We start from the raw sequence: 121896 nt of genomic DNA on the forward strand, positions 1-121896 counted from the left end.
GCCAGTCGCAAGCCAGCGTGGTGTAGTGGTAAAGAGCAGTGGACTCTAATCTGGAGAACCAGGTTTGATTCCCCACTCTTTCACATGAGCAGCGGACTCTAATCTAGTGAACCAGGTTGGTTTCCCCACTCCTCCACATGAAGCCAGCTGGGTGACCTTGGGCTAGTCACAGCTCTCTTAGAGCTCTCTCAGCCTCACCTACCTGACAGAGTGTCTGTTGTGGGGAGAGGAAGGGAAGGAGATTGTAAGCTGGTTTGATTCTTCCTTAAGGGGTGGAGAAAGTCGGCATATAAAAACCAACTCTTCTTCTTCTACCTTATCTGGGCTGGCAAGTCATGGCCCGACCCAACCGAGTAACATTTTATGTCATATCCGTAGATTTGCCAGGTCCCTCTTTGCCACCAGTGGGAGGTTTTTGGGGTGGAGCCTGAGGAGGGCGAAGTTTGGGAGGGGAGGGACTTTAATACCATAGAGTCCAATTGCCAAAGCAGCCAGTTTCTCCAGGTGAACTGATCTCTTTCAGCTGGAGATCAGTTGTAATAGCATGAGATCTCCAGCTACTGCCTGGAGGTTGGCAACCCTACCGGCTCTCATAAAAATGAGTTCGCATGAGATCTCCAGCTACTGCCTGGAGGTTGTCAATCCTACCGGCTCTCATAAAAATGAGTTTGACACCCCTGGTGTACGTGGTTAGGGAGGGGCTGTGGCTCAGATGTTGACCATCTGCTTTGCATGCAGAAGATTCCAGGCTCAGTCCCTGATATCTCCAAAGGATTGAGTGACGGAAAGACCTCTAGTTGAGACCCTGGAGAGCTGCTGCAGGTCAGAGTAGACAAGATTGATCATAAGAGACCAGTGGCCTGACGCAGCAGAAGGCAGCTTCATGTGTTCATGCGTGTTCTCCCTTCTCCATTCTGTAATGTATTTATTTAAAGCATTTCTATGCCACCTTTCCACCCAAATAGGGCCCCCAAGGCAGCCAGCACTGAAACATTAAAAAATTTAAAACAGGATTTAGAATATCTATACAATATTGAATTAATTCAATAAGAAGAAGAGTTGGTTTTTATATGCTGACTTTCTCTACCACTGGGCAGGGCCATCTTAATGCATGGGCCCGATGGGCACTTGCCCAGGGCCCCCACGAGCATAGGGGCCCTATGCTAATCTCTGTGTTGCGTACAGGCAGGGACCAGGCTGAGGTGCTTGGCCTCTGACTCAACTCCCAGCAATGGAGGGTACTGGGGGGGAGCAGAGCTTGTCGCAGTTTACTCTTCCCAGTAGTGTGGGTGGACTGAGTGCGTAACCAAGGCAGCCCTCTAAACAAGGAACAGGTTCACTCACCAGTACGAGTTCCTTTGCGTCAAGGTCTAGGCTCGGTCCTCCCAGGTTCTGCAGGGATGCTGGAAGGGCAGGAGCTGGTAGCTGACACCTAAGCAAGCCAATACTGTGCGCAGAGATCTCAGCACGAGCAACAGCGCTTGTAGTAATTAGCAATTAGTAATTAGCACACTGACTGACTGGCCAGCCCAAGATTTATGGCTGTTCCTCCTCACTCCCTTCCCGGGCCAGCTGTTCTGTATCACTCACTGGTGTCGGCTCCTGCAAACACCTACGACCAATTGCCTGCAATCTCGTGCTGCGATGCCTCTCCTGCAAACTGAGCCGAACCTTTGATCTTTGCTGGCTAACTGGGCTGGGCCGGTCCGGAGGTGATAACCTTCTCTGTTCCTCTGCTCCTTCCCAATATGCACCACCTTCTTCTGCATCTGTTGTCCTTGCTGGTTCAGACCTATGGTCCAGTTGCCCTGGTAAGACTTCCACCGGTGAATCACCCTGTCGCTCCTTCCTCCTCTTCTTCCGAGGAGAGTTCAGGCTGACTCACGACACTGTGTATGTTAAGTGACTTGCCATAAATAAATACTACTACACAGTAGTCTAGACTATACTAAACTATAAAATAATATTTGCTGCAATGTTATTGTGTTACAAATGGACATTGTGATTTGTCTCTGATTTAGTATCCCTGGATTAGTATTGCAGTCACCCTCTGCCACAGTGCCACCTCACTTGCATGTAGGCCTATGTGTATGGATCTCGTGCTGTATAACGTAATTTAGCGTATATGTTACGTCACTTAAACTCAGTTGACATTACTAACATTAGACCTACTGTAGTACTATTAATAGCAATGACATGGTTATTGGATATATTTATACATTGTATATGAACCCAGGTATAGGGCTATGCATAGATTATTAGTGATTGAACCTGAGATTCAATCACAACATTGAACACTTGTACGGTAATCATGTAGTGGTTATTTAAGATTATGAATTTATGATGTGGTACTAATAACCAGGTATTGATAGTTTGTGAATATATGGATAAGCTTTTTAATTGTGCAAGTTGAGAAAATTGTTGAATGTCGTCTGGTAGACCTATACATAGATGAGGCTAGATCAGTGCAGGACACCCTAGCTATGCCAGTAAGCTAGATCTAGGTCTTGTCCAGCAGTTTTGTGAATCAGCACACAGTAGAGAGTTTGTATTAAGAATAAAGACTGTTCATACAATTAAAGGAATGACATGTTCATTATGGAAGCAGAATGTTTAAATATTTAGGTCTTATTGCAACTTGCAAGCACACATATACTATAACCCTACATCGGACTGGTGTGGGACTAAATACTAAATATTTAAGGTATATATTTCCAGGTGAATAACCCTTTCAGCAGAAATGAAATGTAATTTTTGAGTGGAGCACAGAAGAGGAAGAGAGCTGCAGAGGAGAAGGAGAAAATAGGAAAACTTCCAAAATTAACATCGTGGCTTAACACAGGTGGAACGACAGCCACTCATACCATTCCTTCAGATATAGCATCCACATCTACATCCATTCCTGCTACCAATCATCCAGTTTCAGCAGACATACCATCATTGCCTGTTGCTGCTGGTGGTGACATTTTACAAGAGGAAATACCCAAATCTGTAACAGTAAAGGAGTTTGCAATCCAAGACACAGATCCGGGGCTATGGAACATTAATGATACTTTATTACTTGAGCAACATCGCTCAGAGCAGGAATATTGGCATAAAGTGTTGACACGTGTGGTTTCTGTAATTTGCTTTCTTGCCTCCAGAGGTTTGCCATTTCGTGGAGAAAATCAGATTATTGGGTCAGCAAAAAATGGCAACTGTTTAGGTATACTAGAGCTGCTGAGTGATTTTGACCCTTTCTTGGAAGAACATCTCAAAATGTATGGAAATCCTGGAAAAGGGAATCCGTCATATTTATCTGCAAATATTTGTGAGGAATTTATTGAATTAATGGGACAACAGGTTCTTTGTACTATTCTTGAAGAAGTAAAAGAGTCAAAGTATTATTCAATAAGTGTAGATTCCACTCCAGACATCTCACACACAGATCAACTGACATTTACTGTCCGATACATTAAAGGCTGTGAACCTGTGGAACGTTTCTTGATGTTCATCCCCATCTTTTCTCATGGAGCAAAGGATCTAACAGACACTGTTGTGGATTTTCTTAATGAGAACAACATTCCACTATTAAACTGCCGTGGTCAGTCATACGATAATGCCTCAAATATGTCTGGATGATATACTGGATTGCAAACACGGATTCATCAACTCAATGAGTTTGCCATCTATGTCCCCTGTGCTGGACACAGCCTGAACTTGGTGGGAGTAAAAGCAGCAGAGTGTTGTCTACAGACTGTAAAATTCTTTGACTTTGTTCAGCATCTGTATTCATTTTTTGCTGGTTCTACTCATTGCTGGAATGTATTGACATCATCTGTAGGTAAAGATTTTGTGGTCAAGCGTCTGTCTGACACACGATGGTCAGCACATTTTGATGCTGTTCATGCTCTGTATGGGGATTTCGAGAAAATGAAACATGCACTGGATTCTCCATCAGCTGACAAATTCAGCAAGTGAATACAAGGCGAGAGGCAGAAGGATTGAGCAAAAAAATGGAAAACCTGGAAACAATTTTTCTCACAATTCTTTGGAATGACATGCTAGAAAGAATGAACAAAACAAGCAAGGTCCTGCAATCAAAGGATGTGAACATCCTTGTTGCCACGAATCTTTTTGAGTCTATGAAAAACTATCTTCTGGAAACTAGAGACAAATTTAGTGAATATGAATTCAAAGCCAGGAGTATGTGTCCAGATACAGATTACAGTGATGGGAAAAAACAGGAAAACAGGAACGAAAACGAAGTGTGTGTCTTAGTAGATATGATGGATCAGCAGAGGTACTTCTCAGTAAAACCGAAAAGTTCAGGGTGGAAACTTTCCTCCCTATTCTGGACACTCTAATCTTTGAACTGACAAAACGTGCACAGGCTTATTCACAGATTGGAAATCTGTTTTCTTTCTTCAGTGAATTGAAAACCATTGCTTCTGATGCACTAAAGAAAAAGTGTGAACATCTGGCTAATATGTATCACAAAGACCTGAATTACGATGACCTTTTAAATGAATGTGAGCATCTCAAGCACTACATGGCTCTTGATGAAAATGGTGAGACTCTCCCTGCACTGTACAGAAAAATAATTTCGGACAATTTGAAATCTGTATTCCCGAATGTTGAAATTGTACTCAGAGTGTTCATGTGCATGATGGTGACCAGCTGAACAGGAGAATGTTCTTTTTCAATACTGAAACTTATAAAAAATCTGCTTCGTAGCACAATGGGGAAGCATCGTTTGAACAAGCTTTCACTCATGTGCATGGAAAATGGCATCCTGAAGACCATTGACTTCAAGCCAATAATAAAGCAAGTCTCTGAAAAGAAATGCCACAAATGCTTGTTATAATAAGAAGTTCATAGTAATTTCATACTCTGTGTGGCTTTCTGAGTATTATTGTGTTTTTCAAGCCTTGTGTATTGTTCAAATGTTTATCATGTTGATTAGTACAGCATGTTTTTAGTGTTTTAACACCAGTTTTGTTGAAGTGCCAATAAAATAAATATATGTTTAATATTATCGACCATTTACTTTTTATTCCTGTGAGTGGTTGTCGTAGGGGCCCCAGCACACTGGTTTGCTCAGGGGCCCATAATGCTGTTAAGACGGCCCTGCCACTGGGAACTGGGAAACCAACCCAGTTCACCAGATTAGCATCTGCCGCTCATGTGGAGGAGTTGGGAATCAAACCAGGTTCTCCAGATTAGAGTCCACTGCTCACAGGGTGCCTGTTGTGGGGAAGGGAAGGCTATTGTAAGCTGGGTTGAGTCTCCCTTAAGTGTTAGAGAAAGTCTGCATATAAAAACCAACTCTCCTTCTTCGTCCCCATATACACTCGAGCAAAATTGTCATGGGACATAATAGCATCATCTACACCAGTGGTTCCCAAACTTTTTGGGCCATTGCCCCCTTGGTTCCACAAACTCAACCCCAGCACCCCCTAACCTATCCTATAAAAAGCCTTATTCAAAATAAGGGTTTGCATGACTCACTAAAGAAGATAATAACATTTCGAAACAGTAACAATTAATTGGGCATCTATTCAAAATCAATTTAAAACTTTTTAGTTGAAATTTATTCAACAAAACTGATGGACTTGATCCAGTGGTACCAGCTCTTCAAAGTATGGGGGGGGGGGAATTCTGATAGTTTCCACCGAATTTGCCGGCATGGTGCCATAGCTTGATCTATTGCAAATTAGTGAACAACACAGTTCAAGGGGCCCACCCAGGGGGTGGTACTGCCCACTTTGAGAACCACTGAGCTACACCATCCACATCACCCCCTTTTGGATGCCCACCTTAACGTGGTGAAGGGCTTTGTGTGTGTCAGCAAAGCTGGAAGCAATGCCGTACGGGGTCTAGACTCTATCAAGAGACTAAACTCCTAGCAGAGTCACTCAAGACGGAATGGTCACAGGTGAGACACCAGGCGAACATGTGTCCACCCACTTCAGTGACCAATGGCCACATCAGCAGAAGAGAACAGCCAGGTAGTGATGGGGGCAGAGGAATCCTTGAAGTTTAGCTACTGGGCAGCAGCAGTAGTGGAAGGTGACGCTGGCGAAGGACCTTTTGTAGAAAACGGCAGTGCCACTACGGCTAACCCTGGTTAGTACTGCACAGAAGAAGGCACTGGTAAACCACTTCTGACCAACCCTTACCTTGAAAACCCTATGATGAGACAATCCAAAATGAAAAAAGATATAGTGCTGAAAGATGAGACCCCGGGGTTGGATGGCACTCATTCAGCTACTGGGGAAGAGCAAAGGACGAGTATGAGTAGCGCTGTTCTTAATGATGTGACTGGACTAAAGCTGAAAGACGTCCAGGGATTGACGTGAATGGATACAGGAGGAAAGTCCAAAGCTGCTCAATGCATAGCAAGGCTGTTAAGGATAGGACGTTTTGGAGGACATTGATCCATAGGGTCGCCATGAGTCGTAAGCGACTTTACGGTACTTAACACACACACATACACACCATCCATGGCTCATCCACTTGCGCACCATCCAATTTACTATATGCCATCATGTGCCCACAAGGCTCTTCTACTGTCTACATTGGAAAATTGTATCTGTCTCTGTGTGTGAAAGAACCAATGAACACAAATCGGGCATAAGAAATTGCAAAATTCAGAAGCCAGTGGGAGAGCATTTTAATCCGCCTGCACATACTATTAAAGTCATTGTTCTGCAAAAAAAGGGAATATACAGTGTGAAAGTGCTGAATGAGAATTCATATAACCCCCAACTGAGCCTGCACCATTTCTGCGCAGTGCAAACATTTGCTGGTGCGAGCTGGGTAGTGGGTATAGTTTTAGTTTGCCTTCCTTTCTTCCTAACACCTGAATATTCCATAATAAAATTGTTTCAGGATTTTCTGATCCTTGATTGACAATTAACTTTTTTAACAATGGCCCTATTTTGAGATGAGCAAGGATAGGCAGGGCCAAAAGGCGGGCTCCGCCCACTGACTTACTCCTGTGGAAACTGAGACAAGACAAAGGGCTCGTTAACCCCCTCTTCCCCAATGTGGATTGCTAGAGAAGGTTTGACCAATTCTCTCTCCCCCTTACTAAGTTATCAGCTCCAACCTTGCTTGTGAACATCTGTCTGGCTACCTCTTGAAGAAAGCCCCTCTTGGAGAGTGGCTGTGGCTCCGTGGTAGAGCATCTGTTTGGCATGCAGAAGGTCCCAGGTTCAATCCCCGGCATCTCCAATTAAAGGGACTAGGCAAGTAGGTGATGGGAAAGACCTCTGCCTGAGTGTTGGAGTGAGACCAACTCAGCATGCCTTGACATTGGGGGGCACTGATTTAGTCTAAGTTTGTAGTTGTTTCTGTTTGTCTGAACCTGGGGACTGCCCTCTAACCCCCTCCTTCTTCTCTCACTGTAGCCATTTTTGTCTTTCTTCTTTTCCACATGGTCTGCATGGAGGCAGATGTTTCTACAGATCTCTCCTGTAAAAACCAATGCAATCATACTTGCACTCACATGACGCTGGATTAGCTAGCCACTTGTATAGGGAAATGTATTCTTTAGATGAGGCTTTCTATCTTTTATCAACTGCAACAAGAAATGTTAACAGACTAATGGTGCATTTTTGAGCAGAATGCCTGCGCTGGTCTTAGGAGGCAATGTGGCTGGGCTGCCTCCAAAGGAAGTTTTGGCCCTGCCGAAAAGGAGGCATATCTTTGCAAAAAAAAGGGGGCGTTCCCGGGCCGAAACAGCTTAGGAGGCCGCCGGACAGCGGCCCCACCCCCAGCCCGGCGCTGGAATGCCCCAGGAACGCCTCCTGGAACGCCGGTACAGCCTTTGCTGGTGTTCGGACGCTGCCAGAAGGCCCCGTTGGCATCCCAGGGTGGCGCTGCCATGGCAGCCACCGGCGACCAGCATCCAGGCCTTCCCGCCGGTGTTGGGGCCACAAACACCGGCATAAGTTGCCTGGACGCCAGCGCGGGGCCCCCGTATGCCGAAGCAGGCCCTTCCCGGCCTCCGACAAGCCAGTGTGGTGTAGTGGTTAAGAACGTTGGTTTGGAGCGGTGGAGTCTAATCTGGAGAACCGGGTTTGATTCCCCACTCCTCCACATGAGCAGTGGAGGCTAATCTGGTGAACTGGATTTGTTTCCCTACTCCTACACATGAAGCCAGCTGGGTGACCTTGGGCAAGTCATTCTGTCTCAGCCTCACCTACCTCACAGGGTGTCTGTTGTGGGGAGGGGAAGGGAAGGTGATTGTAAGCTGGTTTGATCCTTCCTTAAATGGCAGAGAAAGTCGGCATATAAAAACCAACTCTTCTTCTTCTTCTTCTTCTTTTGTCCTGGCCACCATCGCAGGTCAGGAATGCGCTCTAAACTTGAATAAATGTAAGTTCTACTTTTTTGCAATCTTTTTTTTACTTCTTGGGAAGATTCATTTTCTTGCACTCAATATCACGCTTCCATGACTGGGCAAACTCTGCCATATTAACCATATATAAAACCCAATACTGAGACCCTGGAGAACCACTGCCGTTCTGAGTAGACAATACTGACTGTGATGGACCAAGGGTCTTACTCAGTATAAGGCAGCTTCATGTGTTCATGTGTTCAAGACCAGATACATCTTTAGTTTGACGCCCCCAGGATTTTATGTTCATATGCATTATATTCTGGCCACAAAAAAATGATGTCTTTCTGCTCTCGGAATTGTTTTGCAAAGTGCATTTTCTTTTCTTTCCTAAGGAGTCTTACAATGGATTCCTCAGCCTCACAAGTTAATGGCTTTTGTGCCCCGAAGCAATGAGAAGCGCATTGGATCCAGGTGCATTGAAATCCAAGTGGGTTCCTAGGTCAGCTTTGTACTTTGTGAGCTCACCTCAAGCAAGTCACAAAGAAATCCGGGACAGCGAACGCAGCAGCACAGCCTTGGGGGCGAGGTTGAAGCAACTCAGTAACAGCAGCTCAGAAGCCCAGGTGGCCGGCTGCTGTCGCTTGCATGAGCTGCACCATCAGAAATGAATCACCAAGGGACACAATTGCATGTTGAGATCCTGTTATCCAGCCTTGGAAAAAAGGTCAAAAGGAGAATCAACCTTCAAAGCAGATATTTGGAAGAAATCTGCAGTGAACAAAAAAAATCTATGTACACACACAGTGGAGTAGCCTGAAACCTGGGTTCTTCTGCTCAGAGATAGTCAGAGTAATCATAGTAATGATAGGCTGGGATAAACAGCTAGCGGTCTTTTGTCTCACCCTATTCTCCAGGGGCTACCTATCTGATCCCTAGTTTGTTTGTTTGTTTGTTTTAAGACCTATATCCCAAAGCTCTCTTTGTTAGCTGGGGTGTTTTCTCCCATATGAGCCAAGGGCTCTTAAGGCTCTTCTTCTCCAGTGTGAACAGAGGCCCTGAGAGACCCCTTGTTTACTACATGCCTGAGATTCTGCTCAGTTAGCCACATGCAAAGGGCTCGTATATAATAAAGGAAGCACAAGTCTTCTAGTGCAATCATAAAGAGAGTTACTCCAGTCTGAGCCCATTCATTTCAACGGGCTTTTTTGCTGTCAAGTCATAGCTGACTTATGGTGGCTCCATAGGGTTTTCAAGGCAGGAGATGTTCAGAGATGGTGTAACATTGTCTGCCTCCCTGTCATGAACCTGGTATTCCTTGGTGGTCTCCCATCCAAATACTAGCCAGGGCCCACCCTGCTTAGCTTCTGAGACCTGACGAGATCTGGGGCTGCCCAGGTCAGGGCTCAATGGCCTTAGACTGGAGCAACTTGGCATAGGATTGCACTGTTAGTTGCTTTAGTATGGCTTAAAGACTGGATTGATTTATCAAATGCACAACTACTTGACTTAGAGGGGTTTGACAATAGAAGTGGATGGCATGGCTATCCATGGTATGATAAAATAAAAATACACACATCATTTCAGCAACACAGAGTTAAATCTTCTTTATTTAGAACATGGATGAAATATAAACATCTTCTTGAACCAAAGACGCCGAACTGGATATCATCACAAGAACTGTTACATATCAGGAACTTTTGAAATGGGACGGTAATAAATGTTCTTTAAAAGACTATGAGGAAATAAAAGACCTTTTGACCTGGTTTCAATACCATCAAATTAATTCGGTTTTTATACAGGATTTGAAAACAGGATTCTCTAAAAAGAAATCATTTTTAAAAATCTCTATTGGATACAAAAGACCACCTGATTTCTAAGATGTACAAATTAATATTGGAAATTCACTGCGAACAAGAACGGATTAAACCTACCATGATTACCTGGGCACAAACTTTGGGTCATGACATATTTTTGGATCAATGGGAAAGACTTTGGTCTCGAGATATGAAGTGTGTTCTTGCTCAATCTTTGAGAGAAAACATTTACAAAATGATATATAGGTGGTATTTAACACCTAAAAAGATGGTGAGGATCTACAACACAATGTCTCCAAAATGCTGGAAGTGTAACACAGAAACAGGTTCATTCCATCATATGTGGTGGACCTGTGATAAAGCTAAAAACTTTTGGGACATGATTTACAACGAAATAAAATTAATTATCCAGAATAATATACCTAAAACACCAGAGATGATGTTAGTATGATACCGAATACTATCATGACTCAAAGATCATTTTAAATCTATGCCACCACAGCTGCAAGATTGATTTATGCAGTTAAATGGAAAACAACGGACATTCCAGATAAAAAAGATTGGATAAAAAAAATGTTGGAACTGGTGGAAATGGCAAAACGTATGGCACTGATAAATCAAAAAGATAATATGCAATTTATGGGAGAGTGGGAGGCTTGGAGAAGTTATTGTGAAAATGAATTGCAACTGGGAAAATTTGAAGGTTACTCTTTGATCTGATCCATTTTGTATCAATTTTAGGGATGTGTACACATCAGAATGTATAGTTACTATAATAGGATTGAATACAGGAAAGATAACAAGTATATTTGAATTAAGTATATACATGAATTTTTATATTTGGTTTTGAAACAAAATACATTTGCAAGTATATTACAATATCAGGATTAGAACTATATCAAAAGAGTATACAAATTTATAATGAGATAGACGGAGATGGAGGGGAAGCCACATGGTTTATTTAAACATGTTAATTGTATTTTCAACAATAATTTATTGTTTTTCTATTTTGATGACTCTTACTAATTGTTGATTTGTTTGTTTATATACGTTGAAAAAATAATAAAAATTATTATTAAAAAAGGATTGCACTGTTAGTTGATAATTACTCTGGAAACGTCCATATTTCACCTTGGTCTGGAATGAGTCATCAGGCAGAACTAGGGCTACTAACTCCAGGAAATATGTGATTTGTGGGGGTGGAGGCTGAGGAGGCTGAGGTTTGGGGGAGACCTCAGTGGGATATAATATCATAGAGTTCACCCTCCAAAGCAGCCATTTTCTCCAGGGGGAACTAGTCTCTGGAGATCAGTTGTAGTCCCAGGAGATCTCCAGGCCCTACTTGGGGGTAGGCAACTCTAACCAATGTCATTAGCCACGACCACTACCACCTTCTCTGAAAAGAGGCAGACTGTAATTACTTGACTTGGGGACTTCTGCTCAAGCTAGACTCTAAAATATACAGACAGCACTTCCATATAGGAATGTATGTGATTCTCTACAGGACAGAATTCAGAAGCTAACTGCAGTTCTGCTTGGTTAGGGCTTGTGACATCATGAAGCCCTCTCCCTACAGCAGTTTTTCAAGGAACTATTAAAAATAAAACTTGGCACTAAAACATGTTTAATTAGATATACTTGCAAGCTGCTCTTTAAATAAGGTGGACAGCCGGACAGAAGCATAGAGGAATGGCAATAAGGATGAAGGAACTGGTGTTGGGATTCAGACTCAACTCCATGTGTCCTTTCAGAAGAGGGGGTACCGGGAAGAGCAGGTCACTTCTCAGCTGGGGGGACCCCCCCACCAACTTCTTCCATCTGCAGGTGTGTCTGTATGCAGCCTTAGATGAATAGCTGCCTTTCATTGGAGCTCTCCCAGGTCCTGCAGAACTAGACCTGGATCCTAGCTTTGCAGCCAGGAACCCAACACCTGGATCATGACTCTGGCCTAAATCCTTCTAGGCTTAGCTCGGTTCTCCGTATGCTCTCTATCTCTCCAGATCAGGATGTTGCCTGTGCATCCTGGGAAACCTTGAATTCCCATAGCTTCCCAGGTGTCTACAGCATGTACATGCAGTGATTTAGATACATGTGGACATCACATTGGTGTGAGAACATCATAGGTAGCAATCCACTTGCAGAGTCCTACTTAATTCCTACCTAGATTTTTCTTTGCAATGTTGGAATTTTGTCACGCATGAAAGAGCCTCGAGTGAATCTGTCTACGTCAATTTGGGAAGATGCAGCATTCTCTTTTAAAATGAGCCTGTCTTCTTCTGCTTGTTTTCTCCAAGCTTCTCCCATTCAGGTTTGCATAGAACTTTTCTAGTTGGTACCTCAGTTGCCTGGTCTTGACATGTTTTCTTGGAGATGTACAGGTGATCCCCGGAGAATGTTTTTATTTATAGCAACAAGTATGCAGAAGACAGTGAGCTGGACTCTCTCCCAAGCAGGCGTGATGGGCTATGCACAGAACATAATACATCTAAAAGGAAAGGCCAATGTGACATAGTGAATGATGTGATGTTTTCCACTGATACAGGAAGCCCAAAATTAATCTCCTGCTTTGCTGCAAAGATTGCTGGGCTGTCTTAGGCTGTAAATAGTTTCAAGACTACATGAAACCAGAACAGCAAAGAAAACCAGTACAGTCAAAGGATGCTGCAAAAATGATAAATGTGTTCCAAGTAAAATAAAAAAAAGCTGTTGAGAACAGAAATAAAACTCTGCACATTGAATGCAAGCAAAATGGATTTTGGAAATCTTTGTAGTCCTCGGTCAATTAATTTAGATGTGGATTGAGAGAAGGTATTTGTATGGAAAGGTATCCCAGGGTCAACACAAGATTCTCCCATGGACTCACCATAGGGAACTGGATGTTCTCTAAGCCTCAGCCACTTCCCCTCAATCTGCAATATGTGGGGATAAGGATACTAGCATACCTTGCAGTGTTATTGTAAGAATTGCTAAGATAATACTGTACATGGGAAGTGCTTTAAATACTTGGAATGTGAACATATGAAACTGCTTTATACTGAATCAGTCCATTGGCTCATCAAAGTAAGTATTGTTTACTCAGACTGGCAGCAACTCTTCAAGATCTAGAGAAGAAGTGTCGAGCATCACCTGCTACCTGGTCCTTTTACCTGGAGATGCCAGGGATTGAAACTGGGACCTTCTGCATGCCAAGCAAATGGTCTACCACTGAGCCACAGCCCCCTTCACTCTATGCTATATAGGTGAGCTGACACTAAGAAACTGTAGCTGATTAACTAATGTATATCGGATTTATATAGTTCTGAATCAAAAACACAGACTTGCTTTGCTTTCAGAAGATGCACAATTCATCTTGTAAGTATTCCTTCCACTGTGAGATAGAAAAGGGGGCTGACCCTCTCTGATGATGCTTCCCATCTGCTGTTTTTATGAGTGCTTGTATTAAAATATTTTTTTATTTTAAAAATCTGCTGCTCAAATTAGGGACAGCACCTTAGTAATCAACCCAAAGCTTGTTGGAGTAACTAAATCGATTAATTGGGGTGCAGACACAAACTTTGCTCAGCTACCAGCAGCCATGATAATAATTTATCAGAAACCTTCCAAGCAGGATTTGGTACCATGCAAAAAAGTGGGAAATTGAGGCTGGGAAAGATGGTTGTGAAGAACCACTTGTGGAGAAAAGCTCTGCCCCCTACCCTTGGCCAATCTGAAGCGTGGTATAGCGGTTAAGAGCAGTGGTTTGGAGTAATGGACTCTCCTCTGGCGAACCGGGTACGATTCCCCACTCCTCCGCATAAGTGGCAGAGGCTAATCTGGTGAACTGGATTTGTTTCCCCACTCCTCCACATGAAGCCAGCTGGGTGACCTTGGGCTAGTCACAGCTCTCTTAGAGCTCTCTCAGCCTCACCTACCTCACAGGGTGTCTGTTGTGGGGAGAGGAAGGGAAGGAGATTGTAAACTGGTTTGATTCTCCCTTAAGTGGTAGAGAAAGTCGGCATATAAAAACTAACTCTTCTTCTTATCCCAGTTTCTCTGTTTGTCTCTTTCCCCATTTATTTTCAGTTTCTCTCTCTCTCCCGGGCCTTGGATCCTGTTCTTTTCTGTTTAATTCCAGAGGTGTAGCCATGTTAGAGATTCAAAAACTAACACAATTTATTCCAAGATAAGTCAGAGCTCCCTTTATCAGATGTATCAAGCGAACATCCATAGTTATTATTTATACTTAGAGTATGCAATGGATTCGGTTATGGAAGTTTTACACTGCAATGCATTCGATGAAGTGAGCTCTGACTCAGGAAAGCTCATGCTGGGATAAATTTTGTTAGTTTTTAAGGTGCTCCTGGACTCCAGTTTTAACTTTCCTTTCCTCTTTTCCTCTCCTGTTTATTTTCTCCCTCTCCCTCTCTTGTTTTCTGTTCTTCTTCTTCCTTTCCCTTTTATTCTCTTTTTTGCTTTTCTGTTCCTCTTTTGCTTGTTTCTCTTCATCCCTCTTTCTTGTTTCTCCTCTCCTTTTATTGTTTTTCTTCCTTCCACCTTTTAGCTCTCTTGTTTTCTGCCCTTCTTCCTTTCCCTTTTATTCCCTTTTTTGCTTTTCTGCTCCTCTTTTGCTTGTTTCTCTTCATCCCTCTTTCTTGTTTCTCCTCTCCTTTTGTTTTTCTTCTTTCCACCTTTTAGCTCTCTCGTTTTCTGCCCTTCTTCTTCCTTTCCCTTTTATTCTCTTTTTTGCTTTTCTGCTCCTCTTTTGCTTGTTTCTCTTCATCCCTCTTTCTTGTTTCTCCTCTCCTTTTATTGTTTTTCTTCTTTCCACCTATTAGCTCTCTTGTTTTCTGCTCTCCTTCCTTTCCCTTTTATTCCCTTTTTTGCTTTTCTGCTCCTCTTTTGCTTGTTTCTCTTCATCCCTCTTTCTTGTTTCTCCTTTTATTGTTTTTCTTCTTTCCACCTTTTAGCGCTCTTGTTTCCTGCTCTTCTCCTTCCATTCCCTTTTATTCCCTTTTTTGCTTTTCTGCTCCTTTTTTGCTTGTTTCTCTTCATCCCTCTTTCTTGTTTCTCCTCTCCTTTTATTGTTTTTCTTCTTTCCACCTTTAATTCTTGTTTTCTGCTCTTCTTCTTCCTTTCCCTTTTATTCTCTCTTTTGCTTGTTTCTCTTCATCCCTCTTTCTTGTTTCTCCTCTCCTTTTATTGTTTTTCTTCTTTCCACCTTTAACTCTTGTTTTCTGCTCTTCTTCTTCCTTTCCCTTTTATTCTCTCTTTTGCTTGTTTCTCTTCATCCCTCTTTCTTGTTTCTCCTCTCCTTTTATTGTTTTTCTTCTTTCCACCTTTTAGCTCTCTTGTTTTCTGCTCTTCTTCTTCCTTTCCCTTTTATTCCCTTTTTGCTTTTCTGCTCCTCTTTTGCTTGTATCTCTTCATCCCTCTGTCTTGTTTCTCCTCTCCTTTTATTGTTTTTCTTCTTTCCACCTTTTAGCGCTCTTGTTTTCTGCTCTTCTTCTTCCTTTCCCTTTTATTCCCTTTTTTGCTTTTCTGCTCTTGTGCTTGTTTCTCTTCATCCCTTTCTTGTTTCTCTTCTCCTTTTATTGTTTTTCTTCTTTCCACCTTTTAGCTCTCTTGTTTTCTGCACTTCTTCTTCCTTTCCCTTTTATTCCCTTTTTTGCTTTTCTGCTCCTCTTGAGCTTGTTTCTCTTCATTCCTCTTTGTTTCTCCTCTCCTTTTATTGTTTTTCTTCTTTCCACCTTTTCTGCTCCTCTCCTTCCTTTCCCTTTTATTCCCTTTTTTGCTTTTCTTGTGCTTGTTTCTCTTCATCCCTCTTTCTTGTTTCTCCTCTCCTTTTATTGTTTTTCTTCTTTCCACCTTTCAGCTCCTTTTTATTCTCTCTCTCTCTCTCTCTCTCTCTCTCTCTTTTTTTTTTTGCTTTTCCTCTCCTTTTCAGCAGTTCTTCCATGCTTTCCCCTTCATTCTCCTCCTTCGGACCTGTACTCTCTTTCCTCCCTCCTCTGCCTCGTTTCTTCTCCTTTCGCGTCTCGGCTCCCCTTTCTCTGCGGCTCTTGCTCCTCCTCCTCCTCCTCCTCCCGCTCAGGCCTCTCCCCCCCCCTTTCCAGCTCCCCCCTCCGCCAGCGCCCGGCTGCACTCCCCGGCGGGCCCGCCAGGCGGCGCTGTCCCTTTTGGCAAGCCTGGCCGCGGCGGGGAGAGCGGCTCACTCTAGGCCGGGGATTGACAGGCCTTTCGCCAGAGACGGGAGAGGCGGAGGCAGCAACAACAGCAGACGACGCGGAGAGGCCGCCGAGAGAAGCCTGGGAGGCCCGTGCCGCCGCCATCCGTAGCCATCCTGCCCCCCGAGCCCCCCCGCCCCCCCGCCACCGGCCCCCTAAGGCGCGCCCGGCTCTTGACGACCACCACAGGTGGGTATGGGGGGCCGCGGGGAGGCCGGGGCCCCTTTTCGGTGGGGGGGGAGGTGGGGCGGGGGGGGAGGTGGGGCGGGGGGGTCGGCCCGGCCGCGGCAGCCCGAAAATGGAGCCTGAGCGAGGCAGGCGGCCTCGGCGCTCGCCCCACACCGTCCCTCCGGTTCTCCTTGGGAAGGGGGCGAGCAGCCCCCCTTCCTTGGGCAGCGAAGCGCCATCTCCCCTGCCCCCCAATTCGGATTCCGAAGAGCCATAAATACAATTGGGTGTGTGTGTGTGTGTGAAACCCTCTCTGGGTCTCTTTCTTGGGAGGGGAGAGGGGGAGCTTTTGCAAGGGAGCCGAGAGGCTGGAAGGGCGTTGGTTCGCCTGCTCCCCCCCCCCCATACCTTCACTCCCCCCTCCCCCCATACCTTCCCTCCCCCCTCCCCGTAGAAGTTCCTACGATCGACCCCCCCCCTAATGCATTGTTTCCAACGCGACGGTTTTGCAAAATCGATCCCCTCCTGAGTGATGGAGAACGGAGGCTGCCCTTGGTCGGGAGCAGACGTGGGCCTGTCTGAGCAGCCGCCCCCGTCCCTCTGCCTCTCCCTTACAGATGGCACACAATGTGGGGGGTGTTGCATGCATTGGGGGGAGGGGGCTCTGAATACAGGGCTGTGGGTTCCCCCCCCCAATTGCATTGCCTTCAGCATTGCTGTTTTGCCTAAGGTGAGTTTTTTGTTTTGTTCTGAAAAACCCAGTAGTATAAAAGAGCAAGAGTCCAGTAGCACCTTAAAGACTAACAACAATATTTTCTGGCAGGGTATGAGCTTTCGTGAGCCACAGCTGTGGCTCACGAAAGCTCATGCCTTGCCAGAAAATATTGTTGTTAGTCTTTAAGGTGCTACTGGACTCTTGCTCTTTTGTGGCTCACGAAAGCTCATACCTTGCCAGAAAATATTGTTGTTAGTCTTTAAGGTGCTACTGGACTCTTGCTCTTTTGTGGCTCACGAAAGCTCATACCCTGCCAGAAAATATTGTTGTTAGTCTTTAAAGTGCTACTGGACTCTTGCTCTTTTATCCTACTGCAGACAGACTAACACGGCTACCCACTGTGAAAAGTCCAGGTTTGGCTTCCATTGTTTTGATAGTGGGTCGGGTGGTTGAAGCAGGCCTGGATCTCTTATTTGTGTGTGTGTGTGTGTGTGTGTGTGTGTGTTCTGCCGTTCCAAGCTGTAAAACAACCTCTCGGCCTTGGCTCCTGTCTAATTGGGATGGGGCTGCAGCCCAAATTGTATAGGTTTTAAGCTGCATCTTTTGAAAAAAGCTCCGTTTATCGCCCTGTTCTTCAGCACGGTACGCCTGATCGAGTGTAAAAAATGGCATTTGGGGGCAGGAGTGCAGAAATCTTTTTTTTAATGACTTTTGGTGTTGCACATGCAAAAAAGAGGGGGTGTCAGGAAATCGGAATTTGGATTCTCATTGTTGATGTTATGCCACTGGAGGTTTGAGGCCAGTGTTTACAATTGACAGTGGTGTGGCTTTGAGTAGTTTGGGGAAATGATTCTTAACCTGGAGAAGTGGAGTCAGGGAGGGTGCCTTGAGATGCATGAAAGCAAGGGGCATGGGTACGGAGTGGGATGAATGTGGAAATGCATTGTTCTGCTCTAAAACGTTAAACATTCACTCTTTGCCCCTTCTCGGCTGGTGCATTTGCATTGGAAATAGTGCTGGTTAGGGAGAGGTTAAATAAGAATTGTATGTCTGTTTTAGCAGGCTTGTGCATTTAATTGGGGTGTGGAGAAAACGCCACTTGGTATGCATTTTACTAGCTTTGAACTTAGGTTTTCATTACCAAAGCTGCCTGGAGCTTGGATCAGCGGTGAGGCGAACCGAAAATCTTGGAAGTTTCCTCTGTGGGAATGCTACCAGGTGGTCACCTGATGCCCCCATTCAGAGCTCCGCTCTTAATTGCTTTCAGCTCAGCACAAAATGGAGCTTGTTATTCCTCAAGGTGTGGATTGTCTTGTTGCATCTCGAATCAGTCAAGACGTTAATCCTTCAGGGTGTTGCTGTATCCCTCTTTTTCACAATTCCATGTGTGTGGTGGAGGGCAGAAGGAGCGGAGCTCGGTTTTCGGGATTGTGTCCTGATTTGGGAACTCGAGTTGGCTTCTAGCAGGTGCAATTTCTGTTGCAGTTTTGTGGGGATGCGTTATTAGTGGCTGTGCTTTCTCCATCATCCATTTGCCTTCTGTTGGAATCAAGGTTTTGTGCCCTTATTTCAAAGGGTTTAAGATTGAGAGCCCAAGGTCAAGTTGAAGGATTGGGGGCTTTGCAGTGGAACCACATATAAATACTAGAAAGCTCTGTTTGCTTTCTTCTCGCATGCTCTTGGAAGCATCCCTTTTCACAAAACCACAGCTTAGGGAGTACGCTTTTTTGCAGCTCAGTAGTTTCAGGGTACACTTCAAGTTACCCAACTTGAGGGAGAAAGGTGTGCATACCTTTTAGACATATAGTCTTAAACTACTTATTCTCACAGTTTAACTTTCAGAGGGGTGTAGGACTAGTTTAATTGCTTTGGGGTACACTTTATGACCCTCTTTTTGAGGGACAAATGTACAAATATTTTGCTCCATTTTCACAATTTGTTAGTAATTGGGGGTGGGGTACCTTTCAGCTGGTCAGGATCAAGATATTCTGCTTTATGGGATGAGAAGTTTCTCCTGCTGCTTGCGTTGGGGATTTAGAGGATGGGAATTGGCCTGTGTCGGTGGTTTTCAGGCCTTGACCTGGATGGCCCAGGCTAGCTCGAACTTGTCAGATCTTGGAAGCTAAATAGGGCCAGTTCTGGTAAGTGTTTGGATGAGAGACCACCAAGGAAGTCCAGGGTTGCTACTCAGAGTCAGGCAATAACAAATTACCTCTATACTTCTCTTGCCTTGAAAACCCTAGAGGGTCACCTTAAGTTCACACACACGTTTTCAGACAGTGTTTGAGGGAAACCAGTATCACACACACACACACGTTTTCAGACCATGTTTGAGGGAAGCCAGTATCAGGGATTCCTCGCTAGCAAAATTAATAACCCTGGATAAGCTTTTCTGGAAGACAGCTCACCCACTTGTTGCTGGCTTTCCCCTGGATGGCAGTTTTGGGAGAAGTGGTAGCCTACATTTCCTTACTACGTAATAGGGTTGCCAACAGGTACTAGCTGGAGATCTCCAGCTATTACAGCTGATCTCCAGCCCATTGAGATCAGTTTCCCTGGAGAAAATAGCCGCTTTGGCAATTGGACTCTATGGAATTGAAGTCCCTCCCCTCTCCAAACCCCACCCTCCTCAGGTTCCACCCCCCAAATCTTCCGGTATTTCCAAACCCGGAGCTGGCAACCCTAATAAGTAAAATGGTCATTGTGGTCTGGGCTGCGGTCTCAGCACTGAGGCTAGCACTCTTTGTGAGCTGACTGTCCATCCCAGAAGCCTCCCCAAGAAGATCAAGACAAGTGGTGGCTGGTTACTACTGGCGGTCTCTTGGCCAGCAATCACCTGCCATTGCTTCTTGCTTTGGAAGAAAGTGTCTTCCTCTGACATGGTAGCTAAATGGAACCCCCGTCTTCAGACGTAGTATACCTCTGGATCCAAAATGACAATCAGTAGAGGGGGGCTGATTATCTTCATGCCCTGCTTGCGAACTTCTGGGGGTGGTGGTGGTACCTGGCCAGCCGGCCAGCCATCGTGTTATGCAGAGGAAGACAAAATTGTAGGAATTTAGGGGAGAACCAATAAGAGGACAGTTATTCTTTCTGATTCTTTCTGTGTCATTGGGGGTGTGTGTGTCAAGGGCCATCAAGTTGCAGCTGACCTATGGCAACCCCTCATGGAGTTTTCAGGGCAAGAGGCTTCAGAGGTGACTGGCCATTGCGTTCCTTTGAGTACTGACCTTGGCCTTCCTTTGTGGTCTCCCCTCCAAGTACTAGCCAGGGCTGACCCGGCTTAGCTTCTGAGATCTGAGAGATCAGGTTTGCCTGGGCCAGACAGGTCAGGGCATCATTGGGGTACATGTCTACATTTTTGGTCCTGCCCACCGACAAACTGGTATAAAAACTTCAGCTGTAAGCCCCCAATGTGATAGGTACTATAAAACTTGGTTATGTTTTCAATGCGGAGATATGAAGGCCTAGAAAAATATGGGGGTGCTGTTTTTGTTTGTTTTATTTTTGTTTGTTTCTTTTGTTCCAAGGGCCTTTTTCAGTTTTCCCAACAGAAAAGTTGGATGGTCTGAAAAAAATCCCAACAAAATGTTTTCTGTTTTGGAATAAATTCTTTTAAAAATAAGGTTTTTACTCAAAATGTGTAGTATGAAGATTTTTCTACAGCACTAGAAAATGATTCATCTATTTGCATTGTTTAAATGTGACTAATTTTACCAACAGTTAAAATGCTGTAATGTGAATAATAATACTCTATTGAAGACTTCAGTGTTTTCAGTATTATAAAGTTTCTCAGTACTTTAGTATGCTCCTAGTCCTGTTGGGATTGTATGAGTCTGTTTTTGTTCAATAATACTTTTCTGTTATTTAGTCCAAGAATTGCTTTCTGTTTTTGACTTATTTTTTCGTACCCAATACTAAGATACATATGCACAGAGTTCAGCTGTTTGTAGCTTTCTCCATTTTGGTGGGAGAAAACGAAGGCTGCCATTCTAAGAATGTTTTCCTGGGCATAAACCTGGTTGAAGGAAAAGGGACTTAGCTATGAGTATACCTGTTTAGGATTGTTCCCCAAGGTGCTTTCTGCTTCTAAGTTCCATAAACGTGCAAAACAGTACAATTTTATATGCCTAAGATATAAATTATGCATTTTATGCTCTTAAATGTAGGTTTGAGAAGCAAGACAATATTGCATATATTAAAAAAAAAGATTTTCCATTTTTTGCAGTTTTCTCTCTCTCCATGGTTTTAGAATGTCCAGAAATGTTACGCAATGGCTGCCTATTTATGTGGCTGCTAAACTCGAGCACCTTAATAATTTCACCTTTCCTCGCTTTTAGCTCGGGCTAACCCTGCAATTTTGTGAGCAGTATAGAAGAAGAGTTGATTTTTATATCCCCATTTTCTCTACCTTTTAAGGAGAATCAGACTGGCTTACAAATGCCTTCCCTTCCTCTCCCCCCAACAGACACCTTGTGATGTAGGTGGGGCTGAGAGAGTTCAGAGAGAACTGTGACTAGCCCAAAGTCCCCCAGCAGGATTCATGTGTAGGAGTGGGGAAACCAACCCGGTTCACATGAACACATAAAGCTGCCTTAAAATGAATCAGGCCCTTGGTGCATCAAAGTCAGTATTGTGTACTCAGATCGGCAGTGGTTCTCCAGGTCTCAGGTAGAGGTCTTTCACATCACCTACTTGCCTAATCCCTTTAACTGGAGATGCCGAGGATTAATCCTGGGACCTTCTGCATGCCAAACAAATGCTGTGACACTGAGCCACAGCCCCTCCCCAGGTTAGAGTCCACTGCTCATGTAGAGGAGTGGGGAATCAAACCTGGATCTCCAGATTAGGGTCCACTGCTCTTAACCACGACACCATGCTGGCTCTCTTCACGACCACTTCCCTATACTGTGTGTGTGAAGTGCTGTCAAGTCGCAGCCGACTTATGGCAACCCCTTTTTGGGGTTTTCATGGCAAGAGACTAACAGAGCTGGTTTGCCAGTGCCTTCCTCTGCATAGCAACCCTGGTATTCCTTGGTGGTCTCCCATCCAAATACTAACCAGGGCTGACCCTGCTTAGCTTCTGAGATCTGCCAAGATCAACCGTCACTTTAAAAGCGATAGTGGAGATGAAGGCTGGAAGATAACGTACTTTGAAAGAGTCCTGAAAAATGTCCCGGTCTTCTGGTGTCGTCTGACTGTTAAACCATTTCAAGGCCTCTTGCTCTACTCTTGGAAAGAGAGTGCTTCAGCCAGGCAAAGCTTCTGTTGTTGCGTTGTGGTTGTGTTCTGTTGTTGGGCCTGGGGTCCAGAGTTGTCTTGGACCAGTGACTTGAGGAACTGTAGGCTACTTGTTCAGCAGAATGAGGAGGTACAATCCTGAAGTGATAGAGTATCTCTTCAGATGCACAGTTCCGGATGTGCGTGTATGCCTTTTTAAAATTCCCCTGAGAAAAAGAAAATAGCTCATTGGGGGGGGGGTTCTGGCCCAGCGCACTCCTATAGTGTTAATTTTCATTGTGTAGAGGAGCATTAAGCACGAGGTCTGCCACCTCGTTCTGCCATATATTTGGCGGTGGAAAGTGCTGTCAAATGACTTATGGCGACCCCCATAGAGTTTTCAAGGCAAGAGCCGATCAGAGGTGGTACATTACTGCCTGCCTCCATGTCATGACCCTGGTATTCCATGGTGGTCTCCCATCCAAAAACTAGCCAGGGCTGCGCATGCTTAGCTTTTGAGATCTGATGAGGTCGGGCTAGCCTTAGGCCCCAAATGGCACATCGCTTGAACTTTGTATACTAAATCGAATGCTGCTGTTGGCTGTGACTCTCAAAGAGCCCAATATACTTTGTCTCTGAACCTCTGTGGTGTATGTGGGCCATTGCTGATTAGAGGGTCAAGATGTTGCAGTTGAATCCTAGAAGTGGCAGCAAGGACCGTGGTCGTTTATGCATCGGAGTTTTACCTGAGTTTCGTTGCTTGCTGGACCCACACCTTCCTGTTGGGAATCTCTGCAACAGCAGTCTCCAAGCTCAAATCAGCCCCCACCTCTTTTAATGCTGCTTTGTAAATGGCTTACTTATTGGTGTTTACTGTGAGAGAAACCCCCCCCCCCCAAAATCCAATTGCCAAATAAAAAAACATTTTAAGAAGAAAAAACAAAAAGCGGAGCAATCTGAAGGGGGGGAATCCAAACCTTTCTTCTGCTCAGACAGAGCTCCCGGAAAGTAGGAAGCCTTTGAATCCCCACCTCTTTAACACACGGCTTTGTAATTAGAATCATAGAGTTGGAAGGGACCACCAGGTCCATCTGGTCCAACCCTCTGCACAATGCAGGAAAACAAGCTTGGGTGTCCTGTGCTTTGCCCTATGCACTGGGATTTCCCCCAGGCTGAGCTCAGGGGAGAGGGAAGAATTGGGTTAACAGAGGAATGGGAAGGTCCAGGATTTGTGAGGGCTGGCAGCGAGGTCATCTCTAATGGACGGAAAACTCATGCATAACTCCAAGGAACAACTGAGACAGACTGGGGGCAAACGTGAGTGAAAGTACCCATGTGTAAATAACCTGTGTTAGTACAGTTGGCCCTTTGGTCAGCTGGGGGGGTTCAGCTTGTGGGCTCTGGCTGAAGGGTGATATGTCAGAGAGATCAGCCAAAGAAGCCTGTTTGGACCAACAGGCCAGAGTGGTTTGTATGGAATTCCTTGACCTCTGCCAAAAGGGGTCGAGGATTGCTTGCTGGTTGGACGGGCCAGACCACCTTCACTTGTGAATAGGGTTGTCAGCTCCAGGTTGGGAAATACCTGGAGATTTTGGAGGTGGAACTTGAGGAGGGCAGGGTTTGGAGAGAGGAGGGGCTTCAGTGCCATAGAGTCCAAATGCCAAAGTGGCTATTTTCTCCAGGTTAAGTGATCTCTCTCGCTTGGTGATCAGTTGTATTAGCAGATCTCCAGCCACCACTTGAAGGCTGGCAACCCTACTTGTGAAGATGGAGGATTACTGGCAGCCCTGACAACAGGGCCCCCCTTTCTTGCTTCCTGAACGTTAAACTTCTGAGCCTTGTTTTTCTTTTGTCTCTTTATCTTGACTGTCGAGACAGTATCCACCCTAAACCCTGCCTTGGTAGGGGAAGGGCGGGATATAAATCCAATAAAAGTAAATAAATAAACCTTCTGCTTGTGACCTGGATACATGCCAGCACAGTGTAGCTACATCCCCATGAGTCACTTCACCTACAACTGCGTTACTGCAAAGCTTGCTCGTTCTCCGGATGATGACTCCACTTTGTTCAGTGATTGTAAAGTAGGGCAGGCAGGGTGGAATCCCTGTGGCAGTCCTGGAAAGAGGTCTTGCCAAAAAAATAAAAATAAAATGCGCTGTTCATAAACTTTGAACGTACCACTGAAAAACGCTAAGTGTGTATGTATTACATATATACAAGAAGGGGAACTGCAAGGACTTGTGGGGGGCATCTCATTATCCCCTCCCCCACTATATCCTTTCCCCCTTCCCTGGAAGCCCCTATAGCCTCTCTCCTTTCTTTGGTTCTTACACTCTTTTTTTAAATTTCAGATTTTTTCTGCAACCCTGTTTTTTTCCCCTTAGGTTTGTAGAAAGATCTGTCTTGTCTGTTCACAGTCCCAGTCTCTGGATTTAAGTGTCGACATACGAGGCCATGTTGAGAATCGGATATATTGATGATGTATGTATTTAAAATAAAAGAACTTTAAGGGTTTCAGAGTACTTTATATGAGGATAATCAAATGTCTGCTCTGTTGATACCGCATCCCTCTTAAATTTATTGCGTTTAAGGCAACCCAAGAAATTGTTTGTTGTTGTTGTTGTTGCAACAGGCTAAACACGGTTACCCTGCTGGAATTTGCATCCCCGTAAAGTAGATCAGAATTATTAATCCTGTCTTCTAGCTGTGGTTGTGGTGATAGGGAGCTGAAGCTGAGAGAGTGTGCCTAAAGCCATTTTGTGAGTTCACAGCAAGATCTAAACTGGGAACTTTGTGGCCTACATAGCCATTATCTTGTTTATTTGCAAAATAAAACTCTGTCGAGATAAGTAGATTTTAATTTCCAAACACAGACAGTGTTTGTGTGTGCGTGAGAGTGAGAGCGAGATGCCAAAGTCCTATGGCTTTTTGGGCGAAATGGGCAAATCACATTGAGTTTTTGGATTATCAGGATATTTTTGAGCAAGGATTGTTGATGCCCCTGGTGTCATTCGTCTTTAAAAACTGCCACTTGCAAATAAGGCCGAAGAGTTGCTAGCCTGCATTCATGATTTCGGCCTTGGAAGTCACTTGGAAGCAGTTTTTTACTTAGCATTATTGTCTTTATTGACATATACTAGGAAAAATTGAAGGCAGTAGGAAAAGAGGAAGACCCAAGATGAGATGGATTGACACAGTGAAGGAAGCCACGGGCCTTCAAGTTTGCAAGACTTGAACAAGATTGTTAATGATAGAACATTTTTGGAGGACGTTTATTCATAGGGTTGCCATAAGTTTGGAAGCGACTTTACGGCATATAATCCACACACAGAGGTCTGTGGCTCTTCACAAATTCTTTGTGTTATCCTTTGGGTATAACTGGATGTAGTGTTCTGCATATGAGACCTGGAAAATGCATGTTTAAGAATGGACCTCAGATAATGCAGAGTCCTTTTTTCATTCATTCATTCGACTTTTTTTTTTTTTTGCATTGACTTCACAATGGTCTTGTTTGGTGAAACATTATTTGTAGTTTACACCTAGGGTACTAAGGTAAGACAGGGAGAGTGGAATTAACACTGTCTTTCATTTTTTGATCCAACAAAGTTATTTATTTATTAAATTGATATCCTGTTCAGTCTTTTCTCCTGTTGGGCTCTTGGTGACTTTGCTGCAGGATTTCTGCCAAATTCTTCTCCAAGGCAGCTTGCAAGTTGCGTAATTAAATAATTGGGGGGGGGGATAAAAGAGGCCACATGAAATGTGTAGGCTTAAAATTGATATTTTTAAAAAAGCTAAATGGTCATGTTACCTCACCAGTTCAAATAGCCACCAGAAGAACCATATGGACCATGTGAGAGCCTGCGTGGTGTAGTAGATAGATTGTTGGACTAGCAGTGGGGAGACCCAGGTCCAAATCTCCAGACAGCCCTACAGCTCACTGGGTGACCAAGAACAGTTGCTCCTTCTCCACCTAATCTACCTGGCAAGGTTGTTGTTGCGAGGGTTAAATGGGTGGGGGGAGAACCATCTATGTCACCATGAGCTCCTTGGAGAAAGTGTAGGGTAAAAATTTGAAGGATGGTGGGTTTTTTTGGCACAAATTGGATTCATAAAAAACTTAATAATTACAGTCCCATCCCAGTGCTGGAGGGTTTCCTTCTCAATGGAACTATATACTCACTCCATCCACCGAAGCTCTGCCATCACATGAACACATGAAGTTGCCTTATACTGATTCAGACTCTTGGTTCATCAAAGACAGTATTGTCCACTCAGACTGGCAGCGGCTCTCCAGGGTCTCAGGCAGGGGTCTTTCACATCACCTACCTGCCTAGTCTTTTTAACTGGCGATACCGGGGATTGAACCTGGGACTTTCTGCTTGCCAAGCAGTTGCTCTACCACTGAGCCAGAGCCCCTCCCATCAGTTGTCCTGGGATGTAGGATGTGGGTCATTCGGCTGTGTCCGTGTCTGCAGTTGGTTCTTAACCGTTAGGAACTCATCAGCCACTTTTTGGTTAACAGGGCACGTGATGGACTTTGTATTTTGGACTGGATAAAGTTTGTTGCTAGAAACCTCATCAAGTCTCTGAAGTTCTCTCCCTCTCTCTCTGTATTTTCTGAGTATGTCTGCTGATAGCATTCAAGCCCTGTTATCTCAGCTGACAAACCGAAAAAGAGAGCTCTTTTTGTCTTGAAAGTGGCCAATGGATCAGTTAAATGGTGATGGTGGAAACTGCTATCAGGTCGCAGCTGATTTATGGCAACCCCGTGGGATTTTCAAGGCAAGAGACATCCAGAGGTGGTTGCCTGCCTCTGCATAGGAACCCAGGACTTCTTCAGTGGTCTCCTGTCCAAGCACTAACCAGGACCGACCCTGCTTAGCTTCTGAGGTCTGATGAGATCGGGTTAACCTGGGCCATCTGGGTCAAGGGTCAGTTAAGTCGCCCATTTTAAAAATAGTTCTCCAAAAGATAAAGTGAATTTTTATAGTAGGTTTAGATATTTTATTTTTGCAAGTATCCCTGAAGCTGAGCATAGCTTGCTGGGTACCCAAGGTTGGGTGGGATAAATAAAATAAATTGATAGCGCCTTAAATAAATTATATTTTTACTATGTTAAGATAAAAATTATTTTAAAAAATTGTTAAAACAGCACAATGACATTTTTGACGGTTGATATACTGTAACCCAGTGATGGCGAACCTTTTAGAGACTGAGTGCTCAAACTGCAACCCAAAACCCACTTATTTATCGCAAAGTGCCAACACAGCTAGAAGTCTACATGGGGCTAGGGGTTGCCAGGTCCCTCTTTGCCACCTGCGGGAGGTTTTTGCAGTGGAACCTGAGGATGGTGGGGTTTGGGGAGGGACTTCAATGCCATAGAGTCCAATTGCCAAAGTGGCCATTTTCTCCAGGTGAGCTGAAATAGCAGATCTCCTGCTACTACCTCGAGGTTGGCCACCCTGCATGGGCGGCCGAGCGGGGGAAGGAAAGCAGCTGGAGCATAGCCCCCACCCCTTCAGTTTGGTTCTTTTTCCAACTGCTAACTTCATACGAATTAAAAAAGACTGTTATGCGGGGGGGGGGGCTGATGGTGGGGACAGCCCTCTGCACACGCTCAGAGACACCTTCGGTTGCATGAACGAGCAGAGTGGAAACCCAAGCGAAGGGCTTGGCTCCAGCACAAACGCCAGGCGGGCCCCCGTTCGGCCCTCACCGCCAACCCCCTGCACTGCAGTCACCAACCAGCCTGCCGCAGACGGCCGCCCAGGCGTCCCACTCCCGGTCCAGCCCCGTCCCAGCTCCGCCTCTTCCAGTCCTCGGCAGAAGGCTCGTCGTTGTCTTCACTTCTGGAGCGCACAGCCGGCGACTGCGGAGAAGGCACTGGGAAGAAGTCTGGCGCTTCCCAGAGGAGCTGGGAAGGCACCGTTGGTCCCCAGCCTCCTCAGCCGGGGGAACGAACTCAGGCGAACTCTGTGCTGGGGCGACAGCTCGCATGCCCACAGAGAGGGTTCCTGAGTGCCACCTCTGGCATGCGTGCCATAGGTTCGCCACCACTGCTGTAACTACATGCCAGACGGGTTTCAGCCTATTTGGCATTCCTCAGTGGTCAATTGAAACCCATGTAAAACATACACACATATTTACAGATATATAAACATATAAAAGGTAAAGGTAGTCCTCTGTGCAAGCACCGGGTCATTCCTGACGTCACATCCCGACGTTTACTAGGCAGACTTTGTTTATGGGGTGGTTTGCCAGTGCCTTCCCCAGTCATCTTCCCTTTACCCCCAGCAAGCTGGGTACTCATTTGACCGACCTCGGAAGGATGGAAGGCTAAGTCATTGAGCCGGCTACCTGAAACCAACTTCTGTTGGGATTGAACTCAGATCGTGAGCAGAGCTTGGACTGCAGTACTGTAGCTTACCACTCTGAGCCACGGGGGCTCTTATGTCTTATAAACATAGACAGACAGTTATATATCAGGCCAGGCATGTATATAGGTTGTATAGTATATTTCCAATTATACAAACATCCGGTTAGATTGTCTACAAGTTGTTATACTGGGCTGTTTATGTCTCCCATATAAACTGTGTGTGCAATTATCAACCAGGTAGACCAGGTCTGATATATAATTGTCTGTATAGGCCTGAAATGTGGTTACAATATATCAACCTTAGGAAATGCCATTGTGCTGTTTTAACTATTTTTAAAAAATAATTTTTATCTTGACATAGCGTCTTAAATAAATTATATTTTCACTAACTATTTATTTTATTTATCCCACCCAACCTTGGGTACCCAGTTTCTGTTTTTTAGGTCGGGTTTCATTCCCTTTTCTTTTTTCTTCTCTGAGCATAGCTTGAAACAATTGGAGTGTGTTTTTGCATTGGAGTTGGTTTTTTAAAAATTATTTTTAACTTCTGTATATTTGTTCCTTTCCTTTTTGCTCTCATAGATTCCATCGCCCCTTTTGTGGAATTAGAGGCCTCTGTTTCAAATGGGTTGTTGGTATCATTGCTCTTGGGTTTTTTTTTAGAACTCTCCTGCAGTTTGGGGAGCTGATATCAAATTTCCAGAAATTTTGAAGTAGCCCCCTCAAATAAAGTGGTCATTTTGGGGGGAAATGGAACTATATCCCAAACTGACTTTCCTATTAGTCCTAAACTACTTTTACTTATTTAGCAACTTCCAGGTGGGGTGGGGGGAAGCAAGTTACGCTCACATTATAATTGTGTTCCCAATAGTAGAACTTCACATTGCTCCATAAAAATGAATGGCAGCCATTCATTCATAAGGGAAGAAACGAAAGGGTCGTATAGGGACACCTTTTGGCAAATCCTTCTTTGTTCTTGGTGACGCCAATCATTTCTACATAGTCTCATGTGCATAGCCCCACCTTCATGCCCTGTTTCTTGAGTCTGCCAGAGAGTAACATAATAAATGGTTTTATGTTTTTACTGGCTTCTTTCCGTAGCAAACCATCATTTTGTGCCTGTTAGTAGGGCAGTGAAAGCAGGAGCCACCCACAGAAGGATGCATTTCTGTATAGCTAGAAGGCCCCCAGGTATGCAGCATAAATATGGGGAGGGAGGGAGGGGGAAAGAACCTCAAAACACTCCAGTGGGGACTGAGCATGCTCACTGCCCTCTGGGAGCCTCAGAATGTTGAGGGCAGTTCAGAAAAGAAGGAAGGGGAAGAAAAAGTGAGGGTGTGGGGAGGAACATCTTAATCTGCCATACGGGTACCTTGGAGTCATGCATCCTCCAACCCAAATCTCCCCTGCCCCCCCAGTTCTAGGACGTTACAAATTTTTAAAGGCTTTGCTTCCTTAGCAGTTTAAAGAATTTTTGGGAGAGGTGCAGTAGATTAGAACTGGAGGGAAAATTTCCTTCACCATTTTACTTAAATCTATTCTTGTCTTCCTCCCAGCCAATCCTAGGACTCTTAGCTTCAGAACAGTCAGAGCCCCTACCATTTTTTCATATATTCTGGGCTGGAGGATGGGGGAATGAAGGTTGGGGGGGGGTTAGGTATCCATCTCCCAACCTGAGTGCCCCCATGTCACATGGAGGGGGGGGGGAAGCAAGCAAGCAAGCAAGAACAGTTGGTTGCTATATGCTGACTTTCTCTACCACTTAAGGAAGAATCAAACCTGCATACAATCACCTTCCCTTCCCCTCCCCACAACAGACACCTGAGAGAGCTCTAACAGCTCATTCCTTACTTCTGAGGACGAAAGTCCTCAGGAGACCAGGAAGGGGTTGTGCCAGCGTTGGGGGCCCCCATGCTGGCGTCCGGGCTACTTATGCCGCCATAAATGGCCCCAACGCTGGCAGGGAGGCCTGGACGCTGGTCTCCTGGTGCTGCTGCGTCAGCGCCACCCTGGGATGCCGCCGGGGCGTTCCACCGGCATCCCACTGGCGTGAAGTCCTGCGCTGGTGTTCGGGGGGCGTGCTGGGGGGAGGAGCTACCTTTAGGCAGCTCCCTGTCCCTGGCACACCGGTGGCGAGAATGGCAGTGTTGCTCCTGCTTTTTAGCAGGCGCAGCCTCGCTGTTGTCTATGGGGTGAAAATCCCCATTTAAAATTTAAACTTTTTTAAAAGGCTTTTTCGAGCTATCGGCATCCGGGAAACGGGTTAGGAGGCTCCGCAGCAGCGCCTCCTCCCTGCCGTCCCCGGCCGCCGACAGCTCGGGAATGGGCTGTAAGAGAGTTGTGACTAGCCCAAGGTCAGCTGGCTGCATGTGGAGGAGTGGGGAAACCAACCCGGTTTACCAGATTAGCCTCATGTGGAGTGGGGAATCAAACCTGGTTCTCCAGATCAGAGTCCACCTCTCCAAACCACCACCCTTAACCATGCTGTCTCTCCCTTCCCCCTGTCTGTGCTATACTGCGTAAGTTCAGAGCTGGAAGCACGGGTACTTGCTCATCTGGTCTGAGATTCAGCAAACGTGGTACTGTTCTAGACTACTGAAGGTGGGGACCAGCTGAGCAGGAAAACACTAGTAGTTTGATGAGAGAGATAAGGACCCGGGAATGTTTTCCTAGCCTTCTTTCTTTGGCAGAGCTATTTTGGGGATGAAATGGAGGAATATTTTTGCAGTGGCAGGTGGATAGAGGGCGATGTTAGATTCTGTGGTCAGGCATTAAAAATTCTGCATTTAAAAAGTAGAATTTTGTGACTGGTACAGATTATTGCATGTGTTGGTTTGTAGAATTTATTCTACAGGGTCTTTTTTCACTTTTTTGCAAAATGTATTCTGGTTTGGTAAGCTTAGGGTGGAAGGCGGGAAGGACCATTATAGGACCCCCCCTTGTCCACTTGAATGTTTCAGCAACCCACCTGCTTTTCAGGAATACATCCAGCATCGCCCCATGCTTTCCAGCACACCTTGGCAGTTCTAAGGGGTAGAATCCCAGACAGCATTCAGGTGGTTGACATAACTGTGCTCAGGGTGAATAAAAATTAATGATTTTTTTTAAAAAAATAAAAATCAGATTTTTTTGATTTAAACCAGATTTTTTTGATTTAAATTGGATTTTTTTTAAACTAAAATGCTTTTGGAGGAAAAATCTTTCTGAAGATAGTTTTCTGTTTAAGTTACATTATAGTCCAAAGGCTATTCATCAGGAAATAAGGATTTGTCTTTAATTATGTAGCATGAGGCTTTATATTTATGCAATGTTTAAATTTTTTTGGTAAATGAATTCCATTAATCCATTCACAATGTCATGCTCTTCCAGAGGTTTCTGTAAGAATATTTGGGGCAGTTTTTCAAACGAGAAGCTATTATCACAGATGCTTGTTTTTGCAGTTCTCAAAAGTGTGAATTTGTGTCTGCAGAAATAACATGCCTTTTCTTCACAGGAAAAATGTTATAAAATAAACATACTGAGTTGAGGAAAAAACCTTAATCTCATTGTTCCTTTGCAAATTTATATACACAGAATCAACCCTACCTCTTCAATGCTAAGTTCCAATAGGTTCAATGAATAGATTGTTTGGAGTGGAATAGATCTGCACAAGTAGCTAAGTGTGAAGCAGTAAAAATGAAAGTGCAACCTTGTGAGCAGAATACTCCACAAGTCTTGGGATCTTTGTATAATAATTGTGCAGGTCAGTTGCATGTCTGTGCAACTCAGACTTGGGGCTAAGTGCTAAAGGCACTTCAGGGCTGGCAACCTCTTCTCAATCCCACTGGGTTCCAACAACTGCACTAACACTTAACTGTACAGAATAGGCACTTGAATGTAGAAGCAAATCCAAAGGGGTGGTGGTGGAAATAGTAACTGGGATCTGTAAGTCCTTGGCAAGACCTTGAAGTGCTTGCCAGTCAACTAATAAGAGTTCACTGGTTCCAGGCCCTTCTTCCCAGGGCTCGCCTGACATCGTCCAAACAATAAAGTCTCTACCTGGAACTTCAGTCCTGCATCAAGAATCCCTGAAGTTCTCTTCTCCAGTCCTTGGTTCCCCTTTTCCAGCTTTCCACCAGCCTGTTTCTCCTCGGCCTATTCTTCCTGCCAGCCTGTTCCAGCCTAGGCCCACCAACTGTATCTCTCCTCCTCCCTCTTCCCCTCTGGAAAAAGGAAGGCCAGCCTCTCCAGAGCCAGGGCTGCTGGGAGATAATAGCCCCTCTGAGATTCCATTACATTTGTGTGTATAGCCTGAGATTTATCACAATATTCTCTCGCTGGAGGAGAAAATCTATAATGGCAGCAGGCCGTAAAAGAGACCCAGTTTGGGAATATCTTAATGAAGTTCCTCTACCTATGGATAAGGCAGGCATGTGTGCAAAATGCAAACACTGCAGCAAAGAAATGCAAGGCCTGGTGGCCCAAATGAAACAATATCATAAGAAGTGATGTTTATGTAGAAAACCATGATTTAAATATAGTCTTACTAGTGATTTAAATCATGAAAATCTAGTCTTACTCACTAGTGATTTAAATCGATTTGATTTAAATCAAATCCACCCTGACTGTGCTTAAGTGAAAATGTGCACAACCTCAGCTTTTTATTGGGCTTTCATGGAAACCCCACTCTTTCCCCCTTCCCTTATTCTTCTCAGGCATGACCTGATGAAAAAATTCCAGTTGGAAACTAATTCCAGTTAGCTGTCGTGGACCACTGCAGATTCATAGATTAATGATGGTTAGTCTGTCCCCCCAAAAAACCCCAAGTTTCTAAACTGAATTGTAGATTTCTGAACTTCAAAAAAAAAAAAAAAAAAAAAAAAAACAACCGAGAAAGGTGAGATTCTTTTCTTGCATTCTTGTGGAATTGCAGCATTTCAGCCAGTACTGTTGAGGAGTAGAATCGGTGTAATACTGGATGCCCAAGTGAGTTTTGGTGGTCCCTTTGGTCCAAATGGAATGAAGCCCCCCCCAAGCCCACACCTCTCCTTCAGCTTTGTCCAAATATTCCCACTATATGATTTTTTTCCAATTTTCTAAACTAGTCAATTTACACAGCAATCTTCCACGGTGAACTCTAATTACATTTCTTATGCTGGGAGTCATAATTTTTGTTCAAGAAAACATATCTATGTTCTTATGTGTTTTGTTTATGATGCCAGGATGTAGTACACTAAATATCATTTATGCCTTGCTTTAGCATGGTGGTTTTTGCATGCTTTGTTAAGGGGCGAAATTAAAGGCTGTCATGGCTGGCCAGCATCTTTAAGCTCTAAAGGTGGTGCATGACTTAAAGCATGGGGAGGGCTGTGGCTCAGTGGTAGAGCATCTGCTTAGCATGCAGAAGGTTCCAAGTTCAATCCCCGGCATCTCCAATTAAAGGGACTAGGCAAGTAGGTGATGGGAAAGACCCCTGCCTGAGACCCTGGAGAGCAGCTGCCGGTCTGAGAAGACAATGCTGACTTTGATGGACCAAGGGTCTGATTCAGTATCAGGCAGCTTCATGTGTTCAACAGGATGCACAGTTAGGATTGGGGTGATGGGGCTAAACCAGGGGTGGGGAACCTTTCTTCTGCCAAGGGCCATTTGGATATTTATAATATCATTTGGGGGCCATAGAAAATTATCAACTTAAAAATTAGCCTGCTATATTTGGTCAAACATTTAGCCAGGAGGCACGACCGGAGACGGCTCCGAGTGTCTGCCACATAGAGCGACTCGCTTTTGAGCTCTGGTGTCCCCAGCTGGGCCCAAGAGATTCAGGCAGGGCAGCATCCTTCTGAGCTAGAGATCTACCAGGACCCATGAAGGGCCAAAAGATTTCGAGGGCCTTATGCAGCCCCCGGGCCTGACGTTCCCCACCCCTGAGCTAAACCATCCCTTCCTGATAGAGACTTCCCTCTATGGATCCTGTCCTGGTGGCTTTTTTCCCAAGCTTCTGTTGGGTGTGGGGAAGATGAACTGCAAAAGGTGGGGTTCATCCCTTGCAATATCCATGCCCCATTTCTGCTTTCAGTTGCAGGCCCCCCCCCAGGGGTTTAGGCAGACTTGGGTCACCTCCAGCTTGGCCCTACTTTGGAACATGGAACCCCCAGTTTTCACCCAATATAGCGTGTCTGGAGCATCTCTGCAGCATGTCCCAGAGCCGCCTTGGTTGTTTATGCCATCCTTTTTCGTTCGTGCAATGATACAAGCTGAGATCATCAGCCAGGTTTGTTGCTAGGGTTTCTGTTTGGCAGCTCCAGCCTGCAGTCTGTTTTGCTGGCTGGGCTGGAGGGTGTCCCCCCCCCCCATCCTCTGTTAACCAGCTGACACCTGCTGTAGCGAACGAACGTTCTCCCTCCCACAGGAATCTGGGGAATTGCGTCGTCAATGGGAGATTTTGCAGAGAGCTCAGGTGATGAGTCACTCTGGTCTGTTGTGTAGAATAACAATTCAGTGAGACCGTCGGGTGGGCTGGTCCCATCCTGCTACCGTTGTTTGTCTGTTGCTTCAGAAGCCCCAGTGGACTCCGTGGATCATAGCAAGCCAGTTGGAATAGATAAGATGCGTTCCAGACAGTGCAGCTCAAATTCATGCTTTGTTTGAGCCCAAAATTTACAAATGAACCATTAAAAAGAATAACACATTGGAACTAAAATGCCGCTCCAGGGATTAGTATATTTCTTGTAGTCCAAAAGTCCAGCTCGCTTTTAACTCCTCACTGGCATAATTTGGAGGGCCAGTCACATCTTCATATTGCTGCTCTGTTTGACATGAAAGTCCTGCGTAATTGAGTCTGAAATGCCATCTGGGGTGTGCTGGAACGGCCCCAATGATATGCAAGCAATGGTCCATTGGTCATCTAAGGCACCTAGGTGCCCAGTGATCATCCCGAGTCTCCACCTGACGAGAGGAGGAGTAGGAGTTGGTTTTTATATGCCAACTTTCTCTACCACTTAAGGAAGAATCAAACCGGCTTACAATCACCTTTCCTTCCCCTCTCCACAACAGGCACCTTTTGAGGTAGGTGGGGCTGCGAGAGCTCTAAGAGAGCTGTGACTAGCCCAAGGTCACCCAGTGGCTTCATGTGTAGGAGTAGGGAAACAAATGCAGTTCACCAAATTATCCTCCGCTGCTCATGTGGGGGAGTGGGGAATAAAACCCGGTTCTCCAGATCAGAGTCCACCACTCCAAACCACTGGTCTTAACCACTACACCATGCTGGCTCTCCACACTAACAACACTTTGTTTTCCTGCCCTGACCAACCCTCAGAGGAGTTTTCTTTTTCATTCTTCTCTTTTGGTATGCTGCCACCAATGGGCTGTTTTGGGAATTATCAGTCAAGAAGGCCAGTACTCGCAGCTTCCCTGCCATGTTACCCTTTTAAGGCTCCTCCTAGTCACCCAGTGACTGGTTACTATGGGGAGGGCTTACTTGTGCACTCTTGGGAAGTGATTTAGCAGCGGACCAGTTCACTTCCATTGGTGGTGCCTGTTTTAACTAGTGTGGTGGAGGTCCATGTAGTACAGAGAACTACTGCCAGCATTTAAAATGTGTATGTAAAGTGCCGTCAAGTCTCAGCCCACTTATGGCAACCCAGTAGGGTTTTCAGGGCAAGAGACTTAACAGAGGTGGTTTGCCTTTGCCTTCCTCTGCATAACAACCCTGGTATTCCTTGGTGGTCTCCCATCCAAATATTAACCAGGGCCAACCCCACTTAGCTTCTGAGGTCTAATGAGATCAGGCGAGCCTGGTCCATCCAGGTCAGGGCATTTAAAATAGTAGAGAACTTATTGAAAATAGGAGTCCACACACATACTCCCTGCACAGCAACAGCTTGATCAACAAAAAACAAAGGAAAGATGCACACATGAAATTCCTGTCCCTCACTCTATACATGCCCTAGGTGATCTTGTTCTAAGACAGGCTCTTTAATTTAGAAGTTACAGTTTGCTAAAAGCTTTCCATTACCTTGGCGTCTTCGTCTAGGTAGCCAGTTCTTTCTCAACTCCATGTAGCAATAGTGGCTGTCAAGATGGAGCACAGGTATGCAATCACCTTCCTCCTGATTGACTCAACCAAATGTGGACCCCTTTCCTTCTATGCCAAGGGAATTTTATCTTTTTTGGTTTTCCCACCCCCTTGTGAGACCAGGAATCCTTTCATGAAATCTCCAGGAAGATATTATCCAGCATCTCCAAGTCTCTTTTTCCACTTCCAAGTGTCAGATTCCAGCTGAGGTGTGAGCAATCCATTTCATTGTCTTCAGCCATGATAGCCATTAACATTTCCGAACCTTTGATAATTGGTAATTGGGTTCTGGTTGTGAGCAACTGACTCCTCTCCTCCTGCCTGCCTTTTGTTAGGAAAGAGAAAAACCTTTAAAAGTCATTAACCCCAAAATAATTGCCTCTTGTGTGAAGCATCGGAAGCCAGAAGCATCATGCCCCCATTTTGCCCTTCGGTATGTATCAAAGCAAGACCCATTTTTGGATACTTGTGTATTTATTTAATTTATACCCCGCCTCTCTCCAATGGGTACCCAAAGCGGCTTACACCATTCTCCTCTCCTCTGTTTTATCCTCATAACAACCTTGTGAGGTAAGTTAGGCTGAGAGTGTGCGACTAGCCCAAGGTCACCTAGCAGGCTTCCATGGCAGAGTGGGGATTCGAACCCGGGTCTTCCATATCGTAGGCTGACACTTAAGCCCTCGACCACACAGTCATGGCTGGAGCACAGGGGTCTCAAAAGCCATTGCAATGTCTGTCATCATGATCTTGGCTGCTTGTTCTGTGTTAAAATATGTGGCCTGGGCTGGGTTGCTGTTTGTGGTTCAGTACTGTTCAGAGGGTGCATGCTTTGCAACTGAGCTTGCTTGTACTAATGGTCAATTTAGCTGCCAAGATACTCCACAAGCGGTGCTAAAGACCACATGTCTTGTTTCCCGATTGAAAGCAACTGTTTGGGTGACAGAACTGTGGTGGAGAGGGAAGCTCCCTGCAGCCACAGAATTGAAAGGGCTTCCCACTTTGGATGATTTTTTAAAAATCCTATAAAAGGGCCAAGAATCTGCTCATACGGGGATTCCTCGTGAATTTGGATCATCAGTGTGATCTGCAACAGGAATCATCAGCTTCATTTTCAACATGTAGCTAAACTGGGTGGAACGTGTAGCGCTGTGATGTCATCCTGTCAAGTAGGCAGGGTGGATAAAAGTCAGTGATTCAATTTTTAAAAAATTTAAACAAGCTTTTTTTTTTAAAAATTGTATTTTTAAAAAATAATGCTTTTTGAGGAGAAATCGGTCTAAAGATCGTTTAAATAGCTTTCTATTTAAGATACATTACAGTCCAAAGGTTATTCATCAGGAAATAAGGGTTAGTTTTTAATTATGTAGCATGAGGCTGTATAGTCATGCAATGTTTAACATTTTTGGTAAATGAATTCCATTAATCCATTCATAATGTCATGCTCTTGCAGAAGTTTCTGTAAGATTATTTTGGGCAGTTTTTCTGTCTAGAAGAAATGATCACAGATGCTTCAAAACTGTGGATATGTATCTGCAGAGATCACATGCCTCTTCTTCATGGCAAAAAGTGTTATAAAATAAACATAGAGAGTTGAGAAAAAGACCTTAATCCCATTGTTCCTTTGCAAATCTACGTACATAGAATCAACCCCTTACCTCTTAAGTGCTACGTTTTCAAGAAGTTCAATGAATAGATTATTGTTAGGAGTGGAATAGATCTGCACAGGGAGCTAAGTGTGAGGAGGGAGGGGCAAGCAGTAAAAATGAAAGTGAAACTTTTTTGAGCAGAACACTCTACAAGTCTTGGGATCTTTGTGTGTATAGTCTGAGGTTTATCATATTATTGTCTCCTTGGAGGAGAAAACCTATAATGGCAGCAGGCAATAAAAGAAATCTAATTTGTGAATATTTTAATGAATTTCCTCTACCAATGGGTAAGGCAGGCATGCGTGCGAAATGCAAACACTGCAGCTAAGAAATGCAAGTTCGGGTGGCCAGAATGAAACTGGCGATAGTTCACCTCACAATAATTTTATAATTATCTATGTATTTCTCCTCTGAGGCTCGGGCATCTTGTAACTGTGGGTTATTGTCCACGCCCTATCTGGGGAGGCAGGACCAAATTAATTTCCTGCTGCCCCCTATCGGGACACTAACCCGCTGTACCTCAGTCTTTTGTCCTGCCTAGTGGGGAGAGCAGTGATTTTCACAGCTCTGTGAGTTAGGCTTAGAGGCTTGTTTGTGTCCTTTCCTTTAAACTTTTCCTCAACCTTCTTTCCAATTACCTCCCCACCCGACCCGACCTACCTGGTGTTTTTCTTTTCCCCGATCTTCCTGGTGTCGTCCTGAGCGTTGAATCGGGAAGAAGGGGGGGGGGGGGAAATGGCGGACGCCATTTTGAACAGAGAAGACGACCTTCTCTCGGAGAAGGATTACTCAGTGGGGCTGGTCCAATTCGCCCCGACCAACAGCGCGCCGTCCAAGGGCGCCGAGAACGGATCCACCCTGGCGACGGAGGAGAGCGGAGAGTCGCAGGAGGCTCGTGGAGTCGCTGCTCGGCCCAAGCAGAAAAAGGCGCGAAAAGCGGCGCCGACCCTTGCCGGCGCTAAACGCAGGAAGCGCAGCAGCGGAAAGTTCACCAGCGCAGCGAGAGCCAGCGGGAAAGCCCCGACTGTCTACTCGCGGATCCAGCCTTCCTCAACAGTAACTTCGCCCGCGACTTCAGAAAGGCAGCCTGCAGCGTCTATTCCCGCCTTTTCCTTGGGGCCTACAGGGGGCCACTTTATGCCTATGCAGCAGGCATCAGTCCATCAACCATTTTTTAACCCCTTTCCCACCTCAGGGGCGGCAACAGGGAGGTTTTTAACCGCAGATCAGGCTAACGACATGGTTAATATAGCCTTACAGAGGCAGTGGCAAGCCTTCCAGGCTTTTCAAATGCGCCTGCCTCAGTTCTCTGGCGGTTTTTCAGGATCCCCTCCTACCTTAGGCCCCGAATCACAGGGGGAAAAGGGCAGTTCATCCACCTCGGGGGGGGGCCATCCAGAGGGGAGACATCCGCTTCATGGCCCACTAAGGCCGCCAGAAAGGCACAGTCACAGCCGATTTCTCAATCTGGCTCTGACTCCCCTAGCCTTCAGGATACCCTTACCACTGACCAGGAGTCAGAAGGGGAAGAACGCGAGGAGGGGGAGTTCGACTCCGAGGACGAGACCCCGCATCCCGATGACCAACAGCCCAGGTTGTTCTCGGGAGAGGACTTCCAGGGTTTGTTGGCAAAAGCTATGATCGCCTTGGATCTTAATGAGGAACAGCAGTCCTCAGAGGAACCCAAATCAAAATTCAAAGAAGGAGTTAGGGAGTGCTTCCCCTGAAGGAGAACTCAAAGCAACCTAGTTCCTTTCCCAGAGTTTTTTATTAGGGCCCTCACAGATGAGTGGGATAACCCCTCCTCTAATAAGCAGGTCCCGGCCTACGTCAAAAAACATTATAGCCTGGCTCCTCACGCCATGCAGATGTTGAAGGTTCATGTAGTGGATGCTCCAGTGGCTGACCTTCAGACCCCTGGGTTGATTCCCGAAGATGGGGTGGGATCCATCCGTGACCAGTTGGACAGGAAGACTGATCACTTGGCAAGAAAGGCTCACGAGGCTTCGGCCCTAGCCACTCTCTCCATTTTTGCGAGGGATTCCTATTTATGGGTCAAAAAACTCCTACAATTGGTACCGACTGACAACCGCAGGGTAGTTGGGGGCTTGGAAAGAGTGCTTAGCACCATCACTCTTATGGCAGATGCCTCCCTGGACACAATGTCCTTCATGGCTAGGGCCATGGCTTCTACCACATCCATTAGAAGGGCCCTGTGGCTAAGGGCCTGGCCGGCCGATTTCAGATCTAAAACCATTCTCATGTCCTACCCCATTAAAGGGGGCCGGCTTTTCGGAGAAAAAATGAACGGGATTTTGATTGAAACTAGGGATAAGAAACATGTCCTCCCTAGGCAACTTCGGAAGGAGAATAGATTCTCTTCTTACCCGTCCTTTCGTTCATCCAAGGTCCCTCCCAGATACCGGGCAGACTACAGAAAGGGCTCCTGGAACCAGAGTAACTCATGGAACCAGAGTAGATCCTTTTGGAAAGGGGGGAAGTTCCAGAGACAAGGCCAGACTAGGTCTGACAAAGGGGATAAGTTCCCCAAAAACAACAATTCATAATTTCGCCTCACTGCTGGCAGTGGGGGGGAGACTTCAGGCTTTCAGTCACATATGGGCCAGATCCAACCCGGATTCGTGGGTATCCCAAATAATTTCTCAGGGATATCTCCTGGAGTTTTCTTCCCTGCCCCAGGATCATTTCCTTTCTTCCCCCTTACCCCTAAAGAAAGAGAAGAGGGCCAGAACCGCCACAGCAATTCAACACCTATTGCACATAGGAGCCGTGGAGAAGGTCCCCAACCCGGAGAGGGGATTGGGGATCTATTCCATCTTCTTCACGGTTCCGAATAAAAATGGGGACTGGAGGGCTATCCTCAATTTAAAGTACGTGAACAGGAGAATGAGGCGCAAACATTTCCGGATGGAAACGTTAAAATCCATCATAGAGTCCCTCCAGTCTCAGACTTTCATGACGGCGGTGGATTTGACGGAGGCCTTATCCATCCAGCCCACAGGAGGTTCCTTCGGTTCACCCATGGCATCAATCATTATCAATTCAGGGCCCTCCCCTTTGGGTTAGCCTCTGCCCCCCGGGTATTCACAAAGACCCTGGTGACTGTTATGGCCACCCTCAGACAGGAGTCTATCCAGGTACATCCGTACCTGGACGACATCCTGATCTGTGCACAATCCAGGGAACAATCCCGGACCCATACCAGCAGAGTAGTCCAGGTTCTTCAAGACCATGGGTATTTAGTGAACTTCGAGAAAAGTTCCCTCAGCCCCTCACAATCTGTGCGGATAGACTCTCGGAAAAATACTGTATCCTGTCCTGAGAGAGAGTGGAGAAAATTGTCAGTCGGGCAGCTTCGGCCGCCAGTTCCAAATCAGCCAGGCTAATGTCCCTAGCGAAACTTTTAGGGCACATGATTTCATGCATAGCAGTGGTGCCATGGGCCAGGTTCCACTTCAGACAATTACAGTGGCTCCTTCACCCATACCAAGGGGACATTGGGATGAAGAGGGACAGAATCATTCCCTTACCACTCAGGGTCCGCAAAAGCCTGCGATGGTGGGCATCCAGGGAGAATTTAACCAAACCCACACAGTACCTGCACGAGGATCCTCTCCAGCTCTTTACGGACACCAGTCTGGAAGAGTGGGGAGCCACCCTCAATGGGCAGATTGCCCAGGGACGCTGGTTTGCTCAGGAGTCGACCCATCACATCAACGTGGTGGAGCTAAGAGCTGTGAGACTGGCTCTTCTATTCTTCTCAGCGGACATTTGCAATCACCACGTCCTAGTCAGGACGGACAATACGACTACCAAGGCCCACCTGAACAAACGGGGGCACAAGGTCATCGACGTTACATCAGGAAGCAGTCAAAGTGTTCCTCTGGGCCCAGTTCAAGGCTCTGTCAATACGAGCGGAACACATAAAGGGCACTCTCAACGTGGAAGACTCCTTTCGTCTCATCACTCAAAAATTTGATCTTCCAGAGGTCGATTTGTTCGCCTCGTCAGACAATTCCAAACTTCCAAGATTCTTCTCGAGATACTTCCACCCAGACGCAGAGAGAATCGACGCTCTTCTCAGTCCTTGGCCAAGGACTCTTTTGTACGCCTTACCGCCTCTGCCAATTATTCCGAAAGTCCTTCGCAAGATCCAGACGGAAAAAGCCAATGTACTCCTAGTGGCCCCGTTTTGGCCTCGCCGTCCATGGTTCGTCACTCTACGAAGACTAGCAGTTCAAGAACCATGGAGAATTCCAACTCAGTGGGGGACTCTACGCCAAGGTCCTCTAGTCCATCCAGACCCCCACTGGTTCTGCTTGACCGTCTGGCACTTGAGAGGATGAGCCTGGTCAAACTGGGTTACCCTACAGAGGTCGTGAACACCATTCTTGAGGCGCGCAACCCGTCGCATATATTCCGCATCATGGAAAGTGTTTGTCAGATGAGCACGTAGAAAGAAGTTTGACCCTCTTCAACCAGGAGTCAACAACATCCTGGGGTTCTTACAGGAGGGAGTGAGACTAAACCTGGCAGTTTCCACTCTACGTAGACAGGTTGCGGCCATAGCTACAGTTGTTCCAATGGTGGATGGAGTGGCGTTATCCAAGCATCGGCATATCGTCTCCTTTCTGAAGGGAGTATCCCAGACTCGACCTCCTACTGTTCACCGGTTCCCTACCTGGAATCTTAACATCGTTCTTAAGGCCCTAATGAAGGAACCCTTCGAGCCCCTTCGGACAGTACCTCTAAGGGTCCTTAGGATGAAAGGCGGAGGTCATCTTGCCCACCCGGGCGAAGAGTCAAGACAACGTGCTATCGACCATACCTTCAGAAGACAGTCAATTTCAGACCTAATTCCAGTCCCATTTCCTGTCTGTTTGTCATGTTATAGGAATGTTCCTTCCTGTGTTCATTGGTTAAGGTTACATTTCGTTCTGTTATACCTCATTTTGTTCCTGTCTAAGAGCTAGGCAAGCCTGTGACTGAGGTACAGCGGGTTAGTGTCCCGATAGGGGGCAGCAGGAAATTAATTTGGTCCTGCCTCCCCAGATAGGGCGTGGACAATAACCCACAGTTACAAGATGCCCTCCGCCTCAGAAGAGAAGGAGCCCTCACGGTAAGTAGTCAAGGCTCCATTCTAATAGTATAGCCAAATCAGTATTTTTTTGACACAACTGTAAAACTAATCTGAGAAGTTAGTATTCTAAAAATGAAACCGTCATCTGGTTATAAATATTTATACTAGCAAGAATGAGTCTTTATGCAGAAAACCATGATTTAAGTATAGTCTTACTGACTAGTGATTTAAATTGATTTGATTTAAATGAGATCCACCCTGCCAATAGGTGATCCCTGATGGCTGGGATCAGTCAAGGAAGGGAGAAATGGCCGCTGAAGCAGAAGTAGTTGGGGAACGGGGTGGAGAATCAGCACGAAAAATTAGGATTAAGGGTTTGGGGCATAGATCATGATGGGTAGCCCTGAGTCTGTCTGCAGCAGTAGAAAAAAGCAAGAGTCCAGTTGCACCTTAAAGACTAACAAAATTTCTGGCAGGGTATGAGCTTTCGTGAGTCACAGCTCACTTCTTCAGATACCTTTGCTCAGGGTTCCTTTTTGCTTTGGGAATGAAAATGTAGCCTGGAGAACATGTTTAGCTAGTAGCAGGACTCCTTGATGGCCACGAATGTAAATAGATATGGTGATGTCATTTGAACTCTTCTGTACTTTAGACTTGTCAGCACTGGTGGTAGTGGTAGAAAGTGCCGTCAAGTTGCAGCCAGCCTACGTTGACTCCGTAGGGTTTTCGAGACGAGACGAATGGAGGTGGTTTGCCATTGTCTGTGCAGCAACGCTGTGCTTCCTTGTGGGTTGACCCTTCTTAGCTTCCAAGATCTGCCGAGATTGGGCTAGCCAGGGCCATCCAGGTTAGGGCTACTGATCCTAAAAGGAGCACGAGAAAGTTGTGTTCCTTTTCCTCCAGAGTAGCTGCAGTTTGGGGGGAGAAGGAAGTTGCAATTTGGGTGTGGGAAGTGACTACAAGAAAGGTGCTGCCACGGAAAACCTTCGGCTTGTCCTCTCTGTTCCCCATACGAAGAAGACAAAGCCAGCCCCTCGAAAATGGGTTTTCGTGGCTGTAGGCAAATTTGAACCGAGTTTCTCTTTGTTGCCTGGTGCAGATTTTTAAAATTATTTTTGCTTCCTTTTCCATAAAACATTTATGATGATTATTTTCTGTACCAAGTGTCTCAGCATCCAAAATGACTGTCACTGGAAGCTGGAAAGGTGATTAAAATTCCTAAGTAGCAGCAAGAATATTTTTGGAACTAAAATTAAATTCTAAGGCTGTTGACAATACACTTTTACTCTGTCTCGCTGTTGGAAGATCTGGTGACGGTCACTCCTTTAGATGACTTTTTGGAAGGCATTGGACAGATTCGTGGAGGGCAGAGCCTGCTCTGTCTATGGCTGTTAGCCATGACAGCTGAATGGCGTTTTCATGGTAAGAGGCTGTATACCTGATTTCCAGGTACTAAGACAAAACGGTGAGAGGGTGGCCATTGTAATCCCATGTGGTTGTGTGTTCCTAGGCTCATGTGGCTGTCCCCTGCTGGAAACAGGAAACAGAAGTATTCTCCTGCAAGACTGCACTTGCACAGCATCTTGCATGCAAAGCAGCTACATGCGCTTAGTTTCTATACCAAAGATCCACAGCCCTTGCAAATACTCTGCGCCGGGCATGTTCACTGACCATGCATAGCTACTTTGCCTGGGTTCTGGCAGCACAGGTTGAACAAGAAGATGAGATCGTGCGAAGTTAAATCAAGCCTCAGTCGGCCTAGCGAGGCGGTTTGGTCTCAAAGTAGTAAGGAATGTTATGAGTGGGGTATCATTTGCTTCAGTTGAAAAGAGACATGTGGTTCCTCCCCCCCCCCATTCTTAATCTTCGGTGGTTGTATTTTTAACCCAGAGCAGTAGTGCTTTCTAAACCTCATGACGCTTCCTCAGATTGGAACCGTAACGAGGCAATTGACTAATAAACCCTGCGAAACAAACAACCTTGGTGGAATTGGCAGCGTTTCCTGAGGAGAAGCTACTGCAGAAAACCTTCAGGATAAAAATGTTCATCCTTCTGAAATCTTGCTGGATTTTTTTATTTAATAGAAGAAGAAGAGTTGGTTTTTATATGCTGATTTTCTCTACCATTTAAGGAAGAATCAAACCGGCTTATGATCACCTTCCGTTCCCCTCCCCACAACAGGCAACCTGGGAGGTAGGTGGGGCTCAGAGAGCTGTGACTAGCCCAAGGTCACCCAGCTGGCTTCATGTATAGGAGTGGGGAAACAAATCCAGTTCACCAGATTAGAGTCCACCGTTCTTAACCACTACGCCATGTTGTGTGGTACCCTTCTCTATAGAAGAGTTAACTTAGCTGTCCTCTCCCCCTCCCTTCTTGTATTTGGAATTCTGTGCCAAAAGATTCCAAATTCCAGGTCTGGAATAAATTGGTAGAAAACCTTGAGACCATGGAGAGCCATGAGCTAGTAGACCACCAGTAGAATCTCCCAACAGCCTGTCTGACTGCATAAGGCAGTTTTGTACATTCACATTTGTGTGTCCAGCATCGGGGTCCCCAACCTTTTTGATCCCGTGGGCACATTTGGAATTCTGACATAGCCTGGTGGGTGCAGCCACAGAATGGTTTCCATGAGATGGCGGCCCCAGGAGGCGGAGCCAGCCACAATATGGCTGCTGCAGTTTACCTTCAGTCGCACCGTGAAAATCCTTGCGCCGTAGTGGCAGCTGCTTCCGGTGCAACATTACAAAAAATCTGCACAGCCAATCAAATCTCCAGTGGTCATTCAAAAGCCCTGCTGGGCAAAATCCCCACCTGGTCCATCCCGCTTTTTAAAAACACTTGGCAGGAACCCGGAAATGTGTCAGCAGGCATTCAGCCACTCACAGGCACCACATTGGGGACCCCTGGCCTAACATTCCGGTGATGACTTTGCACATGTGAATCCACCGTCACAGATCGAAATGTCATGGCTGAAATGATGTGGACAGCTCACATCCCGTGCAGTGAACTCCGATGTGATGCTGGTGGAAGGTGAGACTTAGTGCATTTGTTGAGTTGTTGAGCGAAGGCCTGCAGTTTATGGCAGTTGAACCCAAAGTGTGCCTCTAAAGAAAATGAAACCTTTAGGCATGGCTTGACAAATCCCAGGAACACCAGGTGTCGTGGCGCCTAGAAATTTCATTAGGGTGCCTAGTATTTTCAGCAATTTTGCATTTCTTCATGGAATTACAAAGGGGGTGGATCCAGTGAATCCCTTTGGTGAAAAAGCGAGGCAGGGGTCTCCTTAGAACACAAAAAAGGCTATGCTGGGAATTATGGGACCTGGGTGGACAAAAGCCACGAGCAGTGGAGGGTGTAATGGGCAAGATTGAGCAGAAATGCTGGCTGGACCCATCCCAAAGCTTATTTATCAGTTTTCTTCAGAATGTTTTGTTGTATGACATTAAAAATAAGTGCACTGAAGTTCTTGCTGATTGTTTATGTGTAAACTTCACACCATTCAAGGGTTTCAGATGAATTCAGATATCCAGTTGTTATCCATGCTAGCTCCAATATTCAGTTAAATCAGTGGTTCCCAACCTTTTTTTGACCAGGAACCACTAGGACTTTTTTGTTCGGTGCAGGGACCCCAAGGTTCAAAATAAAAATTCAGAGAATTTGAAAATAAACTTTAATCATAACTGTTAGTTAAACATTAAACTTAGAATAATATTTGAATATATTTTTATAATAGAGAACTTTTAATTGAAAATATTAATTTATTATGGGTTTATAACTTTTTTTCGCGGACCTTAATTTAGTTCTCGCGGACCCCTGGGGGTCCGCGGACCCCCGGTTGGGAACCAGTGAGTTAAATGGAGCTTCTTAAAGCAGTAACGTAATTATGAGAAATTGGGGAGGTTAGACTAGGGTTGGAGGGTAGCTTTTTGTTGGGGTGATAACAATCAAATATATATTCTACCCTGTATTTATTTATATACTATGACACTTTTATCATATCTTTAATAAAATTAAGAGAGAGTGCAAAGAGCTTTAGGTTTTGCTGTTGCAGTAATCAGAAGATTTGGTCATTAAAGCATGAAACCCTGAAGGCTGAAAAGCAGGGTGGATAAAAATCAATGTTTTTTTTAAACAAAAGAAATCAGATTTTAAAAACTGAAATCAGATTTTTTATTTAAATCAAATTTTTTAAAATAAAATGCTTTTTGAGGAAAAATCTATCTAAAGATACGTTTTTATTTAAGATACTTTATAGTCAAAAGTTTATCATGAAATAAGGATTAGTTTTTAATTATGTAGCATGAGGCTAGATGCAGTGTTTAATTTTTTGGGTAAATGAATCAATCCATTTGCACATTCTCCTAATTTTATTAAAACTATGATAAAACTGTTGTAGTACATAAATAAATATGGGGTCGAATATAAATATGGTTGTTATCACCCCAACAAAAAGCTACCTTCTAACCCTAGTCTAAGCTCCCCAAATTCTCATAATTCCTTTATTGCTTTAAGAAGCTCCATTTAACTGTGTTTGGGGGCTGTAGAAACTTCATGGATTATAAACCCACATGTCAGTTATTAGTAATGCTAAGTTGTATATTTTCAGTTCTGCAGCGAGGCTTTCTATTACTAGTTCTTTGTCCGCTTCTTGCTCTGAATGTTGACACAGTTTGGCTCTTTAATTGTAAAATGTTGCCAACCCATGTTGAGTTACAAGATCCAGCAGCAGTTTAGCAATGTGAGCGCCTGGGTGACTCATGCCTCAAGTTGAAAGTAGGCACTGTGCATAAGAAAGAGTTCATGTTTATTTGTTTACATTTTTGCAAAAACGTTCTACGCTTGCTTTCCCTGGGCAGATACTTGCACGTACAAAACAATTCCTTGGCCACACATTTTTAGGTGTCTGTGCAAGGATGACTTTTTCTTGTGGAACTATTGCACATCGTATCAATCCTGTCTGTAGCTGTAGCTGTTGAGCTTGCATCCCCCTCTTTCAATTGCCACGGGCATGTGGTGGGATGCTTGCAGGCGAGTTACATCCAGTAGCTGTGTGTGTGTGTGTGTTAAGTGCCATCAAGTCGCTTCCAACTCATGGCGGTCCTATGAATCAGTGACCTCCAAAACGTTCTATCGTTAACAGCCTTGCTGAGGTCTTGCCAACTGAGGGCTGTGGCTTCCTTTATGGAGTCAGTCCATCTCTGGTTGGGTCTTCCTCTCTTCCTGTCAGCTCCAACTTTTCCTAGCAGGATTGTCTTTTCCAGTGACTCTTGTCGTCTCATGTGACCAAAGTACGACAACTGCAGTTTAGTTATTTTAGCTTCTAGGACAGTTCAGGCTTGATTTAGTCTAGAACCCCCTTTTTTGGTGGTATCTTTAACACTCTCTTCCAATACCACGTTTCAAAGGAAACTACTTTCTTCCTGTCAGCTTTCTTCATTCTCCAGCTTTCATACCCATACACAGTAACAGGGAATACTGTGGCATTTATTAACTTGCAGCTAGGTAAGTGTAAATTATCAGGTCTCATTTTGGACCCTGAAACTTGACTTGCTTTTCTTGAGGCTGCTATTGATGTGCTGTGTTTCCTTTGAGAACATAAGAAGAGCAATGCTGGATCAGACCAACAGCCCCTCTAGTCCCGCCTTCTGTTCACACAGTGGCCAACCGGCAGCCTCTACGAAGCCCACAGACAGGAAAACCCCAACAGCATCACCTTGGCTGCGTTCCCCAGCAATTTCTACAAAGAGGCACACTGCCTCTGGTACAGGAGGGAATAGATATCCATCATGATTAGTAGCCATTGATAGCCCCATCCTCTGTGAATTTGTCCATTCCCCTTCCAAAGCCTTCCAAGGTGGCAGCCATGACCACATTCTGTGGTAGCAGGTTCCACAAATTAATTATATGCTGTGTGAATAAGTACACATGAACACATGAAACCTCCTTATACTGAATCAGACCCTTGGTCCATCAAAGTCAGTATTGTCTACTCAGACCAGCAGCGGCTCTCCAGGGTCTCAGGCTGAGGTCTTTCACATCACCTACTTGACTAGTCCCTTTAACTGGAGATGCTGGGGATTGAACCTGGGATGGGACCTTCTGCATGCCAAGCAGATGCTCTACCACTGAGCCACAGGCCCCCCCCCCCAGTACTTACTTGTGTCTGTCCTGAATCACCTACCCTTCAGCTTCTGTGGATGACCCCAGGTTCTGGTTTTATAAGCGAAGGAGAAAAACTTCTCCCTTTCCACTCTCCCCACCAGACATAATTTTATAGATTTTTATCATGTCTTTCTTTAACTTTTTTTTCTAGGCGTAACAGCCCTAAGCATTTTAACCGTTCTCCAAAGGGCGGTTGCTCTAGACCCCTGATGATTTTGGTTGCTCTTTTCTGAACCCTTTCAAGCTCTACAATATCCTTTTTCAGGTGAGGTGACCAGAACTGAATACAATATTCCAGGCATGGTCTCACCATAGATTTGTATAAGGACAGTACAATAAGTGGCAGTTTTATTCTCTATTCCTGTTCTCATTATGGCCAACATGGAATTTGCCTCTCTTTTTTTTTGTAGCCACACACTGGGTCAACATTTTTATTAAGTTATCCACTACCACCCTGAGGTCCCTTTCTTGGTCTGTTGCTGCCAGCTCAGATCCTGTCAGTGTATACATGAAGTTGGCATTATTTCTCCCAGTATGCATCACTTTACACTTGCTCACATTGAATCTCATTTGCCATTTTAATACCTTTGAGGGCATCATCATCTGGAAAGAGTGTGCATGTAGGCTGATCTGGATTTATTGTATTTTATTTTTTAGGATTATTAAAAATATATTTGCTTTAATTAAAAATACATAAAAATTTCAGAAATGTAATAAATACCAGATGAAAGAGAAAGTTATAACATTTTGATGGTTTGTTAAAAAGTAAGTGTCTTCACATACTTTGTTATTGTGAAGATGCAATGAACGCTGTTTGCCTCTCAAATTTATTCACACATTTATTCACATAATTCATACAATCTGTGTAGCTCCTATGACAAGAAGTAAATTTCGTCATCAAAGCCACTCTCCAAACTTGAATAAACCAAATCAAGAACAAGGAAGAGTCTGCTCTTTTCCAGCAAGTTAGTGTGGCAATTTCAGCCACCAATTTGAAATCAGGCCCATCAGTGACATTTTAAAGATAACAATTTGATTTTGGGGGCGGGGTAGTGTGATATAATAACCCGTCACCTCATAAATCAAATCGAGAACCTGATGCCAGAATAAGATGAAACACTAGGCCGAGACCTGCATATACAACATAGATATTGTGGGTTTGTTGTGTTTTTGCCTGTTGGTGTTTTGCAAGCCACCTTTGGAGGAAAGGCAAGTTATAAATGTTTTAACATGTGCCATAAACAAGGCTGGCCTAAGGTGGTTTAGTGCCTGGGGCAGAAACCCAAACTGCATCTCTCTTCCTGCTACCTCAGGTGGGGCATCCCCTCCCAGGGAGTTCTCTTGTGCCTTACTGAAAATGTATGGTGGTGGGTGGGCTTTGCAGAAGGTCCCAGTGATTTGCTTTCCTATTTCTGGCAACAAGCTGGTGCAGCACACTGCCTAATGACCAGTTTGGAGGCTGCAGCTAGGGCAGGAGGCTGTGGTTTTCAGGAGCATGTGACCCCGATATTACAGCAATTACACTGGCTAGGCTCCCGAGCCTAATTCAAGGTGTTGGTTTTGACCTTTAAAGACCTGCATGGCTCGGGACCAGGGTATCTGAAAGACTGTCTTCTCCCATATATATGTTCCTGCTTGGGAATTCAGATCACAGGGAGAGGCCCTCCTGACTGTCCCACCAATCAAAGAACTTGTTTGTTGGGTTGGCACACAAGGCAGGGCCTCTTCAGTGGCAGCCCCATGATTGTGGACCAACCTCCCCAGGGAGTTGTGCCTGCCCCCTCACTGTCAATATTTAGGAGGCAGCTAAAGATGGTTTTTTTAGGACCATGTTGTGGCCCTGAGTAGTAATTTTTAAAATGTATTTTATGTGTTTTATCTATGTTTGTAAGCCTTGAGCTCCATAAGGAAGAAAGTTGGCCAATAAATGTTTTAAATAAATACATAAGAGAATGGGCTTTGTTGAAACCTCATAATGTCCTGCACATTCTTCTGCTGATGCTCCGATTGATCATTTGTGGCTACTTGCATTCAAATCTTCTTCCCTCTCAGCCATAGCTATGTGCCTTGGGAGAAACCCCGTGGTTCTTTCTTTTCCTCCTCTCATTTCCAAATGGTGCCTCTCCTCTCACTAACTAACAATCCACAGGATGTTCTCTTGTGCAAATTGTATTCTTTTAGGTTTTTTGTCTGCCGTCTCTCTCTTTTTTCAGCCAAAAAAGAACGAGCTATGCATTTCTCACCCGCTGCTTTTCTCCATATTTGCACAGGCAGATCAGGAGCGGCGCAAAGAAATTTCCTTACTAGATGACAGTTCATCGCAATGTCCGATCGTTTGGGGCAAATAACCAAGGGAAAGGATGGGAAAAGCAAGTACTCGACTCTCAGCCTGTTTGATAAGTATAAAGGAAAGTCAGTAGAAGCTATCAGAACTACAGGTAAGGGGGTACAGTGAACATGGGGGTGGGGGCTGTGGTGGGAGATGGGGATTTTGAAATCCATTTGGAGGCCGTGGACAAAGATCCCCTTTGGGCCCCTCCTACATTCAGAAGAATACACACAAAATGCTTGATAAAGACAGATATGTTGGTCAGTGGTAATACTTTACCCCACTTCTGGGGGTCCTGGAAATTTTTTTGCCGTTAGTCCTCTTGATAGCTGTGCTGGAGCAGCAGGCCAGATATTTAGGGAGAGCTGTAGCTCAGTGGTAGAGCATCTGCTTGGCATGCAGAAGGTCACAGGTTCATTCCCCAGCATCTCCAGTTAAATGGATCAAGTAGCAGGTGACGTGAAAGACCTTCAGATATAATTACCATACCCTGACTTGGAGAGCTGCTGTCAGTCTCAGTAGACAATACTGACCTTGATGGACCAAGGGTCTGATTCAGTATAAGGCAGCTTCCTGTGTTCAGACTGGGGAGAAAGGTCCTAGCTCAGCCCTCTCACTGTTATGCTACTTTTCTTTTGTTGCCAAGGAGCTTTTCATGCAAACGAGCATTAAAAATGTTATGTTCCATTTGAAAGAGCACACAGTCTATTCTACCATCTCGGGCGCAGTTCACAAGTTCAAGAAACTCAGCTGGCCATAAGAGGGCAGAGATCGGGCACAGTGGGCCTGCACAACTTCACATAATAGTTGGTGGATCCTAACTTTGAATGTTCCTTTGTGTAAGAACTCCATGTGAACAGAAAGCTGGCATACGTGGAAAGGTTCTGCCACCCTCTTTTCTTTGTATGCTGTGCTTTTTTTCTATTTGCAGGCAGCTTTTCACATCCTAAACATTATTTATTTATCTATTTATTTAGTTTGTTCATACCCCCACCTTTCTCTCTGGCGGGGACTCAAGATGGCTTGACAACCAAAAAAGTGGGGGGGACTCAACCAGAAAAGTGCAGGGAACCTAAGAGTTGAGCTGGAAACGAAAAATTCTTATAAAGTAATATATTTATTTGGTTTACACAATAAAATGGATTAAAACACTGGCCTGGAATGCACTTTACAAGGTATTATATCAGAAATTTATAAACCTTAAAAGAGGGGAGAAAGGAAAGCCAAATTAATATGACAGATATAATTACCATACTCCCAATTTTTAACAGAATTTTAAAGAATTTTTTAAAGAAACCATATATACCTTATATTCTGTGTGGCTAGGTTTATAAATTTCTGATATAATACTTAGTAAAGTGCATTTCTGTATGTGTTTTTAATAATCATGTTTTGTATAATTTGTGTGTGTGTGTGTACACCAAATAAATATATAAGAATTTTTAGTTTCCAGCTGTGGCTCAGTGGTAGAGCATCTGCTTGGTATGCAGAAGGTTCCCTTAGACTCAAGGTGGTTCACATAATTCTCCTCTCTTCCATTTTATCCTCACAACAACCATCCTGTGAGGTTGGTTAGGCTGAGAGTGTGCGATTGGCCCAAGGTCACCCAAGTCAGAGGGAATAACTCAGACCTATGGGAATGTATTTACAAGGAAGATGCTCTAATTGATAGCCATCTAGTTGCCCAAATGAAATCAGACCTGTGGTATAAAAAGATCATTTTAGAATTTCTTATCTGATAAATATAACAGCTTATAGTCTTAGAGCAGCTCTCACATCACTGCGACTTCAAACTATGCCCACGGAGCTTCTTGCTGGTTGTTTTTCGAAAAAACCCTGGGCTCAACATATCTGTGTATGTGGTAGCTCAGCGGAAAATCTATCACATTACATCCTGGCCTGCCCTCTTTACATCAAACCTCGGAATAAGTTCCTGGTAAATATTATTTCTGCTGTACCCTCATTATCTGATGCCAACAAACTGATTTCTTGGTTTCTGATATCGACCCTTTTGTTGCCCGAAAAATAGCACTTTACGGCCTAGCGGCAGGAAAATTAGGGCAAAGAAAACCACTTAATGAGCAAAGGAGCCGAATTGGTGTATTTTAATCTTATGCCTTTTAAGGGATTTTATATTTTAAGTTGTTGTAATATTGTCTAGATTGTAAAGGCTTATGGCCATGCACAATAATTGTGACTGACTGATTTAGCTTACATGTGAGCACAATCAATTGTTCTGAATCAAAAAGGCATACTTTTAAATGGTGCTTTATAACAGGAACCATCTCAGAGAGGCAGGCCTTACTGTGAGAGAAATGGAATGCCTCTTCTGGCATGGTGCTTGTGTATGTCTGTGTGTCTATCAATAATCTGTTGCCTGATTAACTGAGGACACCTTTTAATTTGATCAGAAGTTGTAGAACTAGTGCTTTTTTTCTTTAAAAGAGAACCACGAAATTTTGAAGCTTTCTTGGCAGGTTTTCTTGTGACTAAACCTTTTTTGTGGGTGATGTTGGTTTGGAAAAGGCAGTTTATATATGCTCACTGGAATTTTGAGCATCTAAGAAAGTGTTGTTTGCGATGCCGTGTTTCATGCTTAGATTGTGTTATGTTCAGAACAGGAATGACTAAATTGTGCACCCTCAAAGAGTTGTGAGTGTGCTGTGGGAAATGAACAGATTAAATAAGCATTTCTGTGAACCTAAAGTATCCATCCACAGCATAGGCTGTCTTCCTTCTACCTCTAGGCATGATTTTTCTGTTCTGGTACTGTCTCTTCATCTTTGGTCTTCTGTGCAGGCATACGTTGGGATTGCCCATGAGCAGGTCTGTCGCGGAGAGATCTTTTCTCGCTTAAAAATTCTACTAGGGAGCGGCCAATCCTCCACCGGAGCTGTTGCAACTGTTCTCCCGCCTAAACAGCCATATGGCCTGGGGGAGCGATGCTTCCTTCCCTGAGATCCTTCTTCGCCACCGACGGAGTAGTTTCCTCCTATCATTTGTTTCTTAAAGTTCTTCCTCAGTGTCTTTCCTTGCTTTTCTTCAAAGGCTTGGATTAACATGCAACAAACAGTCTGTGAACTTTGCCCTTTTACTGGGCACTTCCTTGGGCTCTCCCTTGCGTTCTGCAGAGCAGATTTTCTGTCGACCCCCATCCCCCATTTTGGGCGACTGTTACGACTTCACAGTACGGATCAGAAAGGGCTTTTTAAGAAGTGCTCCCAATGCCGGGCCAAAATGACTCGGACTGATGACCATAGTTTCTGTCTACTTTGTTGGGGTGAAGGCCACAGTGTTAACATGTGTAAGGCTTCTCACCAGATTACACCTAAAGCCAGTAGCAATAGAGTGTCGAAACTAACGGTTGTCCTTTGAGAAAAGGCTTTGCTGTCTTCTGATTCAGATACTAAAGCTGTGCCAGTGCCAGAAAAACCTCCCAAACCACCCTCCGCCAGTCTGCCCCGCCAGTTCTGAGGCTGGAACCACAGCAGGCTCGGACACAATCATACTCCCTGTTGGTTCCGAGGAGCTCGTTGGAGCCTCTGGTGAAAAAATCCAAAATAAACATGAAGCACAAAGAGAGCATTAATTCAGCTCCGAAGGATCACCAATCTTACTCAGTTCTGGCTTCAGACGTGCTTCCTGAACTGGAGGAGACACCTTTACCAACTCCAAGGAGTCCCTCCATTCGGTCTTTCTCTCCAAGAGATTCCTCAAGAGCCTACTAAACTCCTATCCTCCAAGACCTGTGCTCTTATATCACATTGGTCTCCTTCACTGGTCCTTAACTCGACTAATGTCATGAACACATGAAGCTGCCTTATACTGAATCAGACCTTTAGTCCATCAAAGTCAATATTGTCTAAGGCCGGCAATAGCTCTCCAGAGTTTCAGGCAGAGGTCTTCCACATCACCTGCTTGCCTTGTCCTTTTAACTGGAGATGCCGGGGATTGAACCTGAGACCTTCTGCATGCCAAGCAGATTTTTTACCACTGAGATGCTCTACCACTGAGCCACAGCCCCTCTCCATTTCTGCTATGTGAGTGAGTGAACTGGCAGCTCTAAGGGTAGCCCCCCCCTTCCTGAAAATATTTGATGAAAGGGTCGTTTTAAGACTGAGTCTCCAATTTTTACCCAAGGTGGTATTGAAATTCTACCTAACACAAAAGATCATTTTACCTGTTTTCTTTCTTGCCTCTACTTCAGATGCAGAACGTAAACCCCATAGTTTAGATCTGAGAAGGGCTTTATCGTTTTATTTGAATAGAACACAGTCCTTTAGAGAAGATAATGTATTGTCTATTCAGGTCCCTCCAAAGGAAAGAAGACTTCGTCACAAACTCTCTGACGATGGATTGTGTCCGCAATAAAGTGTTGTTACACTCCAGTAGGCTTACCCGGGTCTTTGGTAGTACGTGCACATTCTATGAGAGTACAGGCGTCTTCTGCTGGCCTTCTCAGAGGTGTTCCAATTCAGAGTTTTGCAGATCTTCGACTGACACTTTTCTTTAAATATTGCACCTTGGACCTGCATGCCAGGAGAGAGACATCAGTTGGAAAAGCAGTACTCCAATCTTTGTTCCAGCAAGATAGATGCAAGAGCTCTTCCCACCTCTTCAGCCTAGCTTGCTAGAATCCCAGTGTGGGACTGCAGGGAAGACCAAAGATGAAAATAGGGTTGCACTTACCTATAACTGGTGTTCCTCAAGCGTCTTCCGAGTAGGCACGCATTCCCTCACTTCTGCCCCGCTGCAAGCTCTCATTTCCACGACTATTGCTTGCGGTGCCTCAGGCAGAACTGAGGGAAAGAGGCTTTGCTCCCTCGGCCCATGTGACCGTTTCAGCGGGAAACGGACGCAATGGCTCCAGGAGAGGATTAGGTGCCCCCATAGTGGAATTTTTAAGCGGCAGACCTGCTCATGCGCAGTCCCATGCCTGCCTGCACAGGAGACACTCGATGAACACCAGTTACAGGTAAATGCAACCCTTTTTTTTCTGTCACCCTTAATTTGGGTGGGTGGGGGGAAGAGATAATTCTAATACATCTCTGCATATTAAATTCGACAGTGTAACCATTCTCAAAGCACAACTGCTTGCCCTTAGACAAGGGATCTCCTTGTGTCTCTGCATAAGTCCCTGCTCTGAGCATACCTCTCCAACTGGGAGGTGCACTCATAATAGTGGGGCATGAAGAAGCATGGTGGTTTTCTCTGAGGGTAGATAATTTTGGTTTAGATATTCAGAGTAAAACTTGGAGGCACATTTTATTCTTACACCTGAAAATATATATTCCAAATTAAGCTTATCCAGAGTTTTGAAAGCATTGATTTAAGAGATCTGGAAAAGCTGTAAACGAGGTGAAAAGGAGCCTAGGTAGTTGAGCTAGGCATTAGAGTTTGAGCCTGAAAGATTAATGGGAATTGCAGACTTGGAAGAGAGAGCGCTGGAGCTATAAGCTTGCAAATGAGCCTCAGTATTACCAGCTGCTAGTTTTAAAAAAATGGTTTGCGGCGGAACAGAAGTCAAGCAAGTTATATTTTCAGAGCTGAATGTCAGCAAACGAACGCACAGACGGAAGCTTCGCGTCAGAGTTACAGAATGGATTGTGACTGATTGCAATCAGACGTTGCAATGTTTGGCTATAAAAGGTGATAACAGAGGGACTGAAGCTGCGTGGGTAGAGGATCTGCTTTGCATGTAGACGGTCCTGTGTTCAGTCCCAGCATGGTACAGTGGTTGGAGTGTTGGGCTAGGATCTGGGAGACACAGGTTCGAATCCCCACTCGGCCACGGGAGCATGCTGGGTGACCTTGGGCCAGTCACACACACTCAGTCTAACCTACCTCAGAGGGTTATTGGGAGGATAAAATGGAGAAGGGGAGACTGATGTTATAAGCGCCTTCAGGTCCCCATAGGGTGAAAGCAGAATATAAATTTATACGTAAATAAAATATAAATCCCTGGCATTACCTGTTTGAAGGCTCTGAGGATGCTGGGCTAGGAAAGACTAGCACCTTGAGTTGATTGAGCAGACCATTCTGGGATACTTTGAAGAAGAGTTGGTTTTTATATGCCGACTTTCTCTACCACTTAAGGAAGAATTTAACCTGCTTACCATCACCTCCCCTTCTTCTCCCCTCAACAGACACCCAGTGAGGTTGGTGGGGCAGAGAGAGTGACTAGCCCAAGGTCACCCAGCTGGCTTCATGTGGAGGAATGGGGAAACCAACCCTGTTCACCAGATTAGTGTCCGCCACTCATGTGGAGAAGTAGGGAATCAAACCCAGTTCTCCAGATTAGAGTCCACTGCTCCAAACCACCACTCTTAACCACTACACCACACTGGCTAGTGGGCTGACTGAGGATAAGGCAGCTTCATATGTTCACTCAATATGTGGAAATTAGAGCCATCAACCAGTTAAAGAACTTTCTGTAGATAATCATCTGGCTTTTGAATTGATTAATTTCATGAAAATGTACCTTAGTTTTGTAGCCTTTTTTTTTTTTTGAGGCTCTGACAGAGGACAAAGAACTTCTTCCAAACTTAAGATTGCCATCTTACGAACACTTACTAGGGAGTAGAGAGCCAATGTGCTGTAATGGATAAGAGCAGTGGACTCTAATCTGGCGAACCGGGCTTGCTTCTGAGTAAGTGTGAACGGGTGCGAGGTTCATTTCTTGCCACATCTTGATGGCTGTGTCCCCAATTGTGGAATTCATTCTTGCTTTGGATCCCCCAAAGCCTGATGCTAGACGTCTTTAAGATCTGTTTGTCTTTGTAGGGCAGAAAAGAAGTGTGGACATTTCAGTGCTTTTGACTGAATGGTATTGTGTTCTGTTATGTCCTTTTATCAGTTTCCGAGTGTTTGGGACAAGACCAGTGACTGGTTGAAATAAATTTTCGGCCTTCATTTTCTGACAAGTACTTAATTCCTTTGAATATTTGCTTTGCTGGTCAATGACCGTAATAAATTGAATTGAACTGGCTTTGAAACAGTTGTTTGTGTGTGTGTTTTTTTATTTTAGTTTTTACACAGAATTTTGTTAACGAACTATTAAGTCCCCTACTGGCAAATAGACTGAATGCCTCTGGTTTTTTTAATGCTTCTTTTTTTATTGAACAATCGTTTGCCCCATATATTGGAGAAGGTGGCAGTTTTAAAAAATTGGTATAAAAGCCCACCAATCCGTTAATTAGTCAACGGTATTAACTAACAGCACTTCTCGATATAATTGTCTTTTAACCATTTTGTAAAGGCTACATTCCAATATTTCCGTTCCTTTTTGTAATCTTCACTGTGGTTTTATGCCAATAAAGGAATGATGATTTGGAACTGGCTTTGAGTTGCCAGTGCTGACCTCTGAATGACCCACCTTCTCCTCCTTCTCGCCCCCCAGTTATTCCTAGACATGGCTTACAGAGTCTTGGGAAAGTTGCTGCTGCCCGGCGTATGCCACCTCCTGCCAACTTGCCAAGTTTGAAGTCTGAGAACAAAGGAAACGACCCCAATATCATCATCGTACCCAAGGACGGGACAGGATGGGCAAACAAGCAGGATCCGCCAGACCAAAAGAGGTAGGAGGGACAGGGTCCCCCCCTTTTCTTGGGTTTTGGGAGATTTTTTTCTCCCTCTTTGGCGGACTCTTAAATCCACTGCTTGAGGCCAAGGAGGCCAGACGGGCACCCTTGATTCTAGAGCAGCCAGGCCTTATAATCAAGGTCTCTGTGCACACGGGGTGGGGGGATTCAGTATGGAACTGCAGGAGCTCAATGCAGGGGGGCTAATATGCTTAAAAGGTGGTTTGAATATTAATAAAGGAAAATACAGTGTTGATAACAAGTGTCTCCTTTTGTTCTCATCAGCCTAGAATGGGAGGGTGTGTGTGGGCCTTGTGAGCAATTAGAAATGTGGCCTGCATGTTTCCCTTTCTCCTTGATAGACAGAGGCCAGACTTTGCTTTTCAGATCCTCTGATTGGGGCTGACATTAAGGGCCACTCATGGTGTTGCCCGTGTGGTTTTCTTGACTCTCCGCACTCTGCCTTCCTTCCTCAGTTCCAGTGCAACGGCTGCACCGCCGCAGGAGTCGCTGCCGCAGCAGGGTTTGCCGAAATCTGTCTCCAGTTTACAGAAGCTGACCCAGTCAATCAGTCAAGAGGTGAGCGTGAGTTGCGCTGGTGTGCTGGTGGCGCCTGCATTCTTTGTCTGGAAAGGGACCGGACAGGTGTTTCTGAGAAAGCCGCCATCGAGGGCCCATGACAGCATCCTTTTCTGTATATTGCTTGTCCCCGAGACAAGCTGTCAGAAGTTAGACTGCCTTGGAACATGAAGGTTCTGTTAAGCTATTGTGGCTAATAGCATCGTCTTCCTGATGGATTGGGGCCAGTATCCTCAGGGCAGGCATGACTAGCTGGGGCAGTCCCGCTCTCTGTTATCACAGCGATGGAGAATGGGCAGGCATGTCCAAACAGGAAGTGAGGTCATAATGGGTAGGGCAGCAAGCCCTTTGAAGCTGAGCTCTCTTCCTTGGAGGTAGGAACTGGAATGGGCAACCCGCTGTGTTTTGCTTTACTTCTGCAGAGTACAAATTCAGTGCAAGGTGGACCAAAGTCATGGGCACAGCTGAATGGAAAGCCAGTCAGACCAGAAGGTGGTGAGTGTGAAGTGTTTGGTCTTGCTAGGTGGTGGTGGGGGGGTGGCAGCCACAGAGGAATGGAGCAACCTCTGCCTGACTGTCCGTGTGTGTCTCCGACAGGTTCAAGGGCCTCAAACCGACTATTATCCTTCTCTCCCGAGGAATTTCCAACGCTGAAAGCAGCTGGCGAGCAGGACAAGGCTGGCAAAGAAAAGGGCGCCTTAGATCCGTCGTATGGGCCCGGACCAAGCCTCCGCCCCCAGAGTATGTAACTGGGGAGAGGGGGGAATCAGAATCATAGAGTTGGAAGGGACCACCACGGTCATCTAGTCCAACCCCCCTGCGCAATGCAGGAAATTCACAACTACCTCCCTCCACACCCCCAGTGACCCCTACTCCATGCCCAGAAGATGACCAAGATGCCCTCCCTCTCATGAGCTGCCTAAGGTCATAGAATCAGCATTGCTGACAGATGGCCATCTAGCCTCTGCTTAAAAACCTCCAGGGAAGGAGAGCTCACCACCTCCCGAGGAAGACTGTTCCACTGAGGAACTGCTCTAACTGTTAGAAAATTCTTCCTAATGTCTAGACGGAAACTCTTTTGATTTAATTTCAACCTGTTAGTTCTGGTCTGACCTTCTGGGGCAACAGAAAACAACTCGGCACCCTCCTCTATATGATAGCCCTTCAAGTACTTGAAGATGGTTATCATATAAGAACATAAGAAAAGCCCTGCTGGATCAGACCAAGGCCCATCAAGTCCAGCAGTCTGTTCACACAGTGGCCAACCAGGTGCCTCTAGGAAGCCCCCAAACAAGATGACTGCAGCAGCACCATCCTGCCTGTGTTGCAAAGCACCTAAGATAATAGGCATGCTCCTCTGATCCTGGAGAGAATAGGGATGCATCGTGACTATTATCCATTTTTATTAGTAGCCATGAATACCCCTTTCCTCCATGAACACGTCCACTCCCCTCTTAAAGCCTTCCAAGTTGGCAGCCATCACCACATTTTGGGGCACGGAGTTCCACCATTTAACTATGCGTTGTGTGAAGAAATACTTCCTTTTATCGGTTTTGAATCTCTCACCCTCCAGCTTCAGCAGATGACCCCGTGTTCTAGTATTATGGGAGAGGGAGAAAAATGTTTCCCTGTCCACTCTCTCCAAACCATGCATAATTTTATAGACCTCTATCATATCCCCTCTCAGTCTTCTCCTCTTCAGGCTAAACATACCCAGCTCCTTCAACCGTTCCTCATAGGACTTGGTCTCCAGACTCCTCACCATCTTCGTTGCCCTTCTCTGGACATGTTCCAGCTTGTCCACATCCTTCTTAAAGGGGGAGGGCTACCACTTCCTCTTTCCTGCATTCAGACTCCACCATGGGCAGAGCCTGCCCCAGACAATTCGCCACGCCGAGCCCTTGCGCCATGCAGTGCCCAGAGTGTTGCCCTGCGACCCCTTGGAAGAGCTTCAGAGATTTCCATGGTGCACAGAGCTGGGTCAAGCGGGTTGCTTTCTCACGGCTTTCGCTGAAAACGTGACGGCTTCTAAGTGGCTGTTTGGGTTTGTTTATTGTGGTGCATGAGCATCCTTGGAGCTGGGGTGGGGGGAGAAGGAGAGGGCAACAGACCAAGGAGAGGTGCCGGCGCTGCGGGGACCGACTGCCATGGCAACAGCTGTGCCTCATCTGCCATTGGGGACGGTGCTAGAGGAGCGCTGGGCCCCTTGCCAGGCAACGGAGAGATTGTTCCTGGCCCTGTGAGATGTAGCAGCCAGGAGGGAGAGACAGGAGGGCTAGGCATTGGCTGGGAGGGAGTAGCTAGGGTGAACTGTGTATGAAGCCGGGGGCATAGAAGTGTTTGACATTTAGCAAGTATTTAAGGGCTAGAGTTGATCAGGGCAAGGAAGATTCCCCTGAAGCTCAGCTGAGCCCTAGGTTGCTGAGCTGAGGAAAAGAACAAGGGAAGCCAGGTGTAATTTAATCCCTGTCCTGCCATCTGAGGCCCGAGTGGCAGACCTGAGCAAGGGAGGGGCCGTGGCTCAGTGGTAGAGCATCTGCTTGGCATTCAAAAGGTCCCAGGTTCAATCCACAGCATCTCCAGTTAAAGGGACTAGGCAAGTAGGTGATGTGAAAGACCTTTCTCTGCCTGGGACCCTGGAGAGCCACTGCCGGTCTGAGTAGACAGTACTGACTTTGATGGACCAAGAGTCTGATTCAGTATAAGGCAGCTTCATTATGTTCATGTGTTCAAAAGCGCAGTGCTCCAGCTGTGGCCCTCCACATTGACATCAGCTCAATGGTAGTGCCCTTGCTAATCATGCAGAAGGTCCCAGGTTCAGTCCCGGGAATCTCCCCTTAACAGGACCTCAGGCAGCAGTGCTGGGAACTACCTCTGCCTACTAGGCGAGAGTAGGCAAGACTACTGGCAGCTTCCTCTCTTGGTACATATCCCTCTGTCCTCCCAAAAGCCTTGGGCAGCATTTGTGAGATGGTCCCATCTTGTTGCCTTAACAGCGGCCCTGCAAGGTTGACGGAGGGGGAGCAATTGGCCAAAATCTGCTCAAGGCTAGGTGTCCGGCCAGGTCCCCCCACTGCTGGGGTGGCCAACAAGGAGGGTGTTGATGCAGCATAGGAGGCTCAGCTCACTGCCAGTGACACCGGGGGGGCGGGGGCTGACATTGTGTCTTGGGCCCATGCTGCCACCAGCTATGTCAGAGTCAAGCATAGGAGATTGACCCGGGTCTGTGTGCCCTTCCATCAGCTGTACTTTCGGGAAGGTTTCTTCATTGCCCCAAAGAGACACTCAAACGTTCTTGCTGTATGGACGTGGTGGAGATGCTAGTACATATATTATTTCATTGTGAATGTTACGATGATGCCAGAAATCATTTCATTACTCCACTGCTATCTCGGTCAGTACACTTTTATGACTCTGAGGCCTCTTTGGTGGAATATCTCCTGGAAGATGTGTGTGTGTAAAGTGCCTTCAAGTCGCAGCCGACTTATGGCAACCCCTTTTTGGGGTTTTCATGGCACTAACAGAGGTGGCTTGCCAGTGCCTTCCTCTGCACAGCAACCCTGGTATTCCTTGGTGGCTTCCCATCCAAATACTAACCAGGGCTGACCCTGCTTAGCTTCTGAGATCTGACAAGATCAGGCTAGCCTGGGCCAGGTGACTCTTATTTCGCACTCTGTAGCATAATTTTGCTCTTTTGTCTGTTGGAAATGTAAGGCATTAATGATGAATAAATGTCTTATAGGTAAACCTTCAGAGTAATCAGCACAGAGGAGATGTTGTAGCAGGATCTGTATAGTTTTATTGTTGGATGTGTATTTTATATTTTATGCTGGCCTTTGGCTGTAATAAAGATGAATGAATGACTTGGGCCTGCCCAGCAATGGTATGGTTCCAGGAGACGACAGATGTACCTTACCGTGGATGACAAACATATCTTGAACTGGCCCTGAGGTTGTGTATTAATTTGAAGCCCCTTCCCCCCCCCATTCCATTCCCTCCCTGAAACAAGTTTGCAATAATTAGAAGACGCCTCTTTCCCCAATTGCATTTCCAGATGTCACAAGTTGGAGGGAGGGCGGTGGGAGGAACGTCCCCTCTGCCACATCTCTGACCGCCTCCCTGACTGAGCCGGGCAGCAAGACCTCTAGCGCCGGAGACGGAGCCCCCTCCTCAGTGAACGCCAGTGACCCTAAGGAGCCCTCTCTACGCCCGACTCAGCCCACCCGCAAAGGGGCTTCACAGTTCATGGCAAACGTCTACCAGCCGCCAACGTACCATGACATGCTACCAGCTTTTGTGAGTCCTGGGTTACCCCCCACCCCACTCCACAATGATGATAGAATTGGGTTGGTACCGTGTGGGATTAGTTTTTGTCCCAACGGGATTTTTAAGCCTCCATTAATTTTTTAGTTCTACAAATGTATGCCCTGCCTTTTATACTTTTTTTTAAAGCTGCCAACTTGGCTTAAAGCGCCAGCTAAACCTAGCCCTGCATATGGTAGATCTCCTACCTGTTAGCTGTCTGGCATAGTCGGCCCAGAGTTGCCCACATCTTGTGGTGGTGAGTTCCCTAAGTTGTGTAAAGAAAGAGCTGTCCTTCGTCTCCAGCCTCCCAGCATTTCATTGAGTGAACTGGAGCTATAGGGTTCTCTTTCTGCCTTTTTTGGGGGGTCATTTTTAAAAGCCATGTTTATTTATTTAAAACATTTATTAGCTGCCTTTCATCCTTAACGGAGCTCAAGGCAACTTACAGCATAGATAGAATACATAAAGTAACATACATTAAAAACATAAAACCCAACATTTGAAATCACAAGTCAAGACTGCTAGTAAACTTAACTGCATGAGATCCTTAATAAAACTGTCTTCAACTGCCTCCTAAAGATCGAAAGTGAAGGGGTCAAGTACACCTTCCTGGGGATGTTGTTCCATAATTTTGGGGCAGCCACTGAAAAGGCCCTGTCTTGTGTGCCCACCAAATGAGCTGCAATCAATCTTTATTACAAAACCGTCATAGACCACAGCTCTTCACAATTTTTCACCAGAAACTCTTAGTATTACACTCTAACCACAGGTTTACACAAATTATAAATTAGTTATTTACACTGTTAAGGTAAACTAGTTACACTACATGTTAAAATTGTTGGCATACCGGCATTCTCGACAATACAGGTCACTGCACAAAACTTTGCCGTCCCTGCTCTAACCTGTGGGTTTTCGTCTAAGAGCAGCATTTTAGTCTACCCTGGCCCTGAATGGCCAGGATGCCTGCTAAGCCAGGGGGAGATAAACTTAAGACGAACTTCTTCATATAATGTACAGTGCAGTAGAACGTGCTCCCTTAAAACACTGGGACATACCCTGTCCACCAAGGGAACCTTTCTGTATTTCCCATCCAGAACCGCTGAAGTAAGAGCTTGGCATCTAGCCAGGGAAATGCTTTCCTATATCCGAAAATCTCTAGTTGGGAGAGATAGGCAGCAGGAGAGGCTACATATCTAGACACCAAATGAGCTTCTTTGATCGATGGGACAGTCAGGAGGGCCTCTCCCTGTGTTCTTAATTGCTAGGCAAGACGTCAGTCCTTCAGATACCCCGGTCCCAAGCCATGTAGGGCTTTAATTGTTCTGAGGACCAAGTGGGAAGGCGGAGCGCCAAGGTGTTTACTCCCTTGTTCTCTTTCAGATGTGTTCAAACCAGCCCTCTGAGACCCCTGGGCCCTTGGACCGTGGGTCCTTTCCCCTCCCTCAGTTTCGCCTGGAACCCCGTGTCCCTTTTAGACAACACCAGACCAGCGACCAAGATGGGTAAGGCCGTTGCGAAGGAGTGCCGTAAAATGAGAGTCCGGTTGGTATGGCTGGATCATTTGTTACACTGGATATAGAAAAGAAATGAGGGCAGCATAAAAATGTGGGAAGAAACCTCCCTTCAGAAGAAAAAAACAACCCCATTCTGTAAAAGAGTGTACACAGAATATTCTTACAGTGCTGATCAAGATGAATCTGATGGAATACACTTATGCAGAATTAGTTCTTGTTCTGTCCCAGTGGTGGGGGCAGGGGTGTCATAGCTCAGAGGCGGAACCATGCTTTGCACATACTAGGATACAATGAAAAGAAATACCTATCTTTATCCAAAAATAGTCAATACTGAACTCACATAGATTGGCTGCTCATGAACATAGGAACATAAGAAAGGCCCTACTGGATCAGACCAAGGCCCATCAAGTCCAGCAGTCTGTTCACACAGTGGCCAACCAGGTGCCTTTAGGAAGCCACAAACAAGATGACTGCAGCAGCACCATCCTGAAGTAATATAGCATTTATTAACAATCAATAGTGAAAAACACACCCGTGAGTCCTATATGTGCTATGACAATGAAACTAACACACTAAAACATACAAATATAGAACACCAATACAAACAGTATCCAACAATGGCTGTTTGCCTATTTGCAATGTCCCAGGTTGTAGTAAGAATGTCCAATAATGGCTGGTTGCCTGTTGTCAATGTCCTTAGTTATAATAGGAATGATGAGGTGTAATCTCATCTAGAAAGTCCATGTGCATAAGCACACCAAGACAGACCATCTCTAGAGGCACTCAAAGCCATTTCGTGTATAAAACACTTCTTCACTTGTTTTCAATCTTCTTATTTCCATTGACAAGCGTATTAATTCTTGCCCAGTTTCATATTGATATCCTAGCAAGGAAGAAAGAAAACTGTAAGCAGTAGCTACTATGAATAAACTGGGCAAGAATTATGTGAGTTCAGTATTGCACATACTAGGGCCAAGATTTCATCCCTGGCCTCTCAGGGTTATGGAGGATCAAGACACACACACCCAAGATTGCGAAGGGCTGGGACAGTGGGTGACTTTTTCTGAGGCAGTATGCCTGTGGCTTGGAGAATGGGCTCAGGGACAGAGCACCGGCTCTGCAAGCAGAAGATCTCCTGTTTAGACCCTGCCACCTCTAGTTGAAATGGCTCTTGGGATGAGATCTTAGCAAGTCATTGCTCATCAGAGCAGAGAGTCCTAGGCTGGGTGGATTGAGGCTGCACAGTTTAATGCAGCTTGGTGTAGTGGTTAAGAGTGATGGTTTGGAGTGGTGGACTCTAATCTGGAGGACCAGGTTTGATTCCCCACTCGTACACATGAGCAGCAGAGGCTAATCTGGTGAACTGGATTTGTTTCCCTGCTCCTACACATGAAGCCAACTGGGTGACCTTGTGCTAGTCACAGTTCTCTTTGAACTCTGTCAGCCCTACCCACCTCACAAGGTGTCTGTTGTGGGGAAGGGAAGATGTGATTCTTCCTTGTGGTAGAAAAAGTCTGCATATAACAACCAACTCTTCTTGCTGTTCATGTGGATTTAAAAGCCTTTTATGAATAAGGTGTTCAGTTCTTGTTGTTTCAGTGTGTGTGTGGGGTGCTGGCCTAGTCTGTGTTTCAATCACAAAGCTGCACCCAGTTCTCAAGAACCGGTGGTACTGGGGAGCTCTTGTCCCTGAAAATCTGTCTATCTAGTACTGCTCATACAGCTATAGCCTTGAGCGGAAAACTAAGAAACAAAATGCCTTACTGAGAGCTATTCTTCTGATATTTAATTCTCGCCTCTATTTTGCCACAAATAGAGTAACAGAACCATTTCTATCCAATAATAGCCACATCACCTGAGACCTTGTACTGCCAGATGTCTCGTTGGACATTTCCAAATTTTTAAATGAAGGAGTAATTAATATGCCCCTCAGGTCATTATATATTGGACACTCCATGATCATATGTTTGATAGTTTCAACTTTGTCATGTGAGCATCTACATGCCTTTTTCTTTCCACCCCTGTTCTCATGTTGTATCGCTTGCTAAAAGTTGCGTGCTGTCACCCCAGAGGACTTTTTTCAGTTTGCTGCTTCTGTTGGGTGCATCCGAGGCCGTTGCAGATAGTCTGCACCGGCCTGCAGAAGCGGCTCCTTCCCCGGATGTCTTAGCAGGGGACATTTTGCTCTGTGTCCAACCCTGCCGCGCCTGCATTTGCAGCAACGTCTCGTCCCACAGGAAGGAGAATAGACTCGGGCTCTCGCGCCCAGCTCGCCCAGTCCGGCCACAAGGGGAGCGGGTCCCCCGGCCCACCATCATCAACGCCGAGAACCTGAAAGGGCTGGATGCTCTTGACAACGATGCCGAAGATGGCTGGGCAGGTAAAACGCTCCACGGATTGGCCAAGGCAGGGGTATTTCAAAGCAGGAGCACTTTTAAAGAGGGGTGTCTCCCATGAGGATTAGTAAGTCTTAATGAACCTCTTCCCTTCCCTCAACGCTGGGCTTTCCTCCATGAGAAGACCAGCAGTGGTGGATGAGCTCCTGTCAGAGAAGCTCTCCCATCGGTACTGATCTTCCCTCCCCATGCGCAACAATAGCAGCTGTTGTGTTGTGGAGAGCCAGCGTGGTGTAGTGATTAAGAGCGGCGGAATCTAATCTAGAGAACCGGGTTTGATTCCCCACTCCTCCACATATACGACGGACTCTAATCTGGAGAGCCGGGTTTGATTCCCCACTCCTCCACATGAAGCCTGCTGGGAGACCTTTGGTTTGTCACAGTTCTCCGAACTCTCTAAGCCTCACCTACCTCACAAGGTGTCTGTTGTGGGGAGAGGAAGGGAAGGCGATTGTAAATGGGTTAAAGGTAGAGAAAATCGGGGTATAAAAACCAACTCTTGTGTGCTCACACTTAGTACAGGTCAGTGGTGAAGCTTAATAGGCCTAGCTAGTGCCCACCGTTGATGCAAAAGGTCAAATAATTTAGAAAGACTGAGCAGGGACAGACTGAGTTTTAAAAAGTGTGCATGAGAGATTGCTTTAGGTGTAGCATCTCTTTCTTTATCTCTTGCATGCATTCACCCAGAGACCAGAGAGCTCCATCAATCAACCTAAGTAACAAGAGTAAACCCATCCAGAGAGTTGCTGCAGAAGGCTTAATTTTAGGAAACTGCCGGATGCGTTTTGCAGAGACAAAAAGTGATGAGAACCTCTGCAAAGGGTTGTGGCAGGAAAAATTGCCCTTGAAGGAAAATGGCCTGTTTGGGAACACTTCTTAAATTGAGGCTGCCTCCCACAGTATCCCTTGCCTTTCTTGAATGGGTTCCTCCAGAGCTAACTGCTCCCCTCTGTGTCTCTTTCTCTTTTCTGCCTACTTCTCTGTCGCTGTGGCAGGCATCCACGATGAAGTGGACTATTCTGAGAAACTAAAGTTCAGTGAAGACGAGGAGGAGGAAGAAACCCACAAGGATGGAAGGCAGAAGTGGTAAGAGAAATGTGTGTGTTGTGGGTGTATGTGTGGGGAGCCTGCATCTGCCCAGCAATGCAGGCTGCACAGGGCACATTTGCGGGCAGAGCAACTGTGTAGAAAAAAGGGGGGGCGCACCAAAGCATAACAAAGGGGAAGAAAACAATTGGTGCAAGGGAAATCATACTTTAATATGTTTTATAACCCCAACGCGTTTCATGTACAGCCTCTTCAGGGGGAATCTAATAAATAACAGCACGAAGTATTAACATAGATATATGTGATACAGGGTTAAACACAATATTTTAAAAAATTGTAAAGGAAATTACACGTAGGACAATTCATAGACAATTCACATGTGAATTTAAAGAAGTGCTTTCCTTGCAAATTTTTATAGAGTATGGTGTTATTTGTATTATATTAATTTTTTTCTATATTAAGATGTATTTAGATATTGCACTCTGTTCATGCTCTGAATTGTCCTATGTGTAATTTCTTTTTCAGTTTTTTAAAATATTGTTTTTAAACCTGTATCGCATATATCTATGTTAATACTATTTGTTAATTCTTATTTATTAGATTCCCCCTAAAGAAGCTTTACGTGAAATGCATTGGGGTGACATGACTTATTAAAGTATCATTTCCCTTGCACCAATTGTTTCTTTGCCCCAGGGAAAGCAGGAAGGAGCAGTCTGGTTCCCACAAATGACTGGATGCGCAGGCGTTGCATCCATTTCATACGTCTGCTGCATGGGGGGCACAGCCCTTCATTCCCCAGGTCAGGAACGTTTATTATGGGGACAGAGCCTGCAGGTGTATACCTGTATGCCCTGCTGTCTGCATGTGGTGGAGGCAGGGCCAGGTGGTTCAGTTCCTTTTTCCCCTTCCTACTTGCTGGCCCTGCCCATCAATATACTGCGTAGCCTGGGCTTGTATGAGTTGGTTCTGTGGCCGAGCCTCAGAGCCATGCGTTCCCTCTTCTCCCTATATGGTGCAATTCCATTGGTTGGTTCCTCTTTAGCGCAAGCTGTAGTTTGCTATTACGAGCAAACTGCGGGTTGTTCTGTGCCCTCTGAATCAGGATTGCAATTTCGCTTCGTGCTGTGGTGCTTCTAATCCTGGTGAGGAGAGCAAGGGCCAGCTTCTGTTTGCTGTCGTCTTTGAACCCACAAACAATTTGGGAATTACTAGGGAGAGTTGCTGGGGGAGGCAGCATCCCAGGAGAAAAATTAAAAAGAAAAACAAGGCCTCGTCTTTTTGGAGGAAGTTCTGATCATAGGGTTTCTGGCAATTCGTAGAGCTACCCTTCGTCACTTCCTGCTTGCTCTAGGAAGTGACAGGGAGCTCTATGGTGGGAACTTTCTGTAAGTAGATGAGACCTTATTTTTTCTTTAGGATTTTTCTCCCCAGGACAACCCTCCCTCTCCCCGCCCCCTGTTTGGCCCCAGTTTCCCCCCGCCGACCAGATGAGCACTGGTGGGCAAGGACCAGAATTACCTGGCGGTCTCCTGCCATAAGTGGGACAGTGGGGAACTCTTAAGAATTATGGCTTGAGCTAAAGAGGTAACTAGTTGACTGCGACTGGGGGTGGGGGTCAGAAGGCTCCTCTTTATGGTGGCAGGTCGTGGTTGGGCCTTACATCTGCAACAACCCCAGCGTAGTTTCAGCAGAGCCTGGATGGTAGGCTGGCCAGGTCAGAGTACTCTCAGTACTTATTTGCAGGGCTGCAGTATTGATCCCCCTGAGGTGACTTCAGCCAGAAAGGCAATGCGTGATCTGTGAGCCCCGCAGCGAGTCTTGAGGATGCTCTTGACCCTGCTGAAAATGCAGTTCGATCCAGGGTTGCCTGCCTCCACGCAGGGTCTGGAAATCCCCTGTAATTACAATGGATCTCCAGACTATGGAGATCAGTTCCTTTCAGAGAAAATGGCTGCTTTAGAAGCTGGAGTCTATGGCTTTTTACCTCACGGAAGTCTCTGCCCTCCCCAGGGGAGGGGCTGTGGCTCAGTGGTAGAGCATCTGCTTGGCATGTAGAAGGTCTCAGGTTCAATCCCTGGCATCTCCAGTGAACGGCACTAGGCAAGTAGGTGACGTGGAAGACCTCTGCCTGAGACCCTGGAGAGCCGCTGCCGGTCTGAGTAGACACATAAACACATGAAGCTGCCTTATACCGAATCAGACCCTTGGTCCATCAAAGTCAGTATTGTCTACTCAGGCTGGCAGCGGCTCTCCAGGGTCTCAGGCAGAGGTCTCTCACATCACCTACTTGCCTAGTCCCTTCAACTGGAGATGCCGGGGATTGAACCTGGGACCTTCTGCATGCCAAGCAGATGCTCCACCACTGAGCCACAGCCCCTCCCCTCCACAACCCCTCCCCTATAAGGCAGCTTCATGTGTTCACCCCCAAATCTTCAGGAATTCCCCAACCCAGAGTTGGCAACCGTAGTCCATATGCACATGGTTAATGTCTCTGAACTGCAGGGAGAGGCATGATGATCTTCTGGTTTCTCCCAGCCCCCTGAGCTGGCAATAGGCCACCAACTATATTGATGTGTGTGTGTGTTGGGGAGGAGGGAAATAACATTTTTAAGCCCGGCTGGAACCGCTGATCATCCAAGGTGCCTGAATTGACAGGAACAGCTGGGACCTTCGGAGGCAGCGGCAGCTCTCCCTGAGCTCAGCGGACAGCGCAGATGCCAAACACCCCCTGGAGGAAGGAAAGCACTGGGGCGACCCGGCCGGCTTGGCTCGGCCAGTCCGAAAAGCGCAAGAAGGTCTGCCGCCTTCGAGGAAGGTGAACGGCTGGGCTCCCCTTTTGGATTATCAGGTATTCCATATTTTCCCAAGTGGCCAACTTTTCCCCAAAGGGCGCTTTCTCTTCTTCTCTGTTAAGGGCAACAGGAGGGGCACTGTGGGGAGGGGCCGTGGCTCAGCAGTACAGCCTCTGCTTTGCTTACGGAAGGTCCCAGATTCAGTTTCCGACATCACTGGTTAGAAGTACCAAGCAGTAGGTGATGTTAAATAGTTAAATGGTGGAACTCCCTGCCCCAGGATGTGGTGATGGCTGCCAACTTGGAAGGCTTTCAGAGGGGAGTGGACATGTTCATGGAGGAGGGGGCTATTCATGGCTACTAGTCAAAATGGATACTAGTCATGATGCATACTTATTCTCTCCAGGACCAGATGAGCAGGCCTATTATATTAGGTGCTTTGGAACACAGGCAGGATAATGCTGCTGCAGTCATCTTGTTTGTGGGCTTCCTAGAGGCACCTGGTTGGCCTCTGTGTGAACAGTCTGCTGGACTTGATGGACCTTGGTCTGATCCAGCATGGCCTTTCTTATGTTCTTGTGTTCTATGTTCTCACCTTGTTGATGCCCACCAGTAACTGGAGTTCAGAGGCATGCTGCTTGTGAACATTTTGCCATACTCTCCATGAATTTTGTCCAGTACCTTTTCAACACCTCCGTATAATAGTTGCCAATATAATTTCCTGAGACCGTGAGTTCCACAAGTTAGAAAACAAATAAAGTTGGGGCCTCTCTTTGTCTTTCAAGCAGAGGTTTTGAAGTTGTCTTAAAACAACAAACAAGCAACCCCCTCCCTTGCCCTTCCTTCCTCCCATTAATTTGGCTTTCACCTCTTTCGCCAGAAGCCCCCGCTAGCGTGCCTGCGGCAGCAGTCTTCCGAGGAAAAGGAGGAGAAGCTTCCCTTGAGGCAGAAATTTATTCACTCTGAGATGTCGGAGGCTGTGGAACGGGCCAGGAGGCGGCGTGAGGAGGAGGAGCGGCGAGCCCGGGAGGAGCGCCTGGCTGCCTGTGCTGCCAAACTGAAAGAGCTGGACCAGAAGCACAGGTTGGCCCAGAAAGGAGGAGAAGGCCCCAAGCACGCCGAGGCTGAAGAGTCCAGACCCTCCGGGGTGGAGAAGAACGCTGCACCCGAGAGCAGCCACACGATCCGAAGAGGTAGGGCTAAGCTAATTGGGGCGCTCCTTGATGGCAGTGGTTTGGCCCGGAGAGCAAAGGAAGGTTACTGTAGAAAGCATCCATGAAGGCTCTTCAGACCAGAGCCAGCATAGTGTAGAGGTTAAGATCAGTGGTTAGGAGTGGTGGACTCTGATCTGGAGAACGGGGTTCGATTCCCCACTCCTCCACACGAGCAGCGGGCTCTAATCTGGTTGCCCGGGTTGGTTTCCCCAATCCTCCACATGGAGCCAGCAGGGTGACCTTGGGCTACTCACAGCTCTCTTAGAGCTCTCTCAGTCCCACCTACCTCCCAGGGTGTCTGTTGTGGGGAGGGAAAGGGAAATTGATTGTAAGCTGGTTTGTTTCTTCTGTAAGTGGTAGAGAAAGTCGGCATATAAAAACCAAATCTTCTTCTAATTGCCATGCTTCATTGAGGCAGCTTGACTCAGTGGTTGGAACGCCAGACCAGGACTGGGGAATCCTGGGTTCAGATCTCCAGTCCCTTGGAGCTCGGTGGGTGGAGCTCGGTTCCTTGGAGGGGAGGGGCTTGGAAAATATGTAAAAGATGGAATTTGATTGCATGCTGCGAGAAAACCAAAGTTTCCCATGAATCCAGAGGAGTCTGGCCTCCTTGAATCTCTGCATGAGTCATTGTTCTTACCTGGGCTCGCCTCGTGGTAGTAAATGCTGCTGCATTTGTTAGCAGATCATTCTGTTGATGCCAATGCAGAATTCTACAAGCACATCAAAAGGTCAGTTTTCCAGAAGGAAAGGTTCCCTTGAAGTCTTTGCAAGTTTGTGGGAAGGCGTTCCTATAACATTGGGACAGAAAAGGGGAACATTTTCTAAGCCGCACTGACAACAGGCGGGATCCTTCTGAAGGACGTATTCAGTCTAGACTTAGGTCTGTCCTTCCCCTCTCTCTTCCCCAGCCAATCCTGACTTTCACAGCCAGGAGGCCACGTCTGCTTATACGGAAGAAGAGAACTCCATGGCATCAGTGGCTCATCGGAGCAGCAGTGAGGAGGAGCTCCGAGAGGTGGTGTCTCCAGGCCAAGAATTCAGCAAGTACCCCAGATCGCTCCCACCGCGCTTCCAGCGGCAACAGCAGCAACAGGTAAGAGGTCCTGATCCAGTGCAGAAGCTACATCACAGATGAGGGGACAGGGATATCTGGGTGACGGCAGAGGTGCGCCGGTGCTCTTCATTCCTTTGGCGTCCCATTTTGGCTGGTGGCACCCCTGCCACTCTCCTTGTTACTGAGCCACATTCAAGTCCATGGAGGAGGGGGGAGGTGTGCTTATTGGCTGTTAGATCCGTTGCAGGAACGACCCCAGGTTGGCCTTTTAAAATCCCCTTAAAATGAGCTTGCAATAAGTACACTGCATTGGTCAGGCCGCACCGGGAGTGTTGTGTGCAGTTCTGGAGGCCCCACTTCAAAAAGGATGTGGACAGACTGGAGCGGGTGCAGGGGAGAGCGAGGATGATCAGGGGCCTGGAGACCAAGCCCTATGAGGAAAAGCTGAGGGAATTGGGAATGTTTCGTCTGGAGAAGAGGAGGTGGAGGGGGGACAGGATTGCTCTCGAAGTATTTGAAGGGCTGCCACTTAGAGGAGGGCAGGGAGTTGTGTCCTGTTTCTGCTCAGATGCTCTTTTTGCACTGCTGTCTGAGTGCTCTGTGCTGACGGGTCCCACTTTGGAGGTCTTTCTCTTACTCTAGGACCAGTTGTACAAGATGCAGAGCTGGCAGCAGCCCCCCCAGGTCTACCCTCCGTCCTCCCACCCTCAGCGAACCTTCTACCCACCACACCCGCAAATGCTCGGCTTTGACCCCCGCTGGATGATGATGCCTTCTTACATGGATCCTCGCATGGCCCAGGGCCGCCCTCCAGTGGATTTCTACCCTTCTGCCCTCCATCCATCAGGTAAGGGTTTGAATCCCCCGCCCCCCAGTCTCAGTAAGTCTTTCTGCCAACCCAGGCTAGTTTTAATGGACTGCTACTCTTTTTTTTTTAAATTATTTTCAAAACAACACAAACAAAATCAGACACAAAATACATAACAATCAGGGCACTCTACACACAGTACACACAACCTAACTTAAACAATAAACTCCTAATCTACTATTCAACATACTTTGTATGTTCCATTTTACTCTAAGTTGCAAATTATTGTAATGAAGAGCTCCTTAAAAAAGGAAGGAAACACCAGTCCATATTTTTTTTCTCATACCCTACATGTCCATTATTTCTATCGCTATATGCGAATAAACAGTGTTGTCTAGTTTTCTCAGAACCAGAATAAAAGACTCTTCATGTTGCGACAATGGTCCTTCTTTGACTCCTGCTAGTTGAAATCCTTTAATCGGCGATCACAGAAATTGAGCCAGGAACTTTCTGCATGCAGAGCAGGTGTTCTGCCACTGAGCCACGGCCCACCCCTCATTACAGGCAGAAAGACAGGGATCGGGTGAGAAGGGGAAGGGAAGGGTATAAAATATTACACTTCAAACAACAAGGATTCCTTTGCCATTCATATATTACAGCACACCTTTGCACAATGGCAAAATTATTTCACGGCTGGCTGCTGCTGCTGCTGCTCTTTGCTGCTCTCTGAGCCTGAACTGCTGTCACCGTAGGAGGAAGCAGACTGAAGTGGGGCTCATTCACTATGGAGCAGCAGCTGCTCCTTCTATGCATAGGGCACAAGCCCCCCCTCCCCCGGCTAGTCTGCCAGGCTCTTCCATCCGTATCTCTTTGTCCCGCGCCCGGGCTAGCCCCGGTCGCGGGACTGCCCAGCGGCGCACTTACCGGGCAGGAGGAGGCGAAGCCGGCCCGGAGGGAAGGGGCGGGGCCAACGGTTCCGCGGCCCGCGGAAGCCCCGGGAGACCTGAAGGCCTGGCCGGGAGGGCTGGGGCCGGGCGACGCAGCTGCGCCGCCCGGCGGTGGCCGGGATTGCGGGGCGGCGCCTCCGGCGGCCCAGGCAATGGGGTGGAATCCACTGGCGGAGGAGGAGCCAGGTGGGAGAGAGCCGGAGGGGCGAGAAGGCGCGAGCGGGAGCGGCGGAGCACGGGCCGCCGATCAGCTGGGTCGGGGCTGCAGCCCTCCTGAGGGGGAGGGCGAGTGGACGGGGCTGCCAGGGGCTGATTGGTGGAGCCCCTGTCAGTCAGAGGGGGCCGATGGGAAAGGGGCGGAACCCCTGGGAGCCTGGCTGGCTATATGACTGGGAGGGGGTGGAAGGCCAGGGAGGAAGCGGTACAGGTCTGCCATAGAGCTGGTGGCTCAGAGGAACACAGACTGACCGTGGGCTGAAGAGGAGGGAAGGATATCCTCTCAAGAAGCCCATTCTGAGGCCGAAGGAAGCCTCCCCAAGTCAAGCCGGCCAGGCCGCGGTGCTAAGAGGCGGGATCCGAGGGGACGGTTCCTCACACTCTTCAAGGCTTGATGGCGGCTGCGCTGGATGCTACGCCAAATGCCACTTAGCGAGGGCGATGCGCGACCTGCCTGCTGTGCTCTTGGCCTCTCGCAGCAGAAGCTGATCTCTGAGAATATAAGGAAGGCCATGCTGGATCAGACCAAGGTCCATCAAGTCCAGCAATCTGTTCACACAGTGGGCCAACTAGGTGCCTCTAGGAAGCCCACAAGCAAGATGACTGCAGCAGCATTGTCCTGCCTGTGTTCCACAGCACCTAATACAATAGGCATTCTCCTCTGATCCTGGAGATAATAGGTATGCATCATGACTAGTATTCGTTTTGACTAGTAGCCATGAATATCCCTCTTCTCCATGAACACGTCCCTTCCTCTCTGAAAGCCTTCCAAGTTGGCAGCCGTCACCACTTCCTGGGGCAGGGAGTTCCATAATTTAACTATGCCTTGTGTGAAGAAATACTTTTATCAGTTTTGAATCTCACCTCCTCCAGCTTCAGCATTATGAGAGAGGGAGAAAAACTTCTCCCTGCCCACTCTCTCCGTACAGTGTATAATTTTATAGACCTCTATCATGTCTCCCTTTAACCGCCTTCTTTCCAAACTAAACAGCCCTAAGTGTTTTAACCGCTCCTCATAGGGCCACTGGTCCCCTGTTCTCTCCCACCTCTCCTGCCATGGCTCTCAGGCCTGCCTGCTTGCTCTTGCACTTCTGACTCTGTCCCAGTTGGTGGTTGGGACTTCGCCTCTGGCCACTACAATGCTTTATTTTCTTCCCCAGAACTAATAATGTGCATTCAGATATGTAACAGTTCCCCATTCTTCAGAAATTTGGCCATGTCCATTTTCTATCATGGGAGAAGGGGGGTGTCCATGTTCCCAGGGTGCCGATCCCCTCAGATTCTTTTCCTATTCTTCACAGCTGTGTCTCTGTAGTCCACAATTTGGCCTCTGCTCCTTCAAAGAGCATTTTGAGAACATTCGAAACACAGTGCTTGGGGGTTGATACTCCTTTTAATGGCCACAAGCATATGTCTTACCAGTCGTGTGTACCTGGCTCAATTGCAAGCCTTTAAAGAGTTCACAACTTGGGAAAGCATCTGAAGTTGTGTGTGGGGGGGGGTACATCTGAGTAGGTGACAATTTAAAACATTTTTTGCAGCTGCTGTATACAGTCAGATGGTTGTCAGTCCAGCTCAGTATTGTCTGCTCAGACAGGCGGCAGCTCTCTAGAGTCTCAGGCAGTGGGAATGTCTTTCCCAGCACTTGTTACCACAGATGTTTTTTCTAGAGATGCCAGGGATTTAAAACCCTACATGGCTCGGGACCGGGGTATCTGAAGGACTGTCTTCGTCCATATGTTCCTGCCTTGGAATTAAGATCACAGGGAGAGGTCCTCCTGACTGTCCCATCAATCAAAGAAGGTTGTTTGGTGGGTACATGAGACAAGGCCTTTTCAGTGACAGCCCCATGATTATGGAACAACCTCCCCAGGGAGGTGTGATTGGCCCCCTCTCTTAAGCTTTAGGAGATGGTTTTATTTAGGACTGTGTTTGGTTAAGTTTACTGTCAGTCCTGAGTTGTGAATTTAAATTTTGGTTTTTAATGGCTCTGACCTGGATAGCCTCAGGCTAGCCTGATCTCGTCAGATCTCAGAAGCTAAGCAGGGTCGACCTTGGCAAGTATTTGGATGGGAGACCTCCGAGGAATACCAGGGTCGTGACGCGGAGGCAGGCAATGGCAAACCACCTCTGAACGTCTCTTGCCTTGAAAACCCCACCAGGGTTTGCCAAAAGTCAGCTGTGACTTGATGGCAAAAAAAAAAAAGTTTTTAGTGTATTTTATGTTACATGTTTTATCTATGTTGTAAGCTGCCTTGAGTTCTGTAAGGAAGAAAGGCAACCAGTAAATGTTTTAAATAAATACACTGAACCCTGGGCCTTCTGCATGCAAAGTCTTAGCCCTGAGCCACGGTTCCCCACCCCACCACCCTGCAGAGCATATTTGTCTCTGGTCAGCAATTCCTTTTTAAACAGGGACCATATTTTGAATCCAGTAGTTGCTTATCCTTAGTTTACACTCTTTCTGCAGGGATTATGAAGCCCGTCATCCAACAGGACTCCATCAACGGGTCTGTCTGTCAGTCAGAAGAGCAGAGCTGCCAGTCATCGGTCCAACAGGAGAGGAAAACCGTTCCTGGGGAGTTGGCCTCGGTGTGGGGTCAGGAGAGCTTCACCCCTTTGCAGAGCAAAGGCTGCCCCATTTCACGACCCAAACAGACGGAGGGCATCTCCGGGGAGGGACTGCGGGCCAGGTGAGGGCAAATTTACCTCGGCTGGCTGTTTTGTGCGCATGCTGCAGAGATACTTACTGTGGGAGGGCAAAAAGCTCAGGACATTGAACAGCAGCTTGGAATGGGAAACATCTTTTCCGTAGGTCAAAAAAGCCAGCTTCAAAGCGGCTAATACGTAGACCCCAGGAGACCATTGCACGGGTGAAAGATCGGGGCTAACGTCTGTGTTAACCTGTGCAGAGGTTAAGAGCGGTGGTTTGGAGCGCTGGACTCTGATCTGGAGAACCGGGTTTGATCCTCCACTCCTCCACATGAACAGCAGAGGCTAATCTGGTGAACCGGGTTGGTTTCCCCACTCCTACACCTGAAGCCAGCTGGGTGGCCTTGAGCTAGTCACAGCTCTCAGCCCCACCTACCTCGCAAAGTGTCTATTGTGGGGAGAGGAAGGGAAGGTGATTGTAAGCAGGTTTGATTCTTCCTTAAGTGGTAGAGAAAGGCAAACCCCCCCCAACTCTTCTTCGTCTTCTTCTTCCTCTTCTTCCTGGTTGAGCTGAAGTTGTTCTAGAGACCATTTGGCCATGATTATTTTGTATTTGGGGGAGAGGATGGCCACTCACAAATCATGTTTGTAAGTCTTGAAACCTGCTTGTTAATCCAGTTTTAGCCATCTTATGAAGAAAGGTGCTTCATATATGATAAACTTGTATTCTGCTGTTTCTTACCTATCGGATGCCAAGTAATCTGATTTCCAAATGGTAAATTAAAAAAAACACATTAAATTGCTTTTAGATTTAAACCTTTCTCACTTACCTATGCTTAATTCATCTGTTGAGGAGTTTACTACCGAATATTTTTATTTTTGTTTTACATGAGAAGCCGAGGCACCCCCCCAAAAAAATGCCCTAGGGCAGTGGCTCCCAAACTGTGCTCCACAAAACATCTCCTAGTGCTCCGTTAAGAAATTGGAAAGAAAAACACTACTGTTATTTGGTTTAGTATATTAGGTGCTAGGTGAAAATTAGTGCTCCATGATTAATGTCTCTCCTGAAAAGTGCTCCATGACTCAAAAAGTTTGGGAACCGGTGCCCTAGGGCATATTAAGAAAAAATGGATTTTTAAAAAAATCGAATATTCATTAGGGGCCTTGGCTTTGTGAGTTTTTTTTAATAAACCAGGGAATCAGATGAGGGAGCAAATCCAGAATATAGGTAAAGAAAAAATAACCTGCATGGCTCTGAGTTTCCAGCAGCCCCTTTCCTGACTGCTTGTTTGGGTCGCTTTTTAGGAATGACAGCACTTACTCGGCACCGTCCGCCATAAACACCCAGCGAGATCTCTTTGAGGAGTCCGGGGACAACTACTTAAACTCCTTTGATGAAAAGGCCCAACCAAACTTTGACAGTTGCGTCGGTGCCTCCTCCCAGCGGATGAACCAGGATCGCCTCTTCCAGAGCCAGGAGAGCGCATCAGATGCGTGCATGTCCGACTCCCGCCACACGAACCTGAGGAATTCCCCCTTTGAGGCCATCCCGGCCCCAGCGGATAAGAAAGCCGAGTACAACGGCTGGGATGTCAGCTGTTATCAGAAACCCGCAGATGGGTCGGCTGCTGCAGGGGAAGAGGTGCCCAGGGATGAGCAGTCGTTCGGTGCCGAGGCATGGAGGAAAGAAGGAGCTGCCACCAAACAAGCTCCTGCCGAGGTGGGATGGGCTTCTGAGAACCGGAACAGCAGCAGCCAGCAGCAGGAGCAAATGGGAAGGGCTCGTAGATCCGGCCCAATAAAAAAGCCAGTGCTGAAAGCCCTCAAAGTTGAGGAGAAGGAGAAAGAGCTTGAGAAGGTTAAGGTAGAGGTAGAAGAAGCCTCCCGCCCGGCTAAGGAAAAGGCCCTGCCTCAGAAGACCCCTGAGGCGGAAGACAACAATTTGGAAGCTTTGCTCCAGTCCACTCACTACCGTTTGCTGGACGAGAAGAACTCCTCTCGGGCCACTGTCCGAGAAATTGAGAAACCCCAAGAAGAAATAGAAGAGGAGGAGGAGGAGGAGCAGCAGCAGGATGAGGAGGAGGAGAAAAATGGAAAGGCCTGGGAGGGCAGACATCCAGCACAGGAGTCCAGCGACTTGCCCCCCACCAAAAGGAACAACTGGATCTTTATCGACGAGGAGCAGGCTTTTGGCGGTAGAGGTCGTGGCCGTGGCCGAGGTTTCAGAGAGTTCACGTTTAGAGGGCATGGCGGTGCTGTGGGCTCTGGTGGTGGCAGCACCGGCAGCACTGTCAGCAGAGGAGCCTACAACAACAATAGCGTGGTCAACAACACCCAGAGAAGTAGCAGAGGGCGGGCCTTGAGGGAGTTTAATCAGCCCGAAGAGTTTCCTCGTGGGAAACCCAGGCGTCGGATTGCCAGCGAGACTCACAGTGAAGGTTCCGAGTACGAAGAGCTGCCCAAGCGGCGACGTCAGAGGGGTTCTGAGAACAGCAACGAGGGTTCCCTTGCGGAAAAGGAGGAGAGCGATCTCAGGAAAGGGGATTTCCAGGACTCCTGGCGGTCCAATAAGATCTATTCAGATGAACATACCGGCTTGGATGCGAAGGCGAGGGCCCCACGAGCTTTTGGCCGGTCGCTGCCGCCTAGACTTAGCAACTCTGGATACGGGCGAAGAGGCTTTGTTTCCAAGGAACCAATACAGTGGCAAGGGCGGAGTGGGGGAAGCCCATGGCAGGAGTATAGCCACGGTGCACCCCTGGACACCTTCGGGGTTAGGCGCCAGTCCGACAGAGACTACGGCCAAGACTCTTATAAGCACTCGGACTCCTTTAGCAGGCGGGCCTTTGAGGAGGATCCCATTGACAAGAGGCACTACTTCCAGGAGGATTATGGGGGTGACCCCGAAAACACTGAGAACCGCCCCTTCCGTCGACGGCGTCCGCCTCGCCAAGACAAACCTCCCAGGTTCAGGCGCCTGAGGCAGGAGCGCGAGTCTGTTGGGCAGTGGAACCCCGAGGATGGCGGAACCAACCTCTTGGCTTGCCAGTGGCCTGGCAGAGCCAATCTGAACATGACTGACAGGAGTGGCACTTCCCTCAGGAGATCTCCGGAACTGCCCTATCAGAACTCCTCGGACCACGCCAACGAGGAGTGGGAGACGGCCTCCGAAAGCAGCGACTTCAGTGAGAGGCGGGAGAGACGCGAGGGCGTCTCGGAGAATGAGGCCCAGCTGGATAGCGGTCTTGTTGGTGGTGGCTTGGGGGAGAAGAGGGAGCAGGCCAAGAGGAGTTTTTCCAGCCAGAGACCCCTGGTGGACCGGCAAAGCAGGAAAGTCGATCCAGCGGGATATGGGGAGAAAGGAGGAAGAGCTAGCGGAAGTGGGACCTCTTCTCGCTATGAAAACCAGTCCAGTGGAGCACAGATGAAATGCAAAAGGTATCATCTCCTTGGCCTTAACAAATGTATATGATTTGCTAAAGGACAGGGCATTGCCTCTGGGTAATAGAATGTCTCACAGTAGATCGATACTATGGCAAAGGAATGTCCCCACATCCTTTTGCTGAGGTTTAGAAATTATTCTGCAATTTTGGGGATATAATCTCTCTTCAGAGCTTGACCGTCTTTCATCATTTGTTGCTCTGTATTATGAGAAATAAACTTCCTGTAACATGAATTTTTCAAGGGGGTTAGATGCCTCATATCAGTTTTTTCCTCTAGTGGGCATGCTGTCCCATTCTGATTGGCCTGGGAGTTTTCTTGCTTTTCCATCTCCTTAGCTAACAGGGATTATTTGTCGCAGTCAACAAATTCTGTAACATGTGTAACGGTCTCCAAAATTTAGATATTCTTCCCTCACCCCCATTGGGGTGGAGCGTTAGCAAATTAAGGGCAGTTTATACCAGGAAGCTGATTCCCAAGAACAACCTACAAGCATCTTGCATCCATTATAAAAATCACTTGCCTCTCCTGGTACACCCCCCGAAGAGCTCTGCACTCTCTGCTGATCAAAATCTGTTGGTGCTCCCTGACCCTAAGAGTGTACAGCTGTCCTCGTTGAGGACAGCTGCACATTCCTAGGGTCGGGCCCTCTTAGGGCACACTCTTAGGGCCAGGCCCTGGTAGAATGCTCTGCCTGGTGGAATGCTCTGCCTAGTAACATCAGGGCCCTGCGGGACCTGAAAGAGTTCAGCGGGCCTGTAACGCAGAGCTATTCCGCCAGGCCTGTGATTGAGGACAGCCGCAGGTAATATCAATGCTGGCTTCCCTACTCCCCCCCCCCCCCCATTTACAACTATTTACTGAATTATGGGGTGGGGGGTGCTGACCCAGTTTGAAGATCTCACCTGGTGTTGGCACTCTGCTCTAGCGGGCACCATATTATACGGTGCCTTGTGTTAATAATTTTAGAAATAATTTTAGAAATGATATTTTGTGGTTTTGATGTATTTTATTGTTATAATGTTATTTTAATGTTGTTACCCACCCTGAGCCTGGCCTTGGCCAGGGAGGGTGAGTTATAAATTTGTGTGTGTGTTAAGTGCTGTCAAGTCACTTCCGACTCATGGCAACCCTATGAATCAGTGTCCTTCAAAATGTCCTATCTTTGACAGCCTTGCTCAGATCTTACAAACTGAGGGCCATGGCTTCCTTTGTAGAGTCAATCCATCTCTTGTTGGGTCTTCCTCTTTTCCTGCTGCCCTCAACTTTTCCTAGCATGATTGTCTTTTCCAGTGACTCTTGCCTTCTCATAATGTGACCAAAGTACGATAGCCTGAGTTTAGTCATTTTAGCTTCTGGAGTCAGTTCAGGCTTGATTTGATCTAGAACTCACGGATTTGTTTTTTTGGCAGTCCAGGGTATCCGTAACACTCTCCTCCAAACACCACATTTCAAAGGAATCTACTTTCTTCCTATCAGCTTTCTTCAATGAGTTAGAAATTTATCAAATAAAAAATAATAAATAAGTTGCAGTCACTGAAAATTACTTTAGTTTCGGGGGGTATCCGTGTTGGTCTGCAGTAGAACAGCTAGATTCGAGTCCAGTAGCATCTTAGAGGCCAACAAGATTTTCAGAGTATAAGCTTTCGAGAGTCAAAGTGCCCTTCGTCAGGGCTATTCAGATGACCCGGAAAATCTTGTTGATGTCGAAGGTGCTACTGGACTCGTATCTAGTTGAAAAGTACCTGTGAACAGAGGGCCGTTGTTAGTGCTCACTAGCATTTTGAAGGGAAGAACTGCAGTTTGTGCTAGGCAGTTGGTTTCATCCATAAAACAAAAAATGTCTTGTGAGCAGTGGCTGTTGGGGAAGACGTTCCTCCCCCCCCCCCCCCCCCCGGATTGCTGGCACTCTTTTCTGTTTGAAAATAGGAAATTGGAGGCTGGGAGCCGAGAGAGAATGAGGAGTTGAAGTCGGAGATAAGGAGCTATAGAATTCCTGTCGTTGACTGTAAATGCTTAACCCCCAAGCCATTGGAAGGTCCATGTAGGTCCATGCAACGTGGTGTAGTGGTTAACAGTGGCGGACTCTACTCTGGAGAACTGGGTTTGATTCCCCACTCCTCCACATGAACGGTGGACTTTCATCTGGAGAACTGGGTTTGATTCCCCACTCCTCCACGTGAGCGGTGGACTCTAATCTGGAGAACTGGGTTTGATTCCCCATGCCTCCACGTGATTCTAATTTGGCAAACCAGTTTGTTTCCCCCCCCCCACACATGAAGCCATCTGGGTAACGTTGAGCCAGTCACAGTTCTCTCGAACTCTCTCAGCCCCACCTACCTCACAAGGTGTCTGTTGTGGGAAGGGAAGGTGATTGTAAGCTGGTTTGATTCTTCTTAAAAGGTAGAGAAAATTGGCATATAAAAACAACTCTTCTTCTACTACTGGATTACAGAAAACCACTGATGGGATTTCAAGGTGTGTGTGTGTCCGTCCGTCTCCCCCCCCCCCCATACAGTGGTGGCTAGAAACTTGCTCTTCAGTTAAAGGTGAGCTGGATCAGCATCAAGCATTGTACAATCGTGCACCCATGTCAGTTGCTTCAGTAATGTCAAGAATGGATTGGGGCATCTGAGGTCCTTTTAGTGCACATTGTGTGTGTATCTGTATCCTAGCAGCAAACCTGTAAGGTAGGCCAGTGTTCGGTCAGATGAGGAGTTGAGGCAGCTGAAAGATACGCTGTCTTGCCTCAGGCCGTCTACTGAGCTTGTGGTGGAGGTGAGGCTGAGCCAGAGGACTTCCTGCTTCACAGCTCTTGGCCACCGCACAGCACTGGCTGTTGCCCCCCCCCCCCCAATTGAGTGAATGAGTTGTGTGATCTTCCCTTAAGTCAGTGTTCTCTGATCACCATTGGGGAGGGGGCATGAGTTAGTGGTAGAGCACCTGCTTGGTATGCAGAGGGTCACAGTTTCAGTCCCTGGCATCTCCAGTTAAAGGATCAGGTCATGTGAAAGACCTCTGGAGAGCTGCTGCCAGTCTGAGTAGATAATACTGACTTTGGTGGACCAAGGGTTTGATTCAGTATAAGGAAAAAGAAGAGGAAGAGTTGGTTTTTATATGCCAACTTTCTCTACCACTTAAGGAAGAATCAAACCGGCTTACAGTCCCCTTCCCCTCCCCACAACGGACACCCTGTGAGGTAGGTGGGGCTGAGAGAGCTGTGACTAGCCCAAGGTCACCCAGCTGGTTTTGTGTGTAGGAGTGGGGAAACAAATCCAGTTCACCAGATTAGCGTCCGCCGCTCATGTGGAGGAGTGGGGAATCAAACCCGGTTCTCCAGATCACAGTCCACCACTCCCAACCACCGCTCTTAACCATGCTGGCTTTCAGCTTCATGTGTTCATGTGTGTGTCCTCTCTAGATCTCCAGAAGAAAGCCTGGACACCGGTAGCCCTGGCAGCAACCACTTGGTCTACGGCTCCCACCCCAACTTGAACAGCACCGAAGGGCTGGGGAAAAAGCAGGAGAGGGAACCCAAAACTGCCGCACAGCAAGGTGGCGAGAAGGGAGAGGCTATCTCTCAGTTTGAGCTGAACTACGGAAGTAAGTCTGTTGAGGGGTCCCCTTGGATTGATCCCAGGGTGAAGAATTTGGTCACCAAGAAATTAGGAATGCTCCCCAGAGAGGCCCTGAGCACTCCGCCATCCGAGCTAACCTTCCACCTGGGATTTCCGCGTTCTCCACCTCTAGGGATCTAGAGGTGACCGTGGGGTCCTGGATGAAAGGGGGATCTTCTCAGTGAGTTCCTCAGTAGCCCCAGTCTCTGATAGGGATGTTGCTCGTGGGGCGTCTAGGGCTTCTTGCCTGTCAGACATGGCAGACTGCGTTTCCTCTAATTGGCCCCTGGGAGGGGGCCCAGGATTGATTGATTGCCCAGGAACTGCAAGGTCTGTTAGGGTTTCACCCTCTGTGGATTCAGCCATCGTGGTGGTGGTCTTTGTCCTCTGCAATTTTTCATGGTCAGTGTATTTTTCAGTGGGAGGGGGGTATGTACATATGCATCTTTATTTTTATTTGATGTTCTGATTATTTCCTGGGAAGGGTTTTTGTTTGGATATGGTCAAACCCCAAAGGTAGAATCCAGATAAGCAAGGAAACTGAAGTATTCTTTCGTTGTTGTTCAGACGGTCTCCTGGACGGCCGTGTTCCGGGCCCTGCAGAGGAGAGCGAAGTGGGCCCGATCTGCGGGGAAGGCTTCATCGAGGTCCTGACAAAGAAGCAGCGGCGGTTGCTGGAAGAGGAGCGGAGGAAGAAGGAGCAGGCCACCCAGGTGAGGAGCAGGAGGCTGGAATGCTGTTGGGGTGCCCACGCAGTTCTCTCAGAAGGTCTGCTCATAGGCTAAGCCAGCAGTTTTCAAGCTGAGTTCCCAGGAACCCTGAGGCTGTTTGGTCAGGCATTCCTCAAGAAAAACCTTGTCTTCATAACAACCCTGTGAGGTTGGCGAGGCAGAAAGTGGGTGACTGGCCCAAGCTCACCCAGTGAGCTGCTTGGCTGCGTGGAGATTGAAACCCAGGTCTCCACAGCCTCTCTGGCTTTCTATGCAGGAAGTAGATGTTCCTTGTTTCTGGGATGACCCTCCTCTTCCAGTTTAAAAACTTTGGAAGTCAGTTATCCCAGGTAATTGGTGTATGTGTGTGTGTGTGTGAGAGAGAGATGATTTAACATTAACAGTAGATAAAAGGTAAAGGTCCCCTGTGCAAGCACCGGGTCATTCTTGACCCATGAGGTGATGTCACATCCCGACATTTTCTAGGCAAACTTTGTTTATGGGGTGGTTTGCCAGTGCCTTCCCCAGTCATCTTCCCTTTACCCCCAACAAGCTGGGCACTCATTTTACCGACCTCAAAAGGATGGAAGGCTGAGTCAACCTTGAGCCGGCTACCTGAAACCAACTTCCGTCAGGACCAAACTCAGGTCGTGAGCAGAGTTTTGGACTGCAATACTGCAGCTTACCACTGCGCCACGGGTCTCCTAACATTAACAGTAGGGAATGCGAAAAAAAATAAAAACAGATTCCATGATTTTGGCTTTTGAAAAGGTCTGACAGTGACAAGAGTGACCAGCGGGACTGGGGCAGAATTGTGACTCTGGTGTTGCCAGTGATTAGCTGATATCTGTTGGTGTGTGGAAGGATGACCTGATCGATCCAGCTTGAAGCTGCCACCACTTCATGCTCAGGGGAAAGGGCCAGGAGAGGGATGGTAAACTGTTAGATTGTTGTGGCTCCAGGGTTGAGGTGCATTTGTGGGGCCCATCCGTGGCCCCCTAAATCCGGAAGAGCTGGAGCATGCAAGCTGAGAACCCTCTTGCCTCCTTGTGTGTTCTGCACAAAGTGAGAATGGTAGCACTATTGGGGTAGTGGGCCCTGTGCCAGCCTCTGATCCTGGCATCTGCCAGTCCATGCCACACATCCTCTTTAGCTGGCCTGCCATCATTCCTGGTATAAATGACGCTTCCTTGAGATTCTGTTCGAAACCTTGCGCTCCATGGGAATCCCACCAACTTGTGTTTTTCTTCCCCAGGCTCCGGCCAAAGGCCGTGTCCTTCAGTCTCGGATGCCACCTCGCTTTGCCAAGAAACAGAACAGCATGTGCCTGGAGCAAGGAGATGTTTCTGTGTCTGGAAACAGCCTGGGCACAGAAATCTGGGAAACCAACAGCCCAGGTAAGCCGGATGTGTCTGGAATCTGTAGCTAGCATTCTTCAGGCACAGAATTTGGTGCCGGGTGCAGATTTCAACATCTCATAGCTTTCGTTTATTTTCTTTATTTTCCCCCCTTTTTTCCTTTAAAAAAAGCTAATGCCGCCTATGCAGGGCTGTTTCCCTCGTGGTCACCTCCCCCCCGACTGTTTTGGGGCTTCCTTTTGATTATGCATGCCTTTCCCGACCCGTCAGAGTTCCCCTTGCTGTCCCTGCACATTTCCGCATGTTTTGCCCATTTTTCTGGATGCCGTTTGAGCAAGAATCCAGAAAACGCGCTGGGAGTGAGAGGCGACGGTCGGGAAAGGCATGCATAATCAAAAGGAAGCCCCAAAGCAGTCGGTAGGGTGACTGCAAGGGAAACAGCCCTGCATAAATGGCCCAAGTTTCTAGCCCTTACGGCTTCAGGAAATTAATGCAAGTAATTCTGGTGACTTTTCAGCAGCCAGCCTAAAGGGGACAACTGAGTAGCCTTCCAGCTGAGAGGGCACACTCTCCATATGCACCAGCCTCGACATGAGGGGCCGCACTAGTCAACAAACTAGTTTGTGAATTCAGACAGAGCTTTCCTAGTCCCAGTTCAGACACGCCTCACAAATCCTCGTATTAAATCCTGGTTTTTGTGCCAGCGGACCATCCCGAGTTGTGTCAGACGACCTGTGGTTCGATGTCTCAGCTTCACCAGGGTTGGACCAAGCCCTGGTTTAGCGTGACTTCTGAGTGCATCTCAACTCTTGTCCTCTTCCAGCGGCTCTCTCTATTCAGTCACCGGGCACCGATTCCTGGAGTAAACCTGGCAGTGCCTTTACTAGCAATGAGTCTGGCTCCACTGAGGTAAGTGGCACGATTTCTCTGTCTCTGTGAGTAAGCATGCATGCAGAATAGACAAGCTGATTTCTCTGAAATAATGTTATGCTTACCAGATTTTCCTTTTAGATTTCAGACTGTTCTTGCGGAACTGGGAACTTGCGGTTGTATCCCCAGTGGTGAGCTCAGTAATAGTGGACAGGTGTCTCTGAATGAGTGCCTGATCTTCACCAGCAGTTGACCACTACTGGGAAGTGTTGGTTGTGTTCTAGAGGGCCCTCTTAGTTCACGAGGGAAGATGGTGAGATGCATCAGGGCAGGGCAAAGGCCTATGGCAACAGATTGTGGGTCTTAAAATGTTTTCCCCAAATACGCTGCAAAGCTCACAGTTTCCACGACAGACGTCCAAGGGTTTCGTGGCAAAAGGAGCTGCCTGTAAATAGGGAGCTTGAAATCTGCGGTGGCTGCTTTCGGTTCACTTTGGTGTTGTCCAGAAATGCAGTTCCCTTCTTGATTGTGGTAGGACTGTTCTAAAGGTTGGCCCGATCACGGAATAGACCTGGGGCGCTTTATCAGGAGGCAGGTTTGGGAAGAATTGCCTGTGAGCCTCAAGTCTCAGCAGCTCCAGCCCTCTTGAGGCCTTATCCATGGTTGGCAGTGAGGAAATACATCCAAAACGGCCTTGGGAACAGCACCTTGCCAGGTTTCCTAGGACAGTTGCTTTAGGACGGGTCGGTCTTTTCTAGCTGCTGTAGTGTGCGTTGTGCATGTCGGTATGCCCCTGTGCCCCCCCCCCCACCTGCCAGAGGAGATAACCAAATGGAAGGCTGTGTTTCTGCTAGTTGGGAAATTGTCCCAAAGTGCCGTGGGTGGCCTCTAATGACCCCAGAAGCCCAAAGCCCAGAGAATTTATTCCCCATCAGGAATCAGAATTGTGTTGCATCATCTCCAAACTGCAAACTGATCATATTGCAGAAGATGTCCCTTTTTATTTGGATGTTTTGCTGAATTCTGATGGGAGCAGAAGCTGTAGAAGGCAAATTTAGCTGCTCACCTCTGGGAGACTGGAGATCAGATCTGGTTTGGGTCATATGTGAAATGAGGTTTGGCATTCCAGCCTAACTCGCAACTAGTGGTGGTGCTGTGTCTTTAGTGCTCCTCTTCCTAGCCTCTTTTTCTCTTTCTGTTTTAATCTCAAGAACTAATTTTTCTACTCACTTGCAAGAGGGTCAGACAAGAGGCGATATTGCAGATTTGTTGCTAATAAAGATTTGGCAACATTTTACAACAAAGGCATTTATATTTTTGATTATTTTGGGAGGCGTCTATTAAATTTCCTACGGATCCCCACAACAATTTGCCATTGCCTGTCATCTGCCACATACTAAATGCTGTTGCATGTCGGCTATCAAATGTGAAGTAGAATCCACAGCCATTGGAAAAACTGAAATTAAATATTGAAAATCAAATAGCATTGGGTTTAAATGAACCAAGATGAAAGGTTCGGTGACGGTTTGGGAAAGATTTGAATGTTTACAGAATAGCTAGTCGATTCTAGACACCCGGACTTCGCAGAGAGCAATTTGGTGGCGAATGCCTGGGATCAGGTTTATTAACTCTAGACTGAGTGCCAGCGCTCTTTTCTTACAGACCCTTGGCTTTGCTGTTGCCATCCAGGGCATGAGAGTCTTGTGCCCAGGGGCCTGCTTTGTTTGCCTTGGCCCCCCAGCCAGCTTCTTGCTCTAGGACACGTAGAAGTTTTCTGATTGTGAAACACTTTCCGAGTAATGTATTGTCCTTAACCAGTCCCTGCTGAGGGGGTGGGGCTCTCTGTAAATGCCCCCCTCCCCTCGAGCTATAAGAAGCACGTCTGGTCACCCCAGCTGCTTTGCTGGTTGGCATCCTGGTGTTGTAGGATGGGGAGAGCCATGTACCAGAAGGCTGAGAGAGTTTCCTTGCTAGAGGCTGATCAGAAGCGGTCTGAAGGTTGGCCCGTGCTTATGAAGACCCCTGGCTTTTTAAGGTGAACGCTCTAGGCAGGGACAGTGCAGGACAGAAGTTGATCACTGGGCAGCGCTTTGCTGAGGGAACTGAGGGCTGCCCTTGAAAATGGCAGCCATGAGTCATCCCCTTCCATATCCTCCATAATGTGTGATGCTATGCAGCGTGGTGTAGCAGTTAAGAGCGGTGGTTAGGAGCCGTGAACTCTAATCTGGAGAACCGGGTTTGATTCCCCACTCCTCCACACGAGGGGCAGGCGCTAATCTGGTGAACTGGATTGGTTTCCCCACTCCTCCACATGAAGCCAGCTGGGTGACCTTGGGCTAGTCACACTCTCTCAGCCCCACCTACCTCACAGGGTGTCTGTTGTGGGGAAGGGAGGGAAGGTGATTGTAAGCTGGTTTGATTCTTCCTTAAGTGGTAGAGAAAGTTGGCATATAAAAACCAACTCTTCTTCTTGTGTCCAGATGTGGTTATGCGTGTGTTTCTCCCGTCCTGCTTCATGTTGTGTGTTGACACTTGCAGGGAAACACTCAGCCTAGCAACAGCCGGTTATGGGGGAAGGGGAACAACTCGTCAAGGGGCTACTGTCTTTTTTTGCGGCAGCCCTGGATCCGTTTGCGTAGTTGAAAGGGTAACGACGGGTGGTGTTCTCTCATGATTGTGGTTGAGCTGATTTTCCGCGGCTGAGACGTAACCCTTCTCGTGCTTTGCATAGCAGGGATTTAAAGGCAGCCAGGGGGATAGTGGCATTGACTTGAGCGCGGAGTCGCGGGAATCCTCCGCTACTTCTTCCCAGCGCAGCTCTCCGTACGGCACTCTCAAACCCGAAGAGATGGGCGGAGCTGGCCTTGTGGAACCCAAGCCCGACTGCCAGAAAGAGCAAGTTGCAAAGCAGTCGGAGAAAAAGGTAACCCGGGTCTGCAGTCGCTTGGCACCAGAAACCTTCGTTAATTGTTATTCATTTATTGAAAACATTTGTTAGCCGCCGTTCTTCCTAACAGAACTCAAAGGCAGCTTACGGAGTAGATCAGGGGTGTTGAACTCAATTGTTACGAGGGCCGGATATGACATAAATGTCATTTTGTTGGGCTGGGCCATGCCTCGCCCGCCCAGATTGAGAGTGGGGGTGTGTGTGGCTGCCTCAGCTGGCTTGTGGGCCGGATAAGAGCTCTCAAGGGGCTGGATCTGGCCCTCGGGTCTCATGTTTGACACCCCTGATATAGATAAAACACATAAAATAAAATATTTTAGAAACATAACAAGAATTTAAAATCACAACTCAGGACTGCTAGTAAATTTAACCAAACACGGTCCTAAATAAAACTGTCATCAACTGCCTAAAGATTGAAAGGGAGGGGGCCAGGTGCACCTCCCTGGGGAGTTTGTTCCATATTTGTGGGGCTACCATTGAAAAGGCCCTCTCTCATGCACCCACCAAATGCGCTTCTTTGATTGATGGGACAGTCAGGAGGGCCTCTCCCTGTGATCTTAATTCCCGGGCAGAAACATCTGGGAGAAGGGAATACCCCAGTCCCATTCCATCTAGGGCTTTAAAGGTCAAAACCAATACCTTGAATTGGACTAGAGAGTGGATTGATAGCCATTGTTGGCATGAGTCAGCACCTGGTTGCTAGATTTAGGAGGGTCTGTCAGACCCATTGTGGAGGTTGGGTCAGAGAGGTCTGAAAAGAGCCAAAATAGCTCAGGCCTTATCCCCTTTGCATGCCCAGTGATGTCAAGGGTGTGCCAGGGATAATGGTGATACAGATGGAACCCTCTCCGCGAATGCCCCTTAGCTTCAATAAGTAGTGCAAGTAGTCAGGAGGGCAAGGGGAGGAAAGAAAGTGTGGCGATGCCCCTGGGACCTCTTGCCCTCTTCCCACCCCTCCCACCCCCAGCAACTTCACAGAGCACCTTCTGAAACCTTGAGTTGTCCTCCACCAATTCTGTATCCATTCAATCCAGTTTAATTGTCAGAACCAGCGTGGGGTAGTGGTTAAGAGCGGTGGTTTGGAGCGGTGGGCTCTGATCTGGAAAACCGGGTTTGATTCCCCGCTCCTCCACATGAGCAGCAGAGGCTACTCTGGTGAACTGGGTTGGTTTCCCCACTCCTCCACATGAAGCCAGCTGGGTGGCCCTGGTCTAGTCACACTCTCTCAGCCCCACCTACCTCCCAGGGTGTCTGGTGAGGGGAAGGGAAGGTGATTGTAAGCCGGTTTGATTCTTCCTTAAGTGGTAGAGAAAGTCAGCATATAAAAACCAACTCTTCTTCTTCAGTAAAAAGGTCCTCTCACCCAATCCGTTCTCCCTGAGGTGAAGGGCATCTTGCAAACAGACAGGTGTTTCCGTTCCTGGTTCATAGACAGGCAGGAAGTACACAAAAGTTGACCTCACTTCCTGTCCCCTGGCTGGAATGTGTTTAAGGTGGGTGGGTGCAGGATTATCCACTCATTTTGGTTGCTTGTTTTTTGTTTAAACTTTGTGGGGGAGGGGGTTTGTGTTGATCCCCTTCCCCCTGTGTCTCAGCCTCTCTGTTCTCCTGTTAAGGATTCAGACCCAGGCTCGAGTCAGAGCAAGGATCACAAGCCTGGACCAATCGGCAACGAGCGCTCCTTGAAAAACAGGAAGGGTTCGGAGGGAGCGGAACGCCTCGAAGGCCCCGTCCCCCCAGTAAATGGGGTGGAGATTCATGTGGACTCTGTTCTCCCTGTGCCGCCCATTGAATTTGGAGTAAATCCTAAAGTGAGGATTTAATTTGTTTCTTATTTGGGTGGAAGAGGTGGTCTTAACAGTCTCTTGCAGTGTGTGTGTGTCTCTCTCTCTTTCACGAGCTTCTGGGGGTGGGGAGCAAAGCTGACTAGGCCGATTTCAGAAGGAGGCCTTTGGCATGCTGAAATACAGTTGCCTTCTAGATTTTCATTCCTGACACAAACCACATTCTTGCTTCTTCTTTTTTTTAAGGGGTTGAGGGAGAATTGAAAGGATCTCTCATCTCCCTGCTTGTTTATCTGGGCATGGCCATTATAGGCCTGAAAGCGCTCGGCTCTTTGAATGACCAGCGGGGTTTCTGTATATCTGATCATCTGGTTAATGCTTTGACAAATGCATGTAATGGAGAAAGATCAGCCAGCGTGGTGTTTGGAGCGGTGGACTCTGATCTGGAGAACCGGGTTTAATTCCCCACTCCTCCACATGAGCAGCGGAGGCTAATCTGGTGAACTGGATTTGTTTCCCCACTCCTACGCATGAAGCCAGCTGGGTGACCTTGGGCTAGTCACAGCTCCCTTAGAGCCCTCTCAGCCCCACCTACCTCACAAGGTGGTTGTGGTAGGGAGAGAAAGGGAAGGAGATTGTAAGCCGGTTTGATTCTTCCTTAAATGGTAGAGAAAGTCGGCATATAACTCTTCTTCTTCTTCATTGGACTGATAAGGGCACGGGTGAGGTTAAGACACTTCCACCTTCCCAAGTGCTGCCTGAGAAGTGCTGTGTCAGTAGCAAGGGGGAATTGAATGCCTCGTTTGCAAAACGCAACTGCCCAATGGCTACTGTGTTCACACCAAGGGTATAGCATGGGATGCTCCTTGTTCTGAGCTACTTAAAGTCTTCCTTCTTTGTATGACACAGGGCCAGTTTGGGTAGTCCTCCTCACTGCCTCGCATTGGTGATATCTAACTCGCATATCACAATTTCCTTCTGAATCAGGCCTCAGCCCCTTTACTCCAGCCTTCTATATATAGTGGAATGCCCTTTGGGAGCTCCCAGTGATTCATGCAGGTCCCCCCCCCCCCAAAAAAAAAAGCTAGACAGTAATGCTAGGAAAAGAGGAAGGCAGCAGGAAAAGAGGAAGACCCAACATGAGATGGATTGACTCTATCAAGGAAGCCACGGACTATCAAGGAGGCCAAAGCATGGCTGATAATGATAGGCTGTTCTGGAGGACTGATTCATAGGGTCACCATGAGTCAGAAGCCTCTTGCCGGCACTTAACACACACAGAGACCTGGCCTAGGTTATAATAGCCTTGCTACAAAGGGTGGATATGCAGAGGGGCAACAATCCACAGAAATTGATTTGGGCTGGGACATTATTTCCTTTCACAGGTGCGGCAAAGGTAGACCTGGGCCAAGCATTTTTGCATCTGAAAGTTACTTTCTTGCTGCCTAAGATACCTCTGCTATCGCACAGATCACACCTGACAAGTGTGCATCACCTGGGCTTATACCTAGAAGGAAAAAAAAATCTGGCCCATAGTTACAAGGAGTTGTGATGCTTGCTGCAGCTTTTTGTGGGTGTGTTTTGGCCCAGTGTGTTGAGTCTTGTGATTGCAAGCTTAGATATATGAAGCTGTTTTATACTTAGTCAGGCTGATGTTCCATCTAACCCGGTATTGTCTGCTCAGGCTGGTAGCAGCTTTTTCCTGTCTCCGGGAGAGGCTTTTTCTCCCAGCTTGAGATCTTTTAAAGGGACATGGCGGGGACTGAACCCACGGCCATATGCTTGCAAAGGGTGCGTTTCCCCACAGAGCTGTAGATCATACTCCTACTCGGTGCACCACTTGCTATATATTTCTTCCTCTTTATGTTGAATTATTATTATTTTATGAAATATTCAAAGGTTACACCTAGAATCATAGAGTTGGAAGGGACCACCAGGGTTATCTAGTCCAACCTTCTGCACAATGCAGGAAATGTACTGAACACAGTACTCTAGGTGAGGTCTAACCAGAGCAGAGTAAAGCGATACCATCACTTCATGTGATCTGGACACTATACTTCTGTTGATACAGCCCAAGACCGCATTTGCCTTTTTAGCTACTGCATCACACTGCTGACTCATGTTCAGTGTTTGGTCTACTAAGACCCCAAGATCCTTTTCACACACACTACTGCTCAGACAGGTCTCCCCCATCTTACAATTATGCATTTGATTTTTCCTACCTAACTACAGAACTTTACATTTATCTTTGTTGAAATTCATTTTATTAGTTTTAGCCCAATTCTCCAGCCTGTCAAGATCATCCTGTATCCTGGCTCTGTCTTCTACCATATTTGCTACCCCTCCCAATTTAGTATCATCTGCAAATTTAATAAGCATCCCCTCTATTTCTGCATCCAAATCATTCATAAAGATGTTGAACAACACAGGGCCCAGGACGGATCCCTGAAGCACCCCACTAGTCACTTCTCTCCAAGTGGATGAGGAACCATTAACCAGTACTCTTTGGGTGCGATCTGTCAACCAGTTACAGACCCACCTAACAGAAATAGGATCTAAAGCACCTGCTGCCTTTTCGTGAATTAGACCGTCAGTCCATATAGCCCGGTATTATCTGGTCTGGCCATGTGTGGTGCTCCAAGGCCTCGTCCAGTTCCACGGGAACCGGAGACCTTCAGCACGGAAGACACCTTCCTCTTTGATTTGAGTTTATGTAGTGCCTCTTGTCCTGATGTGACCAGGGAGGGCTTGAGGGGATGCAGTAAGTCTCTGTGTTCCCTGTAGACGTGGTGTCCTCCTATAGACTACCTCAGGAGTGGAGGGCAGGTTCTACCTTCTACTGGTGTTTCTAGGAGGAGACCCATTGATTTGTAGGGAAAGGAACTAAAAGGTTGCACCATTGGGGTAGATGATGAAGCATTCCCCTGCCATTGGCAGATCAGTCTTCCTGCCATCTGCCAAGCCCCAACTTAAGTTCCGTCTCTTGGCCCTGCTAAAGCATGACAACCGAATGCGTGAGCAGCCCACTTCAATTCAGTTGCCTCTTTGCAGGACTCCGATTTCAGCCTGCCCCCCGGATCAGCCTCCGGCACTGCCACCAACCCTGTCACGAAATTGCAGGATGCCTTAGCCAGCAACGTAAGAGAACCTGACTTCTTTGTGCTCTCTACCTGTTTCTAAGCTTCAGCACTGTATAAAGTGGAAAAGAATAATTTTGCTTCTGATCATCACACGTGCTTTTGGAGTTCCAGTGGAAGCGCTGGTCCTTTCCCTCAAAAGTATTTGAAGTTTGGGATTGGCGTATTCAAACTCCAGTCCAGCCAATCTCGATTACTCAACAGTTCCCGAATATCGACGAGCCCTTTATGTTGGCTCGCAATTTAATCCCAGTGGCAGAACTATCTGGACGCTTTGGGGGATTTCATTTGCTGATAGATTCTGTAGTTGTGAGATGGGGAGCCTGGGCACCTTGCTCCATTGTCTAGTGGACTGTTCAAAATTCCATCCAAAGACATAGACCCAAGTCCGTCTCTCCTTTTTTAAAGGATCTGGTTAGCCTTCCAGTCCATTGTAAGCTACAGACCCTCTTGGCTGGAAGCAATCACAATACCATTCTGACAGTTGCCAGGTTTCCCCCCCCCTTTGTAATCAAATTTAATAGTTAGTTAGATCTGGGCAACCTGATGTCCTAGCTGCTATAGGTGTATTTATTATTATATACCTATAATAAGCCAGCATGGTGTAGTGGTTAAGAGCGTGGTTTGGAGTGGTGGACTCTAATCTGGAGAACCGGGTTAGATTCCCCACTCCTCCACATGAGCAGCGGAGACTAATCTGGTGAACTGGATTTGTTTCCCCACTCCTACTCATGAAGCCAGCTGGGTGACCTTGGGCTAGTCACAGCTCCCTTAGAGCTCTCCCAGCTCCACCTACCTCACAGGGTGTCTGTTGTGGGAAGGGAAGGAGATTGTAAGCCGGTTTGATTCTTCCTTAAGTAGCAGAGAGAGTTGGCATATAAAAACCAACTCTTCTTCTTTAATATTGTTTTTATTGTTGTTATTCTCTTGCATTGTTTCATTATTAGAATTGTTAGTGCTCAAGACTGTGTAGCCTTAAGAGCAGAGAAAAAAGGAAGAATGAAAAATATTTGAAGTAAATTGGCAGCTGGTGGTTTGCACAGATGCTTCCTGGGTATTTAGGTTGCCTCGTTCTGTCTTTTGACTTAAACACATCTCAGGCAGCTAACAGTCATCGATACCAATTGTAATACGGGAATTGTCAAACCATGCCGTCGAAAACTAAATAAAAACCCTCAGCAATAACAATGAATGGAATTTACTCAGAGAGGAAAGCCCTACCTGCCAACCTCAAATCCTGGGAGTTCTGTATGGGCTGTGGCAGTCTTTCCAAATACTTTCCTCCTAACTCATTCAGAGCTTTAAAGATCAACCCCAGCACTCTGCATTGAGTCGAGGAACAAACTGGGTGCTGGTGAAGTCAGTATCATACTGGTTGTAAATGTCCCTGCCTGCAGGTAGTGGTTAGATCTCTTTTCTGTCATCCAAGAATCAAGATTTTGTTGGAACCATGATTTAGATTCATCAGTGGAAAGTTTTACACCATTGCTTCCTAAATGATTGATATCTGAAGCATGTTTTTTTTAAATTTAGCATTGGAGGATATGCTTAACTCTTGCATATTAGAAATATTTGCTTTTCAGTGAGCATGAATAAACCCTCCTTTAAAAAAAAAATACTCCTGCCACTGATTGTGGGGGGTGGGGACAAGCGCAGCACACTGATTCATGCAGACACACACCAGGCAGCCTCCTTTGAGGGCACAGAACCCTGCCGCATTTCTGTATCAAATGAACCAGTCACTCTCAATGCAGAAATGAGGCAGACAATCCCACCTCTGCCCTGGCTGGAAGGAGGAAAGGCTGAGCAGAGGCGCTTGCCTTGATGCAGCAGGCAGCCCCTGTTGTGAATGGGTAGCTTTAATTGCCTTGATAGATGACAGTTCTCTCCTGGTACACTGGGCACATCCCAACCATCTTGGGAACTATGGCTCGACAAAGGCTAGACTGTGCCAGAAATTGGGAAATGTTCTTACTAACTCAGGAAGGGGAGTGACATCAGTTGTTCTACTTGCAGAGAGGCGCAAGGCAACAGCAGCAGAAATTTAAAGTTCATGTAGACTGTGATTTGACTTGGCTCTGGCAAACTGGGATGGAAGTTTTGGAAAGCCACGGCAGAAAGATGACTGTGAATATTGACTCTATGTGCTGTAGCAGTGGGGGAGTCAGTCAAATTGGTCGGGAGAAATTGCCACTTTGGTTTCAGGCCTTTTCCTGATATGCTAATGCTGATTATATAAATGTGTCCTTATGCAGGCTGGGCTTACGCAGTCCATCCCCATTCTCCGAAGAGATCACCTCCCGCGGTGCATCAGCCTGAACCCAATGTCTTTCCCTACAGCAGACCTGACTCTTAAAGTAAGTGTGGCGTTTAATGGTAGTGTCCCTAGGACGAGACAATTAGGGGACTCCTGCCCTACGTGCTTCCTAGGAAAGGGTGCACAATAGGCAAAGATCACATGATTACATCGCTAGTTAGAAACAGATTAAATTATATTGTGCTTTTGCTCCGAGTGTTAATGAGAGCAGCAGACCAGGCCAAATGGCATGGTTGTAGCTTCTTATTGGCCTTCTGCATTCAGGCTAACAGAGTAAAGAACAACAAAAAAGGAAAACTCAACTTGATATGTAGAGGGAGCTTAAAAGCTTGAGCTATAAACTATAACAAAATAATTATATTTATTACAAGGTGTACACTATAAAATTGTTAAAAACACAGGTCCTGGATGACAGGCTACCTACAGGCGTACAAAATTCTTATACACAGTTGATATACATTCAGTATAAATGACCAATACTGGACCGTACGCATTTCTGCCTGAATAGGCCTTCCTCAGTGGTCATAAATACAGAAACTAATTAAAATCACAGCTGGAAATGTACCTTATGAGGTATCTTTATCTTGTGTGGCTTGATGTAAACTCTTAACCCAAATCGTGGGTCTTGCCATTTGGATAGTTGTTCACACAATCTGGTACAGAATTAACAATGTTTCCGGATGTATCATGGGTTGAGGTACACACATCCGTACGTATCACAGGTTGATGTACACATCCGGAAACGGGCTTTGAGCCAGCAGTCAGAAAGCAAGACGTAAATCTGAAAAGCAAATGAGAATAACTAAATCGATCACATTCCAGCGTGTGGGAAAGGAAATACATTTTACTGAGTGGCTGGGTAGAATGCTGCTCTGGCAACTCCAAAAGGATGGGGGTTTTTTATTATTGAAAGCTAGAGATTTAGTCCATGAACCTAAAATATCACTGATGTTAAGCTTCTTGGGATAACACCCCTGCAAAATTACCTCTATGTTCTGTTTACTGTTTTGAGATTTGCATGAGTCCTGGCTACCACTCAGCAGCTATAGGAGGAAGTGTAAAGACCAGCCCCTCTCTGTTGGCATTCTTGGGCCCTTATACCTCTTTTTTTCTTCCGTTGCAGATGGAATCGGCACGTAAAGCTTGGGAGAACTCTCCGAGCCTACCAGAACAGAACTCTCCCGGAGGCGCCGGTTCTGGCATTCAACCTCCTTCCAGTGTCGGGGCTTCCAATGGGGTCAGCTACAGCTCTTTTGGTGGTGTGTCTGTGCCACCCATGCCTGTGGCCTCCGTAGCGCCATCTGCTTCGATTCCAGGTATATCGCTCACTATCGGGTAAGGTTGCCCAGCAACTGCTAATGCTCTCTCCTCCCTGCAGTGAATGTATGGTCCATAATTTACATTCAAATTAACTATTATAATGATACTTAGCGAACCATTATTTTTATGATACTTAGCATACAAGCTGGACAATAAAGAAAGCTGATAGGAAGAAAGTAGATTCCTTTGAAATGTGGTGTTGGAGGAGAGTGTTACGGATACCATGGACTGCCAAAAAAAACAAATCAGTGGGTTCTAGATCAAATCAAGCCTGAACTGACCCTAGAAGCTAAAATTACTAAACTGAGGCTATCGTACTTTGGTCACATTATTGAGAAGACAAGAGTCACTGGAAAAGACAATCATGCTAGGAAAAGTGGAAGGCAGCAGGAAAAGAGGAAGACCCAACAAGAGATGGATTGACTCTATCAAGGAAGCCATGGCCCTCAGTTTGCAAGACCTGAGCAAGGCTGTTAAAGATAGTATGTTTTTGAAGACATTGATTCATAGGGTCACCATGAGTTGGAAGCAACTTGACGGCACTTAACACACACACGCTTAGCGTACATACAGTGTGTTTTGTTTTCCAAGTGCTGCACGTTTTTTATTGCAATTATCTTCATGACAAATCTGTACGGTAGGCTGGTATTCTTATCCCTTTATTGCACATGGGGGGAGGGGGAAGAGTTCATAAGTAAGGTTGCCAACTCCAGGCTGGAAAATTCCTGGAGGTTTTCAAGGTGAAGCAAGAGGAGGGTGGGGCTTGGGGAGGGAAAGGACCTCAGGAGGGTATAATGCCATAGAGTCCACCTTCCAAAGTGGCCATTTTCTCCAGGCAAACTGAATGATGTTGTCCGGAGGCAAGTTGTAATTCTGGGAGATCTACAGGCCTCACCTGAATGTTGGCAATCCCTAGTCCATGAAAGAGATGGGATTTGAGTTGATGGCCGCCTGGTGAGTTCATGAGTGAGGAGTAATTTTGAATCAGCAACTTCCTGGACCACACATCTCATTCTGTCAGCTGTTCTGCCATTTAAGATACTACATCATAAGGATTGGCTCAGGGAGGTACCTGCCTCTCTCTTCCAAATGTTGGCCAGCCAACAAGCTGTGTTTCTGCAGAAGCCAGTCTTTCCAAATCCCAATTTAGTCCTTTGGGGAATGGGTCTAGGACAAATGTTCCTGAGGACTCTCCAGTTTTGCACACCCTTTATAAGTGGCACGGGGAGGCTGTGTCTATCTGCATGTTTTGTTTCATGAGTTCCCTTTCCAAGATGTCAACTTCAGAGTTTGTTTGTTTGTTTGTTTAAAATTCAAGTGCTTGCAAACAAATAGGAGGTTGGGATAAGCAAGGGCAGTGTGCGGAATTGGAGGAAGGGGTGGGAACGGCAAGAAAAACTGCACACAGTACTGAAGCTCCATCCCTGGAGTCTGCCTCGCTTCCTGTCTCTGGCTTTTGTGTGGATTCCTGAGCTTTTTCTCTCCAGTCGCCATCTCTGGGTTGGGAAATTCCTGAATATTTTGGGGGTGGATCCTGGAGAGGGCTGGGTATGGGAAGGGAGGGACCTCAGTGGGGTGTGATGCCATACAATCCACCTCTGTAGTTTGCAGCTTGGTTGTAATTCCTGGCGCTCCCCAGGCCTCACCTGGAGGTTGGCCATCCTAGAAACTTGCTTTTCATTAATGAAAGCTCAGCAGGATGTGAAAATTTTGGACCTGTAATTGTGTGACTTGCCATGCATCCTGCATTTGTGCTGTGTATGCACAGATTCCTTCGTCCCTGTCAGCCTGCCACGGGGTTGCAGGAATGCCGATTCCGTTTTGAATTCCGGTAATGCCATTTTATAGGAAGACCCCGAAGGATGACTAGTGTTTGATGGGGCTGTTGCCCAAAGCAGGTGGTTCGGAAATAGTCTCTGTGATGTTTTCAATGGATCCTACTGAACCCTTTGCTGTGTCTCATCAGCAGAAGGGCCTGAAGAGATTCTCCAGCTGAGAGACTTCAATATCTCGCCTCACTCACCAGTTTGGGAAAAAACAACTACCCAGGTTAAGAAAGGTGTTCTAGGGGTCTCTTGTGATGGCATCTTGTATTTGAGGCGTATTTTTTGGAAAAGATGCATATTGCACTTACACCCTCTCCTTCATTTGGTGAGCTCAGGGCTGTGCCTGAGAAACAGAAATGGTCACCTTTCCAAAGTGATCTCCCATCCCCTTTTTATCAACACACACAGGTATGTTATAGCAGAGTGTAGGATTCTTAGTTCAGAAGGGGGTTTCTCACTTGCCCTTCTTCCAGCGTGAACATGATTAATCCCTTGCATTCTTCCTTTTCAATTCCCTCGTTCCAGGTAACCACATCCCACCCCTTTATTTAGATGGGCACATGTTCGCCAGCCAACCACGCCTCGTCCCCCAGACAATACCTCAGCAGCAGAGCTACCAACAGGTAAGTTGGTGCTTCTGTTCCTCTGTGTGTGTATGTGTGGCAGGACATGTTAACATTCACATCTGGATACCAGCAGCCCTAAGATTAAGTCTGTGAATGTCCCAAAACTCAAGAGATACACCATTGAATGAGGACAACTCCAACTTTCCTTGGAAGTTGCCCTGACCTGGATGGCCCAGGCTTGCCTGATCTCAGAAGCTCAGCAGGGTAGTCCCTGGTTAGTACTTGGATGGGAGACCACCAAGGAAGTCCAGGGTTGCAATGGCAAACCACCGTCTCTTGCCTTGAAAACCCTACAGCGTCACCATAAGTTGGCTGAGACATGATGGCACTTTCCACCACCACCGCGACCAGAAATGCTCCCCTTCGGTGGTGATCCAGGAGCAGGCGACTCCTCCCCCTTACTTTGGAGGCAGGGCTATGCAAATGAACAAGTGGTGGATTCTTCCCCATGGGAGGAGCCCCCTTCCTGGTTACAGTCCTGCCTGCTTTTGAAGCATCAGGGGCCCGCAGAGGTCTAGCTTTAGTTTGCTCTGATGAGAAACCGATCAAAGGCGCCTGGTGAGCTAGAAGCAGACCACTGCATGTTTCACAGCTCTGCCCCTGAGTCCTTCAGGGTAGTTTTCAGTGAAGGAGAGCATGGTGGGAAAGGAAACTCTGTCTGACCTGACTTGTTTTTATCTTGCCTATCTTCCAAGGAGTTTAAGGCAGTGCACCTGGTTTCCCCCTCCTCCATTCTGCTGTTGCTTCCATCCCATGTGCCGTCAGGTCATTCAGTCACAGAAACAGTACCTTATCTTCAGAAGAGGCTTCCCTTTGCATCTCTGCATGAGTCAGTGCTGTTGGTTTGCTTCCTTCCAAATTAGGAAGTGCTCCTAGGGTCAGTCAGCAGCTTGGGCAGAAGTACAGCAGCCGGTATCTTCTGCAACCTGCTCATTTCACTCTTCCATTTATTCTTTTAAGACCCCAAAATGTTACTTTTAGGTCATTTATGCAGGGGAAATTTGCATTTGGTTTGCTGCGGTTTCCTGCTCCGAATTCTCAAACATCATATGCATGAGGGTTCCCCCCCCCCAAATTCCAGGAGTACCTTGTGATTAATTAGGCATCCCCAGTGAATCACAGAGCTTCTAGTCCCTCCCCCTGAAAATGCAGCCTTGTTGTACTTGGAGGGGGCAGGTCAGCTCTTAAAGGGACTGCGTGTGCTTTTGCTGGGTATTCCTCCCCACCTTTCTTCAACAGCTCCCTCCCGGGAGCTGCCTTCCAACCTTTGCAGCCTTCTTCAGTGTCTTCCTGCACATTTCATGAAGGTTTAACTCCTTCTTTTGTGCTTTGCTTTGAGGGAAGTGGTTGGATGGGAGGGACAGACACTTGGGAGGGAGAAGCCAAAATGGGCGTGGGGAGAAAAACCTGAAGAGCTATGCATGGAATTGGGGGGAATTGGGGTTGCTCTTGCCTCAAAGCAGTATTTAAATTCGTTCTAAAACAGCATCCTAGAAGTGCGGAGAAAGAACGAGGCCAGAGTGAAGTCACGTCTGAAGGTCGGTAAAATCATGAATAATGCAAAGGAAGCCTCGAAGCAGTCCAGCAGGGACTACTAACTAAATACCCCTGCATAAATACCCCTACATAAATACCCCTGCTCTCAGAGGTTTGGGAAACGCTGTTTTAAATTCGCAGGAATGGGTCCTTAGAATGCTCTAATATTTTTGCCCTTGTGTTTTGTATTCTGAATGCTTGGGTTTTTTCCTCCCTCCAAAGGCCGCTGCTGCTCAGCAAATTCCACTCTCCCTGCACACATCGTTGCAAGCCCAAGCTCAGCTGGGGCTGAGGGGTGGCCTTCCGGTTTCACAGTCCCAGGAGATCTACAGCTCCATCCAGCCCTTCAGGTAACAGAATTGGGCTCAGCTGGGGGGCGGGTGTCCCCCCCATTTCACTGGCGGTTGGATCTTCTAGCCTGCACTAGTAGAATTAAACCCATAAGATGAAACTTAGATTCAGTCCCTGGCATCTCCAGTTAAAAGATCTCAGGTAGCAGCAGGTATTGCGACAGACATTTTCCTGCCAGCGACTTTGGAGAGCAGCTGCCAGTCAGAGTTAGATGGACCAGTGACCTGACCTGATATGTAGTAGCATTGGTGTTCATAATGAAAAGGCTAGATATATATACGTAAGTATGAGAAGGGCTGCAATTCATTGGTGAAGCACATATTCAGAAAGTCCCAGGTTCAAAAGATGTCTCTCTGCTTGAGACCCTGAAGAGCTAGACAGTGCTGCGATGGACAGGCCGATTGTTTGACCTGGTGTGAGGTTACTTCACATGGCACCTGCTTGTTTCTCGTACCCAGGGCTGTGCATACACACGTCACACAGTGCTGGACCCACAGGTTAATTCTGCAGCCTGTAATTTCCATACAGTTACATATTCTGCAAAATTGCTGTTTTGCTTGTGTTGCTCCAAAGACCCAGAAACACAAGCTTGCCTAAGACTGTGGAAGGCATGCATCTCGGTCTTCTCAACATCACCCACACAACAAAAGACAGCACAGTTCTGCTAACCTCCCACATGCAAAGCTGAGCTCTAACACTGAGCCGTAGCCCCTCTCTTCAGTAACAGAGATGGTTTGGATGTTACATCCAATCTATTTCAGAATAATTTTATCTGTCTACTTCTTAGTGAGGTGACAAACCTGCGTCTGGGCTGTGCTACTTCAGACTGCTGCACAAAACCATTCTCTGCTTGTAGAAAATCATTCTCTGTTAGTTGAAAATGAGCACATCAGAGAGAAGGCCAGTTTTCTTTATGAAAGGAATTTGTGTGTAGAAAGGGCATCCGGGCATGTAAATGCTGTCCATATGGGACAGGTTGACTGAACACCTCACTGAAAATTAGGCCAGCATGACGGGTTGCCAACTCCAACTTAAGAAATTGCTGGAGGTTTGAGGAGGAGAGGGATCCCAGTAAGGTATAATGCCATGGAGTCCATCCTCCAAATCAGCCATTTTCTCTAGGGGAAGTGATCTGTGTAATTAAGAGATCAGTTGTAATTCTAGGAGATCTCCAGGCCCCACCTGAAAGTTGGCAGTGCTACCAGTGTATGAAATCAGTTTTGTTCCGAAACATTCTGGGTTTGATTTTTCTGGTTTTACCTTCTGTGGCTGATTCTGGAGCAAAAATTGTATACAAGCCCTCGGTGTTCAGTCCTGTTGTGTGTGTGTGTGTTATTTTCTTTTTTAGGTCTCAGGTCTACATGCATCCCAGCCTGTCCCAACCCAGTACCATGGTCCTAACAGGTGGCACGGCTCTTAAGCCCCCCTATTCTGCCTTTCCGGGCATGCAGCCCTTGGAGATGGTGAAAACGCCGTCGGGATCCCCATACCAGCCAGTGAACGGAAGCCAGGCACTGGTTTACGAAGGCCAGATCAACCAGGCGCCTGGGATGGGAGCTTCGCAGATGATGGACTCGCAGCTGACGCAGGTCAGGACTTACATACACTGATGGGATCTGTGCTGAAAGGGATCTTGGGGTGGTAGTGAATAGCTCGATGAAGATATCAACCCAGTGTGGCACTGCTGTGAAAAAGGCTAATTCCATGCTGGCCATAATTAGACAAGGCACAGAGAATAACACTGCTGCTGTCATAGTACCCTTGTACAAATCTATGGTGAGACCACACTTGGAATACTGTGTACAGTTCTGGCCACCATACCTAAAAAGGGATATTGCAGAGCTTGAGATGGTGCAGAAAAGACCAATCAAAATGGCCAGGAGGCTAGAGCAACTGCCCTATGAGGAGCGGTTAAAACTCTTAGAGCTGTTCAGCTTGGAAAGAAGGCAGTTAAGGGGAGACATGATAGAGGTCTACAAAATTATGCACGATATGGAGAGAGTGGACAGGGAGAAGCTTTTCTCCCTCTCTCATAATACCAGAACGCAGAGTCATCTGAAGCTGGAGGGGGAGAGGTTCAAAACAGGTAAAAGGAAGTTTTTCTTCACACAATGCATAGTTAAATTGTGGAACTCCCTGATCCAGGATGTGTGTGGAGGGCTTTAAGAGGGTAATGGACATATTCATGGAGGAGAGGGCTATCCACGGCTGTTGGTCAAAATGGATACTAGTCATGATGCATACCTATTCTCCTCCGGATCAGAGGAGCATGTGTATCATATTAGGTGCTGTGGAACACAGGCAGGACAATGCTGCTGCAGTCATCTTGTTTGTGGGCTTCCTAGAGGCACCTGGTTGGCCACTGTGTGATCAGACTGCTGGACTTGATGGGCCTTGGCCTGATCCAGCATGGCCTTTCCTATGTTCTTATGTTGACTGTCATCTTAAAAGCAGTGCTGTGCCTTAAGCTCTCTCTTTTTCTACGTTAGTATTTATTTACTTACTTAGTGTTATTTACAGCCTTCTTATTGAGACTCCAGGTAGCTGCCACAATGTAAGTCTTTGGACTTAGAATATCCACAGAAAAGGCAGACTTTTTTGGTGTGTGTTTTTTGTGTGTGTTTGACCTTTAATTAAAAGGCCTACCTACGATTCATTGTGTCTGCACACCAAGGCCTGCCTTTGTAGATGTCCCCGCAGCTGAGTCCCATTTTTTAAGCTGCGTCTCATTTGCCTTCTGAAATGTAGATCAAAGAGGTGAAATAGGTCCAGATGTGACAGCCAGTGTGTTTTCCTTGCCTTATATGAAGACCCATTGATTCTTTTTTGGGGGACAGAACCGTAATGGGGCTTTGAAAATTCTCGACAGAACTGTCTAATGCTAAATGTTTGAAGATAATTTAAGAGAGGATGGTGCGTGGCTTATTCTTTGGGCTTTGTAAATAAAGGGATGCAGCTGGGAGAAACTTTAGAGGCTGAGCTTGGGTTAGGTTTTTCCCTGCTTAATCCTTTCATCATTACAAAGCACAGAAGTAATGCAAATCTTGCAGCAACTGTTTGGCTAGGATGAGAAAGGAATTAGCGACGGGGAGTTCTTTATACGGTTTGGCGGAAAATCACTACAAACTGAGGCCTGGCCCTGCCTTAGAGTACAATGTTTTTGAATGCCATTACAGGGTTACAAGTGATGGTTGTGTGTGTGTTTTTTATTTTAATGTACGGTATTTTTTTGCTGTGGATGGGTGGAGGAGTGTGCCATTTAAATGGTTGTGTGGTTTGATTCAGGTTGTGCCGGCATTCCTTTAATTGGAGAGCCCTGACATTTTGGGTGTTTCTCCCCACCTCCTGGCATTGTCCCTAGGGAGAGTCCAGTGGCTGCACGGGAGAAGCAAGCAACCGATTGATTGGGTGTTGGTTTAAATGCAGTCCTTCACTTTTCCACCACTGGAAGATATCCTTCCCAACTTTTCCATGTGCTCTCTATCTCTCTTAGTCTCCGCTGACTTCTACTTTGAGTCATCCAATCTACTGTTGTGCTGAGTTTTTCCTTTGGTGTCTTGTACCCTAGTAGTTTAGCAAGCCTAGGGGTACGCCTGCAGCTGGAAGTCTTTTCCAAATACTTTACATAGGCCCTGCCTGTAGAATGAGTTGGCCCAAGGATGCCTTCCAGTCCACTGAAAAGAAATCCTCATGGTGGGGCTGTGGCTCAGCAGGTATACACTTTGCATGCAAAAGGCCCTGGAGTTCAATCCCTGGCATCCCTGATTAAAGAAATTAGTCATAAGAACATAAGAAAAGCCCTGCTGGATCAGGCCAAGGCCCATCATGTCCATCAGTCTGTTCACACAGTGGCCAACCAGGTGCCTCTAGGAAGCCCACAAACAAGATGACTGCAGCAGCATTATCCTGCCTGTGTTCCACAATACCTAATATAATAGGCATGCTCCTCTAATACTGTAGAGCAGAGGTTCCCAAACTTTTTGAGTCATGCAGCACTTTTCAGGAGAGAAATTCATCACAGAGCACTAATTTTCACCTAGCACCTATATACTAAACCGAATGACAGTAGTATTTTTCTTTCCAGTCTCTTCACGGAGCACTAGGAGATGTTTCGCGGAGCACCAAGTGCTCCGTGGAGCACAGTTAGGGAGCCTCTGCTGTAGAGAATAGGTATGCAACATGACTAGTTTTCATTTTGGCTAGTAGCCATGGACAGCCCTGTGCTCCATGAACATATGTACTCTCCTCTTAAACCCTTCCAAGTCAGGTACCAGGTGATGTGAAAGACCTCTGCTTGAGTCCTTGGAGAGCTGCTGCCAGTTAGAACAGAACTTGATAGACTGAAATTCTGACTTAATATAGGGCAGCTTTGTGCAGATCACAAGTCCCACGTTCCAGTCTGCCTTCGGGGGGGATTGGCACGTGAGCTTACACCTGATCCTGATCAGGGACAATGCCAAGAGAAAAATAACATCCAGTAGCCCAGGGAATATGAAAGTCAGGCTTGGCCTGCATGTCTTAATATATCCTTTTACAGCAAATGTAATGGCTTTTAACAAAATATTCCACACACACTCTCTTTGCCTCAGCTCATTGCCGCATCTGCTAACGTAACTATCAATTAACATGCAGCTAACGATGCCAATGCCTGGCTCCCAGCTCCCGATGCCACGATACGGTTCTGGTCAGCAGCCCCTGATTTTGCCACAGTCCATCCAGCTTCCCCAGGGCCAAAACCTGCCTGTCGGAGCTCCTCGTCGTATCCTCTCGCCGGGTTCCCAGCCGTCTGTCCTTGCCACAAGCAGGGAGGTAAGAACAATCAGAGCGTGCATCTGTTGTTCAGTTGTGTTAAAAACAACTGCATTTGTGTTGGATGTTGTTTCCGAATTCATCTTTCCCCAACCTTGCTGATTGCAATGTACTTTGTGTGGGGCTGCCCTTGAAGACTTTCCAGAAGCTTCTTGCAGCACCAGATTTGATCATGGAGAACTTATTGCATGTATATTCCAGCAGCTGCATTGGCTTCCTGTAGCTTTCTAGGCAATTGCAGTTTGAGCCATTTAACCTTGACGGGGTGTTTTTAGGGCAAGAAACAGCATCTAAGGAGAGGGCATGACAGAGGATTATGAAATTACAAATGGGTAAATTTTTTCACCTACTCTCATAATGCTAGAAGTCATAACGGATTAACCTAATTCATAGGTGGTGATAGGTCTATTGATGCCTTGTAAATAGAACCTCCATGTTCCAAAGCAGTCTTCCTCTGTCAGGTGCCGGAGCCAAGCTATGTTGGAGAGCTGTTTTCCTCTTGCCTGGCCTTTCCTTGGAAACAAAGACAAGAGGCAACATTCCAGCGGAACAGAATTGCATTCAGAGAGTTGGGATGCAGAAACTAAACTAGCTATTCCTGTAGCAGAGTTAGGATTACATAAGAACATAAGAGATTTTGGGGCTGGAGCCTGAGGAGGGCAGGGTTTAGAGAGGGGAGGGACTTCAATGCCGTAGAGTCCAATTGCCAAAGCGGTCATTTTCTCCAGGGCAACTAATCTCTATAGACTGGAGATCAGTTGTAATAGCAGGAGATCTCCAGCTAGTACCTGGAGCTTGGCAACCCTATGCATCACAGTCTTGGATATAAACTTAAGTTTTTTGCGCATATGTTTTTTGGTTTAAGTTATCGTTATATATTTCTTTATATCAAAGTGTGCCTGCTCTTTTTCTGCTGTGTGTTCAAAGCAGCTTACGGCAAGAGGGGACAAAAGTTATGAAACCATAGTTATTTCCTTGCCAAGTTTTGGATGTTGTCTGTTGGGTGCCCCTCTGTAGTAGAACATCCTTCCCGTAGGTCTTTGCTGGGAGAATGAGGAAAAGGGAGTATGTACCTTTCACCCGTACATACATAGTGTGTGTAAATGCGCACATGGACAGTACAGTATGTGTCCCAGTAATGGAATTAGGTTGTTTGTGGCCCCTCTTCAAGATGGTAAAGTGTAACTGGAAGTGGAAATAACCCTGCTCCCTGCTTGCTTGCTTTCCCCAGTCCTCCCATGTGGAAATGAAAGGATTCCACTTCACGGATGGTAAACAGAGCATGCCTACCGGAGGATCCATGCCATCACCGCATGCTTACAGGTGAGTAATGCTTCTGCCTTAACACCAAAGGGAACGCAGTGTGTACAAACAGAAAGCAAAAATACTAAAGAAGACCCACACTGTATAGCTGTAATGGACAGGTTGTGTCAGCCAATGAAAAAAATCCTTGCAACAGTGTTGCAAAATAGGAAAAATGATTATTGAATTAAACTCGTATGCACTAGATTCACACAGAAAATACATCAACATTTACCACTTGAAAATTCATTTATCTTCTACTCTGCGTAATTCTGTTGAGGATACTTGTCGAAACAGAATATACCAATCTTTTGCCTGCCCTTTTGATGGATTTTCTGTGGTGGTACATTTAGCACATGTTATATATTTATTTAATTCATTTATACTGCACCTTTCTCCCTAAGGGGGACCGAAGCAGCTTACATCAATCACCCAGCAAGCTTGCATGGCATGAGTGGGGATACTAGTCTGACACTTGTGTGCTTCTTGAGGGACTCCTTTTGAATATGTATCTGGTACAAGTGAGTTTAATTTCATCTCTAAATCATTTTTCCTATTTTGCAATACTAGCTCAAGAATTTTCTTCACTGGCTGACGTGTCCTGTCCATTGCAGGTATACAGTGTAATGCTTCTGCCTGACAGCACAAAGGGCTTTCTCTAAGTGTCTGATTCTGTTCACGAGACAGCAGCCTCACCATTCACAAGCTTAAACTGCAGCTCTTTTATTGAACCATCGGAAAGGAGACAATAACTTGGAATTGGAAGTGACTTAACATTTGGAAGAACAAAGTGATGGTACTCAGGGTTTAAATTTAATACAGTAGCCCCTGATGTCTGCTTGAGAGAAGACATATGAACACATGAAGCTGCCTTATACTGAATCAGACCCTTGGTCCATCAAAGTCAGTATTGTCTACTCAGACAGGCAGCGGCTCTCCAGGGTCTCAGGCAGAGGTCTTTCACATCAACTACTTGCCTGGTCCCTTTAACTGGAGATGCCGGGGATTGAACCTGGGGCCTTCTGCCTGCCACCCAGATGCTCTACAAACTGAGCCACAGCCCCTCCCCTAAGCTCTCCAGGGTCTCAGGTTGAGGTGTTTCACATCACCTACTTGCCTAGTCCCTTTAACTGGAGATGCCGGGGATTGAACCTGGGAACCTTCTGCCTGCCAAGCAGATGCTCTACTACTGAGCCACAGCCCCTCTCCTGAGCCACAATGGAGAAACGTGTACCTTTGTGCCCTGTTGACCATTCCACAAAGGGTCAGGTTGGTCTCTCATTTGGGGGCCATTCCAGTAGTTATGCTTGGTCTGGTTTGCGCATATACTGTAATAGGTCTTTTTGCCTCAGGGGTTTGGGCGTGGGAAGGCAGTTGTCCTCCCCAGCAATGGTGGTTTCAGTGAGGGTTGGAAAAGAGGGGCCCCCATACCAGAATATGGGTGTAACTTCTCTCCAGGTGCAGTCTCTGTTGCTTCATGCTGGACAGTCTCTCAGAGAGTGGCACCGACTCAAGGTGGAAGGCAGCTTCTCAACAGACACCTCCTCAGGTTGTTTAGACGATCTCCAGTTAGCATCATTTGCTCAGTTCCCCGTACCTCCGATTCCCACTCGGTCATGAAACTGCTGGGGGACCTTGGGCCAGTCACACTCTCTCAGAATTTGTTTGGATTGATCAAGGAATAACACAAGAAAAGTGTAAACGCACAATTACTCTGCCATTCACTCTGTACATGCCCATATTGGTCTTGTTCCAAGGCAGGCTCTTTTAAGTGTATATGTTACGGCGTTCTAATAAATCCCCATTACTTTGGTGTCTCTGTTCAGGCAAATAGCCCTTTTTCTGCTCCACGTGGCAATGGTGGCCCTCAGCTGGAGCTCAGGTGTGAGAGCTTCTTCTTAGATGGAATCAGCCAAAGAGACTCTTCTCTTTATACCAAGGGATTTTATTATCTCTGTTTAGCCACCCACTGTGGGTCAATCCTTTCCTGAAATGTAGGGCTGTTGGGGAAAAAAAATTCGGGAAAGTTCGGCTTCGGAAAAATTCGGCTCTTTTAAATTCGGACCGTGCCGAAGTCTGAACTCCCCCGCTTCAGATCCCCGAAATTCGAACGAGATCCGGAGTTCGGGGGGAAATCCCCCCCCCCACGGGCCTTCACGGGGCTTCCATGAAGGCGCACGGGGGGGCTCTTTAAACAGATCTGTGCCTTCCAGCTGGAAGGCGCAGAACTGTTTAAAGGGCCCCCCGCGCGCCTTCCTGGAAGCCCCGTGAAGGCGTGGGGGGGCAGAAGGGTTTAAAGACCCCCCCCCGCCCCTCTTCCCGGGAGTCCTGGGAAGGCGGGTGGTGGGTTGTCAAGCCCCTCTGCGCTGTCTGCGCAGGCAGCACAGAGGGGTTTAAAGACCCCCCGCCCCACTTCCTGGGAGTCCCGGGAAGGCGGGCGGGGGTTGTCAAGCCCCTCAGCGCTGTCTGCGCAGGCAGCGCAGAGGGGTTTAAAGACCCCCCTCCTCTTCCCGGGAATCCCGGGAAGGCGGGCGGGGGTTGTCAAGCCCCTCTGCGCTGTCTGCGCAGGCAGCACAGAGGGGTTTAAAGAGTCCCGGGAAGGCGGACGGGGGGTCTTTAAACCCCTCTGCGCTGCCTGCGCAGACAGCGCAGAGGGGCTTGACAACCCCCCGCCCACCTTCCTGCAGATCTGTTCCCCCCCCCCCGCGTGCGCCTTCAGGGGGCTTCTCTGAAGGCGCGCGGGGGGGGGGGCTTTAAACAGATCTGCACCTAACAGCTGTTAGGGACGAACCAAATCGACAGCCCTACTGAAATGTTCAGGAAGATTCATTCTAGCCTCTCTTCACCCCCCACCCCACCCACCCCCTTCTCTGTGTCCCTCCTAAGTGTCAGCTTCCAGCTGGAAGTGTGAGCTGACGGTTTCCAGGAAGACCATTAGCATTTCTAAAGCATTGATGGGTGCATTTGACTCCCCCCCCCGTTTTCTGCTAAGAAAAGCTTTTTTTATAAAACTAACTGTAAAGGTTTTGTACAGCCCAGACCTCCAAATTAAAACACATTTCTCCACAAGGTCCTTCGCCTGTTCTCTGTATTCCACTTGTGTATCTTTTGGTGAACAAAGTAGTCTTGATCTTGGCATAATTCAGCGGTAAGTGTTCCTTTTTACCATCCACTCCTAGATCTCTTAAGGAGGTGCCTGTTATTATTTGTCTCCCCCTACTCCACCCCAGTGGTCTAGGCCACAGGGTTGCTCTTCATCCGCTAGCAGGCAGATTAGGGTTGCCAACAGCCTGGAGGAAAATGTCATGTCCCTTTAATAGTGTGGTCAGGACATTTTCTTCTCCAGGCTGTCAGTGTATCTGCCTCAGGCAGATTCTTTTATAGAAGGAAAAAAGGGGCGAGGGCTGGACCAGGAGGTTTCTGCCACTTCATCCCCACAGCTGATCTGTCTGTGTTTCTGCAGGGGATGGTCCCAGGTTCCTCTTGGTCTGTTCCTCTAGGATAGGCAGCTGACAGGACCCAGAGTCTCTGCGCCTTACAGACCAGGCAACATTTAGCCCCCCCAAAAGTATATTAGAAGAAAGAAAAAGCAAGGTAGCTGCTGCGTCTCTCTGGTGTGGCTGGGTTCAGCTCGTGGGGATGCTGAGCCAGCCCAGTATTGGAAGTTTGTAAAGGACAGACGGGAAAGTAGCCTTAAAGGCCCATCACTGTATTACTTTATACAGGTTGAGCATCCCTTATCCAGATGGCTTGGGACTAGAAGTGGACCGTATTTCTGATCTTTCCTTATTGTGGAATATTTTGGGATTTTTGCATATACGTAAAGAGATAGCTTGGGGACTGGATCCAAGTTTAAACACAAAATTTGTTTATGTTTTATATTTATACATAGCCTGAATGTAATTTTAAACAATATTTTTTAATAATTTTGTGTCCATTTTGTGTTTAAGTTTAAACACAAAATTTGTTTATGTTTTATATATACTTTTTATACATAGCCTGCATGTAATTTTAAACAATAGTTTTAATAATTTTGTGTCCATTGAACCATTAGTGGCACTGCTGAGGGCCTGTAATGCCCGCATGCCGGCGCGAAAGGTCTGGTTTTCGGATCAGTCCAGATAAGGGATACTCAACCTGTGTAAAAATTGAAATAAGGGCTAATATTGGTACTGTTTAACTGAATAGGAAGAGTCTGACTCCCCAAGAAGTGATAAAAGTGTTAAATAAGCATACCATGGGAGTAAAGATATTCAATCAAAACCCAGTGCCTTCATGATTACAAACATACAGAGTCTGAAGGTGCTCTTTGTGAATGCCCTTACTGAGTTCATGTATTCATGATTCTGCCATTGCTTATTGGGTCTCCCTGTCTAAATTCTCAGTCTTTTGATTTCCCCCCCTCCCCAACCTTCTAGGCCTAGTTCTGCCAGCCCAAGTGGAAAGCCCGCTGGTCCAGGCATCGGTATGACCTCTGTGCAAGGACATTACATCCAGCAGGTAAGGATGCCGTTTCACTGAACTGAGCTTTTCTGTGGGATGCTTAAAACAGTTGGGCTGACAGGGTGGCAAGGCCTCTTTGCTCTTATTCATCTGCAAAGCGGCTGTCGTGTTTGACCATGATCTGCATCTTTCCGTGTGGATTCAGAATCTGGCAGGTGCATGTGGCGCATGGACAAGGAGACAGCAGGTGGAATTCAGGCCAGCGACAAGCATGAAACACATGAAGCTGCCTTATACTGAATCATACCCCAGGGTCCATCAAAGTCAGTATTGTCTACTCAGACCGGCACCAGCTCTCCAGGGTCTCAGGTGGAGGTCTTTCACATCCCCTACTTGCCTGGTCACTTTAATTGGAGATGCCGGGGATTGAACCTAGGACCTTCTGTATGCCAAGCAGAGGCTCTACCACTGAGCCACAGCCCCTCCTGGTGGCATGGGATTGGCACCTGATTTCCTGGGTAAGGAGGATTCTGGGAAATGCCAGCAAGTCTCTTCCTCCGGCCTACATTGTGCAGGGAATTGGTACCTTATTTTCAGGGTTGTTGACATGAACTCTGCAGCACCTCAGCTCCTGCCATTGGGCCCCTAAAGGCTGTACCATCTGAAACTGAAGAGGAAAGCCCCATTGCAGATGGAATCCCTAGTCTCCTTTAGCATGGCCCTTTGACAAACAGTCTTGAAATTGACCCTGTACCTGTTCAAAATAACAGCTGGCTAGATCACTGCAAAGAGAGGCTTGTAAGGGAAGGGGTACATCCCAGTGACGGTGGATAAACAGGGGTTGGGGGCTTTGGTGGCTTGCAGATCTTTCTTTCCCCTTTCCCAGGATTCATAGAAGCAGAATAAATAAATGCTTGTTTGTGTAATTTATGTCAGTCATAGAAATTAACGGGGGGGGGGGATTTGGATTGTCATAGTGAAAATGGGTGTGGCCTTTTTTTCTTTACAGTGCAGAGTACATAAGAATGACCTGCCTTCATAAGGGGCCCAAAGCCTTTGTTTCTGCACACAACACTGATCTGGCATTGCCTGCTGATTGGAAGAAGGCAAGCCCAGAGCAGAGACTCATGCAGAGTCTCAATGGGCAGCCATTTCTAATGCATTGGGTAAGATTGGCCCATGAAATCGCTCCCGGTGCAGTTTTATTCTGGTTGCAGGCTTTGGGGGATGCCTTAGCGCCCCGTACATACTTTAGGGCCATGGGCCCCTTTGAAATGCATTTCTGTGGTCCTGCTTAAGCTCTGTTCCTCTCCCTCTCCCTTTTTTCCCCCTTGCCCTACAGGCAAAACAGCGGGTGGATGAAAACAAAGCCAACATGGGAGCCATAAAACTGCAGGAACCATCCTCTGCGAGTCAGATGAAGCCGGTGCGCACTGGAGCAATCAAGCCTCAAGTCGTCAAAGTGGAGGAGAGCAAGGCCTAGTTGACGGCGTCCCTCCGGATGCCCACCTGCTTGTTCTTCTGGACTGAGCGAGGGCTCTGCAGATCTCCCCACGTTTCCTAATTCACTTCTCCCACCAGATGTACTGAGAGACTCTTGCCAGATTCGCAGCTCACCACCAGGATAACAGCTGCCTGAAGCAACCTTGTCCAAGTCCTTCTCCCAACAAAGCAATTATTGAACAGTGGATTTTGACATTGGCTGCTTGCTTTAAAAAAAAAAAAAGGCTACCTATCCTGTCCTTGTGACTGTTGAGCGGCTCCAGCCATTTTCTTTTTCTTGTTCCCTCTCTCCCATAGCAGCGATTTGCTCTTTTGGTAAAGCCCCCCTCTCCCCGTCCTCTTATTTCTGTCTCCACAGAGTGGCAACAGGAGGGAGAGGGTTGCCCCGGAAGCTTTTTAAAAAGACAGCGGAGGGTTTTTAAGCGAAATAGAATGCTGTGTCTTTGTTTTATAGCTGAACTTTTATATGTTCTCTCATATCCCACCCCCTTCTTTACCCTCTGAACTGATCATGTGCTCAGATGTACCCATTCTCTAATTTTTATTTGGGCAGAAGGGGGAGGGGCGTCCTGTGTGCTAACATGAGATTTCTAGACTCTTAAATGGCGCTGTGCAGGCCCTGGATACTCAGATCGTTCATTTCCTTATGAGTAAATAGATCAAGGCATTGGGGAACTTTTGGCATGTTTTGTTCTTTTGAGCTGGAGGCAGAGCTCGCTTTTAGAAGTAAAATGTGCACAAGAAGCATTATAAAGGAATGCATCGAATCTCAAAGATTGCCCCACTCAATTGTAGCTATGGGGTGTATCGTGTTTTCTTCCCTGCCCCCCAGTGTGCAGCAGCAGAAGCAGCATTGTTTTCATTTCAAGAAACAGCCCCAACTTTCTCATGCAAGATCCTCCCAATCAAGTCATTGATGCAGGGTTTTGGTTGTTTTTGTAACTTTATGGAAACTTAGTTGGGGAGGAGGTGGGCTTAAATTTCTCAGGATTTACACAGTATAGAATTTGCTAAGGAAGTCTCTTTCCTTGCATGAATCAGGTGCTGGCTTCAGTCAGTGAGTTTATAGGGACTACTTTTGGCAGTTGAGAACTTTGCCTGCTCCCCCACCTCCCACCGCGCTTTTGGTCTCTCTGTGCTCTCCATCACTTCAGACTCCTTATTCCATCTTAACAAAACCAGTTTTAAAGGTTTTGGTTCTTTTTGTTTTCTCTCCCCCTTCACACGATTCTCTCTGCTTTTCTTTTCTGCTTGTACCAAAGCAAATCTGTAGAAGCCCTTCTGCCTAGTAAACCATAGCAGATAAAATACTCAAAGGAAAAAGAGAATTCACTGTGGGCAGGACAGGTAATTTTATCCTTTTTCCTTCCAACTCACCCCCCTTTTCCTCATCTCTTCCGTGTCCCCCAGTTTCTGCTGCAGTTGCCTTTAGGATCTACCAGACATAGCTTCGAGGCAGTGTTGCATTATGCTAAGCTGCCAGGCATTCCAAAGGCAAGATTATGGTGGATTCAGTTTCCCTGAATGGGCTTGAGTTCAGCAATGCCAGACGTCTTAGAGGCACTTAAGTTGCCCTTCGTTTTTTAACTCTTAACCTTTTTGAAAACATAAAAGAGGAAAAACTCGCAACTCGCTTTCTCTCATCATCAGTAGCTTGCTAGCCGTGAACTGTCTCAGCAGCGTTTCAGAAGGTGTCAAGCCAGTAGCTTTGCTGGTAGTTCCAAAGATGACATTTTGAACAAAGAATGTATATGCGAACGGAAGATCTGAAAGGTCTGGCTCTGAAGAGCACGTCCTCCTGGATTTCTTAAAGGCTGTGTTTGAATTCATTAAGCTACTCTTAAATCGTAATGTTTATACAGTAGCTTTAGGTTCAGACTAATAAGCTCTTTTAACTTAGTTGTAGCGATGTTCCTTCTTCACACGTGTGTCCCTTTATAGAAAACCACCAAGGGATTTCAGGTAGATGGTACTTTAAAAAAATAATTACAATGAATGAATCGCCCTTTTGGAGGGAGGGTTATTTCTTGGGGTTTTGGCTTTTGCGGCAAGAGTTTCTTCCCTTCCTCTAGCATCTTATAGTGGTTTGAGGTTTAGAAATATTGAGGTCTAAGATGTATTTTCACTGTTCTTACCAAGGGTCCCCTTACTTGCTTCCACCTCTGCCCCCAAGCTTTTCAAAGGCCGTGGCATTAGTTACCCAGCATATTCTCCCCCCTTGCTTGATGCCTCCGCTATGAAATATCGTGAGGAATTGAATTTGTTGTGAAACTGCTTCGTTAGATGCCCCCTTTTTTTTCTTTCTTTTTTTTTGCTCAGCTGGTTCCATACAAAACCTTCAATGAGATCAAAACCCTGCTGTATTGGCGTATTCCTTTGCACACTCTCGATGCATTTGAAAAGACACAAAACGTTTCCTGCTTTTATATATGACTTTTCGACAGTCCCCTTGCAGTCAGGGCAAGGGAGGGGAAACTGGGTCTGTCACTCAGCATAAGATGTTGCAGAAGCTCCTGGTGTAAATTTAATCAGTACTTACTATTGGGGGCGGGGGAAGCTGCCCTCTTTTATCCCCATGGCTCTCAGCCCCCCAAAAAACAAATAAAAACACTAGAATTTATTTATACGTATTTGATGTTGTAGGTCTAGGTGAAAAAGTAAATGTTTCACTGCTCTATTTATATATTATGTCTGAACTTATTCTGTGCAGGAAAGGCCAAGAAATAACCCATAATATTCATTGCCTTTTCCCCCTTCGATTTGTGACTGCTGTTTTTAGCACCAAAAGCTGTTCCTAGACCCCCTTTTTCAAAAAAATAATAATGCAGTGTGCCTCTTTCTTTGCCACTTTGTTTTCTCCACCTTAGCATTTTATAATAATGTTGGAAATCTAAGGAAGTGGAGAGCCATGTACAGAAGAGTAACGTTCTCTGGGAACAAGTGCCCATTTAGAACGGATGGGATTGGCAGCCACAAAATATTGGTACAAGTGGGTTTCAGCAATGGGTGCTGTGTGCTGTTACCAGCCAGTTTAGCCGAAGGTGAGCGTGATTCACTCATCTGCCTTCGGTGCCGATTTCCTTTTTCTGTGCTCTTTTTTTGCTTTGTAGGGGTTTTAATGCCATGGTTGGTGTGGAGCAGAGCAAGGGGGAAACAGCACAGATGCTTAGGGGGCAACTCTGGGATGAATCTTCCATGACTTGATCCCAGCTCTGACTTTGGATGGCAGTGGCCCCACAGATTCTCTGCTGGCTGCTAAAGTTCATCCACATTCACGTAACTGCAGCCAGTCCTCTGTTAAAATGGCTTTTTAAAAGAATTTCTGCAAGAGTGCTCCAAACTGCTCCATAGCTTGCTAGACTTTTAACGAATGGCTACACGGTCTCCCTGTTTTGTGGGAAACTGTATTTATTTAGTGCAAGGACCACTGCAGACTGTCCTTTTGTGTGTGAGTTCTGTTTTTTGCCTCTGACTTTATGCAAAATCCTTTTCAGTGTCGTTTGCGGGGGGGGGGGGGGACCTGGTTTCTAGGAATGAAACACTTGGTTTTAAAAAAAATAATAATTGGAATGATAAACAGAATCCTTTTTAATGTAGCAATGACCCATTAGATCAGACGAGCAGATAATTTGAAGCAGTGAAACCAAGCTGGCTACTGAGAAAGAGAGCAGATCTTCATCCAGCTACCTTTTTGATCTTTCAGGCCACCGTAGGTCAATAGTGGCCATAATTTGTCTGGTCCAGTGGCTTCTTCGAGTTGTAACCATCTAATTGGTAGGTGGGACTTGCAGCAGCGGTGTGGCACTCCCTGTGGCATGTTAAGGCATCCTTAGCAGCAAGTTTTTTCTCTTGTTCTGTATAAATTGCAATTGTTGATTCTAAAGAGGATATTGTACTTCTTTTTAACCTCGCGACCTGTACAGTAAAATACTTTTTGTTTTTGGCCTTTCCTCTGTTTGTCTTTTCATGTAGACAAGGTATTTGAAAGAGCCGATGATGACTAAATATGTTAACATGCAACATGTTTATATCTTACTGGGAAACCTTAAACTGCAGACTGGACCTTGAATCACGGAATCACCAGGCCGGTGGTGGCAAGACTCTTTCTCGTCCTCCTATTCTTGTTTTCAGTCTTTATTGTTTTTCCTTTCAGATATGTGACTGTATTAGCTCTTTCCATATGAAAGAATTCTCCTTATTTAAATAAAAAAAATTAAAATTACGTTAAGCTTTGCGGAATCAAGCTACCAGACCTTCTTCCAGACTTCACTGACCTGTGGAAGGAAGGACACACATACAAATGGATGGCAGATTCAAGCGGTGTAGCTGGAAACTTAATTTCTACCCAAAGCAATCTGTCTTTTAAAGGATAGATTTTTTTTGTATCACTGTCTGCCACAAACGGTGTGTGTGCGATCTGTGGTGCAAACTTTCATAGACCAGTGCCTCCCTTTGTCAGTCACATGAACAGCTATCTTTTGCTGGCAGATAAGGGCCGTGAAATCCAGAGTTTGGGTGGCATTGCATGCCTCTGACAAAATGGCCTCCAAGCCAGAAAAGGCTGCACGCAGCCTCTAAGGCAGGGGTGTCGAACTCATTTGTTACGAGGGCCAGATATGACATAAATGTCACCTGGTCGGGCCGGGCCAGGTGTACCATAAAATGTAATGCCAGATACCGGAGATAAATAGAGCCCCTTGGCACAGAGTGATAAGCTACAGTACTGCAGTCAAAAGCTCTACTCATGACCTGAGTTCGATCCCAACAGAAGTC

The 121896-nt window shown here is 46.6% G+C and overlaps 1 protein-coding gene across 1 annotated transcript; it reads left to right on the forward strand.

Moving 5' to 3' along the window:
- Nucleotides 1-16447: 16447 nt before the first annotated feature.
- On the forward strand, nucleotides 16448-117103 carry PRRC2B (proline rich coiled-coil 2B). The gene is made up of 33 exons (XM_056860347.1): nucleotides 16448-16535; nucleotides 52061-52228; nucleotides 59519-59696; nucleotides 60176-60278; nucleotides 60701-60773; nucleotides 60876-61019; nucleotides 64333-64574; nucleotides 65964-66085; nucleotides 68335-68477; nucleotides 69489-69579; nucleotides 72196-72388; nucleotides 73213-73525; nucleotides 74458-74642; nucleotides 75246-75450; nucleotides 79045-79267; nucleotides 80532-81234; nucleotides 81277-82664; nucleotides 86089-86270; nucleotides 86852-86997; nucleotides 88250-88391; nucleotides 89176-89261; nucleotides 91954-92145; nucleotides 93786-93980; nucleotides 97005-97091; nucleotides 99346-99447; nucleotides 100531-100723; nucleotides 103079-103176; nucleotides 104938-105065; nucleotides 106415-106655; nucleotides 109699-109875; nucleotides 111107-111198; nucleotides 115596-115677; nucleotides 116963-117103. Exons 2-33 carry the CDS (start codon nucleotides 52114-52116, stop codon nucleotides 117101-117103), a joined length of 6705 nt encoding a protein of 2234 aa, XP_056716325.1. The 5' UTR covers nucleotides 16448-16535; nucleotides 52061-52113.
- The last annotated feature ends 4793 nt before the right edge of the window (nucleotides 117104-121896 follow it).

This window comes from Euleptes europaea, chromosome 14, assembly GCF_029931775.1.
Source record: "Euleptes europaea isolate rEulEur1 chromosome 14, rEulEur1.hap1, whole genome shotgun sequence".
In the NCBI taxonomy this organism is placed as follows: domain Eukaryota; kingdom Metazoa; phylum Chordata; class Lepidosauria; order Squamata; family Sphaerodactylidae; genus Euleptes; species Euleptes europaea.

What these genes read in the sequence shown, in the direction of transcription:
- PRRC2B (XM_056860347.1), top strand. Translation starts at nt 52,114, where the DNA reads ATGTCCGATCGTTTGGGGCAAATAACCAAGGGAAAGGATGGGAAAAGC. An exon ending in CCCAGTCAATCAGTCAAGAG is followed by an intron (nt 60,279 to 60,700) that starts GTGAGCGTGAGT and finishes TTACTTCTGCAG; the next exon opens with AGTACAAATTCAGTGCAAGG. An exon ending in GCCATCTGCTTCGATTCCAG is followed by an intron (nt 100,724 to 103,078) that starts GTATATCGCTCA and finishes CCCTCGTTCCAG; the next exon opens with GTAACCACATCCCACCCCTT.